The sequence below is a fragment of the Leuresthes tenuis genome, unplaced genomic scaffold (assembly GCF_036924035.1).
Source record: "Leuresthes tenuis unplaced genomic scaffold, fLeuTen1.0.hap1 SCAF_14, whole genome shotgun sequence".
In the NCBI taxonomy this organism is placed as follows: Eukaryota; Metazoa; Chordata; class Actinopteri; order Atheriniformes; family Atherinopsidae; genus Leuresthes; species Leuresthes tenuis.
The window spans coordinates 11,788,853-11,902,430 of NW_027325368.1; the positions used below are offsets into that span (position 1 = coordinate 11,788,853).

Genomic DNA, 113,578 nt, shown 5'->3' on the forward strand with positions numbered 1-113,578 from the left:
GTTTATCAATAATTCTGTTTCCTCTAGTTATGCTACAGCATGTCCCATTGGTTAAGATTATACTCTGAACTTTTCAAGGAAATCAATGTCTATGTAAATTATTATTCTTTAGAAACAGCAGAGATTTCTGCTGTTGCTGCTACCTTTGGGTTATTCAGTTGTAAATGTGCACTTAGCATGATCTTTGCAGGACCAGCTCCTTACAAGAGCAGCAACAGTCTTGAATTTGCTCCATTTGCAGCATTAATGTCGATTGATTCATTTGGATTTTATAAAAGCTCTTGCAACTTCATCCTGGTTCATGCATGTCTAGGATGCTTGTTTTTAGTCCTTTAATAGTTTCTATGATTGAAGGATGGGTCACACAGTCGAGCAAACTTAGTAAGCAAGCTTTTAAAGCTTTTTCTTCTAAGGAGAGTCAAGCTTATGATACATAATTTCACTCTTATATCCTTAAGTTGATTAATTAACCCAAGCTTTTCTGAGAGTTTTTGTTTTGTTGTTAAGAGTCATCATAGTTTAGCCTACATTTTAGTTTTACTTAAACCTAGAACATGTCAAACTGTGTTTTTGTTACAATATGGGAAAGATGGAATCAAACTCATTCTGAGTGTTTGGTGGGAAAGTGGTGCATTGAAAAAATAGAATAAAAGATTAAAGGTTGAGGGGCATGGACAACACAGAAACCCATTGACCTGTGAAACCATTTCTGACAGTTAGCCGCTCATTTTGCTAATTGCTCAAACAAACCTAATTATAGTTTGGTCACAGTGCGTTTTGCCTCCAAATTAAACATTCTTAACAGTTTGTGCTTCCATCATTCTAAAAACTAAAGAAATTAAACAAAACAAATATAGAGAGGGATTTTAGTATTAACCATGTGAAAGCAAAAAGAAACAAACAAAAAAAAAATGACTTGACAGGATTTAGATTCATTACCTCAGTTTTGACAGAGTGATGCATTGTTTACCAAACTACACACACTGAAATCATCACTGGTGAACAGCTTTCTTCAAAGACTTCTATCCAGCAGACATCAGCATTGGCAGGCACATCACAATCATGAGACTACTGCTAGTCTGAGGAAGTTTAGGTCAGTGCACTGATGAGGACAGGCTGGACTGTCAGCTACATCACCACAAACCATCACAAAATAAAGAAAGGCATCCCCTGAATTAGCCTGTTTTCTTATTATTGATCTCAATGTTGACATTTCAAGCAGCTAAATTCTGCATGTGTTTTGTGGAGAAAGGACAGTAGCACATTTGTGTGCCCCACCACACCATTGATCAGCAATTTGGGCATAACTTTTCTTTCTTTGGACCAGCTATGAAGATTTCTTGGTGGATATAAGTTTTTTTGACCGTGTACACAGGACCATCTTCATGTCCATTGTCACACTGAGAATTCTTGTGACTTAAAGACTTACAAACACATGGAAGGGCTTTTATTAGGGTGACGAGTTTCCCTTAATCATTAAGTGTGTCTCCTGGCTCATTACCTGTTTATTACCATTGTAAATACCAATGCTTGTGTTCCAAACCTCTACAAAACTCATACAAAAACATTGCTGAACGGCTTATTCAGGGGTCTTTGATACCATGACACCAGCACAAACATTGCAGACCACATCATGTTTTACGCATCTCTGCGGTAAGATCACCAAGGAGACTTAGTTAACTAACCAAATTACGGTTTTGGCACAGCTCTTTTCCTCACCATGTAGTGTTCATTGAAAAACCTTGCTGTGAAAGTGATCTCCAGATTTATGAAAAAACACAACCCAGCACAAGAACCACATGACAGCTGTGTTTGAATTAAATCAATACCTTAACTGATGCAAGAGCTGCTCTTTACACCTTGCAGACTAAACAAGAGTATCATATAATGGCTTCACACGTGGAAGAAAAACAAAGCCCCATATAGTGACTCTATCTCTAAGGAAGAACATTTGTTTCCTGATAACAGTGCTCTTTATTAGTTCTTTATGGAGTGCTGCTATCCTGCATGTCTTTCTTGGGATAACTCTTATGACACTGGAATGAAAACGAGCTCATGAAAAAATAAAATGTTCAGCGCCAACTGATAAGGAAGGACTTTGTACTGTGAACAAGCTCATCCCTGGCTTTCATTCAGTTTGTATGATACACTAGTTCTATATTCCCCCCACAAGGGCATTTGGTACCGAGTTTGTGTTTGATTACATCAATTGTGAGATAACTGGTTTAATTCTTGTCTCATTCTGTATGTTGAGGATTTTCTTACCTCACCTTGCTTGTTTTGTGTCTTACATCATCTGCTCCTTTCCGGTCTTCCTGATTTGGACCTTCTTCCCTGGTATCTGTACAACTGATCATGACAGTACAATCTGAACATCTTATAGAGCCATCTATTTAATGAAGAGCCGCACAATGCCTAGCTGCTACCTTCTCTTTGTAATATAGACACTGAATTTACCCAGGAGGCTGCTTTCTACCTATGGAGACGTCCTGCCAGCCCAATTGCCAATCGTATTCTCCAGGAGCTAGTCAAACCAGCCTCAACTGCATCCACAGCCACGTGTTTAATATCCATAAGTAGGCATAGTAGGCACAGTAGACATAAGTGCTGTGGGGAAGGAACAGGCTGATATAACTCAGACAGATGTTATGGCAGGATTAGATGACTTATTTTATCAAACTTCCCTGGTTATAAACTAAAGAAACAGACTACAGTTGAAATATTTTTCATAAATGTATGTGTGGCTGTTAGTTAGGCTAACTCAGTTGACACCACTAAAAAGCAAACAAGCTCTGTGTTACTCTGACTGTTGCCCTCACCCCTGCATGTCACCACCAACATTGCCACCACCATAATCACCGCCATCTCCACATTTTGTAGAAGAAGTAGTTATAGCACCAGAAGAAAAGTAGGTGATTTGAAGACATTGTGATGAACCTGCCTCCTGCTCTTTCTTGTTATCTCTTGAATTTTCTGCACCACCAATCATGTTGAAAGTCCCCCTTTCCAGAGCCCACACATCTACCCAACCTAGGACGGTAATCACAAGGTGTCACTGTGAATGGATAGTAGTATTGAATATTTGACATCTCCCAGCAGTTGGACAGCAATCCACCTATCGGTATATTTGTAGAGACAAATTGAAGTTCGCCTGCAGCTTCTGTGTCAAACGTTGCTCTCCTGACATCTCATCTAAACCTTGTTTGATGGCGCATTTGCAACATTGGAATCATTTCAACCTGCCATGGTTTCACAACCAAAAAAAAACGGTTTGGTTTTTAGCTTGTTGTTAGCATAAGCCAACAGATACTGCACTTGAACTAAGGGCTGTTAAGATCCTTTGTCAGACTAAAACCAAAAGACAGGTAGCTTAGATAATACAGTCTTTTCCCTAAGTTTTCTCCACTTGTTCAGGTGATGGGTAGTCTACCATCATGTTTAATTGTCATGTGCTCAATGAGAGAAAGTGGATCTGGCTTTCTGTTTTGGCCTGAAAGCATATTTTTATTGGTTAAACAATTTAATTTTGTTGAGGGAGCAAGTATGTGCAAAATACCCATATAGTTCAAAATTAATCAGAATTCTTTGTATAGTTGTATTTCATAAATTTAATCTGTTGTCACAAAATCCCATGGCAAACCTGGGCTGGATTCATGGCCTTTACTGTGCTGTGGTACACCGCATGGGATCTACTGCTCAACAAGATGATGCATTAGGAACTGCATTAATCATATGAAGTTGTACAGTAGATTATATTCTTATGATATAAGTAGATGTGGCTTAAGCGTGGATGAATAAATGTGAGTTTGGACATTTGTTGTCTGATTTAATCAGTAAGTGGGCTGATGAATAAATATGAAACTGTACATGTATCTGGGTTACATTTGCATCATATATTTAGATTTTCCTTTGCTAAGAGACAACTGTGTTACAGAGATCTTACCACACAACCCTGATAAGATACAGACAGACCTAAACAAAGTTAATTTCTTTTCCAGAAACATGTCATTTTAGTTGGAAAGTGTTTGGAAGATTTGTTTCTTGTGTAAAATAAGTCCAACCTTATCTTCAGTGACTATCTTTGCTCAGGATTACTTCTCCCATCAAAATAAATAAACAGGGTGTCAGTGGGTGAACACATAATTACATAGGAAATGACTCCTCAGTGTACCAGTCAGTTCAGATACGACACTTACATGTTCGGTTACTGACAGAATAGTAGAATCCCTTCTACTATGTGTCTAAAAGACATTTAAAAGTACTCAGCAAATATGAAATTGTCACGGTTCTGTAGTGGAGGCGAGGAAGCCTCATGAGGAGCAATGCAACATTTACAATTATTCATGATGATCGTACAAAATCCTTAAAGAGGCTGCAAAGTGGGCCCAACATGGGTAACTAGGGGTTCAACATGTGGAATGATTTGTGTGGTGAAATTTATTACATTGCAAATGGAAGTGGGGCCTTGTCTGGCCAAAGGGGGATTCTTTATGTAAAATGTAATATGCAGTAAATCTTAGCTGTGGTAGTATTTTATTACAACCTTTTTCATCTCAGTCACACTTGAGTGCTTAAGAAAATAAAACAAAACAAAAAAAACAGGAGTGTGTGCAACTGTCTCAGATGAATCAAGATAAAGATTACATATAACATTTTAACATTTTTGAATGTGGTGAATTTATACAAATGTAAACACGTGTCATCTAGGATAAGATTTATTGGCCAAAAAAAAGGTCTGTTTCGGTGGTATCTACTAAATTTGATACAGCTTGTTTTCTGAATCTCAACATCATCAACACATTGCTGACTCCCAATAGAGACAATCAAATCAAACTGCCGAATTGTTCACTTATATCACCAGAGCAGCAAATCACAATTTGTGACACTGTTAAACATTATCACATTTCAATAAAAATTTCCCAAAATTCCTGTGCAAAGAATGACTTAACACTGTTACCGCAGACAAAGCAGTCACTGAGATTGCAACAGAGACTCCTCAGATACCAGAAATGATTTGCTTCTGCACATCTGTTCACAATGATTTGAGTTAAACATGCTCAGCATTGTCCACTCTATGCACAGGTGAGATATCCCAACTGAATTATTTTATTTACATATTGAGACTCAATGTATGGTTGCCCTCAATTTTGTACTTTTGCTGAAACATCACAGACAGAGTGATCTTACTTTTCATTGTGCACTTTAAGACAGAGGTCAAAGCTTTTTGTCAGTGACAGAACGCTGTTCTTTAACGAAGTGTTACTTACTCTGTATGAGGGTGGTACTTGCCGTCAGGGGAGTGTGACCCTTTTGGCTCTCTGGTGGTGACTCCCTTCTTGCTAAACTTCCTGCTGCTCACAGAAGTTTGTCTAGATAACAAAAGGCAACTTCAGAAATAGCGTTAAAGGTCAGTCATATGTTTCTGCCCAAAGATTTTTCTCTAAAAAAGGTATAGACGACAATGGATTTTAAAAAAAGATGCAACTTGTGGAGCAGAGACGTTTCAGAGATCATTGCTTCTTACTGCTGTGAGACCCAGCTGTGTGATATGACCCTGACCCAGTTGTTTTTGTAATACTTCTGTTATTCGTTCTTAATTTGATGTTTTACATGTTCATATTTCCCAGTGCTGTGTGCTATGATTTACCCATTTGCTGCTGTAGCATTTTGGAATTTTCCTTTGTTGGTGTAAAAAGGTCAGTCTAATCTCATCTTATCTTATCTTAAATGTAGCTATAGCAAATGTGTGTATTCACAACTGTTATCCATAGCTAAAGCATGATAAGGGGAAGGGTTAGGGTTTGAGTTAAGAGGGTCATCAAGTCTAACTTTACTTTATGTGGAGCACATCTTTTCAGTGCAGTGTGTGGATGCACAAGAGAGAAGGAGTGGGTTTGTTTATGGGTGTGTGAGGCCATCTGTTGTCATGCAGAGATAGAAAACAATGAAACTAGTTTAGACTATTCCCTGAGACGACCATTTGGGATCCAGAAAAATTACTATAAAAGTTACTGAAGGACTTACTGTAGGACTGATTACACCACACTTGATAATGGGTAAGCAGTTGTGTGCAACTCTTTAGAGAAATACCGTCTCCATACACATGTACTTTAGAAAAGGATTTCAAGAAAGAGTTGTTGGAAGACCGCAGCTGCAGGCATGTTGAGCAATCATCTGGGTCATGTTCTCAGATATTTCTAATTTCAGCGTCTGAGGTTCAATCTAGAGTCCCACCCAACATAAAAACGTCCATAAATTTTGCTCTCAAGCTGAGAACAAAATATTTCCATCGAAAAATTATAGTTTGATTAAAACAAACAATTAGACTATTAAAAAAGTCCTATGAAAGCTTTCACCACACCTAACTATTCAATATTAGAGGAGGGAGATCAGTGAGAAATCCTGTGGCGTTATTCTTTATGACAAAGGTATGAGAGCAAACCCATTTTCCAAGATTTTATCAAAATTAAAAAAGAGTGCATGTACAGTAAATAAGAGATGGTGAACAGAGCGACGGTGAGAGGTGTACCAAAATACCAAGAAAACAAAAGAAATCTGACAAAACAGCAGTGTTTCTCAGGGATTAAGAATGGTTAAGAATAATTAAACTGTGGTTTTAGGCTCTCTCTGTAGGCTACTCTGCAGTTTAGTAATGCAGACTAACAGCATCCAGGACAAATAAGTGTGTGTATATGTGTGTGCTTTCTAGTCAGTTATTTTTAAATGCAGATTCATTTTAAAAACCAATTAATCTGAACCGTCAGTATATTCTTTTGATTTTAACCCAAACCAGTCTGTCCTGTGGATTAAGGATTGTCTAGGACATCACTGCTGTGTGTTCTATAGGTATGAATTATGTTTTTGAATAAGCAGGATGTAATGGCAGAAGTCATTGAGAGTGATCATCTCAGCTTGTTACTTAGCCTCATGTTTCATTATACATGAATGCTTTGATTACACAAATACGAGCCCCTCTATCATGGTGTAAACAGCCACCCGTCAAAAAAGATAGGGAAACAACAACGAGTGAAAACAAAGAATCAATGAAGAAAGAGTCACACAGGAACAGTGATAGCATCGGTACATTTATAGTATATGAAAAACACAGAAGGAACAGAATTCTTAGAAGAGAGGGGACAAACTACACGTCACTTAGAGACTGGCAGAGGAAGCCACGAACTGTGGAAACATGGGAGCTATACAACACGATCAGAATGCTGACAGGAAGTAATGGAAGACTACACTTAATGCTTGGGGAAATATAAGACAGATCTTTACACTGATGGAGCAGCAAGCCGCTAGTTAGTGTAGTAATTCTGCTTAATTGAATATAATTTGTGTACAATATAATATTTTCTTTAAGTAAACAGGCCTTCTGCGCAAGAAGCTAAATAAAATGAACAGTAAATTGTGTGTCCTCTTGTTGACTGCTAAATATCTAAAAAAAAAACAACAACATGGGTAAATTACATGGGAGCTTGTTGGCTCTCTATGGTTATAAAGTTTTCAAAGAATATTTTTAGTGTTGCATTAAAACTGAAAATAAAGTTGTTGAGATTGTGTTCTTTTGTTTGCTGCTTTTGGGGAAAGACCTCTTTGCAGACTTTAGTCTCTCTCATGTGTTGCCTCATCTTATGACCATTTCACTTTTTTTACCCCAAGTCTTTTTGAAAAATGTTTTTCGTCAATTTTCTCACAATGTATCTTATTGACACAGTTGGGGTTGTAAGGGAAGTTGCTACTAATGGTTGTCAAAGCAGATTTACAGATGTCTTACCATCTTTGCTCTGAGTAGAGAGGGGATGTCACCCCACTGATCAAGGGACAATACAAGGAATTGAAATGCAGATGTGCAAGATCGTCGATTGTTATGCCAGAAAAAGATCATACAATACAACAGAAAGTTCTGTCAGAAGGCGGTTTCACATTGGTTTCTGTTTTCCTTCAAGGGGAAAACAAAAGACAGTATATACAAAATCCACGTAAATAAGGAAGCTGAAAGTGCTACTGGGACTTTTGCGGTCAAAAAAGAAGTATATATTCACCTCTTTTTGTGACATGAGGTATGCATCAATGAAGTTGTTTTGTATTTAATCCAATGTAATGTTTTCAATGCATAAATTGATATTCTCTAAAAAAAATAACATGAGTTGGAAACTTCACTAAGACAAGCACGCTGCACATACAAAATAATACCGTCTTGGAGAAACGATGAGTTGGATAGAGACACTCGGAGATGTCATCCAAGATACAGATTAAACTTAGTAGACTCATTATGTTTGGACAGGGCTGTGGTATCCCCTTTGGAATAACTAATAATAAATTGTGTCATTCACTGTTAAAATATGTCCGAATGTCCATGATCAATGGCAGGAACAATGTTGGGCTGTGTCCAGTGGCGTCTACCAGTTTCTTGGTAATGATCAATGAATCATTATTCTTCGTAAAATTTTCTGGGTGAGGAAGGGAGTCACGTTAGGGATTCAAGTTCCTCTGAGTGGCTTTGTTGTGAGGGAAACTGCCCTTGAGCCATATGAAAAAAAAATGGCTGGGGCATTTGCGATCAAAAGCATCGGACGTGCTCAGACAACTTTAAAAAAAGACCCCACATCCCTGCCAGCTCCTGGCCTGACATAAGAGCAAAAAAGTAATCCTGTAGGGAATGATAAAATATCACAATAACCAAAAAGCATCCAGAGATCAACTGATCTGTCCATTGAAACCAACGTCAGAATCTGTTGGCTTTAAAGATAGTCCAGACTTTCCTCAACCAAGAATTATGGAGTGAAATAAATAAATAAATCAGCTGATGCAGATAAGGCGATATAGTAAAGACAGAAGTGACAGATCAGTCACACCGGTCTCAAACCTGCTACGAACATGAAATAGAAAGTGTTTGGAACCTGGAAACTAACAAGTAAAATAAATTCACAAAAACTGAATAAACAAACACAAATTATTAGACATTATGACCAAGAGGCTGACATAAAGACAATGGATTATATGGGTGGGTGAGGTATTAACTGCAATATCGAGACAGCTCTCTTTCTCAGCTTATACCCTGGGGACAGAGGGCAGGAAACAAGGAAACCAATAAATTATTATTTAACATGTCTCATTGTATTTTTTGATTGCACAACAGCTGACACGTGTAATGGGGTTGCTCTCCAAAGGCCTTTGTCCAGCGGTCATAACATAGGCATATTTTCCAACAGTCGTAGTGCATGAGAGAACCTTAGAGTAGGGTCACAGTGGAAGAGGTAGAAAGTGGTTTGAAACTTGAATGGACATTTGTTGTGATTTCGAAAAAAAAAAAAGAAAAAAAGGAAAAAAATGCATATTCACAATGAACTCCTCAGCCAAAGTTTAATTTACTTTTTCAATATATTGGATGTGGCACCACTTATTCTTGGTTTTGGATGTTTTCACTGTGACTTGAAGGTAAATTTTAAAATATGCTCACCTGTATTTCTAAAAATGTCAGGTTAGTCCATATTACTATGAAGACTATACCTCTGTAAAAGGAATTGTGCTATGTGCAATTTTTTTGTTTGTTTTTCATTGTAATAAGTAATAGAAAACTATTAATTGCATAAAAAATGTTTTCAATTGTGCACTCCTCCCCAAACCAGAGATAGATATTGCAAGCATTTCCTAAATGCCTTTCTGACAGCATTAAATCTTACGCACAAACCATTGTGTGGTCAGCTGTGGAAATTAGTGAGGGCTGATAATCAGTGGGTGGTGGACTGGGAACTCAAACAGGAGTTCATGGGTGTCTACAGGGCAGGTGTTGGCTCCAGAGGTACAGGATCTTCTCACACAGTGTTTCTCCCCAGGGTGCAAAAATGACTCTCCTGTCTCCTATTCTGTAGTAGCAACGGCCTTATCAAGGGAAGGAAACAATCTGGGAGCTGCTTCCCTGCATTGTGTGTTATTGTTTCCCCTAGTGAGAGGGGGCTGCATTAGTCAGCAGAGGAGGATAATGTTTCAGAACTGGCTCAATGCACGTTTGCCTGTGCTTTTGAGGAATTTCAGATATTCAAACTAAGGACAAATCTGAGGTTCCTGGGAGGTCGTAAGTAGCTTATATTATGAATAGAAACCAACAGGGGATAATGCAATTTAAGAACTGCTTAAAAAGTAGCAGCATCATTCTGTTTTTAAAAAGGATCAATAAATGTTTCAGAGGCCATTCTCACACGAATAGTTTGAAATGCCACTTCAAAGAAAGTTGTCACATTTGTGTCCTTCAGCTATAAGCAGCTTTCCCTGCACCTAAAATCTGTTTAACATGTGAGTTGTGTGGCTAGCAAGAGGCCCATCTATTCACTCCTACTGGCAAGGAACAGCGCCAAAAACTCCTCCATGCCTGTATGCCAGATTGGTAGAAAAACAGTGGATGCCTCTCCCATTTCTTAGGCAGATAGCAGTGTTTATTCTATGACACTGCTGCCGCTTATAACACTGCTTATCTCTAAAGATATCCACCATGTATACAGTAGCCATGCTGCTATGCCGCTTTATTTATTTTTAGCAAGCAAGAGTGAGATGGATGACTCAGTGCTCAAACTCTCTTGAAGCGGTGAATATTGCAAAGACTTTGTTGTGCTTTCAAATGGTTGACTGGAGAAAAGTTGTTTTCATATTTCCTGTTCAATGACATCCTGGGCTGCTGTTAAGTTGGCGAAGCCACGCTGACCAATACCTTCCTCTGAGAACTTTACAGTGTATTTGTTATATCAGTCTCAAGCATTTCCATCTAATTGCAAAATGTTTACGTTATACTTTTTTTCACAATGCCAAACATTGAAGTTTTTCACGATTAAAGCTCAGAAATTGGGCCATTGTACCATTTTTCCTTTGTTTATGTGGTAATGTTGCATGGTACTGTGCTGGTCAGCACTGTTGCCTCACAGCAAGAGGGTTCCTGGTTTGAATTTAGTTTTTTAGGTCTTTCTGTGTGGAGTTTGCATGATTTCTCTGAGCATGTGTGGGTTTCTCTCTTGGTACTCCGTAAAGTAAGGTGACCAGATTTCTGAAATGAAAATCGGGGACATTTTCATGGCAGTGGTGAAATATCAAATATCCATCCATCCATCTTCTATACCGTCAATCCGTTAATCGGGTAGCGGGTGGGCTGGAGCCTATCCCAGCATTCATCGGGCGAAAGGCAGGGTACACCCTGGACAGGTCGCCAGTCCATCACAGGGCCACACAGAGACAAACAACCAGAGACAAACAACCATGCACACTCACTCCTAAGGACAATTTAGAGTCACCAATTAACCTAACATGCATGTTTTTGGATGGTGGGAAGAAGCTGGAGAACCCAGAGAGAACCCATGCATACACGGGGAGAACATGCAAACTCCACACAGAAAGGCCCCAGGCGGGGATTGAACCTGGAACCCTCTTGCTGTGAGGCGACGGTGGTGACGGAGGCCACCACACCACCGTGCAGCCATCATCAAATATCATCATTATTAAATAAAAACCAGTGACAAGTACTTTTTCATGGATCTTAACCAGCTTTTATTGCACAAAAGGTGGAAATAAAAGAAAATTCAATTCAGAAAAAACAATCTTTTTTTCATTTAAAAAAAAAAAAAAAAGTACTTTAATGTTACATCACTTCACACAAGCATACACAGACTCACAGCCATGTCTACTGCCAGTTCACACAAGATAAATAAGTTTATACACAACATACCATTTATCGTGGCCACTGGTCTCCTTTTCTTTCCTTTTTGCCGCATCTAGATTGTTGTTGGTGACGCTGCTGCGTCTGTACGTCATATGACGATCTAGCGATGCGTTAAATGGCTACCGTAATAACTAGTGTTACTTTGAGTCTGCGTGCATTTTCACTCATCCGGTGTCAAAATCGGAGACTTCTGGTCACCAAAAGGTAAAGTAACACTGCTAAACTCGGCACAATGCAGAGATCTGGTGGGAAAACCTGCATCGTGACATTCACATGTTACGTTACACTTGCCACCTATCTAAACATTTTTGCAGACCGATCCCTTCAAAATAGCAACAGCACTCCCCTACAATAGCAGCCTCCCCTTGCAGGACAGCAATGGGCCCCATGACATCTGCTTAGGAATGGCTCAAAGAACACGATAAAGAGATTGAGGCGTTCTCTAAACGTACCAAATACCAATCTGATGACATCTGTAGCAAGCAAGGGTAATCCACAAAGACTCCACCCTGCAGCCCACATGGCTAAAAGGATCTAAATGCTAACATCCTGATACCAGATGCTCCAGGATGCCCTCAGACGTTCTTTGTCCAGGCCTTGAATAGTCAAGGACCTACTCAATACTGGGCAGGTGATCACATAGTTATGCCTTATTAACATGATTACGCACTGCAAGTCTATTGAGATTTCATTTTTGAACTTTTGTTTATTTGCTACTGACTGACTGATTTAACCCAGAACAGGAAAGATTGGAAAATGATGAATAATTCACTGTCACTATTTATTTTGATGTTTATATCAAATATTTGGGATTTTTTTTGTTCGAGTTTAATCTCTCGGGGTATGTTTTATCATCTGGAGTGTAAATAGTCCCATTGTGAAGCATTTGGATTTTTATTAATTTTTATTGGTAGGGGTGATGCATTTGCTTTTATGTCCATGAAAGTATAGAACTTCAGCTGTAGCTCAGAAATAAAAGCAGTCGCCCCCCAATCGAAAGATCGGTAGTTTGACTTTGGCTTCCCCAGGCCGAAGCATCCTTGGGCAAGACACTGAACCCTACGTTGCCTGCTGATGAGTTTTCTTTTTTGGACTTTCATCCGTTTCATCCTCCAATTTCACCTCTGCGGAACAAACTCCACTTGCTGACTAAATCTCTCCACGCAGCCTGAAAGTGATTTCCTCATCTTCATCACAGGATTCTGTCTGGGGAGCTTTCAGTGATCCTCTCTTTCTCATTCTGTCTCTCATTCCTCTACTTGCCTATCTTTTGCTATAAAATGAGCAAACTGGGAAATGCATGAAAAAAATATGACTGAACTGTCAATTTGCACATATCTGTGCTTATTGACGGGACTATTAAAATGTCTTCTTTGCACCTTCCTTTTGAATAAAAGTCAGTGAATAACTTTCTACAGCTAAACTGGTGATGTATCATTTCAACTTTTACAAAAGTTACAAACACAATTTTCAAAGTATAAAGGAACGATCAAAGAGTGCTTTTTTCCTGCAAACGTAAGCACATTTCAGAGCGCCAAGCTAACTGCCTTAAAATTGTAACATGGCATTATCATCAAATATGTATTCCATTAGCTACATCCACCCTGTTACAACAGAACCCATCACCCAATTGCCAGATTGAAAAGCTAGCATTTCAGGTTTCTGCACATTAAGATTGATCCGAACATTTCTGTATCAACTGAAAAAAAGAAAAAAAAATTAAAGCTTAAGCTACACTGAACATTTGCTGGTTGTGAAACAAGATATCTTACAACACTATGCATTTGAAGCAAATATTACAATGAGACATGCTTGTTTACAGGTTCCGGCTATTAATGAACTCTTTGTGCAGTGCTTATCAATAACATCAGTCACAAAAATGCTTCTTGGTTACTATGAAAAAGTGTGATTATTGTAGTTAAAGTAATACTGACAGTGTTATCAAACACTATTTACGTAGTTAAACTTATAAGTCCTGTATAATTTGTTCATCCAATATCCTCTGCTGCTTATTTTTACAGTGGTAGGGATGCTAGGGACCTGGAGCTGAGCCTTTAATATGAGAGTACTCCATACCTGACCTCCCTCTGTGTCCTCAGCAGCCTTGGTCCTCTGATATTTTTTCTTATCTTACATTCTGTTTGATGTCCCCGGCCAAGACTAATGGAGAAAACCTTTTGGCAGTCAGTGCAATTTTTTGTTGAAATTCTCCCTCACACATCCATGCCATTGGCAATCATTTTCCCATTCCATTAGCTTCCGTATTTCTGCCATCTCTGCACTTGTAAGTTGCCATTTCTAAAGGTTCAGTGTAACCCTTTTTCAGCTTTCACACAGCAGTAAGCTGTTTGCTATATGTAGTCCAGATTGTGAGGAGTTACAGTTGTAAGAACATTTGTGTCCATGTTTTAGCATGCAGAAAATGTATTGTTGGTTTATGGAAAAATTAATATTATCCTTGCGAAAGAAAGACTGAAACAAAGAAAGAGAGACAGAGTGGAAGAAAGAGAGAAATAAAGAAAGGGAAATCCTTTAGATAATTATCTAAAGGATAGATAATTATAGATGTTACTTTGTGTCTGTTCACTGGCTTAATGAGGTTCAGTGGGTCAAGCTTTCAAGCCATTACTTTGAATGTCACATCATTTAATCCAGGTGAACCCACTCGGATGTAAAGCCTCCCAGGTATTCATATTTCTGTTGTGGGAAATGATACGTGCCGATTTCAAATAGCAAAGTATGAGAAACTGCTATTAGCAGAGGCATGAAACAACCCAACTGCTTGGGCCAACCTTTGCCACTCCTTGATTGAGAGCAGGTCAAAAAATAAATATTACAAAACTCTCTGGTATTTGTTATGGCCAAGTATTTTTTTTTTCTTCATCTTTAAAACCACTACTGGATGCTGGATCCCGTAAACAACTACAATGAAATGGACTGCTACTATTCTTAACAGTTTTTCTCTGAACCCCTGTGGCGAGTACTAAAAACTATTCATGCAGCTTGGGTGTAAGGCCCCTTCATTGAAATGAGATCAAATCTGAAAGCAGAAGGCTGTTTCAAACCTATGCTAATAAGAGAGAACTGCCAAGAGGCTGAATGGCATTGAGGCCCAAACCCAGTGCATAAACATTTGTTTCTGAGCCATAAGAAAAGACATTGCTATGTTTTCAGTCCATTGCACTGCAGCTTCAAGCACAATTATTCTGTGCAGCACAGCAGCATGACTGAAATAGATATCCAAATGACAAATCAATTAGCAATTTGCCATTGTAAGAACTGTATCTCACCTGAGCAGTTACAAATGTTTAGAAATATGTCATAGATCATTGATGAGCCTCATTAAAACATCACAAAGAAGAGGGGGACAAATTCTGAGTCTTGGCATGCTGGCAGGACTTTCTCCATTTAGCCTGTTTACACAGAATAAATTAGACTGCTTTGATTAGCGCAAATCCCAATCCAAGTCCATGTGCCCTCTAAAAAGTTTGGCTCCGTTACTTCCTGTTTCACAAAAGGTCCGAAGATTTAGGGTTTAGCCATGAAAATGTCACTAAATGTTAATAGCAAAAGTCTAAATGCAAATTACACCCACATTTTGTAAATGTGTCCATGCATGTGCAGTGGTGACATAACTTTTATTTCCCATAGAGAATTTTGCACAATAGGTTGAGGTAGCAAAAGAGCAGATGTTGTCTACAAATCATGGCTTATTGGGCACAAGGCCAGCCATTGTGACAGCTTTCTGCCAAGTTCAAAACATGACGTCGAGACTGGACTGGTTGACTTGTTTTCTCCTGGCAGGTCTGATATGCGTGTTGCATCCTGTCTCAGTGGTGCAGTCCATGTGTGTCTATTTGTCAGCTGTATCTGTCATGTATACAATTTTTTTTCCCGTGCCGGAACAACAACACTTTTTTTTAAATTTCCACCTGAAACAAAGAAATATGCTTATTCTTCTCAAGTTGTATCACAAAAATCAAGGGAAAACTTGAAGATTCAAATCCTGAATACAATTAGGTCTCAGAGAAACTCACATTCTTTCAGCCTTGTGGGACTTATTTCATTCTTTTCCGTCCAGGAGACAGATAAAGCATTATCACTCTTCCTTATATAACTCTATTGCACCAGGCCAAGCATAATAGGCCCAAAACAATCCCTTCATATCAGATAATGCTGCCATATTCACCCAGAGGAAATGATCTCTGCCCATGGTGCACCAAATCTGATTATTCTGCATTCCATATCAACATGTTGGAACATTGAGTAACAAGACCAAATCAGTATTTTTTTAAATTTTTTACAAACATATCATGACCAGTCTTGAGTTTGAAAAGAAAAAAAAAACAGATTTAGCAATTGCAGAATACAGCTATCTCAGGCTTCTTGCTTTTTCACAGCATGATCAATGGTCAATGGTTACACCACAAGACAATAACAATATACATAAATGAAGTATAATCATGTAGCTAAAATAAAAAAAATTATAATAAGCATTGTCAAGGATGCATGGCATTGCCTTACCCAAGCACATACATTAGAAAGTCTATCAAAATGCATCAAGTGAATTCATTTAAACATCTGCTCAAGTGAGACCCCTACACCCTGTCTTCAGGCAAATTCAATTTGGCTTCTTGTCTGATACTTTGTGTAAAGTGAAATGGGTGGACAGGAAACATCACTATTGACAGAACACTTGTCTAAATATTAGGATGACACTCTGCTGAACTCAAAATAAGGAAGGTATGGGCCTCATGTTATGTCAAGTCAGTATCCTGCAATTGAAAGGATGGATGGGAAATCTACATTCAGTTCGCAAATTTTATGATTTAAATAACTCAGCAACAGCATATTGGATGATGTCCATTCTTGTAGAACACATTCAATAAGGAAATCAAAATGGGGCTTGTGCACATATCTGAACCTGTTCCCTTGAGAATTCAAAGACAGCTACTTACAGGCAGATCCAAGCTTGGCCCCTTAAGTGCTCAGATAATCTCTAGAAGCATCACATGTTAATATCTACCTTATAAAATGTATACTGCCATTCAGAAGAGCCTTAATAAGCTTCCTAAGATGTCAGGGAGTTCATACAGAGGTCACTTTATCTTTGCTTGTCTCCGGGCATACCTCACATTCACTAGAAGCCCATTAGACCACCAACAAAGTTCACATTTGTGGAATTGTTTGCTTGTGATTGTACAATAAGTTTTATCTCATGAATCCTGATTATTTTTCATTCGTGTATAAGGAAATCAAAAGAGAATGCCCAGTCATCATCCTCTTGTTGTTTTCTGTTTGATAAGCTGGAGTTTTGTGTCAAACATTGCCTGGTGTTTTTAAAAACAAAAGAACAAAGTATGCTCCCGTTCTTTGGCACCTCTGCACATCTGAGGTGAGCACATTTTTTTTTCCTTTTATCACATGGCAGTTAACCTTTCTGCAGTGGTGAAATGAATCATGTCTTTCAAAGCTGAGACAAGAAAAAACTGATCAAACTGAAGCAGCCAACATGATGTGCCAACATCAAGTGCAGATACTTGACCACACCTGAAGTAAATTTCAGCAACAGAAGGAGAAAAGTCACAGTTATCATCCAAAAGAAAAGTATTATGCAAACCTAAACTGAAAGCCTGCACAGTGTTCAGGGTAAGATTCATTGTAGCTCATAAGAGATTTACAATGTTGTTAAATCTCAGTGAGCCTCCTTAATTCCAGACATTGTTAGGTATGGTGTCAAATGTGGCTTGATAGTTCCTGTAGGAGTACAAGTCAAAAGTTAAATTAGTTTCCAGCTCTAAATATCCCTTTTGAAGGTTCAGATTACTCAGATAATGTGGACATATTTTTGCAAAACCTTTCAAAGCTTGGAAAATATTACTTTATTCTCATATCTGATCAATTTTGAATTGCTTAACGTAACATGCTGATTCTAACATGCTTCTCATAGGTTCAGTTGACATAACTCTCTCATAATGAGAGGAGAGTAAGAAAAGCCCAAATTTGTTTGTTTGATTGCAGTTTTTAGGGAGTTGCTCTCTGCTCTATGATCTGTCCTGCCTTTAATCTCTTGTTATAATATTATTTTTTGTTATAGTATAATTTCCTTTTTATACGATTCCCTTTTGGGATAAATAAAGTATTTTTTTCCTCTTCATTTCACCGTTTCTCTCATTTTTGTCCTTTTGATTTAAAAAAAGTTAATGGAGTCATCTGGAGTGATGTGTAAAATACTCATTTGATTTGTTTCTTTTCTTAGCTTGGCGGAAATGTACAGTTCCTTGACCCTCTGAAATGGTGCACTGGGGAATAAGCAGGGGGATTTGTTCCCCCACCAGATGGTGTAGCCATTGGAGTCCATAGAGGCATTCATAACAACAAGGTGGGGTCTAATGTGCCGTGTAAATGGGAGACTGTTGGGATACAATAATGTTGAAGTCACATACTCACACCATGTGACACAGGTCAGATTGACTCCCTTCACCACTGTAATCAACATAATGCCCCAAACAATTTCTCCTGAATAGATCTCATTGTTTACAGCAGTGCAAAAACTCTAAATAGCAGAGTGCTTGAACTTCCTTTGCATTATGCTTTCTGATTGCATCTAATTTCAAAACATGTTCATGGATATTTGCCAACAGGATTTTCTTCAACGTGGACTAGTTACTGTAGTTATTACATGACTCCTCAATTACACGTGATTTATACTGTACGAGATTCGGAGATACTAATATGCAACAACATGTTCCTGCAACACGAGTTTCAAGATCAGCATTTGACCTTCTGGGTCACCTCTCTGAATCTCACCATTGCCCCCTAGTGAACACTGAGTATTATCATTTTAGCTCCATGCAGCAGAAACTGAAACTTTTTCAACATAGTTTGGTTTCAGTGACCAAATTTGCAGCACTTTAGTCAACAGCATATATCGCATACAGACTCCTACATCTTTGTTTTCAGCAAGTTCTATTTTGGGTTTAATTTAGGTTTTTATGGTCCAGTGTGTTGGATACAGTGACCTATTGCACTGAGCCAATACGGTTTGCAAAACGCAACCAAACACCCCAAGACAAACCTTGAACTACTCTCGTATGAGCTGTCTGAGAGAAGTCTGCATCTCCTCATTGGGCCATTGCAGCAAAATGACAGAGGAGCGAGATGAACCTATGGCACTTTCCAATTTAAATTGCTTGTTTTACGGCTATTGAAACAAATTAAAAGCTCACTTTATGAACAATACTACTCTCACATTCTGAGTTCATTCCATTCATGGTGTCTGTAACTACCGCCTTTTTGATCTAGTATGAGCAGCTTATCATGGTAGCTAAAGTCAGCTATTGTTAGTTAATATTAGATAATGTCAGGTAGCTCGAGCATAGCTTTCTCTGATTCACCTCAATGATTTTATCACCTCGATCTACAATCAGAAAAAGAAAGTAGTCTCTTTCAACTCTATGCTTGGAGTATCATAGAAAAAAAACCCCCCAAAAAAAACCAATGTGGTTCTCACCAGTTCTTAACTTAGGTAGATATAACATCAGATGAACAAAAACACATGATACATTATGCCTTGCTTTTATTCACAGAACATAAAAACTAAGCCAGAATGCAGAAGCAGTATTTGAAAAACTAAGTACACCCATACTGCTTCCACTGGAATAAAGAAGATAGGGGTTGGCAATCAAATGCATTTGATTAACCGACCATCTTCTGTAAAAAGCTGAAGTTTTGCTGGTCTGGAGCACTCGGGTATATGTTAACATAATGGTAAGGAGGACAGACATAAGCGGTTATCTTAACGAAGCAACTGTTGCTGCCCACCATCCTGAGAAGAATTATATGGCAATTTCACAAAATATTTTGAGTCCATCAATCTACACTTAGAAAAATTATACACAGGAGGAAAACATTCAAGACAGTTGCAAATCTTCCGTAGCAAGTTCCCTCCAAGGTCAGGCCTTGCAATGTTCAGAGAAGTTGATTTACATGTCTCATGTAGCATGTTAAATGCTAAAGTTTATGACTGTAAAATTAGAAAAAGACTGAGCAACTACTGGTTGTTTGAGAAGAAAGTCTCCACTCTCTAAAAGAACCTGGCAGCACAGCTTGGTTTTGCAAAGTTGCATTTGAACAAATTACAACAGTTCTGGAACAATGTCCTTTGGTCAAATGAACAGAGACGTAGAAAAGTAGAGATTTTTGGCCATTATGCACACCACCACATTTGGTGAAAACTAAACACAGCGTATCAACACAAACCTCACACCAACTGTCAAGAAGGGTGGGAACGAGGTGATGATTCAGGCTTGTTTTGCAGCCACAGGGCCTGTACTGACTCAGTTAGTCATGAACTTTTGTACATGAAAGTATTCCAGAGTCAAATGTGAGGTTATCTGTCCGACAGCTAAAGCTGTGCTGAAACTGGGTCATGAAAGGAGACAATGATCCAAAGCAAACCAGTAAATCTACAACAGAATGGCTAAAAAGATAAAAATTTATGTGCTACAATGGCCCTCTTAAAATCAAGGCCTCAACCCCTTTGAATTATGGTGACAGGACCTTATGAAAGCTGTCCATAAATGAATGCCTGCATACCTCAATAAACTAAAGCAAAGAGGAGTCGGACCAAATCCTTCACAATTGTGTGGGATACTGATTTTATTTTTATTTTATTTAATCATGACTTTTTATTAATGGTATAATTCATTTCCACCAATATGATGCCTGACATTTTATACACTGGAACTATAATGGAATGGACCTCATGATAATGAAAAGCCAGATGCTGTGTCTCAATTTACGTCCTTGCCGTGCTTACACTTGCTGTTTTGAGTTCCTTTCATAGATGGCGTACTTGCCCAAAAAAGCTGAATGTGAAAAGATGAACATTTTTCATTCTTAACCATCTTTGCTAGAAAGCAGACAGGGTGGACCATTAACCAGTTTTCAGTCTGTATGAGGATCAAGCCACGCCTATGCTTTCATGGTAGCCAGCAGTGGTACATTTTTAATCAGACATTGACATTGTATGTCTTATGACCATCGACAGTAGTATAACATGTGCAATCAAAGGTTTGACAAGTTGCAAATAACCAGTATTTGCAAAATGCAGCAGCTAACACAACAAATCCATCAGGATGTTGCAGATTTTATCTCCAGAAAGTGCAGAACTTGCTGTGTATGATTTGAGGCAGCACTATCCCATTTGAATTAATTAAAAATGCACAAGTAAATACAATTAGTGCACACTGTGTGCAACATGTAAGTGCACCAATAGAAGTATCTAAAATAAGCCACCGCGAGGCGGTCTTCATTTAATTCCAGTTTAAATGTTTTATCTGTACATGCAGTCATGTTGCTGTAAATTTTAACATACCCATAATTTAAACCCAAAATCTGTCCTGTGCAGTGTGTCTTAAAGTGGCCCTGATGTTGGCATATTCCTCTAAGATCCCAACGTTTTTGATATGGTTTACTAACATTTTGGTCAACCCTTCCCTTTTACAGACATATTAAGGCATTCACCCCTAAATACATTAGGTCTGGAAAATCCAGCCCAAACAAGATAACTGCTGTTGTTTTCTCATCACACAAATGTGATTTTCATCATAATGGTCTGAACTAATACATCAGATAATACTGACATAAATGTCGATTAGTTGAGTTGCCTCTTCGTCTCATATTATAGTTCTAATATTATTTCAGCAGTGTTGCTTTGTATCCTGTCACTGTGAAATTTATTTGATTCATCATAAGTCTGTCTGCATAGATTCTAAATGACTGGATTTTCATGTTGTTGAAAGTTATGAGACAGAATGCTACATGGAATCTGGTAACAGAGGAATAAATCACTGAAGTGAGATCAGTGATGGAGACAAAATGCATATTTTTGTCGTTAGTGCTATACTTACTAAGAATGTTGTTCAGATAAATGCAGAAGGAGAGCGTCTCACTGGCTATTCACTTCCTACAAACCCTGCCAAACTGTCAGAGAAGACATGCTCCACTGAAGCAGGGGATCTCTTTGTTCACAGTAAATGCATCTACGAGGAGCAAAATCGAATCGATACCTGCTTGAAATGATAGTGTTAAAATGGTGCTATTATCATGCAAGTCATTTTTAGAATAGATTAAGTGTGAAAGTGTAATATTCCAGGTATTTTGAGTGTAACATTTCTTCTTGGTATGATTAACAACACTATATCCTTTCACTAATCATTTTCCTATTCAGTTGTATTTTATTTATCGGGACATTCATATTCAAGATACATCATTTTACGGTCCCTAATGTGTCTAGAAACACTCATTATTGGCCCCTTGATTTTTTTTTTTTAAAACATTCAAATAGAACAACTACTGTGTTTCTAATTCAAACTGGCTCTTTGTCTGGTACAGAGGAATCCTACACAAGCAGATGATGTTAATAATCCAATCAATTTTTACTCACAGATGGGGCTACCACAGCAGGATCATCACACATACTAAACAATTGTGTGCATATGCACACTGAGAGGCAATGTTAAGAGATACAGCGATGCATAATCCATAAGAGGAAACTCTATTGGGAGAATGGGACTGAATCTGACAATGGGATTGCATTTTTGGCTGCTATTGCTTGATCTATGAGTAAAATGAGAGATAAGAGTGTTGTTGTTTTTCCATAGAGACCACTCTCCAGCAGAGGGCAATGATGGATCAATATGTCCTCACAACACTCAAAATGTTGCTCACATCCTTCCGATGTTTTAATAAAGTTCCATGTTTATTAGGTGTAATTAGTGTTGGTGTTTTTACATTACTTCTTGCCTATTTGTCCAATACCATCTTTCCAATACTAAATTGCCTCTTGGCACCTGGAAACATTCATGTATCTCTACTTTTGCCTATATTTCTCCTATTCCTCATCTGTGAGAACCGTCAGCACCTTCAATTAACTGTTTTGTTTGAATTTCTTAAAATGTTACTTCTCTCTTGGAGTTGTACAGAGGTACTCAGGAGCTGAGATTAAAATTCATGAAAATGCAGCATAAAAGGGAATCTTGAAATACACTAAAACCAAATCCGATCAACAAGTCTTTGGGCTTTGGTACAGGATTTACCTCAGGCTTAAATAGGGATATAGACATATGTGCCTTTTACAGTATATACATTCATATTGAAACACTGTTTTTGCTCTCGAGGCAATGGAAATATGAATGTGATGCACAGTGCAGATTGGCTTCATTGTATCCTTATTTCAGTGCCTATATAACTCCATCATTACTGTGCCAGAAGTGAAGCAAAACATTTTAGTGAAAAAGTTTTTGGGGAAAAAAAACACTTGAATATCCAAATAGAAAAGAGAAATAGATTGCCTTGCTCATCCTCAAAATTGCTATCAAAGCCAATTTAGAACTGAAATGGTGGCTCAGGTTGTAATGTTGCAGGTTTTAATGTGGGTAACAACAGTCCATCAATCCTTCCATTTTTTCTCTCTGGTGTCTTCATGTGACACTCTCACACTAACTAAATAAACTAATGCATGCCAAGACAGCAAAATAGGATGGACTATTCAGACCATAAAGAAGAAATATCAAGAGGATGAATATGTTTAAAGATTTTGCATTTTGAAAATAAAGCTTTAATGGTAAGAACAAAGTAAAGGTCCAGTATAAGTGACAGACACATGGAAGAAAAATAGGTGTTTTTTTTATGATTTATTTATATATTTAGCATTATGTATACATATTTAAATATTTGGATATTCTTAGTGTAAGAATACCATTTCTATTTCATTATTGCCGCTTTGTTTTCTACATTTCAATTTAATAAGAAATCACCTAATCATTTTTTAATTATGTCAAACTGGCTCCAATACAAATCCTGATTTCCTGGACTGCGTGAACCATTTTGGCATTAGCTAGTTCAGATTTCTGTTGTTTTGGGATTTAATTTCAATCTTTTCAAATCATCAAGTCAGCATCAGGTCAATTATGAAATTTTGTATGATGTAATGCACTGTCTGGATTACATAATCAGAAATCCCTAACACATATTGTGAAAATAGGGATAATCTGTGTCACATGTTAATCCAACTTCCTCCCTCCGTTAGTCTGCCAGTGCTCCAGGATTTAGCATGACTGTGGCTACAGTTGATTTCTGGTTTATTGCACTGCTACTCAGATTGAAATAATATATGTCTGACTCCATCCTACCACTCCTCAGCTTCGGTCTGTGTGTTATCCGTTTTCACGCTCGTCTGCTTCTTGATGACTGGATAATCTGCAATCCTAGCAATGCTAATCCAGTTTTTGCTATACCTGAAGCATTGTAAAGCCACACAGCCAAACAGAATATTTTCCTCTGCATTTAGCAGATTGCACCAATTAGATACAGACTTCTAAGCACATAAACATATTCACCCTGCATGCGCAGTCAAATGCAAAAGTCACAATTCCTCAGATGCGTAGCAGGGATGTTTCCCACAGAGTAGAAACAAAAACAGCTATTTTCCCAATGCTGCTGCAGGGGATCATTTTTCAATTCTGCTCTTGCTGTGGATGTGATCAAGATGCTAGCATCACAAAATACGGTACCATGTCTCAACAGTAACATCCCATGCTTATCAGCACTAGTGGGCATATGTTAAGTACATCATGTTTTTCTTTGAAAAAAAAAAAAAGTTGTTTAAAGTGGCAGAGTCACAGTTTGTTCATTCTGAATGAGATAATATTATGTATTGCATTGTTATGGGGAAGCTTTGTCCTTTTTGTTCTTGAATCTGGATAACACCATATGACATTCACAGCAGCACAAAGTTAGTTTTAGTATGATTTTAGACTCAGTATTGAGAATTTTAGTAGTTTTTGTCTTCAATCTTTGATATAGTTAATGTTTTCTAACACAAGATGTTTTTTTCTTCTTTTTTTCACTGCAGATCGTTTGTTTAAACCAAATGACAATCTAAAAGGTTTTCAGAGAACAAAACAACAATATTGTCCCTATTATACATGGAATCATACTAAAGGGATCCATGACTAATTTTGATATTGTATCTAATCCTTTATGACTGACTTTGAGCTTTATTTTGAATACATTTACAAGCTCTGAAAAGGTACTTCAGAGGACTGAGTATGCATCCAGTGGTGCTAAAAAGATGCATGAGAACCTTTTTACGTATCACACTTGCATCAGGAAAACAAGTGGCAAGCACTCGTACTGGGAATATTACAGATTTATTAATCACTCAATGTCAGTTTACAGTGTGCAAGGACAGATAGTGTTAAGGTTATGTAAAACCCCATCTGTGGCTGAGATGCCATGTCAGGACCTTGTTTTTGTAGTTTGGCTCATACAGTACTTGAAAAGGGATAAAATATGAATGTATGCATACACAATTGTGTAGTGACAAAAATATATAAAAAAGATGATTTGAATTAATATTACACCCATAAACACCTAACAGTCCACAGAGACTGAAAAAAGAGAGGACGAGTCGTGGACAGCAAATTGCTGAAAAAGCTCACATCTTGTGAAAAAATAAAAATAAAATAAATAAACAATGTGTGACCGGACAAACAACAGATGCATCCAACAGTAAACAATGTTCCTCAACTTTCTGAAATAACAGATTTCACATAGAAAAGAAAAGTAAGTACAAAAAGAGTGATGTAAGGTAGATTTGGGTGGCTTTTGAGTACAAGTACAAAAGAACTGTATAATTTGCAGAGAGTTGGCAAGGGTGAATCTCTGCTGAACTGCTTTGATCCGAAACCTGGATGAACTGGATTTGAAAATAATACTCGTACAAATTGCACAGTATGAATTTTTTTCCTCTTTGTTGTCCGTCTCTTTTTTTTTCATTATTTTAGGTCACTTGCAAACATTTGAAGTTTACAGTCTTATACATAAGAGTCAAACAAATGTACAGGAAAGATAAGTCCTGCTTCTGAAAATGAAAAGATATTGTTCAAATCTTTAAAAAAAAAAAATTAAAAAAAAAAATCATACACTGTAAGTACTTTGCTCACCTAAAATCAATTTTAAATGGCATAGGCCTTACATAATTCTACTTATGTCCTTTTGAGCCATCACAAAGCACACATAAATACGGCCGGTAGTAATAAGCAGCTACAAAAATAATACACACGTGCGCGCACACACACACACAATTCTGCAAAGCAGCTTGCATTCAATACACAACAGATCATCTTTATTTTCTGCACTATTTAACAAAAGATAAATAAAATATTGATTTTACACAGTTCATGCTCTTTCGCAACAACTGTCAGGCTGTCTATAAAGATAAATATACCAACAAGCATCTTTTTTAATATTTCACCTGGTCAACCAGAGTTAAATACATCTTAAAACTATCAGTGTAGCTAACATTTAAAGTGAAAAAAAAAGTGAAAAAAAAAATAGTATTGAAGAAAGCAAAGACAATCATCTCAACAATAAATTTGCCTGAACTGAGCTCAGGTTGATTCAAAGCCTGATGGGATTTGCTGGAGGAATCCCACCATCTCTTTAGATAGCTATCAGATAACTTCACTTTACTGAAACAAGGTTATCATCAAAGAGGCATCTTATGTATCAACAGACATCAGTAACAACATACTGGCTGTCGTTATGCTACCCAGAATTCACTTCTAGGCATCATCACAGTCAATGACAGTTAACATGCTGTTTTCAGCACTGTTGTATACCACCATGTGTAACACTTTTTTTTACAGACATCTATCTAATAAACTCAATAGTCACAGGAAAACTCGGGTAATAAAATAAATCTAACCAGCAGATGCCAAAAAAAGCTTAGAATAATCAAAATATCTTAGAAATAGATAACTTCTTTATGAAACGTAAAGTACATGTATGTTGTGTTCTCAATAAAGGGCAACTGAGTCATGATTGTGTGAAAACTGAAAATGTGAGGCGACCACAATAAAGATATAAATTCCTGAGCCTGCTTACTGACTCACCTTTTGTGTTGTCACTGACAGATACTTGCAGAACTAATCAGCTGAAGTGTGCTGCTCTGTCATAGTCTAGGAGAGGCACTGCTCTGAATCAAGCAAAGCCATATCAATGAGGAGAGATATACAGTAGGTTAATCCAGAATGTAAACTATACTGAGACACTGGAGACGTGTGGTTGAGCTGCAGATTGTGCAACAGCTGCCGAGCAGTCCTATGTAGCAAACAAAGCAACATTACATGACAGCTGAAAGCAAATTAAAATGAGGTTCCAGATCAATGAGTCAGTGCTCACAGGAATTGCAGAATGCAACCCCAAGATGATTGATCAATTGTCAAACTGATGGTTACGTAAATTAGTTCTGTTTATTGCAGAATGAAAACATTCAACATAATTGCACACCTGTGATCTCATTTGCAAAGGGCAACAATGAAATAAACCATAACCAATCTATAATAAAAGATGTACTCTTTCTAATGGCAATATCATTGTAATTGCTTGACTGCAGTCAGGTGTTGGTTCGCAAATCCAGTACTGTCTTCGAGGCTACTGCCAGTTCTAAACACAACACATTTTTATCATAAGCTGAATAGATATGAGGCTGGAAACAGCAGATGTAATTAAACAAGGCTTAAAAAAAACATCTAAATGCAAGAGCAATGCTATAAATGTAGGTTTGCAAAACAGGGGTTTCTCACAAAAAAAAACAAAAAAACAAAAAAAACCAGCACTATAGGTAAATCCAAGGTGGAAGAAAATGATTAGAAAATCAAGACCAGTTAGGCAGCACACAGGAGTCAGCTTTGGTATAAATTAAGAAAAAGAAATACCCTGATGGTTTTACCTGGAAGATGAACTTTTAAATCACAAACATGAATTTTTTGTCTGGTAATAAGGGTTCTCCTCCTTCCTTACACACAGGAACATGAAGGGATGTTGTGTGAAGTGACTGGGAAAATTTTGAAGGACAACTTCCTACTAAACAAAAGATTAAAGAGCTAAACACGAAAATGGTCTTTTGTTCTTCTCTCAACTGGCTTTGTCAAGAGTTAATTCACCAATTGGATCATATCTGGCAAATAATAGATGGTGACAGACTGATAGTTCATTACCTGTCAAGTACTTTCTCACATTGTTTGTGTGTTCACTGGATGGAAACCTGAGTACTTGGATGGGTGAAATCCCTGTTCACCACTGCAAGGGCAATTTGATTTGAGAGAAGACAGGTACGTGCGAGAACTGAACATGTACGACCTATAATGAGGTTTTAAACCAATTTGTTTCCAAACATATTTCTCAGATGAGTTTCCATATGGTTCTCCAAAACAAATAATACGACACATCGAGTTACTGCATGAGGAGCTATCTAAAGGAAAACAGAATAGAACAGATTGTCCCATGCTCTGTTGGTCTGACCCAGCCTCATGAGAAAAATTGTAATCAGTAGGTTTGTCCACATATATAAACATATTAGTGTCATGATCTAAGGCGTCTAATTTGTGACATGGCAACATATGCCCAGGCTGTGGCTGTAGGTGGCAGCATTTCTGTAACATGACTACTCATGAACAGTAAAATGTGTAGGCTGATGTCTAGGCCCTTCCCATTTCATTTGTAACATCTGAACCTACAACAACTCAAAAATGTCGGGCTGCAACTTGTGGTTCTTTCAACTTGGATCTTTCAATTCAACCCAAATCAACTAGTTAGGGTTAGAGGTTAGTGAGCGTGACCTATGAAGTAACATAAATTACTTGTAACTGGGCGAAGTTGGATGGTCTATCTCCACCATCTCACAAATCAGAGTGAGAGACTACTCATCACCAAACCATGTGCTTTTAACACCGATCTTAACCTTTCTCTGATAAGAGCCCTGTAGGAAATAAAGAAATCTCCAGTGCAAGAGTGGTAACAAACAAAGCAATTGCTTGCATTTAAAGTAACGCTAGATATCTTGGCTTTATCTTTAATCTTTGATCCCCCCTACAGCTGTAAAACATAACACCACTGTCATAAAAACAAATCTCCATGTGGGGGCTGCACATGTACAGCCATAAACATGAATCTGTTGTCATGTTGAAGAGGCCACAAGGATGCCACAAAAATGTCAAGCAACCATAAAGCTAAATGGTGCGGTGCAGGGCTGGAAACCTGAAGTTCTGGAGTGTGGTTATTTCAGCTCCCGAGCACTGAAGGGCAATTTTAGACCTGGCAATAAGCATTACAAACATCAGTAGACTCCAAAACGAGCTAGATGCACACAGTTTAAAGATTCACAAACTTCTCTAGTGTTCTTTTAGGTTTGTGCATTGAGATTATTGCCATCATCAACTCCATCCTTCTTGAAAATCAATGGGGAAAAAAAAACAAACAAAAAAACAACAACAGTGGAAAGTGGATGTGATGACCTCTGTACTGACACGTTGAGAACAGACATCAGGACAGAGGAGGCTGAACATAGATGTGCTGTCATATCAAAGCGTGTAGGGAATAGAGAAAGGAAAACTTGACAGTTATACAAAATTTTAACCTTTATTGTAAAACTGCAATGTTTTCTGCCAACAATTTTATGTTTTGTCATGAAATCAGGCTGTTGATTGTAAAATTCAGTTAAAGTTAGGGAAAAAAAATCTTTAGCTGCAACTTTAAAAGAAAAAAAAAAAAAAAACTAAACTCAATTTATAAGTTCTAAACTCAAACTGGAATTTATATTACAATATTTGCTAGATTCCATTTTTCATCAACTGTATCTACTGGAAAAAGGCCTATCACTACAATGGTTTAATGCCTGATATATTTAACCTTAAAGCAGCAGAAAATAACAGTCCATGTGTCATAGGCATGTGAAGAGAAAGCAATACAATGATTGTGTACAGATTCTGTACAGAGAATGATTGTTTTTCCCATCTATGTATCTGGTAATCTCAGCTCTTTTTTGCAGCCATTGTTTTGTGCACAAGTGTTATTGCATGAGTCCCTGCCATGCTTTATGGTGCAAGTACTTCTATATATCCAGGCTTTCCTCCACTCTTTTACATTTAGAATAATTCAGTTTTCAACTGAGACTCCACTGTTCTTAGTCATGGTTTCCTAAGATTCTATATTGCACTTTGATCACATCCCATGATTGGCATTTCAACATGGAAACTAAGAATGTAACGTCAATCAAACCATTAAAGTACCAGTGTAAAGAGGCTATGATCTTGAATAATCACATGTGGATAGATGTCATTTTTAATTACTAAATTGATCATTCATATTTGATGACAGACATAAAATAAAGAGTCTAACATCAGTGTGTATGTATGAAAGTGTTTAGTTTGTAAGCCTAAACACAGTTTAGTTTGTAAGTAGTATGTGTGTTTAATTACTGTTAAAAGTTCATACAAGCTTTTGTTACATCAATTAAACTAAGAGGATTGTGAGTTTAAAATAATCTGTTTTGCGTGTATCATGGATATTTTTCAAAACATGTTCAGTGGATTGTGTAAAAAAAAAAAAAAACACAACATGAAGGCATTAGTTATTCACTCTGTCTTGAGCTGTCAAAGACATCCCATCACATTGATTAGGTTTGTATAGGGATTTTGATTAAAAAAAAGAAAAAAAGAAAAAGGCATGCTTAATCCTACCTTCACTTTAGTTATTTACAAAATGGCTTCTAGAATCTTGTAATCATCTCATTATCACTGTCCCAGTGGTACGCTAATAGATTGAGCTTAAATGACTTTAGCAGTCCCGGTTTTCCATCATTTTCACCACAACCTATAAAATGATTAGATTGTCTTATCAAAGCCTTTTAGCATATTAATTAGAGGTAAAGCTGATGAGGAAGCTAACAGTTTAAAACTTATCCTCTGGGATTTAAATACATATACATACATCTTTGCTTTAGCTAAGATTCCTCTGACAATCACCATAGATTGTATCTCTCTTCTAGGTTTAACACAGTTGTGAAGTTTATTGTAGCAGTGCCATCTGACTGAGTAGGGATGGGAATTGTTAAGAATTTAGCAATTCCGGTTCCAATATCAATATCGCATTTTATCCATTTTCGCCTCTGTCATTTTACTTTTCCCTGCCTCGATGAAAGGGGTAACTACAGGTATGTGGGAGCCTGCCTCATTCTTTCAGTCCTCGTCAACCAAATGTTAATATCAGATGGAAATTATTCATACAGTATGTCACCAACGTTATTACAATCAACAGGACCTGGACGTTTTACATTGCAGGGCTCTCGAGTTTTGAATGCAAGCAAGACAATATCATATTTTTACAATATAAAAACATGTCCTCAGCATTCCTACAAGCAGAAACTATAAAGTATCAGGTTGGCATGCTTTACAGAGATATAAAAGGTCACATATAGCTCCACTTGCTGGCTATAACAAAGAACACCAAAAACAGGGCTAATTAGCATAGGACTACATACCCTTTACCCATGCTTTTTCTTGACCTGCATTTTATCATTCTTCTTAATGTTATATTATTCAGGAATTCCTCTTTTTGACAAATTGAGTGAAGATAACGATTGGGCTGCTGACGACTGTTCTCTTAATCATTCTTCATTTCCAACAACGTTTGGGGGTGTGGGTGGTAGGTGTTTCTTCCTCCAAACTATAATTCTTTCAGCTATTAAAAATTCACCATTGGTCAAGCTCTACTGTGGAGCAAAAAACTCCATCAAGCCATTTGACAATGTGCTATATAACCATGATAATTAGATTTAGAGACAAAATAAAAAATGTCCATAACCACTGGCTGTCACAATGTTTGTGGTTAATGGTATAGAGAGCCCAAATGTGGGAAAAATCAGTGCAGAGGTAACAAATGACCACTAAGGCCTTTAATAAAAGAAACAAAGTGCAGCTGAGCAGGGAAAACAAAAACTAAACTTGGAACACAAAAGACTAAATAAGAAAACCGCAGCAGTGAGAGATTATCACTGATGAAGGTACAGCAAGGACCTGACACTGAGTCACAAAGGAGTATATGTTCAGAGAGAACTAATGAGGAAGTGACTGCAGCTGTGGGTGATTGAGTGGTGACAGGTGTGAAAGTGGAGCTGAGGACCCAACAGTAATGACAAGAAACAAGAATCTAAAGCACAATACATCCATCTAAGCACACAGAACAGAGAGTGAACCAAGGAACCAAAAAAGATGAATAAACCATTGAAAAGAGTAGAAACCTATAGGGAAATCAAAACACAAAAACCCTATACCTCTAGACCCCTTTAATCACCAATGAAATGTACAGCAGCACTATTATGCTGTCCTGGAAAAATTTATTGAGACAACCCAGTCTGATTAGAAGAGACTTCGTCCATCCCTCCTTACGTGGTCACATTTCTAGAAAATAGATTCAGTCCATAACATTTAGTAGTTAGTTTGCCTGAGGCATTTGTGCTCATATATGCAGCCTGCACAAATTTCAGGCATGCAATGTTTGTATAAAAATGCCATCAGTAATAACTCACCTGAATTCCTAACTCATATATATGTATATATATTTATATGAAAAGCCTCTTGAAGTCAGAATGATTTGTTATTAATCATTTCTAGAAAAGAGCAAGGAAAACTCAGGTTTCTTTTCAGCAGTGTAGCCAGGCTGCATTGGGTCATGGCTTTGATGAGTCATATGTTCCTTTAGCTTTCAGTGATCATGACTTCATGAGCTTCTTTATAAATAGAATTGAATCTATTAAGAAAAAAAAAAAAACAACCTTCACACCACCACTGTCACTAGGGTATCCAGTTGTACCATATTCACTATCACATGAGTTTTATAAATTCCCCGTATCAAAACATTTGAGAGATCTTTCTATTTAGAAACTCTGCTGCTTGAGTGATTTCTCCTTGTACTTCTGACACTTTTTAGCATCTGTTAGAATTAGTTACCATGCCAACAGAAGAGCAAGCTGGTGTATGCGGGAATGCAGCATTATGTGTTTCATCTCGACAGGAGCATATATTGGACTCCAACACTTTCAAACTAGACGTGCAGAAAGGGACAGTAATAATAACGGCCAAAGCAAAGGCAAAGAGTATTGCAGTGCTCGTTAACAACAGGTGGTGTAATCTGGACATGTCAGTGTGATGGACAAAACCTGTGGAAGAGGTGGAGCCAGACCATTTTTATAGGGGTGGTCGGGGCTGAGACCATCGCTGTCATTTGGGTCTCACAGAAACTGATGTATATGAAAATTATATATGTAACTAAGAATAGGATCGGTTTCTGAGGTTAAAATTCCCTGTGGGGAATTATTGGAGTTATAATCACTAAGATCAAGAGTACATGATTCAAGGCGGGGATTTGATTAATTACCTCAAGATAAACCGTTGAAAATTATTTTCAAGCACACTTTAATTTGCAGTTATATGATGTGATTTAGATAAAAAAAAAAAACATAAAGCTTTCCAAAAATATTATGTTTCAAATGTATTACAGGAACAGTCATGGTGGCATATTTATGTGACTTTTGACTTTGTTTATAATGTGTGGAAAATGCTGTTGTGATCACCATTTTGAAGTTTCTTAAAATGTAAAATTTGTGGTGTGAAGTGATCTTGAGTGTGCCTCAGGTTCACCCCTCAGGACCTATTTCTTCTTAATTTAATTTAGGGAAAGAATTTGATTGACATGCCTCTTCAAGGCACAAAAACTGATTAGCAAGTCACTTGTGACCTCAGTGCACTAAAATTATAGATCAAGTATATAAGCACGCACGCTTAATTTAATTCCAGAAGGTGTATCTTGCATACAAAATATGGTCTGGAGATTTCAAGGGCAATGCTTGATAACGGATAATGCATTCAAACATAGTTTAAATTGTCCACTGAAATATTTGGAGTCAAACAGGCATACAAATAAAGATGGACAAGGCAGAAAGTCACTGGAGATATATTTTACTGTATAATTAATTTGCAGGATGCAGTTCCCCCTTAATGCATGTGATAAAAGTTATCTCTAGTAAATCAGAGTGGCGTATTTGTAACAGAAAGACAGCAGGGAGTGACTTATGTTGTTTTCAGCAGGATACACGTAAACACTATAGTAATATCCTCCTATCTTCAACAAATAGGCTGCTTGCAAGCTTAATGCCATGACACAGTCTATCAGAGTAAGGCAGCATTGATAAAAACCAACCGGCACACAAAATATTCTTCATTCACCATCAATATCGGGCACTATCCTTTCTGTCGTAAAAGGCAAAACAAAATTTAATAAGGAACACACATAGATTGAAATGGAAGCCTGCTGTTGCACAGCTTGTACACAGTAAGGCTTGATGCCTGAAAATAATTGGATTTTCTGTGTAATTTCTATGTATTTCTATGTGTATATATTTAAGCTTTTACATGGTCTCCAGCAAGCTGATTTTCCCAGTAGGCAGTTTACATGATTGTGTAGATTTAATATTAACCAGCAGGATGTACAGTGGCCAACACTGAACATTACGAGACAACAACAAACAAAGAAAAACATCATGAATGTACATATACATCTATACTTTTTCTTTTATCTTTAAAAAAAATCATTGCAGTACTGTTTTGCTTGTCCCTATAAATTAAACCTCTCCTGCAGTGCCCTCTCCTTCCTGTTTGTTTCCCCTTTTCCCCTGCTGTCACTTCTCTCCTACCAGGAAATCATTGTTAACATAAGTGAGTGATAGAAAGAGACACAAGTGTACTGAACAAGGACAGTGGTTTGCCCACATCTTCCTAAAAGTCCTTGACCATTACCAATGAAGTCTGCAATGCAAACTTAACTCACATAAAAGAGGGCTTACAAACTGCCTTTAAAATAGCAAAAGAGCACAGAATCAATTGAGAAAATTAACATTCTCATTCAATTTTTCACATCAAGACTTTATAAGAAAATTATCTGATCATTACCAGGACTTAAAATACGGTAAATACAGCCTTTGATGAGCAAGAAAACATTATATATTCTTACGTGTTACGTGTTACGTAAAGTGGAATCCGTCATTTAACTGTGGGATATTTCACTCAAGATATTTGCCAATCTTTATAGGAATGGATGACCCCAATGGCAGGCTGTGCAATGAGTTACATCTCAGACTCTACAGGCCTCGGTTATTGTGTTAAATTTAAAAGTTTCTGACAATATAATTATAAAAAGGTTGAACAAGTAAGGCTTGTTTGGAAGAGATGCCAGGAGAAAGCCTTTTCTCTCTAAGAAGAACATGGCAGCACAGCTTAGGTTCGAGAAGCTTCATCTGAACAATCCACATGACTTCTAGGATAAGCTCCTTTTTTTAGTCACAATGCACGTCACCATGTTCGGTGAAAACTAAACACAGACTATATGCAGCACCTTAATTCCAACTGTCAGGCACAAGTAGAGAGGTGAAATTTTGGGCTGGTTTTGCAGACACAGCACCAAGACATCTGGCAGTTATTGAGTTGACCATGAACTAGAGTCATTCTGGAGTCAAATGTGAGGCCATCTGTCTGGCAGCTGTGACTTGACTGACATTCTGTAATGTATGTCAAAATATACTAGCAAATCTAGTGAAATGGCTAAAAAAAAGAAAATAATCAAGGTATTGCAATGGCCTAGTGAAAATCTCGACTTTATCCCCACCATGACATGACCTTAACAGAGCTGTGCATCGCAGAATGATGCAAACCTCAATGAACTGAAACAATGTTGGAAAGATGAGTGGACCAAAATTAAATACAAATATGCAACAGTCTGACAAAATTACAAAGGAAATTATTACCTCAAATTACTGCAAATACAAATATGGTTTTACAAACCATTGAATTCTTGGGTGTCCATAGTTGTCCACTCTGCTTTTGCATTTCTAGCTTTCTGTAAATAAATACCATGATGCCATCTGAAATGTGTTGTTATTCAGGTTTTTCATTCACCTAAGAATTTTTTCTAATTATGTCCTGTTATGAAATGAAAGGGGGTAGAGAAGATGAGAAAAAATTCGGTGTAAAACCTTTTTCACATCTAATTTTTTTAATTTGTTTTTGTAAGTGGTAAAACATTTAAAAAAAAATAGCAATATACTAATTGTTCTGTCACAGAGCAAAAAGCCAACAATAAAATAGAACACCTACATAGATAATTAATGTGCAGCACATTGAATATGTCATATTTTCTCTTCTTTTCAGTCACCTAATGTATTTTTTATAGTGTGATGTGTTTTTAGAACAGATAGGTGGTGTGAAGCCTGTAATTAAGGTCATGTGTGCCATCTTTGATTCCACTGTTAAATGTGGTTTCTCTGTCAGTAATTGCTTTAACACTGACCAATAAATCATGCTCCAGGGAAGTAGTGCAGTTGCAGGTTCCATTAGTCAAGCTATTTGCCATCTGTTGTGTTTAGAAAGCAGGCTGCATCAACGCTTGTCCACTTGGACAATCCTTACTCAGTGATACCCAAAAATGTGATCCTCTCTCATTCTGTAGGCATATCTGGGGGCATTTAACCTCCACCACCCTACATCAGCTGAAAATTTGCCTTTTTGCTCAATTCAAACGGGGATGTCTCTGACCTGTCAAGACTGTAGTTGCATTTTTCATGACACAATACCATGTCATTCTCACGTCAACTATTCCATTTGGCTCGATTCAATTCAGTTAATTTCTTCTTAGCGAGGTTTACTGTGTTATTGTATCTAAGGGTACATCACACGACATGACAGCTCCACGGCTTTTTTTTAATTTGAATCATAATAGTTTCTTTGTGTAACATTTTTTGTTAGTGTCAATTCATTGTGATTTTCTTTCTGCAATGAATCTGTAAATATCTGAAAAGTAATTTCTACTTTTATTGGTTCTCAATGTACATGTTCCTGCACCCCAGATTTAATAATTATTTGTGCATATTACATTTTAAGTTGTTCACCATGGATTTAAAGCTGCATCAATTCAGTATGCTCACAGGGAACATTCGAAATACATTTGTTGTTCTCAGTTGGTTAATCCAGGATTTTAATGGACATATACCGTGCAATAATTTCAACATTTTTTTCTGTCATCTGTCTGTGTATTGAATACATACCCATTCATTATTATCATATGGCCTGCATTATTCAGACATCCAAAGCAAAAAAAACCAACTTATTATTATAAAAACAAAAGGACACTATGTCCACAATATGTAGAAAGCAAACTAAGCACAAGAAAGGACAGGCAAAAATTAGAACTGTATGTTACTTTTGTGCCTGTTTGAATACATGCCTGAATTAATGCTTGAATTGCAGCAGGCCTGCAAGTGACACAATATCTAGATTGATGTCAGCACCTCCGAAGCAACCATTGTAAAGGCTGCATACAAGGGATTAATACTAATTATCAGAGGAGGTGGGTTTGTGAAGCAGCATGTAGGAAAGAGGCTTTGACTAATGAGAGGAGGTGGCAGCGTGGGTCATGAGTTTCATAAATTAGTAAGGGATTTTGAATGAAGCAGATTAACTCAAAGACAAATATTTAACAGTCTGGAGTTTGGCAGCTAAAGGAGCTTGACCTGGTAAAACTCCAATTAACGCTAGTTTTCTTTTTTCTGAACATGGTCTTTCTATGCTTTACAAAAAATATTTTAAAGGAATTTAAACTAGCTGAAGCGAAGCCATATATGGAAATTGGAGATCTTGCTGTTTTTCCCCTCGTCTCAGATCCCTGGAGGGATTTCTCTTTGCACTTTAAGGAAAGCTGTGGAGCTAGATTGAATGACATTAGAAGAATACCTGTCGGGGTGTGAGACTCACAGATTTCTCTTAAGTGTTTTGTGAGCTATCAAACTGCTGCTGGATTTTTCAACTGGTAAAGAGACATTCGAGTTGTGACCCTGTCTAAATGTCTTCTTCAAGCTTAACTCAAAGAGAAGTGACAGACCTCTGTCTTACATCAACCAAGGAGGGAGAGACGTGCAGCAAGACGGACAGTTATACGTATCAGAGTGACATCAGCTGATGTCTGGGGCAAAGACAAAAAAATTTCATGGATGTCAAAGCCAGATTTAGGTGCTGTAAACGAGGGCAGGAAACAATAAGCGAGGCATCATTTAAGCTGTGACCAGGAGCAGCATAGCATATCATATTTGCAGACAGTATGTAGAGGGCAAATTAAAAGAATGACACATTAAACAAAAGTCAAAAATATTCCAGACAACACAACAATGAAAACAAAGACAAATTACAACATTTCGGAAAACATAGTCACTGACCAAATTTCTTTACATTTTCTAAATATGTTTTCACTTTTGTGGTTTTGTGCTCTAAAATGAACCTGTGTTGTTTGATTGAAGCTTTGGACTTTATTAGCATCAATCCATCTATTTTCTACACCCACTTTACCCAACTCAGAGTCTAAGGGGCCTGGAACCTATCCCAGATACCATCTGTAAGAGGCAGGGTATACACTGGACGGGCCACCAGTCCATCACAGGGCAAACACACAGACAGATGAGATAAACAACCATGCACACTCACCCTTACAATCAATTAAGAATCGCCAATTAACGTGACAGGCCTGTTTTTAGACTATGGGGGGAAGAGAGTGTCCAGAGTGAACCGATACTGACACAAGGAGAACATGCAAACTTAACACAAAAAGGCCACAGTAGAGGTTCAGACGAGAAATTGTGTTGCTTTGAGGCGACAGTGCTAACTACCCCACTTATGTAAAGACACAGTAGGCGTTTTCAAAGTGTCTCCCCAAGGGACAGTTTTAAGAGGATGCTCAATGAATGGAGGTGAGCAAATATTATGTTAGTTGCCAAAAGAATAACACAGATGTTTGTGAGGTGGTTGAAGGGCTCACAACATTTTTCTGGGGGTGGATTGAAAGTTTTTTTTTTCCTTTAGTTAAAAAAAAACATAAAATCAACCAATAAATACACGAAGATAGACCTTTTATGCATTAAGTGTACTCTTGATATGTCATTCCACAATATGTAGTTACCTTAGCTCTATTGCTAAGTTTATATTGAATTAAACAACAAACTCTTCGAGGCATTTATGAATTTAGCAAAAAAAAGTGAAAAGATGAAGTGATTGTGGTTTTCAGTTTTTCTGAAGGGATGCTGACTGTCTCTGATTTTAAGAGCCTTGGCATATACTATTTATGTATCTTGTGTGCCCGCAATGGAAGATATGATAAGACTAAACTGACAGCAGAGAGGCAGGGTTTGAGCCGTTTTTCCAAAAAGCATTTTACAGTAATCTCTTTATGACCTGAACATGAACTCAGAATGGGACCTTTAGCACACTGCAAATGGCAGATTAACAGAACTCATTTAGCATGTACAATAATCTCAATGAAAAATGCATGTTAGACTGCACAAATAAAAGAATATTAATCACATTAAAGACTGCATATTCAGGCTTGTAAACATAGAATTTTTAATTAATTTTGTACTATTAAATTGATGGTCAAGCACTTTTTAAACAGCATCATTGCACACTATTTCTGTCACAATCTATCTATTTAGGTTTTTTTTCTGTCTGTTCCCTCCAGCCAGTAATCAGCTCCACTCCGTTCACCTGTGTTCAGTTATCCTCAGCTGCAGTCATTCACTAATCAATCTCTCCACAGTATTTAGTCTCCTGGTTTTTCCTCAGCATTTGTCAGATCCTCACTTGTAGCTTTCCTTGAGTCTAATCAGGCTCAACTTTTCTTTGTGTTGTGTTTTTGTGTTCCCTGGTTGTTTTTTGTAGTTCTGGCCTTGCCTTGCGGCCTTTATGTAGGAATGAATAGTTTTTAAATCATTCCTGCTCTGCGTCTGCACCTGGGTCCTCCTTCCTTGCCTCCACAACAGAACCGTGTAAATTTCATATTTGCTGAGTACATTCAAATGTATTTTAAGCACATACTCCCTTCTACTATTCTGTCAGCAAGCGTATCTGTATCTGAACTGACCAACTGACTGGTACACTGAAGAGTCATTTCCTGTGTAATTATGTGTTCACCCACTGACACCCTGTTTATTTATTTTGATGGGAGAAGTAATCCTGAGCAAAGATAGTCACTGAAGATAAGGTTGGACTTATTTTACACAAGAAAAACAAATCTTCCAAACACTTTACAACTGAAATGACATGTTTCTGGAAAAGAAATTAACTTTGTTTTGGTCTGTCTGTATCTCATCAGCGTTGTGTGGCAAGATCTCTGTAACACAGTTGTCTCTTAGCAAAGGAAAATCTAAATATATGATGCAAATGTAACCCAGATACATGTACAGTTTAATATTTATTCATCAGCCCACTTACTGACTAAATCAGACAACAAATGTCCAAACTTACATTTATTCATCCACGCTTAAGCCACAACTACTTATATCATAAGAATATAATCTACTGTACAACTTCATATGATTAATGCAGTTCGTAATGCATCATCTTGTTGAGCAGTAGATCCCACGTGGTGTACCACAGCACAGTAAAGGCCATGAATCAAGCCCAGGTTTGCCATGGGATTTTGTGACAACAGATTAAATTTATAAAATACAACTATACAAAGAATTCTGATTAATTTTGAACTATATGGGTATTTTGCACTACTTGTTACCCTCAATAAAATGAAATAGTTTAACCAATAAAAATATGCTTTCAGGCCAAAACAGAAAGCCAGATCCACTTTCTCTCATTGAGCACATGACAAGTAAACATGATGGTAGACTACCCATCACCTGAACAAGTGGAGAAAGCTTAGGGAAAAGATTGTATTATCTAAGCTACCTGTCTTTTGGTTTTAGTTTGACAAAGGATCTCAACACCCCTTAATTCAAGTGCCATATCTGTTGGAAGCAGTTGGCTAATGCTAACAAGCTAAAAACAAACCAAACATTTATTCTAAAGAGCTGGAGATCTTCGCCAGAGGTATTAGGAGTATTTGTTGGATTGTATGAAGAGCAAACATCCCAAAGTACATACTCATCCTATTTTGGTTGTGAAACCATGGCAGGTTTCAATGATTCCAATGTTGCAAATGTGCCATAAAACAAGGTTTAGGTGAGAAGTCAGAAGGCATAGAACAATGTTTGACACAGAAGCTGCAGGCAAGCTTCAATTTCCATCCATCCATCTATTTTCTACACTCGCTTAATCCGTCTGTCGGGTCGCGGGGGGCTGGATCCTGTCCCAGCGGTCATCGGGCGAGAGACGGGGTACACCCCGGACAGGTCGCCAGTCCATCACAGGGCCACACAGAGACAAACGAAACAAACATCCATGGAAGCTCACACGCACTCCTAAGGACAATTTTTAGAATCACCAACTAACATAGCATGCATGTTTTTGGGTGGTGGGAGGAAGCCGGAGTATCCGGAGTGAACCCACACATACACAGGGAGAACATGCAAACTCCACACAGAAAGGCCCCAGGTGGGGATCGAACCTGGAACCGAGCTACAATTTGTCTCTACAAATATACCGATGGGTGGATAGCTATAACTGCTGGGAGATGTCAAATATTCAATACTACTATCCATTCACTGTGACACCTTGTAATTACCATCCTAGGTTGGGTAGATGTGTGGGCTCCGGTGTTCCGTCGATTTGCGTTTCCATGTCAGATACTGTTTCCCCTGCGTCTCCTTGCCACTTCATGCTGCACACGTGGCAAAGAGCTATGTTGTTATACATACTGTTATGTTGTAATACAACAGGGGGAACAGTATCTGGATGAAATAGAGCCATCAGCCATCTATCTATCTACACACATATATAAAGGCTATGTATAGAGAGAGATGAATATATATATTGTTTTAGACCACAATCATTTATTAGTATGGTGTAGGGCCTCCTTTTGTGGCCAATACAGTGTCACTTCATCTTGTGAATGACATATACAAGTCCTGCACAGTAATCAGACGGATTTTAAGCCATTCTTCTTGAAGGATAGTGGCCAGGTCACTACGTGATACTGGTGGAGGAAAACGTTTCATGACTCGCTCCTCCAAAACACCCCAAAGTGGCTCAATAATATTTAGATCTGGTGACTGTGCAGGCCAAGGGAGATGTTCAACTTCACTTTCATGTTCATCAAACCAATCTTTCACCAGTCTTGCTGTGTGTATTGGAGCATTGTCATCCTGATACACAGCACTGCCTTCAGGATACAATGTTTGAACCATTGGATACACATAGTACTCCAGAATGGTTCGGTAGTCCTTGGCAGTGACGCCAAGGAAAGTATTGGGCTATGGGAATGCCATGATATGGCAGCCCGAACCATCGCTGATCCACCCCCATGCTCCACTCTGGGCATGCAACAGTCTGGGTGGTACACTTCTTTGGGCCTTCTCCACACCATAACTCTCCCGGATGTGGGGAAAACAGTAAAGATAGACTCATCAGAGAACAATACATGTTTCACATTGTCAACAGCCCAAGATTTGCGCTCCTTGAACCATTGAAACCGACGTTTCAGATGACAACGCAAGTACAAAAAAGTAAGACAACTATGCCGAAAGACGTTGTTTAAGCTTTAACGGTGTCTGTAGTTGTCTTGCGTGCAAGCACTTCTCGCTGGTTACTAGCGCTGAACAAGCAGTGTCTGACAGGGAAACGCGACGGAACAATGGAAAGGGGGCTTTTCAACATGATTACCTCTTGCATCTCTAACTTTAAGGCAATTAACACGGTTCTTAAGATTTTGTCTCAACCCCTTTCTCGTGCTTCTGTCAATCATTCTGAATGATGGATAGGAAAAAACTTGTGCCGAAACATGAAGGTGGTGCAGGAAATTCAAGAGATAAAAAGAAAGAGCTGGAGGTAGGTTAATCACAATGTCTTCAAATCACCTACTTTTCTTTTGGTGCTGTAACTACTTCTTCTACAAAATGTGGAGATGGCGGTGATTATGGTGGTGGCAATGTCGGTGGCGACATGCAGGGGTGAGGGCAACAGTCAGAGTAACACAGAGCAGCCAATTCAGTGCTCTGAGTCAGAGTTTAGCGAGACCAGGGAAACCATCTGGATATTTTGCAGACGTGGCTATGTTACATTAACATAGCATACCTAATTACACATATTTGAGGAAAGTACTCATCCATGACCCAGAGACGCAGGGCTGTTAGGGATGTTTTTTTTAAAAAAACGGTTGACAAAAAAAAGTGTTACAGAGAGAGATGGAGTAGAAATCTTCAGGGATAGAATAAATGGATTGAGGTGTTGTTATAGATATGTGGATGGAGACTATCCATCCACAACCGAATTTTCTCTTTTGTGAATATATATATATTTCATGAGTCATAGCTGTTTGTACTTTTGCATAATTTTCATATAACTTTCAACACCACTGCATACCGTTACATAAGCAGACATATACAGACGATAGTGATGGGTACTAAATTTGGAATATGATAATCTTTTAGCCAGAATTACAAAGATTGCATCATTGAGTAACTAATGGTGCCCACACTTTCTTTCTCAAAGGATTTCTCCAAGCTGCAGCGCTAAAAGCAAAGAGTTTCATCACAATGGTTGAACCAAATGAACAAACAAAAACTGTGATGGGATTAATGTTCACTACCATGTTTGAGTCAAGCCATAGTTACAACCTCTGCTCCAACAGACACACAGGAAACAGCATTAGTGACGTGACATAAAGCTTAACACTTTTTAGAGGTGACAACCACTACATTGCTCACTGCAAATGCAATAATATACTTGTTAGAATTATTTCGGCTGATCAACAAGCTTAAATATGTAGAAAAGTAGTATTTTCAACTGATACCAAAAGTTGATGGAAACGCAGCAATTCACCTTTAATTAAACTAATATGAACTGTTACTGCAAAATGACATGTACTGTCCACTCACGTATGAATGGCAAATTCCACATGCACAACATAGGTGTGTGTCACTGTTAATGGTATGCCTGAATACAGTCACGAGGAACATTAAATTATAAGCAACCTATGTCTGACGGACAAAAGCAGTCAATTTAATGACTGATGAAGCCATTAATGTTACAGTATGTGTCCTGTGACAGAAAAGTGCCATGGACTCAGATTATAGATCAAAATAGTGGGGCCACAGGCTAATGGCAGATTTGCTGCATATAACCATTACAATGTGACGGATTGTTAGTTTGGTGAAGGCCTGAAATAACCTTACTGCAACCACAGGGAGATAGATTGTGGAATTATTCATTTAATGCTCCTTTTTTATGTTACATAACAAAAGCCTTTTATAATTACAGTGAAATGGGCTACATATCCCTGATAATCGGTGGTTCCACAGTGCCAAGTGTTTTTGTAACTTGGATCGGGATGTACTGTATCCAAATATACTCTGACAAAAAAAAAAAAAACACAAGGGAACAAATGTGATTAATCTCACAGGAAAGAGATAAATTGAAGTAAAAAAAAATGTATGGCTTACTTGCAAATAAAGTGACTGTCTATGTGTCATTAACACAAAATGCACCATACTTGAAATTACAGCTTTACTACTACACCGACCAGTAGACTTTCATTTCATCGTCCATATCTTTCTCTATTTCTTGTTTTATTTAATAATGGCCGGGAAATACTTTTTTCAATAGTTCATATTTTTTATTCCAGTGTCCAAGTGGGTGTTCACGCATCTGACGTGTATTTAATCTTGATTCATAGGAAATATTGGGTACATGTTGTGACTCAATATTTAAAGAAAACAACTAAAATATGTCAAAACATTATCTTCCCTCCTAACTGAAAGTGGCCAGATCAAAATACAAAATCAATAAATGAAAATATAGAAAATCACTCGGCTATAATTGCTGCTCACATGTGCAAGCACTGGATGCTAAATTGTTCAATTATAATCAAGCAGGGGGCCAAAGGTCCCCCCCCATGTCTTTCAGACAAATTAACGGTAGCTTTGCACATTGCAGTGTGAGGTAAAGAGACAAGGATAAAAGGCGGACTAAAGGGGTTGTGAAAGTCAACCCCATGCAGTTTTTTTGCCATACAGTAATGTGGCTCTTATTGTAAAATTCATTCGTATAATACCATGGATCGCCATGCGAATAATTGTCAACAACAAACTCAGCCTCAGCTTTAATTGATGTTGCTGCCATATCCTGGATTTAGATTTTGAGGCAAAAAGAGAAAATAATTTCCATACCAGTTATTGTCATTTTGTGGATCACATTAAAGTTGTATTTCTTCTGAATATTTCATTCGTAATGGATGTCAAATTGCGCCACAAAGTTTTTCTAGTCAGAAATCAGCTCATATGTAAAAGGTGATTTGATGACTTTGGCAAAGTGTGGAGACACCTCCTTTCAAATAAAGTCTCAATGTCTTGATGGTAAGACAGTTTATCATTGAGATGGGAAACTGTGGAAATGTGGTTAGCATGGAAGGTGCCACACAGTAGCTTTCATATTCAATTATTGAAATTCTTTCTTTTTCCATACCCACTTCATTCTAAGGGTCATGAGGGACTGGAGCCTATCCCAGCTGGGTTACACCCTGGACAGTTTGCCCGTCCAATGGCCATCACAGGGTCAGAACAGTGACAAACAATTATGACTGCTCATTGTTGCTCTGAGGGTCAATGGAATATGGATGTTTTCCCAGAACTGTGGGAGGAAACTAGAGTTCCAGGAGAGAACCCCAGCACAAACATGGTAGAACAAGCAAAGTCCACACAGAGGGGCTTAATCTGCAATATGAACCACAAAGCACACAAAAGCCACTCAAAAAAAGGAGATGTAGCCGTTGTTAGTCTTTAGCCTTACAGCCTCCTGGGTTGAAGTTATATTTAGGTTGAAATGAGATGCAGACTTTTATTTTTACTTTATTTGTAATGTATATTTAGTTCTTACAGTTGCCTCCTGCTGTGCTCATTCACGCGTTCACTTAGTGAACTAATACACTTAGTTTGCGTAAAGTGCTGTCTTTTTATCCACTTTTGCCTGTTTGATACATGGACTTCAATAGTTTTATGAGAGAGTCAAATAAAGTGCTTATTACTTTACTTTAAGCTCTACTTTAATAACTTATAAATCTTCTTCGCAGACTTAGATAAGACACTCATAGAATAGAAATTATTATTATGTCTTGTGGATGGCATTGTCTAATAAAATGTAGTATAACTGCTTTTTCTTAAACAATCATAGACATAAAGTCTCCACTGATACATAAATTAAGTAGAATAAAGAATCCAAAAATATTCTATTACCCTGGATACCGTTGTATTATCACCTCATTGTATCTCTTATTCTAGATGTCTTCCTCTAGCTTTCAACTGTCATTTGGCATGTTATGTTAGCAGATGTTTTTCATGTTTTTTTTTTTATTGTTATTTTTATGTATGACAAAGCTTAAAAGTGGATTTATGTGTTTGCTTCACATTTGTGTGAGCTATGGCACTTGGTGGCTATGGAACAACAAGAAAAGGAACATGGGTTTGTCTTTAAAACAGCACTTGTTCCCAGACTTAGTGCAGTATCACAAGGGTACATATGTTGTCTGTGAGGTAACACTGACTGCCTAAAAGGCTGAGTTTAAAGCGCAAAAGTCTCTATGTGCAGAAAATACCACAAATGACATAGAATATGTAAAATAATGGATTGCAGTCTTACTTTGCAAGATGCGTGTGTATGTCTATTCTCTGTATCTCATTTGTAGAATATTATGCTTTTTAATTTTTTTTTTTTGGATCCATGCAGTAATAACGATGATAAAACAAAGTTTTAAACCGCAATGGAGACCTTATCACAATCTCACTCATGTGAGCAATGTTTGTGTGTTTTCTGTTTTTTCTTTTTTGATTTCTTTCCCTTTTTTTTTTTTTTTTTTATTGTATCAGTGCTGTTTTGATATGTTCCCGATACCCCCAGAGGGTAAAATAAGTGTTGCCATCTCAATTATAGGGACACGATCCACATGTACATAGTCATCAGATACCCTGCTGGAATAGTAAGCTGGTCACAAGAGGAGATAGTTGCCCACAGTGTCAAGCTATGAACTCTCCACATTGCACAAGATCTGGCACCCTGAGACTCAAGGGAAGTGTTTCTATGTGCATGTGTGTGTGCGTGTAGTGGTGGGCAAGGGGTGTTGATCGTGTAGTGAGTGTCGGAGCCATTATCCAGGCAGAAAAAAAGTGCATCATTCATAAGTACATAAGGAAGATGGCCCACCAGGATAAACTGTAAACTAGGAGAGTACCTCTGGCAGAAAGAGGCAAGAGCAATAGAATGTTTATTTGGCAGACAGAGCAAGCGGCTGCCATGATGAAAAATAAAAAACTGAATAATAAAAATAATCCTTTTTTTTTTTTTTAATTCTCTCAATAGCTAGAAAGGGAGAACCTGAAGGACAGCACATAGGCTCTGGTCATGGCAGAATAAGAACATCTCAGATCCATAGAGGCAGGACCCAGGTGGACCAATAGCTGGGACATTGTATTCTGAAAGACATTGCCAAGTGGCCGGAATAGTGTACAAGAACTTTTGTTGTTCCAATGGGAGATTGTTTGAGGACATCAGAGCTAATTTCCTGTGGGACTTCAGTTTATGGCTGAGGCAGTGCTGGCTAACAAACCAGGCATAGTGGAGATTAAAAAACAAATAAATAACTATAAGGTACAGAGATCACTGAGAAGTAACAAGGGGCTGAAGAAGTAATTATGAGCAAATTTGCAAGGTAAAGTCCAAAATTGTTCCAGCGGTAATGGTAGCAGAAGGGGATGTGATTAAAACATTTAGAGTTGCTCCCGCACAACATATGAGGTCTCTCTGGGTGAGAAAACAAACATAATAAAGATACAAACTAACCCAAGTGTAAGGTGAAAGCTTGATTATGTATCTATATCACTTGTTGTACATTTTTGCTGCTTTTGTCATGAAACTGATACATTTCTTCATTCTTTGGTAAAGGATCTCCTCTTAGCTTCTCCTGTGTCTCAGAGTCTGCATCTGGGTCCTTTCGCCTACCTTCTCCTACTTTGCATGTGATCTGTGATTACACAAGGGGAGGAATTCAGATCTATTTTTATTTGCTGTGTTTCTAGAGATTCTCTCTCTGACATGGGCCTATCTCTGGGGAAAATAAGGTCTGAAGGCAAAATGTTTTTGCTGTGGTACTAGCAAGATGGCAGATGACAAGGGATCACAATTCAAAATTCTGCTTCTCAGAGTCTAGTAGAGCTTTCTCTTCACGGTGCATTTAGAAAAAAAAAAGTGAATAAAAACTTAAGCCATGAGCAGTTTTACTGCCAAAGAAAGAACAAGGTAAGATAATGTCAATGTCTTCCTAAACTCTATTCACTTATTTGTGACCAGAAATCTTTACATCCCTGGATAAAATGTGTAAGAATATATACAAAGTGCAAACTGCTGATATCATGAATCTTAAAAGGTGGAGGGGCTTTATTTAAACAGCACCCCAGATTAAATCTCTGCTCAGATGGGATGTCTGAGCTGATATGTTGCAAATCTAACTTAAAATGAGTCTTGGACAATTATCGTACATTTGGTCTGTTAGGTCTAGTATAGCTACAAAAACAAATCGGTATAAACAGACTTTTTTTGGATTAAGGATTAAAAAGCTTCACCATGAATTCCCTGCAGTCATGTGGCTTTTAGATGAATTAAATTGCAGAATATCCAGGATGGTGGAGACAGGATATTGTACATACAATCTAGGTCATGCTGAGAATGCAAGAGTGATCATTTTAACCTGGTTCTACATGCTTAGTGAAGTTGCAAGCTAATGTTCTGTTAATTGATCACTAAGAAATGAGAAACTGGTTCATAAAAAGTCTAGCGTGAAGAAACTGAGATCAGTGACACTAAGCAAGAATGAGTTTTATACAGCAGAATGCAAATAGCTTACATGAGTGCATCTATTTCATTTCACTCCTGGTACTATGAGATAGTGAGGGAATGTGGCATATTACTCTGATCGGATTTTCTTCTGCTTGTTCAGGCTCTCAAATAACCATCATGGCTTCTATTAAAAATCCTCTTAAGCCTGCCTCAGCCTCCTGGCCTGCATGCTTTCACTTCTGAGTCAAGTGCAAGAGGAAAACTCTTGGATAATGAGATCTGGTCAAAGGTATAAGGGATGTAGGATTGCTTTTCCTGACAGATGACAGCTTGTGTCAAAAGTATCACCTCTATTATCCAAAATACAGATTGCAAAGACCCCAGCCTCTGTCAGTCAGTTTGTTCTTAATTAATGTGATGAAGTAAATTGAGTTGATGACATAGAATATGACTGTTATTGGAGACAGTCTTTGTGACTGTGCATATGATATGGCTAAACATTGCATAATACAATCTCAGGTCATAGAATAGTAAAGTTATAGTAAGCGACTGTGCTAAACAACTGCCTCAGAACTACACTGTGGCTCAATTTTTAGGTAAATGCATAAATCTAATATAAACATCAGACCCACAAGTGAAGTACCGAACATGATGGTGGACTAGGTATATTTACAGATAAAAATAATAAAAAGGGGAGCAAACACTGGGCTTCACCAGGATTCCCCTAACAGATAATCCTTGGTATGGTGTCTCTGTAGTTTCAGTACCTTTGATATTCATAATAAATGAGGTAAATCCTTTCTTTTTCAGTTTTGTTGCTTCGTCCTGATATGGTGGTTTAGAGAAAATATTTGACAAAAATAAACGTATATTAGATTGAAAATGAATGAAATGTGAATACACATAAAACTTGAAAAAAGCAAATGCTTGATTTATATTATGAGTTTTGCCGTGCTGCTGTCTCTTTGAACGTGTTGTCAATTTTTGTTGCTTGGTGTTTCCTTTTTTTCTTCTTGCCACCCAACACAGCTTTTTGTCACCGTTAATGTATTTCAGTTGGATGTCCTTTGTGTCTAACACATCATGTGCGTTTAGCTGAGGGAACGAGACTCATCACTGATAATACAGAAAAGGGATATTTTGATGAAATGAGTTATCACAATGTCTGTTTTAACACAGGTTTTGATGTTTTCCTAGCCTTCACCAATTTGTTTTGAATGCCTTATATATACTGTATAAAACAGTGATGAAACAGCCACTGAAAGCTCAAGGTAAGAGTGACTGAATTTAAAACAGCAATGGTTGGAATTCCAGTCAAACTAAATTTATCGGTGAGATGTCTAGCTATTTGTCCTCCAAATTAAGACTTTTTTTGCCTGTTAAATGTGATGAAATGATAATTTTGATAATATTTAACAAAGTGAGGTGACAGTATGTTTCTCTGCATAGTTAGTTTGGTGTTCAGTAGCACGGAAAATGGCTAAAATAAGAAAAATGCCAAAATCATGTCAGTGGACAAAAAAATCACGTATCTGTATGTTTTGCTGTAAACCTTGGTTATCTCTTTGTGTATAATGGGACTATTTGCAACTGAAATAATCTTTTTCAATGTATTGTACGTTCTAGGTGGCAACTATTCATAATTTACTCCACACTGAACAAACAGAGAAAAAACATATGGGGGAGATCTGAAGCAATTATGTGAATAAATATAATTTTCCTCTGTCTGGCAGGCTGAAGCAGCCATCCATGCTTACAATGTTTAACATTTCATATAGCAGCAATACAGACTTTTTGAAGATGATTCAAAATGTATCTCTGTCTCCAGGGTGACGTTTGGAGAGATACTCCACTTTTAACTCGTGCTGATAAATTGCCAATTTATGTTTTAAAGTGCTTATTTGAAGACCTGGGGACACCCCATATGGCCAAGGTCACATACAGTAATTTCACATCAAATTGCACATTGAAGAGCTCCCTCTATCTCATATAGAGATAGAGATCTATTTTAAGTATTGAATGAGAGTTCTGAGAGGATCATGATCATCCCACTCTTCTGGTTTCATTGACCTAAAAGCACTGTGTGGCAATATTACTTAAACTGAATCTGAAGTGTATGCAATTACTGACTCTTCTGTCATATTGTGTTGTCACTGAGCTCCATGTGCCAAGCAAAACAGACCATCAAAAATATGGTTTCTCAAACTATAGTGCAAACTATTACCCATAAATGCCTAAGAAGTAAAAACACTTTGCACAAGGTTAATTTGAGGTAGCAGGAGTGATATCCCAAAAGGCTATCCTCTTTGTCAAGCAATTCCATGAAAGCACTTAAGGCGTGCCATTGTGGTTTGTAATATTAGGAAGCCTACTGATGGAATAAGCTTCTGGGAAATAAAGTGGCTGTGATCAACATCTCTCTTTTTGTGAGACGATATAGTGCCTGACATGCCAGGTCACAAGAAGCCTCAAAGAGTGACACTTCCCTTGTAATACAGTATCCATAGCCTCTGGGGAAAATTGTTTACTGGGATTCGTACCTTTTAGTTTAATGAAGAAATGCGGTATAATGTCATACTTTCCCCAACAGTGCATCCAACTGGCAGCAAAAAGCAAATATCAGTAAATGGAATAACAGAGGGGCTGATTTCTGTGAAATTAGAAAATGTTGAATAGTACTCTGTGACTAAATCAAAGCTTCATTTAGCTGTCAGCTATGCTTTCAAACTGTGTTTGAATAATTATTCTAATGCACAAAATGAACTTCGCTTTTACCTTTGGGGAAGAGTAGTGAAACTGTTTTTTTTATTCCAGTGTTCCATTATGTTCAGTTCCTCTTTGAGTTTGCAGAAAACATCAACAAAGCAGCAGCATATCTTGCTCATTTAAACCACAAGCTCCATTAAGTCGGCCTTGACATTAAATGACGTCATATGAGCAATTTAGTCAAGGTGTGAGGGAAATTTTTGTGAGCAACTAAACTCGGGTAGTCCTCTCTATAAAAGACTTAAAGTTGGATATATTTCAACCAGAAGCACATACTTACAAGTACAGTTACATGGCAATAATAACATAAAAAGCATATTACATCCGGACAGAGGACGGTAAAAGAAAAGAAATTTAAAAAACTGTGCTCATATGCAGATTTTACAATGTCTCTTAAAAATAGATAGAAAATGTATTCAATGGCTCATTGCCAAATTGGATACTTGGATACGTAGAAGTTGCAAACCCATTTGATACTTGGCTTACATAACTCAGAGGGTCTTAATAGGAAATGATAAGACATATCAGGAAGAAGTGATTTATAACATCAATTCATCCATTTTCTATATCTGCTTTATCCAGTTCAGGTTTGCAGAAGGGCTGGAGCCTATCCTAGCTGCCAGTAAGCAAGAGGCGGGATTAACCCTGAATAGATTGCCTGTCCATTACAGGAACAATACAGAGAGAAACGAGACAAACAACCCTGTGCACTCACGATCACACTTTTGGTTAACAGGGATCGACAGTTAGAGGAAGTCGGAGTACATGGAGAGAATCCATGCATGCAAGAGAAGCACATGCAAACTCCACACAGAAAGAACCCAACTGTGATTTGAACCAGGAACCCTCTTGCTGTGTGTTTTTAGTGCTGATTTATAACACAATTAATGGAATATAATATGTCACAGGTATCTTCTTCTATTTTTTTACAATGATATTTCGATATTCAGTCGTCATGACTTTCCACCCGGAAAGGAAAACGACACAATACTCTGCTGTAATGTGCTGTTAGTTTATACAATGAGTGAATCTGGAAGTCTGTGCCACATCACATCTATTCCCATTTTCACCTGAGCATTTCATCATTCCTTCACCACTGGAGTGTGCACTTTAGGGGCATATTCCTGCATGACTACTGATTTGACTGCTACTGTAAAATGATGATGCTTGGGATCTAACTTGCAAAGAAAATTTCACATTTGTACTTAATGTATCAAATACATATTGTTGATTTAAATTTCTTTTCTTTTTCAGCCTCTGCAGAATTATAATATAAGTTGACCTTAATTTGCCAAATTTTGAGTTTGAATACTTACCCTTCTTCTCTAACCATAGAGCAGGTGGCACACATTTTGCTTTGAGCTCCAGTGCTGCCTGTCCAGTTTTATATACAGTATATGCTTCAGTTAAAGCCATGAGCTTGGAGTGGTCTGGAAAGCCATCTCACTCCACTCTAACCTGTGGAACCAGTTCATGTCATATTCAAAACCATATTTTACTGTGTAATAACATTAATTCTCCAAATGGCTTATAGGGCTGTTACATTTTGAGTACACATACCTCCAATTTAATGTCATCACAGGCTGTGTGCATTACTCTCTGCACATGACAGTTTGACCAATGACTTTTATGACAACATGGATCTGTCCACTGAATTGTTTTGTTTTGGACAGGCAAAGACAACTCTACTGAAACACAGTTCTCCAAATTACCAAAGGAATGCAAATGTTTCTGTCTGTCTTCAGCAGATTCCTTCAAATCCTCCACATGAATGCCCTGTTGCTCCCAGGGCTGCAAAGATATTTGATCCCTAAAGTCAGACCGAGGTCAACCCCAGAACTTCCGCTCAGCTGTCTGTGTCAGGTAAACCGCTTAAGGGAGGTGCCAAGGATGCAAACTTCTCACCTACCTTAACTGGCTCCTCTCAAAGTGGTGGAGGAGCGGGTGTACACTAAGCCTTATGGATCAGAATGTATACCAACCAGTAAATACAGCTTGGCTGAATGACTCCATGGTAGTCTTGTTGCCTTTCACTTGCACCAATATAAGGCAGTAGCAGTTATGTTACTGCTGTTACCACAAAAAAAGTTCCACTTCGTCAATATAACACTGTGATGGCTGAAAACTTGTAAAAACATTTTGAACCGATAGTTTCGCTAATTATTTCCCACAGTGTTCAAAACCATAGGATGCTTTCTTCATTTATACACTATATGCAAACAAAATGCATCTGCTTCAAGTTGTGTGCTGACTCACAGCATGGGACTTGAAAATGTACAACTCATCAAAGTGATGTGACACACAGGCAGCATCAATAGTGCAAAACTGTATATTAATTTGTAATGCAAAGGCAAAATCAGTAGAATCTCATGTGGAGCTTAGCCCACTTTAATGACCTGCTTTTACAAGCCATTTTGAAAAGATATGAGATTTCCATTCACCCTTCACTATGCAAGAGCAGTTTGTTGCTTATGATAACACCTTGAATTCGACAAGACTCCACTTAGAAGTAAGTTTTGCTTTGAAGTGTAGGCAGATATTAGCAAAGATACAGTGACACCAGCTCATTTAAATTAGCATTTTGATTGTAGTACAGTTACTTGCCTCAGTCCCCAGAGAGGTAATTTAAGCTATCTAAACATAACTCTTTCAAAACAATTAAATCAAAGTAAAGAATGTGGTGATTGCTTTATGTACCACTTAGTTCAGACGGAACGGAAAGGTCAAAAGATTTCCACTGTTTTCCACCAATTTAAGATTCAGTTATTCTGTCATTACATAACATAAAAGTTTATCACAAAATGATAGATGTTGCCGCTTTATGGTACTCACTGGAAAACAAAAGTTCCAAATGGATTAATAATTGATGAAATTTGGAAATTAAAACATTTTTCATGCTGGTGTGTAGAATAGGAATTCAGTAGTCTCACAGCATGGAAAAAGAAACTGCTTCAAGTTTGGTGATACAACATTGAATACTTCAGGATCATTCGGCAGACAGACACAGCGTGAACAGAAAGCAGCCGGGATGTGATTTTCTTGAAACATCCACGCAGCTTTGTATAAACACCTCATCTTACTGATGACACTAATGCTCGATAGTTGAATAGTTGAAATAACTGTGGTATACTGTCAGTGTGATATACTGGATGTAATTTGGGGGGATGGACAGAGTATTTGTTAGTGAGCAAATACCCAGCTCATGCAGTATGTTTGGATGCTTTTTTTTCTTCTCAAATCCTCAGTCTCTACTATCTAGACTGTGTACATTTCTGCAAGGTCTTGTACTTTGTGGCAGAGTGACTCACAAGAGTGTGTCGGCAGCAGTGGTATAAACTAGCTGGACTCAACTGCCCCCATCCTCAACCAAATTAACAACAAGTCAAATGAGCAGGGCCTATCACTTATGCCACCTGAGCAGAGCTCAGTATGTGATTGCTGAGCTGAGCTGTCAAATGCCTCTAAGCTTTGATTAACTCACCCTGAGGCCTGCACAACAGGGCATGAGAATATGTATTCGGCAGCTGTCATTTTGCTGAGTGCCGTAAGGAGCTCGTAGCAAAACACTGCAGTCAAGTAAGCCCTCTCAGTCTGACTCATGGGACCATTTTGCTCCTCTGTTCTGTAGGGCGCCATGCTAAGCTCAATCAAATGCCTCGGTTTACTGCATAATATCTCACTGGTATTTGCTTTGGTATGTTTTATGTTATTACTGTGACCTCTTGTTGTTTTTGTCCAATGGGAAAACAAAGACGGTTCCAAGTGATCCATTTGGTTAGCAACCACGTTAAAAGTAAAAAAAAAACAAAACGGAGGTGATTTCTAAGAAAAAAAAACACTTCACACAACAGTGTTTTGCAGTCCACATAATGTGATACATTTAAATTGTTACTCCCCAGCCAGGAGAAAAAAAAGGCTTTTCATGTGTGGCCTACACTGCTATTAGCACATAAAACCTTGAGTCATCCAACACCATAATCTCAGAATCACCAGAAAAATCCCACATAAGATCAACAACCCATTAGAAACGACTACGGAAGCAATCTTTGTGGGATTAGGCTGAACTGTTATTGGGTGTCAGTATACTCAGACTCCCTTATCTATTGCACACATACAAACAGGGTCAGCAAAACTTTTGTGAGATGTTCCTCATCTGAGCTTTATACTAAATTCTCAGAAATACAACCAAAGAGTCCTAAAATCATGACATTTATTGTGAAAAAACATTCTCACATTACGTGGTGAAAATGTTTAATGTGTTGATTGATGTCCATAAACACACAGACTTCACCCTGGAAACACCCTTGGGGTTCGACTTCTGCATGATTTCTGAAGATTTTATGCAATAATTATCTAAATTTTTTAGTTTCGTTAGATTTAGTCTTTGACAACTCTGCCTGAATAGAAAAAGGAGAAATGATAAAATGCAGAATGCATCATACAGTCTGTTGCTGCTCTGCCCAAGCATCTGTATTACAGATGTTCTGAATCAGACCAAGCTCTGTGGTTACCCAGATAAACAGTTCAACTTTTGTTAAAAGCTCAGATATTTTTCATTCACTTCATTTACATGTGCAAAAATTAAGCCCTATTGCTGCCTTTGGACTATAATTTCAACTGGCAGTTGGAGTTTTTTTTAATTTGTTCCAAGCCCTAATGAAGCTGTTTTATCCCTTCACCTAAACAGAGACCAGGTGAAAAGGAAACTTGAGCTAAAAACAAACGAAAAACATCATCTCATATAGACCTGGAACCAAAGTCCACCTTTCTCTAACTTATAGCACTGAGCTTTCTGAGCTTGTTTCTAAATCGCGGTTGCTTATTACACTGCTTGTTCACTTTTCTTCCAGTCGCACGTCACTCTATGGCGTACACCTGTCTTATTTGAGTGAGCGAGAAAAAATTTATAGCTTCTGCCCTAACAGTGTAAGGGGGGGACTCATAGATTGGATTTGACCTCAAACGTGGGAGTTTTAAAACACATTCTGAAGATTGCAGAATGCAACTGTGAAATATGTGCACATCATGCAGATATTTTTCAATATGCCAGCAGTGAGAAACATGAAAAAAACATGCAGCACTCTTCCTGTCTGTGAGGCTTTCATTACGTGCGATGACCAGTCAATGGCCACATATCTTAGTTGAAATTAGCTTATTATAAACTTGGCCAGTTTGCTTTATGCAGCTGACGTACATTTTTTCAGACCAAGATCAAATTAATTTAGTTGGTGTTGCTGTTAACTGTGTTGAAACAAATATAAAGATGTGTTTGCTGTTTAGTCCAAACTCAGCGACTGAAAAGAAGTGATCAAAATATCCCAGCTACAAACTGCAGTAAACATTTAAAGAAATGATGGATCAGATGGCATAGTATCATTGTGATAGGTGAGGTTACCTGCTTTCAGCTCAACAAGTTGCTTCTTTTGCGTTTGTCTGTATAGTCCTGTTGCTTTTTTTTTCCTTCAACACATCCAGCAACTTTGATTTGCAGTTAGCGGTAAAATTATATTTGATCTGTGAAGGTATAAAGACATACAGAACCCCGTATGGACATCATGGCAATTACCATCATTATTATAATGAGTAGCTTATTGGTATTTTGTAGCAGATGGCGATTTTTCTTACTTTCTTTTCTAATTTGCTTATAATTCTCACCATCACAGAAAACAGTAGAGACAAGAGTAGCTTATGTGACAGAATTAATTAACATTTTGGTGTTCTATTATTAGCTGTGCAATTAGGAATGTGTCCAATTTATGGTCGAGTCAACATCTGCTGGACTGATCTATTCTTACATGATGTGAAGTACAGGGCAGCAAAATGAGACAAAGTGCTTCATGCTGCTTAGAGAGAAAGCCTCTTGCTGGTGAAAAGGTCACATGTCTCAGATTTAAAAGGTAAACATTCGTGATATTAGACCCAGTTATGAAATCCATTTCTAGCCTATACACTTTAAATTTGATAGGATTAAACTTTCAGTTTCAAAAGACATTTTAATATTTTGTTTGCTGTATTATGTATAGTTCTATACAAAAATAAGTAAACAAGTTATAATCTTGTCATCTTATCCAAGAAAAAAAGCAGATGAGATTTTAACATTGCATTGATATTGTTTATTTAATTTGTGATTTGTTTCTGTATTTAGGCTGCTTTTATAAGGAAACAATTGAGAATACCCAATCTAGATGAACTGCATTACTCTGTTTGTCATGGAAGCTGGATGAGCAGGAGAATGTGGACCCAAATGCAGGACCGAGGAAGCAAGGACAGGTGAAGAAAAAAGGCTAAGGCTTTAGTGATAACTAAACTAAAGGCGTTGTTAAGGAAGGAATGAATTTTTTTTTTTTTAAAACCCCTACAAGCTAAACTTAAACAGAACAAAGGATGGTCAAATTGACTGATGTACAAAACAAGGAAATGACTGATGGGGCGAGTACAAAACTTACAGAATGATCTGGCACTGAACAAAGGAAAACCTGGAGGATATATTCTGAGGAGTAAATTACAGGTGAGGTGATCAGCAAAAAAATCAGGTGTGACACAGGAAGTAAACACAAAAGGATACACATGGGGGTAAATGGTACGGAATAAAACAGGAAGCAGGGCAATAAAGTGCAACAGTAAACCAAAAACAAAGCACAAAACACTGTTTATGCAGCAGAGTAAGTGTCAGAAAATATCTTTCTCACCTCTTGACAAGCATTTATGTATTCAGTTCACTCACTAATGCACCACTTTCTGCCAAGCTGTGAAGGGCTTCAATTTTCATCTAACACATATTTAATTTGAATACATGGCTAAAATTTGCACAAAAGTGAACGAAATTGTCAGTTGTTAGAAGAGACACTGAACCCCTTTTACAGTTTCCTTCAGAAAATGTTAAGTGTCGGATGTGCAGATCTACATTATCATTCCAATGTGGTTAGTTATTTCAACATTTACAGAGGCACTGTTAAAGGGAAAGCTATTTTTAGAACCGTCAATCCTTCTCAAACTAACATTTACTGAAGCGCAACATCAGACTAAATCTGAAATGACAAAACTACATCCTAACGGTGTGGAGCCATGATTAAGAAAGTCATTTTGTTTGTACTCCAGAATTACTGACAACCATGAATTCAAACTTGCATAAAAATACATGGGTCACCCAAAGCACAATCAACTGAAAAACTGCAGCCACTACAGTACGTTCAAGCCTTTGAAGATGAGTGAATGTCTGTCTTGAGTCAGAAGCACAAGTGGGCAGGAAAAAAATACAATTTCAGTGTCAGACAACAAAAGTTGTTTGGCTGGATTGCTGGCATGAAAATTGTGTCATTTTGATACCAGAAATGCATCCTCTCAAGTCACTTGTTTTTTTCAACTATGGCAACCACTCAACTACACATCAATAAAGACTTACTTTTGCTCCTAAAGTTTTGCGTGTATATATGATACCAAAAGTGAACATTATGACAAATCACTACTGAGTTCCAAACATGTGATTTAAATTTTTACAAGAAGGGTGTAATTGAAGATGTCCAGTGCATTAATTTAGCAGTATAGCTATTGGAAATGTAATTGTTTAGGTGTTGAATTAAAAACCAATGCCAATGCAGTCTGAGTGCAGAAAGTGTAACGGCTATCTTGGTCCACGGCACATGATATTGAAGTTTTAGAAATAATGTCTCAAAAATGATAAACTAAATACACTTTCTGGGCTACATCATCGTGAACACGCTTAAGTTTTGCATAAGGCGAAACTGTCACAGAGGACTGAAAAAACATTACATACCTGCTTTAAACCAAACCATGCAGAGTTTGGCTTAAATAGGATATTAGATATTGATATCATGTTGCCTGAATACTGCCCTGTACTAAGCAACAAGCAATGTAAAACAATCTCTCTCACAAAGCCAAGCCCATAATCGTAACACTATATTTTGGATATGTGGACAAACATAACTATACATCTTCTTTGACTGGACCTTCAAATGCCAATTCAAACTATGAATAGCTTTGTGGAAAACTTTCTTTGCAGTAATTTTGAATGTAGAATGAAATTTTGACTAGGAGTAATGTTGCCTATCCGAAAAGCAATTGCAGACAGGAGGTGTGGTTTTATTAAAAGCTGAAATGGCTTGCCATAACAGCACACACACATCTGAAATACCCCCTTTCAAATAACCGAGAATGATCACACTGTCGCATCATGCATCCAATAACGGCTTTTGAAACTACATTTTTATGTTTTCTAAAGTTTGTACCGATGGCACAGGTGTCAAAGTGAGGGACTGGTGTCATATTAAGAATGTATAAGATGGTAATTGAATTTTTTTTTATAGCTAGATTTGCTTCTAGCGTTATATATATATACATACATATATATATATATATGTATATATATAAACCTTAAAATGTATTCAAATGGATTGTTGAAGATAAGAGTGACAAGTAACAATAACGTTAAATATCTCAGCGTTCATCGACAGGCATCTGTACTTTTTATTTTACAGATCATCTCTGCCACACACTTTGCCTACCTTATAATTTTTCTTTCACTGGGATGGCGAGCGGATCGGTGGCTGTGATTGGCTAACAGGCACGCGCTCCAGCAAGGCGCGCGAGGCTCTCCACTTGCCATCACTGTTCCTCCGACTCACATGCCCATGAACACCACTGGGCTCAGTGCGCGCATCTCCTCTCGAACTTGAAATCATTCTCATATTGCTCAAAAGCGGCAGCTTGCGCCATGGATGCAACTGTTTATGAGATCATATTAGGAGAGCTTGGGGAGTTAAATTGTAGTTTGGTTGAAGCTTTTCATGATACTTTTTTGGAAAACGCTTCATTGTCATTGCTGAGCGCTGATGGTAAGATGGAATTCCTTTATTTTCCTTGTTTAGTGTTTAGAGGTGGTTTTGTTGTCTTGGGAAAGGAATGATGTTCATCTTACTGTTTTATTTGTTTTTGTTTTAATGTTTTGTGTGTGTGTGTGTGTGTGTGTTTTATTACTCCACTCCTTCTCATCCCAAGGTTTATATTGCAATGCCACGACCGATGAGATTGGAACCTGCTGGCCGCGGAGCAGCACCGGCAGGATTGTAGAGAGACCCTGCCCAGCGTACATCAATGGGGTGAAGTACAACACAACGAGTAAGATATTTCCATGTCAAAAGTTCCATGATGTGCATCTGTTTGGAAAATCATGCGCTATTTTGTACTTACCAAATTAAAGTGTCTGGTCAGTTATAAAACTAGTTGCTATCATAATCGCTTGCATATTGATGTGCTGCCTTTGGGAAATGATAAAAACAGGATGTTACGTGCCAACATGGGGAAAAAACTTAATCGAGGACTATAAGTAACAACAAAAAGCAAACTAATCCAGCAGCTTGTTGATCGCCTAGTGGCAGTTTTATATGAATTTTCATTTGTAAAACAACTCTGAAAGGCTTATTGTTGGTCCACTGACCATAAAGTAGCAGCGACTGTGACTCATTACACCTGCTGTCACTTCAACAGCTTCTTGAGAAAGAGCCCAGTCGCTTCTCACACAACGTTAAAATCAGTCAAGGTGATGAGCAGCTTTGGATGTGAGTTAAGTTAATTGCATATGGATGGGTTTTGATAATTGGCTCAAATGAGTGAAAATGCTTGGATAAGATGGAGATTTTAGGGCAGCTTGACAATAAGAGACCTTGTTAGCAGTAGAGTCAAGACTGTCATCCTACACAAAGACATCCCCAGAGGCTGTTTGTGAATACACCTAATAATGAATCATTTTTTTTACCAAGGCAATTGTGACAGCACCCTTCAGTGGCTATGTTAATATTGTCAGGAACAAAGGAGAAGGGATATGACAGGGTTACACAGGAGTCTTACTTTGAATGTCCATGAATGCTTAAGGGTTCACTTTGGTCATTATGTATGTTGTCCCTTAAAGGGTGCATCTGAGTCTCTGTGTTAGTCATTTGTTACAACTCCTTGGACTTGTCTGCGGATTTGATTGCACTTTTTGATTCTCATGTAAAGATAGTGTTTGGGGATTTATTTATTCATTGTGATAAGCCTAAATGTAGTTGAACAATGTATACACATTTAATAAAGAGAGCGGGTTGAAAATCTAAAATAATCATGTAAATTGAATCATTTTAAAATTTTTGTTGTGATGCAACATGTGAAATTATCTCAGTGGAATAAGACAGTGTCACAACATGTGGTGAAATTACCATATTCTGACTGTTGCATTACATTTAGGCAAAAAGGAGGTCAGTAGGGTTGCTGGGTGATGTGCCTTCAAGTTTCTTTAAACAGCTGCTTTTTCCATCTGCTTTCACTCAACTGTTTTGTTGCTGTGTTAAAAATGACAAACTACTTGGTTAAGGTTAGAAAAACTTCATGGTTTGCATTGAAACTGACCACATAATGATATATCACATCAAAATATCCTTTTCGTGGAACACTTAATGCAATTGAAAGTCCTGTTGGATGGCACAAAAAGTACAGATTACGTCTTTATCGGCACAAACACTAAGTTTTCTGCTACATGATTATTTCACATTTTTCAAGGAAACTGGGTGGGGACAGAGATGACATGAATAATTAATGTGTCAGCCCTCTCTGTCAAACTCTGCCATTTGAGAGGAGCAGTGAATCAGTCTGGTTTTTTTTTTTTTAGATTAGTCGTATTAGCGCCTTAGACAGCCATCTTCAAATTATATAGCTCTACTTTTCATTTGTCCTAAAGCCAAAATGTGTCCTCAGTTGTGTTGTGATGTTTGGCTTTTCAAGTAAATCCCTGACATTAATGTCAACTGATGCTTTTTGACATGCAGTTGTAGAATAATAGATATAAGGTCATCGAGATAAACAATTCCTAGTAGTGATTCATCACTCAGGTTCAAGTATAGCTTAGGAGGGGAACATAGTAAGATGACGTGACTACAAGACTAAAATCTTCAATATGGAAAACAAGGTGGAACTAATGACTAAAAATTAGGTGTTTCTGTTAGTTTCATCCAGCTGTCTGCACACAGAAAGAAAAAAATTTGATTGTATTCAGCTCTAAAAATTGTTCTTTGGCTCCTTCATGGACCACTGTAACGTCTAAATGATTGTAGTGAAGATCTTGAAAAAACGACACACAATAAAAGTCCCACTGGATAAAAATCAGCTTCACGCTGTCACCAGTCAAGCGCTATCTCTGTTACACCCAAAGTAACATTCTCGGTGTGTAATCCCAGTAAAGATATTTGCTGTTGATATCAGCAGGAGATGAAATGATGTTTATTTGCTGGTTTGACAAACTGAGCAGTTTAAAACCAGAACTCTATCACCGGCCAACAGCATAGCACAACACTGTCACATTATGTAACTCTTGTATTAATCAGAAAACCAATTAAGTTGTTTACACACTCCAAAAAATAGTAACTCTGTTGTAATGCTCCAAGGAAAAGGAATCAGGGTGTCATAGGCTGTGTTTTTCAAATAACAAAGCTGGTGTCTTTGTGAAAGGGTCCGTTACAGTAATATTAAGGGACAACTTATGGATTTTTATCAACGTTGGCCATATGTTCTCTTGTATATTGGGTGTAAAAAATACAGATAGGAAGGGAAATATTTGCAATTGGATCCATATTGTGTAGTAATAAGCATGACTGCAAACAGCTCAGTGTATGAGAATGGGGCTAACGTCTATGGTAAAGTCAACCTGCTTGTATTTTCACCGGATGGCACCAGAGTGCCTATATTTAGATGTGATGTGCTGACAAGAAGGTCATTCCAGATGGTTTGAGCCACCTACTGTGAAAAATAGTCATTAGTCAGGAAAAAAGACTCTCTTATTTAAAAGCATCATTATTGATTGAAAGATTAAGACATTTTTAGCAGGCTGAGGATCTGATATTGTACCTATATTGATGATTTTGATTTTTGTGAATAACTATTTTTGTCATATTGGTCTTCCAATCCAACAGTTTGTCTGCCAGATGCACTGGAGTATAATCTTGTTGGGGGTGTATGTTCTCTGTGTTTCTCAACAATTGCTCATCTTGAAGTGTGTATTTGTGGAGACTCGTTGAGGGGCACAGCCAAGTTTGATTATTTTTTTTCTTTTCAATGAACACTTTTAATATTTTGGATTAAAGTTCAGTTAGATTTTACTCTGATGGCTGTAATTTAGATAAGCAGCGGGGACGCCCTGCTCTGCTGTGATTGGTTGTTTATTATTATTAATGATTATTTTGCTGTCAGCAGGCCATTCATCATCAGGGAGCGCTGACATCATGCTCAAAAGATTTCAAAGTGATTTCTTTTCAAACAGCGGATAAACAGTTTTGTGTGTTGACCTGTTTGTAGAGAATGAACTCTAACTGTGGGGTCTATCATTAGGTCGAATCCCACAGGAACGCAGCTCTACATCCTCCTCTCCCAATCGTTGGAACTTAAGTCAGTGTTATTCAGTGGAGAAGTATAAGCTCTGTCTCTTGCTGAACTCATGCTACCTTCCTTTATTTGCCACTGTAGCAACAAATCAGTTAAAGATCTTCTATTTTAGTTCTCTAGTGCATTATAACATACATGAAACATATTTTTCAGTTTATTGCTTGGATACAATGACATTCCTGCAGGAAAAAAAAATCTTAATAAAAACAACAGCTCAATAATGAACGATTGAATTGATTACTGCTCCTATTACTCGTCTTTGACCACTCATGTGTCTGTTTTTATGCGTGACAGTAAGGGCAGTGTGGACATCAGTTAAACGCAAATGGCAAACAATATTCATTGAGGCATGAAGAACATGCAGAAAAGTTAACTCCACATCTCTTTCCAGAGACAGAGCCATTGTTTCTCTGGACAATCCATATTTAAAGTTCACAGTGTGACCTGTTTATAAGGGGACCGCTTTCCCATGAATTCGCCTTTATTGCTACTGTCTGCAGTAGTCATGCTGTCTGTGACCCCAACCTCACTGTGCAAGGACTCCCTGTCCTTACAGTACCCACTTGGACCCACTATGGCTGTCCTCTTTTCAGAACAGAAGCATTGTTTGTGTGTGTGTGTGTTAACTCTGCTCTTCAGGTTCACACCAACACACACTTGCGATGGCTTAAACAGGCGCATACTAAATGGGTATTGCACTGCAGGAAATCTCCTGCCGCCTAGTACTGTTTAACTTTTTGAGCAATCGTTTAAAACTTAAGGAATCAAGTTGTGTTGTTGAACATGGAGATGAGGGGTGAAAAGAGCCTTCATGTAGGAGGCACAGTGGAGCTATTGTTGGCACTGTCACCTCACAGCAAGACAGTTCAGGGTGTGAACCTGCTGGTCAGCTATAGTCTTCCTGTGGATATTTCACATGCAGGTTTACTCCACCTCTAACTGAATGTCAGCTTGGGGCAAGAGCCAGTTCTCTGTGACTTCCACAATATAAAGCTACTACAGCTAAAGGCCAATCAGAGAACATCCATGATCAAAATTGCTAATTTATTTTTGCCATGTATTTCGCTGCACTTTAATGTTATTTAGTTTCTTAAGTACAATGAAATATGTATTATAATGCTTAGAGTATTACTCTGTGCAGACAAATTATTAGCTGCTCTACAGATTTTGGTTTTATTGAATATTCAGAGGAGCATAACGAAAATACGTGAGAATTATTAGCTTTCTGGAACATCAGCTCTGTAACAAATGCATTAATATAGTAAGTTTATTGCAATGTAAGTATAGCAGTATAGCAGTAGTAAAAGGTTCTGGCTACTTAAAGCATGACAACTTTTATCAGATCTATAATTGCACAAGTGATACCTAAACTGCAGGGTGCTGCATGTTGCTACAACAAAGTGACATGACTCCATAATCAACAGAGGTTAGAATTAAGATCCAGCACGGTCACAGCAGCACTCATTTGGAGCCACAGATGAAATTAAAGTCAGAATATGGGCCAGACTAAGAATAGAAGCAGTACTAACATCCCATGAGCATGTGCCAATTAACACACTGCTTTAAAACATACAGGCTGCAATGGCAATTAACGTGATGTAAAGCTACGGCTCATAATTTCTTGAAACAAATGAGATGCATCACTTCCTTTGAGCCTGTAAGTTGAGTGAAGAATGGAAGTAACAATGGATTCTCTGATTCACCTCCATATGTCTCAGAGCCAAATATTTCATGCCTCAGGCCTGTGAATAAGAAATGTTTGACCTACTGTTGTATTTCAAGTACAGTCCCCTGTGCTTTGAATTCCCAGCTTAGAGACTTAATTGCGGTGCAGTATCTTGTGTGAAACATTGTAGGTTTTTTTCTGTATTACTTTCAAATGAATGACTGAGTAAGCCTAACATCAGCAAAATGTGGCAGTTTTTCCCCAAAAATGAGAGGTTTCACAAATTTCACATATCTGCTCAGGTAGCTCGCTATAAATTCTTTACTATTTTTCCAAGTTCAAATTAATATTAATGTCAGTGGAGGGTGTATTAAAAGCTTTATGTATTTTTAAACCTTTTTGTGACCCTATTTTTATGGAGTATTTACTCAATTCTCTGGTTTACATGAAATGGGCATCAGTGTTGGGAGAGTTTTTATATGTAGTTTAAATATAGTTTTCCTTTCTGCTTTGTTATGGTCTGTTATGTGCTTTCTGTTAAGCCCCAAGCTGGACAAAGTTCTCAAAGTCATAAATGAATAGTATAGATATCGAAGTGTCAGTTTTGTTAGCAATATCTTTTGGGTCTATGTGTTTTCTTTGTCCCATCAAACCCAGGGTGCAACTATAATTATTCAGTGAATTAAATTTCTTGTTTTGGTAAATAAACCTTATCCCTGTATCGTTTTGTTTGTTGTCTCAGAGGAGATCTCCTGTCTGCATATAACGTACCTTTCTAGTCAACACAACTCAAAGCACTTTTTTACATTAGAGCTTTATTGATTCCGTTATCAGGATTAATAAAGTTCTAGACACGTCAGAGCCACAGGGCATATCAGCCTCCGAGTGCAGTGTCACTTTATCTTTAATCGAAGAAGACTAGTGTGTTCGACTCAGCTTTGCCTTTCAGAGACAAATATGACTCTGAAATAAGCTATGATTAAATAGAGACAAGCGTCATCATTTTACAGGAAGATCTCTTTAGGCAACACGATGTAGAGAATGATACATTTTTAAGATGCCACTTATGTACATGTTTGTGCCTATGCTACATGCACAGTTGCACTTCTAAGGTTTTAAGGATCAGGACATAATTAAAAGTAGTTTGATCCATACAAGTTCTTAAAGTAAGGTAAATAAAAACAAATTAAAAACTAAGCCAAATTGCAGGAGTGTGTAAAACACCAAGCATACCCTTGTATTCAGTAGTTTGTAAAGTCACCTTTAGAACCAATAACTTGGAGTAATTGTTTTCTCTATGACATTATCAGTCTCTCACATCTTTGTGGAGGAATTTTAGCTCACTTTTCATTACAGCCTTGCTTCATCAAGGCTTATGGGTATTTGTTTACGAGTTGCTCTCTGAAGGTCCCACCACAGCATTTCAATCAGGTCCAGGTCTGGACTTTGACTTAGTCATTGCAACACTTTGATTCTTTTCCAGGAACCAGGGTATTTTAAGGGGTTCTTTCCTTGGCTCCCTACTTCTGAGTGCAGGAGGTAGGGGCTAAAAAGTGTTCTGAAGGACTACTTCTTAGACTACCCTGAATTTTTGGGACTGGGCTTTCACAGCTGAAATTTTCTGACTGTAGTAGTTACAGTGTTTTATGCCCATTTTTGGGGGGTTTGATATCTCTTAATATACATGATAGCTCATAAAATCTGTTAACTTTAAGTTCTACCGTGAGAACAATTGTTTGTTAACAAAACTTTCTAAGGGGTCACACATTAATTTTTGAAATTCCAGAATGACGAGCTTAGATTGTTTCGGGATGTTGTTATATCAGAACAAAAAACCATTGATCTCTGCTCATATCCCAGCAGTTATGCTCTACGTAAAAAAAGAAAAATGCCTGTCTCTCTCAGATAAGATTCTGATAGGGAGAAGAACGCAACAAAACAAGAGAGGTAAAATGTTTATCTCTGATATATAAAAGTCATAAAAATAAATGAGTAACATGCACAAATTTGCAGTTAATATAGCAAAAGCCCACTTCCTAGTTTGCTGGCTGCTGCCAGCCGTTGTGACTAAGATGCGATTTAAAGCATTGACTCGTTAGTCTCAGTTTGTTTCACGGTGGTGATGCTTTAGGTAACAAATAAAACCTTCATAACTCTATAAAACAGAGTTTTAGTTAATGGCTGTCTGGAATAATTACCACTTGTGAATTCTCATGAATCTTCTCACTGTAGAAAGACTCCAGGTTGTTTAGTAATGGCCTTATAACCCTTAGCAGATTGATGGGGAGCAACAATTTCTTCTCAAGATCATTGCTGGTAACTTTCATCATTTGTATTGTGCAAAACACAAATGATGGAGACCAACAAACTGCCAAAACCTGTGCTTCCCTATTGATACTCACATTTGCAGAAAATCAGCTGATGATGTCCATTTGATCAAGTTATCTCACATCCTACTGATGCAGTTGGTCACTCATTTATGGCTGCTAAAGTGTGTCCTTTTTTTTTTGTTTTGTTTTCTGAAATTGAGGTGAATTTACCCTCTTGAAACCTTTGATGCACTTCTACACAGTTGGACTGGGTAGGAAGTTAGTCAGTCAGCAAATGCAGGGCAGACAAGTAGCAAACATTTCACTATGCCATTGCACGTCAAGTCCCCTGAGGGGTCCAATCAGCAGCAGCCTTCTCAAGCTGCACTCGCACATTACTGGTGCCACATCCACACATTGCACACTCCAGTGCAAAGCTGGGCAAACATGCACGCATCTAAACAGACGCTGTTGCTGAAAAGGGAACTCTTTTAATTTTCTGTATTGTTTTGTCTTATCTGAATGACAGCAGTTAAGAAAGTCGATTTTCATGATGATTAACATCCATCCATCCATTTTCTATACCGTCAGGGTAGCGGGTGGGCTGGAGCCTACAGGTTGCCAGTCGTCAATTAACAATTAAATTCAATTCAGTTTATTTATATAGCGCCAAATGACAACAAATGTCATCTCAAGGCACTTAAATAATATAGTCCAATTCAAGTTAATTGGAATTCAGTTCATTGTAATCATAATCTAATGAAATCCAATTAATTAATTTCAAAATAATCCAATTCATTCATATAGAGCCAATTCAAAAACAATGTCCTAGCTAAGGAAACCAACAGATTGCACCGAAACTTGTCTTCAGTCCAATCTCCCGTCCTGAGCGTGCCTGAGGCGACTGTGGAAAGGAACGACTCCCTTTTAACAGGAAGAATCCTCTGACAGAACCAGACTCAGGAAGGGTGGCCATCCGCCTCGACCAGCTGGGGTTTGAGAAAACAGAAAAGAGGGGGAAAAAACACCATAATACCATTCAAAGGATATCTGTTGGAACAGGGAAACATAAGTTAAAGTTAATAACCACAATAATGTCACATGTACATAACATCATTTGAAAAATTAAATAGGGGGTAAAAGAGAGCAAAGTGAGGAAAGGTGTGACAGATGAGGTCCCCCAGCAGTCTAAGCCTATAGCAGCTTAACTATGGGATGTTTCAGGATCACCTGAGCCATCCCTAACTATAAGCTTTATCAAAAAGGAAAGTTTTAAGCCTTGTCTTAAAAGTGGAAAGGGTGTCTGTTTCCTGGACTTTTACAGACAGCTTATTCCACAAGAGAGGGGCCTAATAACTGAAGACTCTGCCTCCCATTATACTTTTAGAAACTCTGGGAACAACAAGTAAACCTGCAGTTTGGGAGCGAAGTGCTCTGTTAGGAAAATATCTTACAATGAGATCTTTAAGATAGTCATCCATCATATCTTATGACGTCATCTGAGATATGAAGTAGTCCAATCTTGAAGTAACAAATGCATGGACTAGTTTCTCTGCATCACTCTGAGACAGGATGTTCCTGATTTTAGCAATATTACGAAGGTGAAAGAAGGCAGTCCTAGAAACCAGTTTTATATGTGCGTCAAATGATAAATTCTGGTCATAAATAACCCAAAGGTTCCTCACTGTAGAACTAGAAGCCAAGGAAATACCATCTAGAGTAACTATACAACTAGACAATTTCTCCCTGAAGCGCTCAGGTCCAAAGATAAAGACTTCAGTTTTGTCTGAATTTAGAAGTAGACAGTTCTGAATCATCCAGGTTTTTATGTCTTTAAAAATCAGTTTATCATTGTGGGTTTTTCTTTCTGAAAATATATATAATTGCCCAAATTATTGCATAAATCTTATTTTTTGTGAAGATTTTAAATCGTCTCATCAACTCAATAGGACGATAGCTCGTTTTAGATGTTTTGTTCTGAAGATTTCTCCAAAGGCAGCCGATTACCTGTTTTCTAAAAGCTATTTCAATATCAGTTGAGTGAGTTGAGTGTTCATGTCTTGTAAATGAGTATATTGTGTCTCACGGCCCTGTTCTACTATCAACTCCCCAGTCCATCTCAAATGAGGTTATTACACACATCAAAACTCTACGGGGCATCTTGTGTGTTGAGGCAGCCTTAAAATCTGTTCGCAGCGTAAACTGTTTTCTCACTGCAAAAACTATGGGGCTGATTTAATTTTTTTCCTTTTATCATTCTCACTTTGTCTAGTTTAGAAATGTGCTTTTGTGCTTATATCGAGTTGTGCATTTGTGCCAGAATAACAAGTTACAATTTAGCAAACAGTAGCTCTTTCAAATTCTTGAATGATTTTTGTTTTAATTAGATTTTAATCACAAGCATGTGTCAGATACTCTTATCAATGTCAGAAAACGAACTAAATCCATATCCCCCCTCTGTATCTTCCAAGAAGCAAGCCAGGGTGTCACTCCAAGCGGTGCGATCAACCCTAAAACAGAGGGACACTCCAGAGTCCTACAGCGAAGGCTATTCTTCCACCAGAATATCTACTGTAGTTCTTCTGGGAAATGTCTGGTTGCATGAAAATAAAATAGTTGCGATGAGACCCAGACTCACTTAGCAATTGAAAAACAAAAACTGTAGCCTGCACTTGTACAGAGAATTTTCTAAATCCAGAAGGTTCATAACATAACATCCAGGAGGTTCTTGCTGGGCAAACTTTATTTCTCGCTGAAAGAAAAAAGGACTGCGATATGACGGGGGATGGAGGACTGTGTGCTTATTTCAGTCTTGCTCAGTGCTTAGAAACACTCAAGGAGTATGAACAGTGTACCAGATGGTAAGTTTTAAAGGTTGAGGTACTGGCTATATTGTTTGTTCATGGAATTCAACAGTGTGCTGCTTGCTGCTTTTTGCTGCACGTTCCTCTGGATGCAAATCCAAAAAATCCATCCCAGGAATTATGACATCATCTGCAGTCACATAACAAAACAAGCCTATGATGTTCTTATTGGAGCCAGTGATTTTCATAAAACAAATCCCAGAATTAACTAAACTTAATTAGCATGTTCATATCACTCCCAGAGGAAAAAAATAACCTAGCAGCTATAAAAACAAAAAGAAGAAAGTCCTCCCACGTCATCTTCTTGGACATCTGACCTTATTTCATCACTTATCACCTTCACGTAGCCCTCCAGTCCATCTTTGCTAACCTTGAAAGTAATAATTCTTATATCAGAATGCAATGCTTTTTGTTGATATCAGCCAAATTCAATACTATCTGCACTATGAAGACGTTGTACTGCAGTCTGCACTGGATATTAGATTTCCTCACACACAAACCTCAGCTTGGATTGGCAGTCACACCTCCTCCATTCTAGTGCTCAACACAGATCCCCTCCAGGGTTGTGTGCTCAGCTCCCTCCTATTTACACTGTATATCCCGGACTCAATACATATACATAAAGAGGATTTAGTAACGAGGATGGTCAGGGGTACAAACAACAATAAGATTTCCTATTTGAAGGACAAATTCCAGCTCGATATCAACAAAACACAGCAACAACTAAACCTGTGTCTAGATCTTTGGATCTGAGGTAGAGCAGAGGAATATTAGGGAATGAAGTTTAGGTTTAGCGAATCAAGTTTCACTAAGAACCTTTTCATGGACATCACACTTCTCCCCCGTTATTAAGGCTCCAAAAAAATTATACTTCCAGCCAAGCTATTTTTAACTTCTAAAAATGAGCAATTAGACACATTTTAACCAGAGTCATCACAAACTTGCATGGGATGTTCTATCTACCAAGAATTAGGATACTACTATTAGTACCTAAGGATACTAAAATAGGACCGGACAACATGGACCATATCTCAAAATTTTTAGACCCAATGGTGATCTACAATACAATATATTCTTCTAACGTTCTTCTATTCGTCTTCTAACAAATATTTTGTATTGCCTTGATGATTACTGCATTATATACTATTAGGTATTTTCATTTTCAGTATTATAATGTCACATTCCCTGTCCTAAAAAAAAACGACAAAAATGAAAAAATAAAAACAAAAGAATCTGCATTTGTTCGCTCTGACAAATTCATGAGTATTCCTTAATTTATTTTACAACAATATTTCCTCCAAACATATGGGATCAACATTGTTAGCTGTGAAAATGAGACTGGAAAGCTCCATATTGTCCTAAACTGAGTTTTCTAGTCTCAAGTATTATTACCATAGTACCAATACAAGTTTATTCTTTCATTTTAAGGGTTGGTCAGACTAATAAGTGTTATTTCAGTGACCAGCTATACATTTGGCTTAGATTAAATGCTTATGAAATGTTATGGTAAGCGTTTTAGTTGCAAAGTATAAGATAATGTATTCCCATTATCCAGACACTATCCTCCATGTTTAGCATTTAAGTTTCCCTGAAGGCTAAGACTTAAGACTTAGCACAGATCCGTTTGCTCTTATTCTCTCACCAACTGACTTGATTATAGCTGCAAGGGTTTAGAGTTTGACAGGAAACTGGGAAGCAAATGTCTGCCTTTGCAGTTTTACCTAATATGTCATGAGGGTATGGAGAGGAACAGGAAAGCTCAAGAAACACAGCTGTGAGTAAAAGATTACCCAGTGTCTCTTCCTCAGGCTCTGTTGAGCTGTCCGCTCCAATGGTCATTACTCAGGGCTTCTTAAAAGAGATTTAGTGTTCTCTGCTAAACAAGAGCAGACAGACTGACAACTACCCAATCACCCTTTTACACCAATTCATGGTGTGTTACTTACAAGACATGTGCAGTGAAGTAAGTGGTAATACTTTTATCTGAATCTCTGTTTATTCAACCAAATTATCCAAATTGAGCATTGAATAGCACAGTTGATTAGCTAATCAGCCTAAATTCTAGCACTTGTCTTCATATTGCAGTATCTCATGATCTACCGATTACTTTTGTTTAAAAAAATTCAGCAGCTACTTATTATCGTCCAGTAAATTTGTACACTCATACTAGTCAAAGTGCCTTCTTTGTTCTCTATCATTGCCATGGAATTTGCAGAAAATTTTTTGTAGCCTTCCATGCAAAAATGAAACGGTTAACAATGGGTTTAGTGTTGTATTTACCATGTTCAATATGTAATTTAATCTTAAAACTGATATTTTAATCTTATGATTAGATACAGTACCATAATATACAGTACCATTGAAAAAATTTGAACACTTATCCATTCAATTTGAAAAGGGATCAAATCAGACAGCATTACAGTTCCAGCCAGTGAAGAGGTTGCCCTGTCCAATCAGTCACACTGTGCCTCTAGCTGATGAAGTCTTTTTTTTGGGTACACGTTTGAAATGTTTATCTCTCATAGAAATAACTAATTTTCCTTGGCTTTAACCTGTCTACCTGCAGCCGAACACGTTCAGACGGAAATGATTTCTATGTCACACATGGCAGCTATGTTGCAGCTAGTTTTCAGGAAGTCAAAAGTAAGAGATGAAAGGTACAATTTACCAGCTGCGTCCATTGGTTATGTCTCATTGATCTACCTCACTGTGATAGGCAGGAATGTTCGATCGCCAGCTCAGTATTCAGTTGTTTTTTTTTTTTTAAATGCTTGTGCTCCCTATCTGTCTGGTACACTGTGTGTGTGTGTGTGTGTGTGTATGTATGTATGTATGTATGTATGTATATATATATATATATATATATATATATATATATATATATACACACACACACAGTATATTTGTATGTACATATATATAGTATATATGTTGATGTTTCAGCCATCCAGTGACCTTTAAGTTTCTGTGGTTCCTTTTAAAATAGAAAACACTGTTCAATGTTATTTCAAAAACACTTTTATAAGTCACATCCGATGGAATGGCCAGTCGACCGATATAACTGTTTAGACTGGTGGGCTTGTTGGAATATTTGCTTGTTTCATCAATTATTAAACAAAATTTTTGCACATTTCAACAATAAACAATCTCAAATTTTTAGCTTTTGAATAAAAAGCCTGCAGGATGCATGAGGCCATGCATGACTTTGTCCCCAGCACCTCACATAAACTTGGTGACCTTCCATATATGCACATTCGGTTATGAAGAGAGTTTTTCCTTCTTGTAGGAAAATAAATTAAATGCTGTGCTATACCTTCCTCTGTATGTCCAGTATTTCCAGCTGACTGACTCTTAAACCCAAACAACACCTGTCTCCTACTAAGTTCAGCTGATAACTGCTGCTTTCATTTCACTTTGGATTCCCATCTTCATAATAAACTCCATGTCATACATCTACTGAGCTAATCTGAAAAGAACATATTCATACCAGGTTCATCAATGTTTTACAAGAAGGTCATTTAGATGCACACATGTATTTAATGAAAAAAAATCTATCACTATATAATGCGTTAATTCATTTGTCATAAGTGTGTAAACTGTACTCCTGCTTATTAGTTTGTTCTTGAGATTCATTGAACCATCTAAAGTGTAATAATAATGCCAATCATAGATATCCCCTCCCTTACACCACAGGGCATTAATAAGTCTGCAACCCCTCAGCTGTCTGTTGATATCACAGTCCATAGGGGTTTTGAACAAGCTGTTCTCTGTCTCTGTTTTGCTTAGCATTTCCCGACCACATCAGCAGTCACTCATTGAGCTAGTTTGTCTCATGTCCTCAACACAATACATTAATAGTTGCACTATGACGTATGACAAATCACAGCCATTATTATTACTTGTGCTTTCAGCAGTTTCATGAATCTTTCAAATGCAGATTTGAATATCAGAGGCTACAAAGAGTGCAACTATTTGTAGGATACATTTCAAAATATTTACCAGAAGAATACATCTCATCAGTATCGAGCTGCAATAGAGAGCATACTCTATTGAGACTGAAGATAAAATGCAAGCCACACTTGCATTTTGTGCAAATTGCTATTATCAATATGCCAGTGTGCTCACAAAGACGCGATACTGTGACACACATAACACTGAACATGTTAATTAGTATGCTGTAAAGATAAAACGTAAGGCTTTAATCTGGTACCATGAATAAATGTCTGCATAGATTTCCATAGCATTCACTATTGTGTGCACCAGTCATTTACAGTAACTGTGGTCGATGCTATACGCATATGAGTCTCAGAGGGCCTTTCCTAAAAGACAAATGACAGATGTCGGTGGATAGCAGTTTTCTAGTTTTTTTTAGTTAGTTTCGCTGCCTGTATTTCTAGTAAGTCGTCTGATCCATACAACCCATAGGGGCATCCTGGAACATTGCACCTCTACAGAGAATTGTAGGCATTTTCTCCTTCATCAAATACAACTCATATGAATGTTTCCACGTTTGAGCAAATGTTATTGTCACATGTTTCTTTTGATAAGCAACAAAGTCCTCTTAAGGAATGGTAAAAATCTGTACTTTCAATCATTGGACCCCAGTTCAAACCCAGTATACAAAAACTGTTTATTGAATTTCTGATAACTTTTATGCAATTAAAAAAACATTAAAAATGGACCATTTCAAGTCTGGGAAATAAAACTACTACCAAGTGCTGAAATCAGAAAGTACTTTGTTAGGTTTAGACATAGATCATGGTTCAGAAACATAAACTACATTTTTATTACAACATCAATGTCACTTTAGTAGTCATTATTTTCACTCTTCACATGCCGCTGTTCTCACAACCACTCGAGGCTGTATATTTTTTATTCTTTATAAGTCGTGATTGTCTGCACGAATGAGAAAGACAGTTTCCTTACTTCATAGTAGCTAGGGATCTTTTGAAAATAACATTCCTTAAAGCAGAGTTTTGTTATTCTGTTTCCTTCACCCCAAATCAACTCACTACCTCTAAAATTAAATTCAATAAGACTTTGTGGAGGATCCAAACGACACTGGGTCTGGCAGCATTTGTTATCAAAATGCAAGAAACATTCTTTTAAGCATGGAACATTCTTGTATTACCTATTATATGATAGATAAAGCATTTGAGTTGATCATTTCCGTTTGCTTTGTTTTTTTTTTAAATTCCTCAAATAGGTTTAGAAACAGCAGCCTTAGATTTCACGTTTTGACCTTAAAAGCAGTGTGGCCGATGACTTTTTTTAAAAATTTTTTTTTATTTATTTATTTATTTTTTTTAAATTTTTTGTGACTGTTTCAAAAGCTTAAGAGATTGTGTTTTATAAAACTTTGCAGCGAAAAAAGTTATTTTGTGACATGGTTATAGAATAAAGGCAAAAGATTGATCGAGCTACTGCTGCTTGGATGAGCAACTCTTGCCACCAGAGCCTTGACAACAAGCCTGTGTCTTTTGTTGATACGCTCAGCAGAGGTCAATCATTGCTTGTGTGGTTAGATGGCCTACCCACCAGCTCTGAAACCTGGTGAAGCGTTGCAGCATCATTTCCAACTCCCATTATTGTCAACTGTATGACAAAGAGGCTTATTGTCACTCGGAGAAAACATTGAAGCTGCATTAGGCTTCTCTATTCTAACTTAGGTGTTGTAGGCTTTTGTGAAAATCTGTTTAGTCAAATCCTAAATCCACATTTGTTGCGTTTTTCTAAGATGCAGAACATTTCAAACTATAATAAGCATCTACAGTAAAAGTGGGTGACTAATTTTGTCAGTGGAAATATGTCAGTTACATTTCTGAACAAGCCTGTGTGTGGCACAACTGGGGATGACACAGAAAAAGATGTCTCTTCAGAGTTGCTCCCTCCTTTGGGCTGTTCTCTTTATAGAAGCCATGAGTGAGCATCGATTTCGCAGAGAAGTTTGTACGTCTGTAAGTATGTATTCGTCTTCTGCACTTTTGAACAATAGTATTTACTGTCCAATATTTATTTCATACTCATCCACAACCCATTCTGCAAGACAAATTAACAAGAATATGTATAAATACTCTACCTTGAAATACAGTTATTTTTAAAGACGTTTTTCCATTTTCTTTCTGCGATGGTGACTACTGGTTGACATCATGCGAATTAATGTATCTGATGAGTTTAAATATTTAATGAAGCTTGTGTGACTTGTGATTTAACAAAAATATGGCTGTCACTCCCGTCCAAGAATAAACATCCCAGAGACATTTTTTTTAGGTAATCTAGACACAGTGTGTGTTGATAATGCCAGAGAGCCAGGGATAAGCACTTCTGACGAAAAGTACTGTACAAGAGAATGAATGTGACAAGGACAGAGATGTTTCCTTTTTTGTTAAGTTGTTTAGCTGCCATGTTGTGTTTGATCAAACTTCGGCCACTCAGGGGCTTTGGAGCCGTTACAACTTAATGCAGCCATGTTGACATGTTAGTGATGACAGGTTAGGCTCACTGAAGACTACTGTTGTTGAAAGTGAAGATGTGAAGATAATTTCTCTGATTTTTCATTGAACTGCAAAGTCTGAGTGTCCCCTCTCCTCTATCATAAATGATTTAAGGCACAGCAAGGGTCCATTGTTTTGTGCTTTGGTCCAACATGCCATTGATGTCATTCCTCTTTGAGAGACGAGTGATAGAAAGAAAAGAAAAAAAAGAAACTGTTATTTGCCCTTTAAGAAATGCAGTCATACATGAAGGAAAAAGGGCAGGGTCAATCACTGGCAAACTAACGCGAAAATACAAAAAGAGCAGACAGGGAGATGTTTTGCTGGCTCAAAAATGGAAATTCCCCAACAGTATGAAAAAAACTTGACACAAAACACACAATATTAAGGAACAGCTCCAGAAAATGAAAGTAAAGCACTTTTTGTCACTGTAAAAGTAAGAGATAAAAAAAACCTTCAATTTCTTAAAAATGATCAATTTCAAAACAGTTTGTTCTAACATAATTGAATTGTTTTCACACTGTTTTTATCTTATTGTTGTTTTTTTCTAGCTATTTTTTAACATATTCTTGTGTAGTTGCTTTTCGTTATCACTGCAATCCCATAGTTTAACATTGCTAGCCTTTGTCAGCTTTTAAAAGATAGATTAAAGTGATAAAATCTTTTTATTTCATCCATTCTTTTTCCTTTCAAAACATACACAAAAACCCAAGACTAGTCATTGTGTGGCTTTCCACAATTTAAGACAATATTCTCCATTCCCTTTGCTATTTCAGTGTTAACATTTTCAAGATCCCCTTTACTTAGTGGAGGCAATCAATAGTAAATGATTATTTCTTGCATCGTCTTAGTGGAAGATTTCATGCTTTTAGGATACAGATCATAATCTTGCAATGCTTTTTGTAAATAGGGCAAAGTTTAATAAAATTGCAAATATTGGTGTTAGGCTGCCCAAATAATTTAATATATGTTTATTATGCTGGCTTATCTATAACTTTATGCCCTCACATGCCCTCTTGTGTTTTTAATATAGCAACTTTCCTCTCATCCCTTCTTTCTAAATGAAATGTCAAACTGCAGTGAGCTATGAGATTCCCCCATTTTGTGATAGCCCTATTTTACTCATGAAATTAAATTTCCTATCGCTTGAAGAAAACATAGCAGTGACTGACTCAGGTGTACAGCTTGGATTAAATGTTTCCAACACTCAGTTTTGAGACATTATACCCCTTCAGCTTTGCCATAACTTTAGACTGCTCCACATTTATTCTCCAGTTTTACTGACTGTTCCATAAAACATCAGCAAGTAGAGAGACATGAGTGGCAGTTTTTCTTTTTAGGAGGTTTAACAGTCATGATGCCGTATTTCGTTCTTTTTGTGTTTGATTCCCTCCCGCTGAAAATCAAGCTAGTGGCACAAAATTAATACAGAACATAAGACAAGAAGACATAAGTAAATCACAGATTAATCAAACTCAAGAAAAAAACCTTTACAGACTTATGTAACCTGCAAGTGGAAATGTACTTTATATTCAGTCAGCTGAAAGAAACAGGCCATAGTGGTGCAGGAAGACGGTTTGGCTTGTTTTTCAGATGAGATGATAGATTGCTATGTAATGTTTCAAATGACCTAACTACTACTTAAGTGTGAACTGTAATTCTAAATTCATGTAATCCATCAATCCGGTCCTCAGTTATTCGAAAAGCAAGCTTCAAATCTTCAAATGTTGTACATTCGAGAAAAGCAGGGTAACTGGCAGCAGAGCTTGGAAGTGTAGACTACTTCATTTGAAAATTATACATTTCTAGTTTGTGTTTGATTTCTTTCAGCACCTTCCATTTCAGTTTTGTCCCTCATGCAAACTTGACACAGAATCTGATTTAATTTTAACTAGGTGAATACAGTAAAATGTAACAATAATGTGAAAAGCCTTATCATGCGCAACACACAGATGGTTTATCAGGAATGTGCTTCCCTGCACCCGCGCTTTGAATTAGTCCTGCCTCAGTTGAATAGCTCACAGGGACAAACCTCATAACCTGCTCCCTTTCTACTGTGTGCACCATCACTGCTTGTTTCACAAACACTGTGTGATATATTTAGATAAGGAGTTTGAGAACTCTGTCTTTGTACTGCTGCCAGACCAGTGGAATTAAATTTTTCTCTATTTGCAGGTGTTGGTTTCGTGAACGTATGTGCATTTTGAATGAAATTGACTCCTTGTACTGGTTGAAAACACCAGCTGTCCGATAGGCTTGGTTGTCTCCTCAGATTTTACCTATCCGCAGACTTATGATAGGAGGAATCTTAGCTGTTGATGATTTTAAGCCATGCTGGTATCCTGCTGATGCCATCATGCTGACTTTCAGCTTTCAGCGTATTCCCTAAAACTGCTGCAGAATGTCTTGTGATTTGTATTCAAGTGCAATAACCATCTTATGATATAAAACTAATTTGAACCAGAAGGTGGAACTGTTAACTTATACTGAACTTTCTGTTAGACTGTCAAAAAAGAAATTGGAATTGCATCAGGCTCATTTCATATTCAGTTCCCTGTAAACAAATCAAAATGTGCTATTTGAAATTTTAAATTAAATACTCTTTAAAGATTGCCTCAATCAAATGTGTTTTTGTTACTTTATTGATATGAAAAAGAATTAACCTTTTAAATCTATAGACATGCTTCTTCTTCCTGGCAGTTTTGGATAAGTTCCTGTTCGTGTTCCTGTTGTAGCCTAGCCTTGGCAAACAGTGCAGGGTGGCTTTCCAGCGCTTATAAACATTATATTGTATGAATTGAGTGAGTCTTTTGGGATCTTAGCAGCCATCACAGATTCTCTTACATGGTTTGAAGGGTAGGGTGAGGTGCTGGGTATTCTGGGTTGTGTAAAGTTGAAATAAAACCTGCATACAATGATTTGCAAATTTAATAAACCATCATTTTATTGACAATAGAACACGGAAAACATATCAAATATTGAAAGTGAGACATTTTATTGTTTCATAAAAAAATTTGGCTTATCTTAAATTTTATGGTAACATGTCTAAAACAAGTTGGGAAAGAGGTAACAACAGGGTAGAAAAGTAAGAGGTAAAAAAATCAGCCTGAAGAACACATTGCAACCAATGACATGAATGGTAAGAGATCATGAACATGATTGGGTATTTTAAAAAGAGCACCTTAGAGAGGCAGAGTGTCTCAGGAGTACTGAAGTCAAATGCCTGGTGCACTGATGATATGGGGATGCATTAGTGCATAACTTGCACATCTGGAAAGGTGCTATCAATGCTGAAACATATGCTTTTGTTTTTTTTTATGCTTTTTATATGCTTTGTATAATTCAGGGAAGGCTTTGTATAATTCAGCAAGACAATGCTTAACTAAATTTAAAACATTTGGTCCATCAAGAAACATAAATTATGACAAAGACCACCCAGAAGTTTTGAGCAGCTAAAATCCTCATATCAAACAAGAATTTGAAAGCATACCTTTCCCAAAAGTCCCGCAACTGGTCTCCTCAGACTATTGTTTAAAGAAGAGGGGATGCAGTCTAATTTGAGCTAACATTTTTTCATGAAATTGTCAATTGTCTACATTGCTAAATGTCTGTAGTGTTCTGAGATTAGCAAATCAATGCTCAACATTTTTACTTAAATTTAGCATTTCGTCCCAACATTTGTGCAGTTGGGGTTGTATATATGCACTCTATATGTGTGCAGCTTTGAATTTGTTTTCTCTACTATCACACAGTGAATATGAGGGGCAATTTAAGGTTCAGTGTATTGCCCAAGGATACATAGAGGGGCTGGGGACTGAATCCTCTCTGGTTGGAGGATGACCACGCTACCTGCTAATCCACAGCCTCAGTTTGTTGTTGAAGCTTTTTCTTCTACTCAACTACATTACTATTTCATATATTTGTTTAAAACCTTCCCAGTGCCCAGTATGTGTTAATGCCTTGCTTTTTGCTGAGACTCATCTCCAGATTTGAGCAGACAGGGCCTGTACGGGGCTTTAAGAATAAAGTGTTTCACACAGAATGTGTGAATGTGAAGGGTTCAATTTTCACTCTCTGTGAAAATCAAAGCCTGTAAAACTTCCATTGACCTCCAAAACAACAACATGAACTTGTAAATGAGCAAAAGATTGATTCATTATTCCTTACACCTGTTCTTAATACTTGTAATGCATAATAATTACAACAAAAATAAGGTTGAAAATTTGATTTTGATGTTCTACTGCTCTTTGCCAATGATAAACACATTTTAAACAATTTTCATAGCACATCAATTTTTATAGTACATACAAATGGATCTACAATCTGGGTCATTGTTGCTGTAGTTGTATCCAAAATGTTTCAATAATGTGTAATGGAGTCTGAGTAAGCTAAAATAGATATTGCAGCTTTGGAAATGACCACATTGATGAGTCAAAACCTCTCACAGTTTTATATTTCATGCAATGTTGTCTTAGATATGCAGCAAACCTAAACCCTTACCAGAACTATAGAGTCATGATCACACGCATTAATTTGCCACATACTTCCACTTTTTTCATTTGATTTGTGACTCGATAGCTGCTCCACTCACCGACCATTACTCATGAAAGCCAGTGAGACACTTGATGGTATGCTGCGGGGGCAATCAACCAGAAACTGAGGCTAAATATGTGTCAAATGAGAGTTTAATGAGACATGCCAGTTTTGAATAAGTGACTAAGTTGGTGGCTGAATAAGTGCATAGGAATGTAGTTCCAGGCTACCTTTTGTTGTGACCGAATAAGAGATCCATAACAGTTGCACATTATTCATGCAAAGAATGCATAAAAAATAAGAACAAACCAGAAGGGATGTCAAGTTCTATTATTTAAGTTGTTTTTATCTATATATTTATATATATATATATGTATGTGTGTGATGTGCTTCAGTCATTTACCTGACTTTGATTTACCCTTGTAATCAAGTAGAACGTGCTCGAATGACTGAGGATTAGGATTTTCCTGAAAGAGCAACAAAAAGCACTGTCGATATTCAACATAATATATGATTAGAATTTGTTTTGTTTTTTTTTACTCCTTTTCTCTCTCAATGTTAATCTGAAAGAAAAATTATATTATTCTTCTGCTGCCACTGCTTTAAAAGTTGCTGAGGGCATCACTGAGGTGGATGGTTTTCTCACTTTCTGGAATACTGCTTAGTTTTTAGCAAGAATCTTCGAGTCAGGATGATGACTCAAATAGTACACTCTGTGTGAGATTCATCTGTGTGAGACCATTACCTTCAACACGTATTGAAACTGCTTATCTGCAAGGGAAAGAATATGTTAATATTCAATGACATTGACTTAGTTATTCATTCATCCATTTATGTATTTTGGCGAACATCATACTGAGGCAGGGGCTTCTACAGTCAGATGTAATTGAATTCAATAAGTTTCTGATAGAATAATATGATGAATTATATTATTAGTTGTGCTAATATTAATACACATCGAACGCATTTTTAAAAAAGAGCCTTAGACAGGGGGAGAATTGAAGTTTTTACTCACACACAAAAAAAACTGAAAAAATTGTGTGTAGATTTTGTTCACTGTGGAGTGGTTAGAATATCACTTAAAGAGGCCAGTCCTAATAAAACAGAAGAAAATAACCTGTATGCATTTATTGCTGCTATGTTTCCACTCAATTCTAATGTTTTTTGGTCTTACATAGATAAGGGGGCTCACTGAATGCGCACTGAGGAACTTCAAAACGAAAAATGCAGTTCAAAGTTGATTGTTGAAAGCAGGTTTTTAAAGATATGCAAATAAGTTGACAGTAAGAAGCTTTGCATTTCCTTCCTGTGAATAAAAATTTGTGATGCTGAATTGGTATTCTGCGCAGGAGTCGGACAGATAGCAGAGCTCAAATTTGAACTGAGCTTGAACTAAATTACAAGGATTTTTCTGGTTACCTATATAGCACGAACACCCCATACATTTAAGAGTACTTGCTGAATTAAACAAGTATAATAACACATGAATTTAGTTTGTATATGTTACATTTGTATTGTTTTCTCCTATTTTTTTTTTTTTTGTAGGAAGTGCTTACAGAGAGTGCATGGATAATGGAACGTGGGCGTTGAAAATCAATTACTCCAATTGTGAGCCCATTTTGGAAGAAAAGGTTAGTGTGGTGACATGGGAGCAATCCTGCTCTTCTTCATTCTCATAGCAGCCAAACCATAACTTTCTCATAATTTCTTTCATTAGTTTGATGGTTTACAGGAAAAATGTGCAGTTGTTAATGTGCTTATCCAATAATGAGTGTCCCATTTATTTTATGATGTACAAATACCTCAAACAATTTTTTCCTCATAACAAAGTCCCTAAATGTAGTCTTGTCTGTATTCATTTGAGCAAAGACTGAAAGCAAACTGTAACAGTGGTATACTGTACATAGTGGGCTTTGGCCTGGTTACCTCTAATTATGTCTCCAGATTCTATGTATTTCTGGGTCTTGCTCTATTTTCTTGGATAATTTTAAGCCAAGACATTGAAGTATGTCAATGACATTTGCCTTCTTTTATTTTATTCAAACTTTCAAGCCTAGATAGACAGAAGTAGGCTGTAGGTGCAGCCTAGTCACACATAATCATCTTGTTGTTCATCCATTTCAAATGCTCTAAATAGTGTCACGTTGTTAAAATATTTAATTTTGAGCTTTGATATATATTTATAAAAAGTACATTTTACTCAGCTCATCGGGTGGCCCCGAAATTTGTGCAAGTGGAGTCCAGTGCTGACAAAATTCAATGCTATCCTCTCACATAATGTTACTGATTGGTTGCTCTATCACAAGTTGTCATTATCCTCGTTACACTAGATGCATGAGTCAAAGAAAACCTTAGCCTGAAATTAAACCCATATGCCATTGTCCCTTAATTGTTGTCACAACCGTAGAACATAACTACTTACGATGAACCATTAGTATATAAACCATATATTGGCATAAATATGACAGGAATGGGAACTTCATTTACATGCCATATAGCCAGGAAAAGGTTGTTTCTAAGTATTTTGTGTATTTCTAACAGTTTCTCTTTGCTCTATCATCCAGTTGTGATATATAATAAGTAATTCATGTGTCGTCTTTCTAGAGGAAATACCCTATGCATTATAAGATAGCGCTGATCATCAACTACCTAGGCCACTGTATTTCTGTGGGAGCTCTAGTCGTGGCCTTCATCCTCTTCTTGTGCTTAAGGCAAGTACAGAAATAATCTAAATGGGGCTTGTATGCATGAGACCACACAGAGGATAATCGTAGAAATTCATGTCATATCTTGAGACTACTTATTATTAACTCGTTTATGTCAAATGAACAGATCTGTGCAGCTTAGTTCAGTGGACCACTCTGGCTAAGAGAGTCCTGATGTACACTTCCTATATTTTCTAACACTTCCGTCTTGGAGGCAGCTGTGCTTATTTTTATGTCCTGTTTTAAATAAATATACAGACACCCTCCTACACGGTTCTATGTACTAAATGTTGATTGTTGTGGGCTAATGACAGCAAATGCAATTTTTTGATGTAAAAAAAACAGGTGATGTTCTGTTCTGAGGTTAAATGCCTTTCTGCTTTCTAAAAGCATTTATTGACAACTATATTGTTTGGAAAAAAATACACAAATTGCTCCCAAGACATTATGCTACATATTGCATAAATATAGTCATTAAAATATTATCAGCTCTTGAAAGCATGAGGAAAATGTTTTTTTCCTCTGAGTTGTGAGTCAAATCAAACTATGACTCAGTGTGACCTACATTTTGTGACTAAGTATGACAAATAATTCTCAACATTGCACAGTGCATACTTTTAAAGAATTTATTTGCAAAGGCTCCAGTTTAGATTATGTGCATAGCTTAGGACCTTCTGTCTGCAGGCACTCTAACACCAAAACTGAAGTACCATATATAAGCAAGTGAGCTATTAAACTGTAACACCAATCTAACTGCGTGCATAATGTTCCTATGATTTTTATTCTTAAAAGCATTACAATAACAAATCTCCATCTGGTTTATGGTGCAGGAGCATACGATGTCTTCGGAACATCATCCACTGGAATTTGATCACCACCTTCATACTGAGGAATGTTATGTGGTTTTTGCTTCAACTCATTGACCACAATATCCATGAGAGCAATGAGGTAACAGCACTGATTTATTGTATGCTGCAAACGTACTATGACAGAGACAGAAAAAAAAAATCAAAAGGATTACAACGTTTTACAAATGATCGTAGTTTTAACAAGATACAAACAACCGATGCTGTTAATTATATTTTCAGTTCTTTTGGATACTCAGAGTCTCTTTCTTTTTCAGCCTTGGTGTCGACTAATTACGACAATATACAACTACTTTGTGGTGACAAACTTTTTCTGGATGTTTGTTGAAGGATGCTACCTTCACACAGCCATTGTAATGACATATTCAACTGATAAGCTGAGAAAGTGGGTCTTTCTCTTCATCGGTTGGTGTAAGTATGTTCACACTGCGTTAATAAAGCTTTACTCAGCTCAGGATCTTTGACTTTATAAACAGCAAAGCAAGTTTATTATGCCATATCATATATGTGCTCTTAAGGTATCACAACACACATAATTGAATGCAATTTTAGCAAAGATGAAAAAATACACAGGGTTCAAATTTGAGCCATAGCAACACCTCATATATTAGAGGATGGAGAGATGCCTGGAGATACATCGTATTTCATAACCTATGTGTCCAAATAAGTTATTAGTATATATAATACAACACATGTATTTGTTTCTAAGAGCAAGAACAGCAAATGTTATTGGCAAGTGTTCCTTTGAGTATTTGAAAATAATCTATAAGAGAGTATGAGGGTAGGCAAAGGAGAGTTTATTCCACTGCTTTTGATTAAAATAATCATAATAACAACAATGAAATTATTTTGTTAATATTGATTATTATAGTAATACATTTCCACCCACAGAATATTTTTAATCTAATGTGTCAATGTAAAGTTTTAAAGAAAGTCAACCTCTTAAAATTCAAAAGTAGAGCTCCCCTAATTTTGCTTTCTTCTAAATGTCTGAACCTTGCTAACTGCATACCAGTTTGTGTTTGTGGCAAAAGCTGCATTAATTTGTGTTTCACACAGTTTGGAAACTGTTTGAGATCAATCAAGTGAGACTGTGACAATCTAACAGCAGCTGAGACTGTGTAATGCATGAAGTGAAAAGAACAACACAGCACTTTCGGCTTATAAGTGGAGGCTTGTACAGTCAATATCACTGCCAAGATCACGGGGAAATCAGTCTCAACTCTAAATGTGTGATGGCAATATTGATCTACGTCATAAAATGCATCACTTTTACAACGAAGGCTCTAAAATGTTGCAATGCCATTGTATATTGTGACTATGTCACTGAAAGTCAAAATATTAAATAGTTGATATTCCAGGATGCTTTTTTCTATCTGTGTATGGAGATGATGCACTGCAGAAAAAAGGAAAAAAAAAAAGATTTTTCTCTGCATCCAGGTCATAATGATAATTCACTAATTCAAGGAAAAAACAGAGTTACTATTCCCACTAACAGCTGCAGTTTATCCATCCAGACAAGTAAAGAAATTCAACAAAAGGTTGTATGAGCTCAAGTATGTATTTATGTTTTTCGGCCAAATAAGCTTATTCTGATAGAAATTAAAGTGACAATAGACATTTCTTCTAATACATTTAAAGTTGGAAAAAAACAAGCAAAAAAAAAATGACAAAAGATCACTGAAGGTCACAGCCACCACATTTTTAAGGTGAACACCCAAGATTAGTCCCACTCGTATAGTATCTGCCTAAATGAAAAACATGACCACAATTGTCCATCTGCTTATGAATTATAGCTTTTGATAATCTGTTTTTGCATAATACGATCATGATACCGCAAAGCTGATTTATGACCTTTTTGATACTAAATGTAATCACTTCATTATTTAATACTTTTGAACAGTTGTATGAAGTTTTGTTAAGGTGTAAGAATTCACCAAAACCCAAGTCCAATTAAACGTTTTTGCCATTTTTGAAGAAATTCTCACGAGTCACTTCTGAAATAATGTACTCACCAGAATGGGTCAGACGGACAGATGGACAGTCCAGGAACATTTTGCCTCTGGCAGCAGCTGTTGTTGTTGCTGTTGCACAGAGACATACTAAGTAGATATTGGCAGTGCAGATGACATGAAATTGTTGATGACAGATGGATGACATATTTAGGGAGCTCACGGCTTTAAAATAGAAATTACCAAAGGCTTGTATCACAAAATCAGATTTTAAACCTCTAATGCAATTTAGATATAAGTCTTGTAGCCAGTAGCTACCGCTCCATATATTTGTATACACTATATTGCCAAAAATATTCGCTCATCTGCCTTAACGCACATATGAATTTAAGTTATATCCCATTTTTAATCCATAGGGTTTAAGATGACGTCGGGCCACCCTTTACAGCTATAACAGCTTTTACAGAGTAAGCTTTCCACAAGGTTTAGGAGTGTGTATATTGGAATTTTTGCCTAGGTGCTTGAATTTATACACCTGTATACGCACAGAACATACATGACTTACCAATAAAATTGCCAAAAAAAACCACTAAAATGGAATGGAAATGATACGCAAAGATTCATATTCAAATATATTTTCTATTCAACTGTTGTCTCAACATTTAACTGAAAGAAATTAAGCCGTCACTCATAAACTGTAATTTTTTCAGATAAGGACAAATATTTGTCTTTTTGAAGGGTTTACTTTGTAGTATGAACTTCTAGATTTGTTATGAGAAAAGGTATGTCTGGTGAAGTTACAAAGGACAGATACATTATTGAGATATTAAAGTCATGTCTTTCTTTTAGCTCAGGGATGTCCACATCTGGTCCTTGAGGGCCGCTGGCCTGCAGGTTTTACGTTTCCCTGCTTCAGCACACCTGATTCAGATCAATGCCCTCAAGGACTGACTTTGGACATCCCTGTTTTAGCTATTTTTTACTTTTTTCAAACACATTTGTGTGAGCATCCAGCGGTATTTACCTATTCTGTCTCACCCACATGAATCTATCTTTCATTCAGGTATTCCGTGTCCTATAATTGTGGCTTGGGCCATCGGAAAGCTGTATTATGAAAATGAACAGTGAGTATTTAAATTTAGGGTAATTTTTTTCTTGAGTGTTTGCCTCACTTCATTGTCACTTTCTTTCTTTTTTTCTGTCAACAGATGTTGGTTTGGTAAAGAGCCTGGGAAATATGTGGACTATATTTACCAAGGACCAGTTATTCTTGTGCTGTTGGTGAGCAACAACAAAGACAGCTCCGGCACTTTTATTTTTCTCTTAGCCTGTACCACGCATGTATCACCAGCATAAGAGTCATCACTTATACTTACTTGTTGGCTTAAACTGATTTAGAAAAAAAACCCGCCAAACTTACTGTTATACCAAAAGTCTAACGTTGTTATACTAGCCTTTTTGGCATTTAAAACACGAGTCTCCTGAAAATAGCAAATTGTATTTATAGAAATGTATCAGCCCTAATGGTTTTGTAAAAGCTCTCACAAACATGTAGTACACTGACCACTTCTGATGTGCGTGTCCTTTCATACTTGCTTTGAGTTTTCTTTGACTTGAGTTGTCCTCTTCTGCTCCTGGGTCAGCACTTGCTGAGCTGTCTGTTCACACCAGATAATTATTTTCTGTGTTCTTCAAACTAAGTCATTACCACAAGGTTAAACTGATTGCTGTTTGTCTTCTTTTTCCAGATCAACTTTGTTTTCCTCTTCAACATAGTAAGAATTCTTATGACCAAGCTAAGAGCCTCAACCACATCTGAAACAATACAATACAGGTAAGGTAGTTTTGTGTTTACTTGTGTTGAATGTCATGCTTTTTCCTTATATTTGTTTCTCTCAAAGAGAACATGGAGTGTGTTTTAGTGCCATGAATAATAGATTGAGCTGTAAGGGGAAATGTACAAACAGTGTCAGATCTAATTTCATACAATTCATTGAGCTTATATTTGTTTGAGCTTATACACAACTAACTGTGTAAAGATATTTTGAAATAAAGGGATTTAATGTTAATGACATATCAGTAACAATTCAGATTTTGCTGTCACTTCCAGGCCAAGTAGTTCAGTTATTACATGGATTTTAAAATAATAAATCATATAAATTAAACCAGTGTCTATGATGTCTTACGAGAATGCCAATGCAATGGGCAAGTAAACAGTAGTCTTAGTTAAAAAAAAAGGGACTGTAAACAATACTCATGACATCACTTACAATGCTTTGCTTGCTTTGTTAATTTTTTAATTTTTTTGTTTTGCAATATGTGTAGTATTTCTCTCATCATATTCTAAATATATAGGTTAAGGTTTATGGTAATTTCCAAGATAGTCTAAGTTAAAATGTAAGTGAGGGCCCAGAAGCCTATCTGTATTGCCACTAATAGTAGAGTTTTTACCACTTCTACTTGAATTTCCCTCTTTCTCCGTTAATTTCGTGCTCTTGGAGTCTATGGCCTCGAGAGCCATGATTATGTTTTGAAATTTGGGATACTGACTGGAGATATTAGTCTGATACATTTCATCACTTTTATGAATGCACCTCGATCATTCTAACTTAAACATTTTGAGTTTAAGTTAGATCAGTGTTCATTCACAAAACTCTTGGCCCATGTGCCTGATTTTTACAAATGAGACTCATGGAAATAACACTTTCTTGTCAGTTTTCGTCTCAAAATTTTTTCATGCCCCCTCCCCCTTTTTATTCTTCTCTCCAGTATCCAAAAGTGTTCATTCATCACAGCCAAAGTTGGTTCATGAACTCCAGATGCATCCCAAAAAGGACTTATAATAGTAATAATAGAGAAGATGTTTACGACGTTTGTCACAAACCACACAATTTGTTCAGCCTGTACTAAAATTGGCACAGATAAGTCACCACAAGATTCACAACAACAAACTAACATAGCACAAATGTATGGCGTACTTCTATCTGGTCAATCAAAACCAATGGCAAAGCAACCTAATAAGCGTAAGCATATTTTAGTCATAATATCTTAGAGACATGCTTTTAGCCTGATCAGATGAACTTGTCATGATGACTGTTCCCAGTTGGCTTTTTGGCCACTCTCTTTGCAACTTTCCTGTGGAGAAGTTTTGGATTAGATAGATCTGTCATACCCAAGTCTTGTATCTGAGTGAAATCAAGACAGAGTGGTTTTTGCAAGAGACTGTTTTATTCAGACTCTGCATTAACTGTTGGAAAGAAGTGAAAAAAAAACAAAAAAAACCCTCATGTGTCTCTTTGTGTGTCAAGGCTTGGTGAGTGAGCAATAGCAGTGATTTTATGTGAGCTTGAGAACTGTCTCCAGAATGTATGTTTTGCATTTGTGGCATTGACTTTTCAACACCTGCTGTCTGTTTGTTAAGTGTTTAGGTTTTTTTTTTCCTAACCTGATCAGGTTATTTAAAGAATACACAGAGCATCACAGCTCAGATTTAGTCATTTAGGCTTTTGAAGTAGGTTTAGCTTGATGTTAGCCGTGGTTCCTTCAAAATCCATGAATTCATGAATATAAGAATTGTTTTCTATCAATAATTGATTACTGCCCTATCACAGCACACATTCAAAGTTCCAATATTATTGTAAATGGTTTTATTTTCATTAGTGCTTATATTATTGCCTTTGCAGTCACTTTCTTGCCAGCTCAACAGAAAGCATTTTCCAGTTAAAGAATTAACCATTTATCTTGTGCAGGAGAACTGCCTAACTTTAAGCTAAAATCAGATCAATTTAATAATATTTACATGTGCACATGACATAACTGAAGCTTTATTGATAAAATATTTACTGACAAAGCATCCAACTGTAACTGTATACTTGTTGATGACTTTCAACTAGTTCATGAGGAATTAGCACTAATCAAAACTAATTACAAATCTGGAGTCCCCTTAATAGAAAGTGGTCCCTTCATGCAAACCAGACATCGTCTGACATAAGGCAGTAAAGCATTATGACAATGCAGACGTTTTTTTGTTTTTTTTTCTTTTTAACACAGTCTGTCACTGACACAGAAGAAGCCATTTCCAGCATCAGCTTGGATGACATTCAAGTTTCTATTTTTGTAATTGTAGAAATGAGGTTGCTGATGTTCTTTCCCAATCTTCACAGAAAAGCCGTGAAAGCCACACTAGTCTTGCTACCTTTGCTGGGCATCACCTACATGCTGTTCTTTGTAAATCCAGGGGAGGATGACATCTCACAAATTGTTTTCATATATTTCAACTCCTTTTTACAGTCTTTTCAGGTAAGAAACAGATTAATAATGCAGTGCAGTGGTGGCCGACAATTAGAAACCCACACACAATGTGCAAAATTAGCATGTGAATAAATCTAGGTGTTGTATTGTGGAGTTGAATCATGCCTTTAAGCAGGTTTTGAGCCTTCCCGTGGGAGTATAATTTGAGATAGCACCCTGGCTTTGCTTACACTCGTTGTGTCCCTTCTGCCTTATGTTCAGTGCTCTCAGCTGTCAAGATTAACAGGGTCATGTGGGCATGATTTTTGCTCTGTGGCTTTTTTTTTTCTTTTTTGTATCTTCCCATCCTCTCCACTTAAATGTAAGATTGAGTGGGAGGACAAAAGGGGAATTTAAACCGAAGAAACTAAGAGTTGTGTTTGCCATGACAAAATTTGCTGCTGAAATACAATGCTTAATTTCTCTTTTCTTATTCTTAATGACTGTGCCATCTGAATTATGTGTAATTAAATCAGTATTACATGACACAGCCCTATATTCTGCATCTGAAAGTAATGTGTTTTATTCCGCAGGGATTCTTTGTGTCAGTGTTTTACTGTTTTCTCAATGGAGAGGTGAGTCACTGAAGTTTGGAATTTTTTAAAAAATTTTATTTGTAAATACAGCTATTTCACTTGTTTGATTGTCTTTTTATAAATGTAACTCTTAATTACAATTTTTCTAAATTCTATCAGACTGCATCAACTTTAACTAACATGAATGCATGAAGATTTTTTTTGTTCAGTCATTGAAATTGTGGCACAATGGTGTCTAAATATGATAGAAAACCTTCCCTAACTGCTGTCATTTTCCTCATGATTAAAACAAAAGCTAATTACGAGAATGCCAGCAGCTGTTTGATAGTCATTAAAGCTAAGATAAGGATTACATATTTTAGGCTAATTGTTAAAAATAATGGACCCTCTTGCTGCTCTCCATCTTGTGGATGGAGTTTCTGATTTAAATGCAGAATAACTTGAAAATCACTTCTTACACAAATTGCAATCAAAGACTGCTTCATGGCAAGGGATTTTGGTTGAGCATGATTTTTCACCACCACCATTCTTTGCTTTTCTTTCTTGTTTAAGAATAATTTAATGACTATGTTTTTGTTTATGCATTTAGCTGACACTTTAATACAAAGCAACTTAACAAATAAGGATATAACATTACAGCTAACATCAAAGCTAACAATAAACTACATAGAAGGAAACCACTGGTCAGACTCTGTCAGAGGTGACAGGGGTGACAGTGTAGAGATACAGTGCTGGCATAGAGGGAAGTCCAGAAAGATAAAGTGCAGGAGAGGGGAGAGAGGGAAGTACAAGGTAAGTGCTAGTATAGGAGATGCTCTCTGAAGAGCTGGGTGAGGTAATGTGATCTTTAAAGGTTAGTTGGTCATCAATCATGGCACCCAAGTTTATAGCTACCTTTGATGGAGCAAGAGATAGGGATTCAGTTTGGACACATATGCTGTGGTGTATGGTTGGTTTGACTGGGAAGACAAGCAGTTCAGTTTTTGAGAGGTTAAGTTGGAGGACATGGGTTTTCATCCATGGCGATATGTCAGAGAAACAGTCTGAGATTCGCGCGGAGACCGTGTGGTCGTCAGGTGGGAATGACAGATAGAGCTGGGTATCATCAGCATAACATTGGTATGAGAAGCCATGTGATCAGATGATCTGACCCAGTGAGGTGGTGTATATGGCAAAGAGAAGAGGTCCCAGTACTGAACATGCCAGTGGTGGACTTCATTACAGTTACTGAATCTGCCACAAGGAACAACAAAATTTCACAGTTTGGCTCAGTGGTTAGAGTGGGTTGTCCAATAACCGAATGGTTAGCGGTGGTATCCGTGATAATAAATCTGATGTTAATCTTAATGATAGATTCAAAATGGATCAATCCTATTTTTGAATAGTCCACAGTTTATTTATATATTCATCTTTTAATCTATTTCTTTCTTGATGATGATCTAGTCTTAATCAAATAAGTGTAATAATCTTCATACACTGTAGAATTGTTTTATTTTTTATTTTTGGCACATCCAGTTTGGTAGCAAATATGCCAAACAGATGCTAATGTAGTATCTCAGCAAATGTTGACTATATGAACACTATATGTTTTATGGAAGTTGTAACCCTTTTTTTCACCCCTCAGAGCTATCCTTTTAACATTATTGGGTCATGTGACATGCTCTCTGCCTTTAACAGCTGTTAAATGACTCAAATCTGTTTGCTAAATCCATGAAAAAACCAAATAGCTGCAAACATTTATTACTCAGAATCAAATGTCATTCAAATGTCCTTGTTAGAGCTCCATATTGGATCTCATATTTAGTTAGAGTAAGCCTTCTCAAAATGTCGTACAATTCCATCAATGAACAAAATTTTGAAAAACGTTTATTTTTTGCTACTCTGCTAGTATTCATTATACATTCCTACTTGTGTGCATAATTTCAGGTTCGTTCTGCCGTCAGGAAACGTTGGCATCGGTGGCAGGACAACCATGCTCTTCGAGTGCGAGTGGCTCGAGCCATGTCCATCCCCACATCTCCCACCAGGATTAGCTTTCACAGTATCAAACAGACCACTGCTGTGTGAGCTGGGAAACAAACACATTATCACCAATGAAATGCTCTTAGACCCAAATGGACAGGCTTCATCTTCTTTTCCATGCCAGACAATGAGAGGATTACAAAACAAACTGATTCCTCATTCCTTGCATCAAAAGTGTGCCTGTGTGTTCAGGACATTTCTCATGTCTGGCTACATTTCAACTGAACAAAATAAATTTATCTTAGGTTATTCATTTTGTAAAAATGCATGATACATGAGGTATGAGTTTCTCTGAAGATTTGAGTAATTAGAAACAGAAACATGGCATTGTAATCACACCAAAACAAGTCTTACTGTGTTCTTATCGCTGTCATCTTGCTGCTTAGTGCTTATTAATGAAACTCTTTAATCCCACAGGATTAGCAGCTCACACTGCTTTATTGTTACTTTGAAGGAAGGCAACCACTAATACTTGAAATTTGATTGACCATGATGTATTCATGTGTCTACTACAGTCATCATTAATTTCATTCCTCAAGTTGTTATTATTTTTTTATTTTGTTTTCATGTACAACAAACAGGCTTTTGGGAGGAATGAGATTAACCTGAATAAAAAAAATTCAAGCTGAATTAAAAGGCCTTTGCTCTTGTCATAAAATCGGGTATAGCAATTTCTGAGTATTTATCAAACCATATGAAATACATGAAATGTTCTGGTCAATCGGACCTATCGTTATTTAATACCAAACAGTCATATTAAACAGCTTTCGTGATGCGTGTATTTTCTGTAACTCTTTGATTCATTTATTTATTTATTTTTATTCGACATGGATCATTTTTGGTCTTCTACCGTTTTAAACATTTGTTTGAAAATGTATTCACAAGGTTTAACTTCCCCTCTCCTCCGGCTATTTGTTCCCACCACTATTTTTAACCCTGTCTTTGTGAGAACAAAAAGACAAGAGGGTGTCAGGAGAAAAAACAATTTAGTACTGGACGTGTTTGAACTCCCTTAGGCCACTGGATGAGAAGTCCCATGCTAAAAGTCTTTTCTGAACAAGTAAATATAAGATTATATATATTGTTTTATGAAGTGAAAGTGATTCTTGTTCATTTATGTAATCTATGCATACACTAGCCTACATTAAGTGCTGAGTGTGGATTTAGCATGCATGCACAATGAAAGCAGATTAAATTGGGTTGGCTTTGTGAAATCCTTGTGACTTTCTCATAATCAGTGTCACTGCTAAGCTTCTGTCTCTAAAGAAAAGAAGCTTGATCGAGAGAACCAGCCGTTCCCCTAAAGACTTGCTGTGGTCAGTTCATCATACTGTCTGTATGTAATGCCAGCTCTTACGTCTCCCCAAGGCTTATCACACAACAGCAATTGGAAACAGCCATGTGTCTGCTTTTGCAACCTAAAAACAATGTTCATTTTTGCTGATAAAGGAGAGACGGAAAGTATTTTTATTTAAAAGTATAATTATTCTGACATGTATTACAAACATCTATTAACCTGAATTTTGTTGCAAGTTTAAGATTTTTATAATGCTGATGTTCCTTACTGTCGAACCACAATAATTACATATTCTTTGTCATGTAAGATGGTATGATTCAGAATGTCATGAAAAAGTCTTTGCGAAATATGCTCAGAATGTTTTGGGTTTCTGTGTAGATTTAAGAAAACAAAATCTATGTTACTACTGTGGCTTTAGAGCACGATTAGCTGTTTTCACTGCCACCGTATTAATTTGTTGCAGTGTATGTGCTAAATAAACATATTTCCCAAATTATCAAACACATTTTAAAATGTAAAATGTTGGTTTAGTTTTTTTATTTATTTTTGCATTTGCAAAAAATTAAAAGGAAAAAACAAAAAATATTTTTAAAAGACCATGTGTTTAAGGGTATTGTATAGAATGTGGAATATTTAAACACTTCTTTATGTAAAATATGCTTTTCATATTTGTATTTTGTAAACTTTTGTTACATTTAAACGGACATTTGATGTCAGAGTTCTGCTTGGCTGGACCGATGTTAGCTGGTGTATGAGTAATTTGATGTAAATATTTTACCTGCATCGCTGCAACATCCAAACGTGTGCAGCTGCAACATCGCACAACCTTTCATGACCTCATTATGTTCAACAAACTTAAAAGGACTATATAAATTTATAGCTGTGAAATACGTTTGTACAGAAATATAAGAAATATTTATTTCAAACTCACCAAAGAGACAACCCATGTTTACCAACATACAAAGTTTTTATTGTCTGCATATTTTTTATCGCCACTGAACTTTGGCAACCAAATCTTTTGACCTTATTTCGTACATCAGTTATTGTATATGAAGTGTATTCAACGCAGTTTGATGTAAGACCTGCTGATTTTAAGAAATTTACTTTTTGTTGAACCACCCATGTTGCCTTACAAACTAAAATAAATACATTTTTTTGTGAGAAGGAAGCTATTGTCTCTATAAATTATGTGTCATTGATATACTCTTGTACCTGTACATGTGAAAGGCCATTAATTTAAATTAAAATGATACTTTTGATTTTTTTTTGTGTGCGGCTCTTTGTTTTAAGGGATGACATTGGAGGGATTTGTTAACAAAAGTAATTGATTTATCTTTTGATAGTATATGTCCATTCAGTAATGCTGAGCTGTCTGTGACATTTGCCACAGTTTTCACAAATATTTGTCTAACTGGCTCATATGCTATTAATGTTCTCTTCATTTGTTTACAGTATGACATAAATTCAGTTTTGCATGCGTTCATTCAAGCACACACTCTTATGATGGAGTCCAGCTTTACTGCCACTATGGAATATGATTTCCTGACTTGTAAGCATAGTAAATAAATATATATATAAAGTTAAATGATAGTAAATTAGTCATGGAAGGGAGAATGCCCTGAGAGGGTGCCTGCTAGATGTAGTTTCATGGAATTCAGGCTGGACTGGAGTGAAATGGAGCAGAAACAACAGCCTTTGCCCAGAACCCTCAGGACTGCATGACTTACACATCCTCAAACATAGAGCCATGGTGAAGCCTAATAAAAGCTTGCTGTGTCAACTAATGCTTTTGATTGTTGTCAGTAGTATTGAAAGGGCACCTTTATTGTGAACTATTTGTCAATAATTCCCTTGTGTCTATAACTAAAAGCATTTACCAGTTATTAACTCAGCTAAAAATTTGATAGGAACTCTAAAGTTACTCCTGAGCCTAAAATACTGTTTTATATATGATCTAGCTAGAATAGGAACCTGTAATGTATTATTACTAATATCAACGAATAACTTTTTAACTAAGTATTTTAACCTGGAATGGACTTCAGTGTTGCAGTCCAATTCAAGCCACTTAGAGTCCAATTTACAAGGTTGTAGGGCTTTAAAAAAAGATTCCACTGCTGCTGTTGTGGGAAATGCAAGGTCTATATTTAGAACTTGACTCATACAAGAAAATATAAGGATATCTTTTGAATAAGCCACCTCATGGAGTTCTTCTATTTGACATAAGATGCTGAGATTCACTTTTTTTACCCCCCGAGCACTCTATGGGATTCTTGTAGGTTTTAGGTTTGATTGACTTCAGAATCTAAGTGAGCACTGGGTCCATTTAACAGCTGCTCTCAGCTGTCAGTATTAATCTAAGGATGTATGCCTTTGTAATCCCTTTAACGCTACTGAAGTTCAATACAAAATCATCAGAGCTCACCTAATCAATTTCCAGTGGTGCGGCATGTCTGTTTCCTCTGTTTTTCTGTTTTGAAAATAGCATTATAACATTAGCAATAATTACGTTGTATACTTTTCAGTTTATGTGTAACATTTTCTTTCACATGTAGGAGGTGGCGAGGAAGGAGGACCCAGGTGCAGACGCAGCTTGAGAGCCAGGAGATAAAATGCAAAGAAAACTATTTATTTTAAACAAAAGTTATGGCAAAGCCGGATTACCATTTACGAAAAGAACACTAAAAAATGCCAAAGCACAGATCATAACGTTTTCCAGCTGAAAACTATGCAAAACTCTCAAAATCTTCAAAATTTTACTCTCTGATGGGAGACATTATAGTCATAAAGTCATTATGCTTTTAAAATAAGGATATAATTTTGTTTTTATTGCTTTTGTCTGTAACACTAAAGCTAACTGTCAAATGAAGCCAAAGGGTAAAATACCAATATACTATCCTCAGTCACTGACCAATTAATATGAATTGTGAATGCAGAGTATATTCAGCCAGTTAATTTAATTATTAATAATCTAAATCAAGGACATTTTATATCAGCATCTTTGTCTTTAAAAATGACCCTTTTAGATAGCCAAGAACTGCTGTGCTCAGGAGCCACCATGAGGACACAGTTCTATCATGCAACTAACAGGTGAATCAGTCCAGCTGTGCGTTTGCATTAATGAGTTGCAACGCTCCTAAGCAGGTGTTGCCTTGGGGGTCTGATGGAAAATTGGCTGTGTACTTAATTGCTAAATACTTGTAGCACTAATAGGGGAGATGAATGGAAAAGGAAAGTGTTTGTGTGGTGACATAAATGTCAGTAAACCAAAGAAGGGGACTTGTGAAAACACAAAAAAATACTGTATAACCTTCTATTTACGGTGTATTTTCCCAATGATAGTTGTGCAACTCCTCTGCAGAGTAAATTCATTGTGAGAAATATTTCCCAGTTGATGCTAAACAAGAGAGGAATTTTAGAGGAAAGGACTAATAGCTCATGCTGTGAGTAATTTGTCAGTATTTGACTGGAGATACATGTAAGGTCACTTCACTTTAGTGTTACCAGATGTTCTCAATAAAGTTTTGTAAATATCAGGATCATTAAGAAAATAGAATAGAATAGTTTCTGCAGATAAGTTATAACTTGCCAATCTAAACACATGTTGAGCAGCCACATAGTTCAAATCTGTTCCCAAAGATGCAAAATAAGCATTACTTGGTGAATAACTCTTTGGGGTTGATACAACTATAGATACAATTAAGTAACTGATATAATGTTCAATGTAATATCAAGATTTGTTCACAATGGTCTTCTGAATATAAACAGTACACTGGGTTTTGAGAAGAACTACTTTGGAAAATTAGTGTGGAAAATACTCAGATCATTTATTGAGCTGGGGGTATATCCAAGATGCCTCACCCTCAGCCCCTGTTGACAGTTACCAGAGTTTGAGTTCCTTCTCTTTCAGAGATAATGATGTTTCACTCACCTTAAGGTAAGAGTATTGTCTGAAACCACTCTCTGGAACATACCTCTGCCTGGCATAGATATGCTACAACATGTGAATCCACTTTATTGAGAAAGCAGTCAGTAAACTACAGTAATGTATGTAAGACTACATTGCAAAACAAAAAAAAATCAAACAAACAAATAAACAAAGCAAAGAATGGGATAAAACAGTTTTACCACTGTTGATTAGGCTAATAATGAGCCATCACTGGATTGGTCATGTGTGGATTCATAAGTGAATTTAACACTACCACTGACTGGTTTAAAATGAACTTTTAAATGTATGGACTACAGCACCTTAATGTTATAGGTTTGGCATTTTGCTCATATATGTATGAAGAAAATAAGGTTGAAGCTTTTAATGTGCACTTAAGGAGTCAAAGACCACAAGCACAGCTGTCAGGATTTTCCATTCATTCTGCTAAAGAATGGCATGTTGCTTTCATAGGAGCTTACAGAATCGCTATATTTAGAACATGGGAGAAACTGTTAAGCAATAGCTCTCTCTGTTGACTAAAGAGAGGAAGTACTACTAGTCTTTTAAGGCCCTTTGAGTTATAATAATAGCTTGCTATATGAAATTTTTTTTTCTCTGATTTTCAGGTAAACTATATTCTTACTTGTAACTGCATATTTTTTCTTATCATAAACCTGTTAAAATGTTTATCCTTGCACTGGACTTTGGTGTTTTTCTTTACAGTTGAGTGTCACAGATCAAATGAAAAAAAGGACAATATTATTTCTTCAGACTTTCTTTGTACATCTTTAAGATAGGTCATATTTTTGGCAAACATTTGCTACTTTTGCAACAGTGATGTAGTTTGTGTTTTTTCAAATGCATTTATTGCATTGATGTTTTCAGGGAAAGCTGAAAAGCTTTTCACTGTTGAATGACTTCTTTGTTCTCTCTCCTTTTATTAGAACTCTCTTTGCCATTTTTTCAAATAAAGCTAGCTGTGCTTCATGAGGGGAGTACACAATAAACAGCTACGGGTCATTGCTTAAAAAAATGGGACACCATTAAAATGAATGCATTTATTTACCGTGGTCTATAAAATGCATATCGGTGCACAGCATCAGCATTTGGAGTCTTAGAAAAAACAAGGTGACATATTAATGAGTTAGATCAATCCATGACTCATGAAAATGAAAAATATACAAGATGGGAGTTACAGAAATATAAAGTTCTTCTCCGATCAAGAATTCACAATCTTGGTTTTACAGTGCAGGAGAGACAAACTCATTACTCACTTTTATTGATTTCAACATGATGTAGCACCAAAATGACAATGAGGCTGAAATGGACATGTACCCATTTTATGTTGCCATGATATGCTTTACAAAAGCTTCATAGTTTATGCACCCATTAGCATCCTCCTGGTTTTGCATCAACTGTTCCACCTCATCCTCTTTCATCTTCTCACCTGAAACCAAGAGAACAGTCAGCTCTGTAAGCATTGTTATGACTCCAGCTTCAGAAAATCACCTTGGATTAAGACTTCTCAACTCACCCAGTGTTGCCAGAACGTGTCGGAGCTCAGCGCCCATGACTGTACCATTCCCTTCCTTGTCAAACACCCTCAGACCCTCTACAAAGTCTTCAAACGTTCCACGGTCCTTGGGCTTGCAAATATGTTGGAGAATGGGTAGGAACTGGTCAAAGTCAAGCATCTTGGTCTGCATATCTGTGGAAAGCAATGACATTGATGATTTGAGAGCCAAAAAAGGAAAATAAAATAATAGCTGGATAGGTTTGCAGTTATGTTAAACACCCGTTAAAACTGTCTGCGTGTCTTTGAATCGCATCCAACACAGACCATTAACACCAATCTGACGCACGTAGAGCTGAATAGCCCAGCTGGCCAAATAACTAACCTTCAGCTTTAGGCTTTCCAAGGACATATGTGATTTCTGCATTAGTAGGATTCTGACCCAAAGCCCTAATTAGGTCACCACATTGGGCATAAGTGATTTTCATCTCGCTGGTAGGTGTTCGGTCAAACAGCTGGAAGGCATCTTTGAAGTCTGTGAACATGAAGAATGGAGATTATTCCTTCTGATTTCTTCTCATTTCTTGTCATCTGAAACTATGTGCAGGATCTTTGTGGAATTAATCTAAAGATGCTGCATGCGTAGCATGTGTATGTATAATGGCATGCTTCAGATAAATTTTTTCCTGGCATGAAAAAGTCAAACCCCTACTCTACACTGACTGACATACACTTCAAACCTTTTTAAAGGGATTGACTTGGATGGATATGATTATTTTAAAATAAAACCATATGTCTGATCTAGTGTATCACCAGCTGTTGCTCAACGTTTCTCACACTCTGATGGAGTGCATGATCACATAAACCATTTATTCCCTCTATAAATAACTAACAGTCCATGCAGCCCAAATGACAAATATAACAGCCATCTAAGCCTCACCCTCAAGTTGATCCGGGGTGAATTCCAGCTGAGGAAAAACAAAGCAAACAAAGCGATTAGAGTCTGCTGATCACTCGGGTCAGCAGAGAAAAGGAAATTGAGAAAGAAAGAAAGAAAGAAAGAAAGAATGAAAGAATGAAAGAATGAAAGAAAGAAAGAAAGAAAGAAAGAAAGAAAGATTGAGTTACGGGCATCATGGGATTCTGACTGTAGCGCATTGCTTATCACTGACCTTGGATCTAACACCCCCTTCGTACGGGATGTGCACTGTTCACTATTGTCAGCTTCATTTAAGCTTATTTTTAGATATGATTCTGTGTGTGGCAAAGAGCCTTTGGTAGAGTAAGCTCCACGAGGATGTAACAATTTATGGGCAAATATTGCAACTGAATGTATAAATTTTGCACAATCTAATAAAATAATTCAAATATACTATAATATGTCACGTGACTAAACTCCCTAAAATCCTGCTGTCTCCCAAATTCTTTCAGAATTTCAATTTTCTTTGAGTGAGTAGATTTACATCAACAATGCAAATTATTACATGTGAGTATAGAGGCATAAACTTGTAGGGAGCAGGTTCCTGCAATAAAGTAGTCCAAGTATTTGAAAAAATTGTATCTTAGAGTATTAGAAGAGAACAACCTGAACGGCAAAACAGCTGTAAAACTCATCTGCTTTATGTTTCAGTAATAGGTTATTCTACAGTAAGTCTAAGAATAAAGCCTCATTTCAAACACCCACAATATTTTTCAACTTTTTGTACTTTATGTATGTTTTGGACTTCGGTCGGATCATGCCCTAAGTTTCTGTCTAAAATCTGGATATATGTACAACCCAGACTCTCAACACAGCTTTGTGAAAACATTATCAAAACGTATCTAAGCATGTTTAAAGCTGGATGGAGATGACTATAATTATCTATGTTTTTCTTCCTCCTGGTTTTTCCACCCCATTTTACCCTCCGAAGAATGGTGCGGGTGGTCTGCTATTCACAGACATAATGAAAATCATATTTTGTGGGTTCAACCACTCTTCATTGTAACATGGTGGCTTGCTCAACCAGGAAAACATTCATCCACTGAGAAGGGGCCAAGTCAGCAGAAGACAAACATTCCATGATGTCTGATACACCAATTAGTTTGCTTCTAGGCCTCACCCTAACACAGGCTTACAGCTTCTCTGACTGTAAAGCACATCTTGTTAAGTGTGTTTGCCTTTTGACAAATATTCTGTAAAACTGTGAAGTGAAAGGACTACGGATAAACCCGACCCTTTTAATGAGCTGTATAGTAGAGCTGGGCTTGCACTGTCAAGTTTAGGTCACATGGGGTCTCTGATGTACTGCAAACATGAACTGATAACGCTGAACAGTTTCCCTGAAATCACCAAAACAATTCAATCTAACTAATCTAACTGTAGGTTTAATTTCAAGAATTGTTCAATTAAAAATGAATGAAGTAATGTAAAACATACATATACGTATATCTATTGATTTACTTTATCTCTACATCGGTGAATATGTAGGTTGATGATTTACCGTCACTGATGTTGGGTCAAACTCCGGAGTCTTGGGACGCTCTGGCTCTGGAGGTTTGGGAGCTGGCGCAGCTGCTTTTGGCTCTTCTTTCTTCTTAGGGGCCATTGCAAGGGGCACTCAGAACTGACACAGTAGAGCGATCTTGGACACTGCGGGCAGAGATGGGCAATTAGAGCCCCTTTATCCACTCCACAGGTGTCACCTCCACCCCCCTTTTCATGTCCAACCATGCTGCCAACAACAGTGAGAGGACTATAAAAGGATATGCCTTTGTGCTTCTATTTAAGACAAAGGTTGTTGTTGTGTGTGACTGTGAGTGTATGTGTGTACAATATGGGAATATAGATGATGGAAAACTACAATAGCTCAAATCCCAGGTCTAAAACCCTCTATTAAACAGGCTATTTTAATCAACACAAGTGAGACCTCCTGTAAACTCCCCAATCTTCGACCATTGACCTTGTTCTGTGAAGTGTGGCATTTATTAGTGAGGAGGGGATGAAGAAAATGATGATTGCTGAACAAGAGAGGAAGGTTCCACTCTTGTGCCCCAATGCTGTGTGATGAGCAGCAATTATCCTTGATTATTATTAAAACTTACAACCAGTGAGAGATATTTTTTCTCATCACGTATCAGGCAAAATCTTTATGATGAGGACAATTTATCTCGTCTGGTCTGAGGGATTTGCAGGGCTCAGACTCAAATCCATTTCATTATAGGAGTCAGATAATGAGGTTTCTCTCTGATCTCAGCCTTTTGAATTTGGTGACATGTGAACAAGCCTCTCTAAAAGTTGCGTGTCAAAAACATATGAGCCTGAAAAGAACCACTTTGAGCTTACATTAACACTTCAATGGTGACTTAGTGGCTGAGGTTTTTGTCGTTCACATTGGAATGAAATAAAGATCACACGAGTGGGAATAACTCAAGCAAACATTCAATTAAATTGCAAATTAATCTGAGTGTAGAAGTCTCTAAGGGTCATGCTTGGCAGCATGATAGCTCTGTCAATTTTCAGACTCAACAAATTCAGATTAAGATGGTTATTCACAGGAGCCTCAACATTTAATACAACGAATCCTTACTGTCACACGTGGATCCAGCTATAAGATGGCATAATGTAAAATGATATTGTTCTGTCCCACATGCCGTGGTATCACAGAGCTTTCATTGTCTATATTAATACAGCCTGGATTGCTTGTCATGTAGAATTTATGTCCATCTACATTTTGTATTCCTAATGATTTTTCTGTTTTGGTCAGATCCAAAGTGACCTTGTTGCTTAGCTTTATGAGTGGTTTGCTCTTGCATAGAGCAAATACAGGTGTGTTAAAGATGTTGCCCTGTTGTTGATGATGAGATACTTTGATTCACAATGGGAGAGTTCATTCATGACAGCAGATAAGTCCAAAGTCCTGCAAGATAATTCTAATTATATAATTATATATTTTTGTTATTCAAAGGATTATGCTGTTGAGCAAATAACCTGCAGTCTATCAGACTAAAACTATAGCCTTGTCTTTAAAAGGCTCCCTGTTTATTTTCTTGTTTATTCATTTATTTATCTGTTTATTGAACTCCAATTTAATACTAGTACTAGTACTGGGGCTGCAGTATGTTTGTCTGATTGTATGAAGTGACACATGGAGGTTGACTGGCCATTCATCCATTAATATACAAGGCTGAAAGCTTTAAAAAATCCTCCTGCAACAAAAAAACAAAACAAAAAAAAGATATCAGTTATGCCCAGCACATGTTAGTCCTTTTTTACATGTTACGACAATGCGCTTTATATCCATGTTCTACAGATTGATCACTATTACCTTATTAAATACCACTGTTTTTGTCCTGAACGATGTTATACAACTCCTACCCTGGTTTTCTCTCTAAATGATGGGCTCCCACGAAGTGCATGTGACAAAAGGCAAACCATTTAAATCATGAGTGACAAATGTTGAGTTTAGCAAAAATGTTGTCACGAAATACATCCAAAGCCTGCCCATCCTCTTTGTTGGGCTGACAATGCTGCTACACATGTTCTGTTGCATTGTCCAACTTTCCATTCATGTTCTAAAATTTTTATTCTGATTAGGGGGGAACTTTAAATCAAGTTTAAGATATTTTTATCAACCAATGGACTAAAATGCAATTCTCAAACTAATAAGAGGATTATATTTTGGATTAACTTTGCTGAGTATGATGTCAGATACAATATGGATCATTGTGGTGGCCCATACTACTGTTATAAGATGTGTCAGTAAAAAAGACTCTCCTTGGACATTTTTTTGTGATGATCACATACTCTTTGCACATACATTTTCTGATGATAATCAGGCCTGCTCTGCCTCTCTTGGTCCCACTTCCCGCAGCCTGTTGTAGCTTTTAATAGATGGGGCATAAAGTCTAATAATATTCCCAACTTTAGTGCATGATGAAGAAAAAATAACTCATGGCTGCAGTTTGTTCCTCATTATTCAGAAACAACACATGACAAAAGCTGTTAGTGTCTGCTTTGAGATAACACACGTACAGACACAGACGGAAACTGTGTATGTCAATCTGAGTATAAATGGATCCAACCCTGCATAGGTCACTGCCTGCCCCCTCCTTCAGATCTTGCCAGGTGATTGTCATTGACAGGCTGCAGCAACAATCTGCGATATGACCAACCGTATACAGTCAAGATTTTAAAACATTCAAGACCTGTGCAGTTTGCTATTTTGGAGTTGCTCTGTTGTCTGACTGGTATGTGCTTGGAAAGGCTCCAGTCTGTGCACAAAGCCAATTGTTACTTGAACACATCAGATGACCTTCAGTGCAGCTGTAACCTTTGCTGTATTGTGCCTGGATAAAAGGAAGGCTCTCATGTAGTCACCCCAAAAAAAAATAGTGAGACAGATATGCCCATGAAAATACAATAATTAAAGCTAAGATCTGTCTAACACTGTTTGATTCTGAGGTAATATGTCTTAACCTGAAATTTGTGCAGTATGTGATAGTGTGAAATCCAGTTACAAAACAAGAGTTTTCAGTCAGGTTTTGACAAATCTCAGTGTTCAGTATGAACATTGATTTTAAACTCTAGATAAATCATTATTCATGTCACACATGGATAAGGATTTTGTTGTTTTCTGAGCAATTCTTCCAGTTAAGGGTAGGTTCTTCTTTTTTTTTGCTTTGATTTGAAATTGTGTTTGATGAATTAGATCCTTATGATTATGAAAGTGTAAATATCCTACAATCTGTCATGAATTTTTATCACTTATCTAGGATTGTTTAAAGAAGAAATAATTAAGTTTGGAGTGAATAAAGGAGCTTTTAGATGAAATCTACTGACCAACTAACAGTAGCAAGTTCTCAACTTGGGGAAATTTTGCATTTCAAAGTCTTCAAAGTGAAGGTTCTAAAGCATAAAGTGATAACATAAACAACACTGACAGACAGAGACTCCTCTGCTAAATGACTTTCTCTTACATCTCTGTGAAACTGGGGAGACACTGCTGCCCAGCAATCATTTATGAGCACTCAGGATATAGGGTGTTCATGCCAATGGTAATACTAATAAAGTGGTTAATACACCAGCTGGATTCCTGGAAGATCGAAGAAGTGATCATGCCAGTCTGAACAAGCTTTACTCCAACATAGACTGTGTTTCAATGTCTTTTGTCAGAGATTCCCTTTAAAGAAAGACAATATAAACACAAATTTAAGGGATTCACAGCAGGATTTTCTCCAAAATATATTCACATTCCTGTTATTACACATATTTGTGACATTTTGTTTTTTCCAGTTAGCAGCACACAGTTAACAAAATCTTAGTATAACAATTCTCAGGTTCACAATAATTCATTTCATTCCTCTTAACATCAAGGAATATCATGTGTTCACATACCAAACGTTCCTGCATCAAAGTTAACACTCTGAGAAGTAATGAGAAAGAGGTATTAAAAATTTAGGCTCAGTATGTTAGTCTGAAAGTCTTTGTTATAGGTTGTCAGCATCGATGCTGTCAAACACCAGCAGCCATGGCAGAAACTAAACCACACTGCCCTCCTATGGTCACAGAGTAGCTGGCCCGAGGAACGGCTGTTTTCTCTTTTGAGCCCTGTAGGTTTTTAATTAATGACTTAGACAAACGATGGGTAATTTAAACACTTTGATGCAGAGCTGAATCTCTAACTTTTCCTTAAATAAAGTACCCTTACATTAGTTCGATGTCACCTCAAAATCTCCTATCTCTTTGTCCTCTGTGTAATGATCTGCCTGTGTCCTCTCTGTCCACCTACATCTCTGTTACTGCCATAAGTCAATGGGGAGAAAGAAAAGATTTATTCTACAGATTGATTCTCTCTGGGATATTCTTTTTGCTCAGCAGAACAGCGGGTGGCCACCCTCCAGTGAACAGAATAACCTTGCTGTGAGGTGACTGTGGCAACACACCGACACTCTGTGACAAGCTCTCATTAAGTTCCAATTGCATTCTCAGATTTGATCTCTGCACATTGCAGAGACGACATTTAGGTAACAAGCAGTCATCTTGTCTCAGTTGTTTTTCATTTCACTTCAGTCCCTGCGTTACTATTGATCAGTTAAATGTTTCACTCTGCTCTGTCCCCTGTCATATCTGTCATCAGCCAAATCTTTATTCAGAGCAGTGGAGCAAAGATGAACTGTGAAGAGATCAAACATTTTAAAGTCTGCCATGTTTGTAAACCACTCAGATCTTCCCTTTTAGTGCTAAAAATTGCACATTTGAATCTGGAGGGGATAAGTTAAAGTTGAATCTATCAATCTATCCATCTCTCTATCTGTCTTGGGGCCTTAAATAACAGTTTTGGTAAAGAGATGCAATACTGCATACCTTAGCTCTAAATGTACACTTCACCAGGTGGCCTTTAAAACAAGTGACAATAATTAGAAAATTAATTCATTCATTTGTGTACACCCCAAAGCTGTTGATAATGTTCAGCCAAAACCATTGTCGAGCCCAACTTCCATCTAGGCTTCTCCGAATCTTTGACATCCTTAAATTTCAAGTAAATGATTCACAGAAAAATTCAAATGTCGTCAGAAATAAAATAAATGTAAGCTGTTTTGTATAATCACAATATTTAAATAATCATTGAAATCCTGCAGTGATATTTGGTTTCACAAACTCTTGGCAGTGACAGTCCGCCTGGAAAATTCTTGTTACTGTATGCTGGAAATAACTTCCTTTGAGGGGCTTCATCTGTGTCACTCTTCCATTGTTATTTGCTTAGGTTTTCAGGAGTCCCTTTTAAGAATGGCAGATTTCCCTCCAAAGGTTTTCAGAGGGATGTAAGTCAGGGCTCATTGCTGGCCAGTTTAAGAGTTTATCTTTTTATTTTCAACCATTATTTTGGGCTGGTGGATGTTTTTTTTATGTCAGTGTACTGCTGAAAAGACCTCAAATCTCATTCTGGCAATGAATTCTCACACTCAGTGACTTTAGTATCAATGGCAGCACAGAGTGACAGAACATCCACTATGTTTTATTGTATATATAGTGTTATTTGTCTTACAGGCTTCATTACCGTACTTACAAATTAAGTGATGCCCTGCTGTCACCACTACTCCAGATTGCTCCAAGTCAGCCTGAATTTCTTTAGAGTTTTTTTTTGTCATAGAAGGGTCCCAGTTGTTTTTTAAATCCTAGTTTCAAATAGTTGAAACTGTAATTTCAACATCCTTGCTGAATGTAAAGCATCCTTTGGAATTTGTATTATCTCTTTTATCAGCTCTTAAATGCCTTTCTTGTCTTCAGTATCAGGACATTGAAATAGCTTCCTGACATTTTTCTTTTTATAAACTTTGCTAATTTAGTTGAAATTATTCTGAATTATGTAATTCCAATTTGAGTCTCCCAGTGAGTGTGACAAAGTGCTTGTAAGCCATGTCCAGGGTGTCAAAGATGAGGAATCTGGCCAGATTTGTTCTTTTACTATATCTGGGGTATACCTTTGGGAGACCTGAGAGGATGAGCAGTAAAGACAACAAGAGTTTTTTCACAAAAGATGAGCTGACCCCAATCCAACTGAAAATAGCTCCCGTAGAGGGGTTTCATGACTTGTTCTGAGACAAAGGAAGGGTATCAACTGTGTTTTACATGATGGTCTCCGACTTCAAATCATGGCAAACAGTAAATGGAAGTGATGAAAAATTAAGCAGCAAGTCATTTTAAATCTAGTCGTGAGCACTCTTGGTGATGCAAAGGGAGTTTTCCTATGTAAACATGCTAAGGTACTTATTGCGGTTGGAAAGTATATGGAATAGATATCATTAAAAGTAAATATAGAAATCACCATGTGTGCATACATACCAAATGAAACCGAAAGAACAGTAAAAAAGAATTACACAAACTGGAATTACAATGTACATTCACAGCATGTGTAAAAATAGGGGTATTAAGCTACATTGGAAGTCATCTCAAATTAACATGAGTGATGGTAAGATGAACAAGAGGAAAAATTAATTTCCTGAGTGTAAAATCTGCTGTCTTTGACATGAACCTGTGTCCAATTTCCTGGATGATTGCCAATTTTTCACCTCTAGGGAAGCAGTTCCACACACACTGACATCTGACTCCTATTATTCAACAAATAAAAATGCAAGAAAAAAGAAGCATCTGTGTGGGATTCAGGTTATAATGGCAGCTTGTCGGACTCTTTCTAAGTAAATTACAGTTAGCTCATATATTTACCTGCCACAAATGACCAATGCCACTTAGGAAATAATCACCTTTTGACCTCTAAATATGGTTCAAACTTATCTCTTGTTAACAAACTCTCATGTGCTTTGTTGTCTGTAATAGGTGACAGTTGCCAAGTAGCGGGGGATAAATAGACGATATATTATGATAGATGGTTGCGTATAGAATATAAGATAGATGGAGAGACAGAGACAGTGCTGTCACCGCAGAGCATGGTTTCTCACTTGCAGAACATCATTGGTGGTGGACATTAATCATGCCAGATAGATGTCAAGGATCAGAAGCGCTGTGTCTCTGTGATAAATATGATGGTTCAGGCAGAAGTGGCATGGAAATACAGTAATTGGCTTAAAGGCACATTTAACCTTTCAAAGAGAACCTTTCAAAAGAAATGCTTTTTTTAGTACACAAATGGATAGAAAAGGACAGACCCTGACATGCAGATTGGATATTAAGTAGAGATGTCATGAACACAGTCTCTACAGTTAATCACCTGCAGCTTACAGTATTTTGAGTCTCCTACTGTGATGCTATGGGTGTCATCTTCTGCATGACAAATGAGTGGCTTTGTCTTTTTATCATTTGTTTACGACAGCTCTGACATTACTCACTATTTCATATCCCCAAAATAGCATATTCATGATGGGCATGAACCCTGGCCTGAAAAGGACACGCTCAAGGTACTATCATGCCCTTGGAAAAATGAATAGATAGATAGAGTTTAAAAAAAAGAACATGAAAAAAATGAAAAGCATCGCAAACATTCATACGAAGATATGTTTCTTTTCTTTTTGGTGCTTGAATTGGTGCTGGGCAAATACTCCATAGCAATCCATAACACATAGCACATATTGATCAGGAGATACCAGGTCATACCAGCGATGTCCAAAAATAACTTTATAAATCTTTTATCTCTGATTTACTTATCAAGAGCTGGAGATCAAATGAAGGTTAGAAAAAAATAGGCTGAATGGCTTTATTGTAGCTTATTTTGTTTTGGTTTTCTTTTACCTTTATTAAGTGACAGAAGTGACAGTTTGTCACAACTCAACTCACATCCAAGGACCCTTCGTGAACTACAACCAGAGCTTTCCACCATATGTCATGTGCCTCCCCAGCAGATGAAGTCATTTGATTTGAACACAAGCTACAAAATATATTGTTTCTCTAGGAACATTTGAAAGCTCACATGGAGTAATTAGTAGGAGGCGCTGAAACGTTTTTGGACAGTGGTCAAAATCCATTTAAATGAGAAAAACCCACAGCTATGGTGATTAGTGGTTGCATAATCTCCTCAGTTTCACAACTTCTTCTCTTCAAGGCTGTCCTTTTAGCTCCTGCTGCCCGCACTGTCACTTGAGCCACTTTTAAAGAACATTTATCTATAACTAGTTCTAATAATACTAGTTACTCAATTGTATCATATGCTGACAATAGTTTGAATGGAGGTTGTCAACATTGCAAAGATTTCTTGAATTTGTTTTTGTTCTTCCAGTCAATTGGAACTTTTTCTTACCTATTAAGTGCTGTTGGGATTGTGTAGATGCAATGCATTCTCCTTAAATTACCAAGGGACAGATCCCCTGGTGTTGTTAGGTTTCTGCTTTGGGGACTGTAATGTCTTCCCAGAGTATTTGTTGTAGATTGTTCAGAGGATAAAATTCTTTAAGCAATTAATGATAGGTCATACGATTTAAATGATATTGCATCTGTTGTGTACTGTACATCTGAATATTTGTGGTATTTACTCTCTGAATATATTGAATTTATCACAGAGTTGTTAAAAACTACATCAAATGAATTGATAAAGAAAAAATAAAAAAAGAGATTTGTTTGAAAGAACATATAATGCTTTGGGGTTGTGTCCCCCTACCTTCAGTGTCAAACATTATCTTTTTGTTGATTTTAACATTTATGCCCATTGTCAATGGCAATGGAAGTTACTCTCTACCACAGAAGACTGGGCTGGGGCTGCCTGAAACTCCACATTTGTAGTCCTATCATTTCTCCCCTCATCTGTTAACATAATCATGAAAACACATTTGTATAAAGCTTGCCCAGCAGTGTGCCCCAAGCGATGAATGAGCAGTAGCCATACGCTGCAGTGTTTCTGAAAAAATTGGTTAGCCAGGCAGAGCAGGCTAGGCATTTTAGGTTGGAGCGTCTTAAAGTGACAGGTTGTAAAACAACCCATTTCAAAGAAATGATGACCAGCGATGTAACATCGGTGTTCGGTATGGTAGCAAATACTTGTAATTCATTAAAACTTTAGAGTGGGTAAACTTATTCTGGTATACCCTAATGATAAACTCAGCAACTTGCAAATGACCATAATATGGCTCCTGATTACCCTGACAGACTTTGAAAAGTCTACTAAGGAAGACTGCGAGTACCAGTGCAAAGTTAACAAAAGAAATGGGCCTTGAATAAAAAACATATTTGTAAAAATATGGTTCCAATTGTCAAGAAAGAGATTTAAGGCTCAAACTGTTGTTGTGACAGCCTGTATTGTCACTATTAATCATTCTGTTCTGCAAAGATATTGGACTGTTATTGTGTTACACTTTAACTCTTTATGATGATTCATATTGATAATAGCAAACTGAGTGGATTTGGTATTGTGATTGTAATAAAAATTCTGTTTATCAGTATTTACTAAAACTGCACTCTGATTTTAGGTATGTAAGATCCACATCTCAATGCTCCAACTCAAGCGCACATCTTATGACTGCTGCAAGTTAATTTTTCAAAAGATCCATGTCAGGAGATGACGTTCTCAAGAACATAAGGTGTCACTTTAGCATAAGTGACTTCCGGTGGAGATGCCTTTGTTTACAACCTAGGTCCTACCTATGAGTGCCAATAGCATATGGCAGTCGGTGACTTTAATACTGACATGCTATTCTCTCTGATGGTTAATGCATATGTTATTTCACCTCATAAACGCAGTACATCCAGCAGTGTTACTACATACACCAATGCTAGTTTCAGCGTGTCTTTGTTTTCCGCTTGATATAAACTGAATTCTAAACAGTATAGAACAAATGAATAAATCACAGCTGCTCTGCTATTGTAGTTATGGACATATTTTGTTTAATGGTTGGAATATTTCAGTCATATTCCCATAGTTAAATAATTGTTCAATGCTGAGTTCAGGCTTCATACAACTGCATTATGCTCTCAGCTGTTAGAGTACAATAGGGATGGGAATGAGCATATCTGATTATGTGTAGTTTCGGCTTCAGTACATACACTTTTTGGATTTCTTCACACTTCAGAGGAAATACTGCCTGCTGACCCAAGGGCAGAAGTTAGTAAAAGCTTAAGAGAAAGAAAGGACTCATTTTGAATGGGAGCATCAGCCCTTGCTGTTTAGGTGAACCATTACACTGGAGACAGGCAGTCAGTTTAAACGTTTAGTTTGGGAACATGGAAACCTCGGGCACATTCATATGAAAAAGCCTGTATTATGTGACTACACTGAGAGTGTTCATTCATGAAATCACTGTATGGCAAATCATCTGTAATTCCTAAGCAAACTTTAAAAAGTCGGAGAAAATTGTATCCCTCTGATGCCATAACACAAATGAAAGTTAGGCAACACATGGTGCCTCAGATAACCCATCTCCTGCATTATGTCTCGGTAATCCAATCTAACTGGTTGCAACTTTTGAGAGACTGCAGGGGGAAAAAGTGGTTTGGCAAAGGCCCTGCGATCTGTTGAATGTGGAGTTTGTTTGAGGGGTGAGAAAATATGTCATTTAGGAGTCGTGGTTTATTCCAACG

The 113,578-nt window shown here is 37.2% G+C and overlaps 2 protein-coding genes across 2 annotated transcripts; one reads left to right on the forward strand and one right to left on the reverse strand.

Moving 5' to 3' along the window:
* The first annotated feature begins 59,847 nt into the window (after positions 1 to 59,847).
* LOC140268674 (corticotropin-releasing factor receptor 2) lies at positions 59,848 to 94,579 on the forward strand. Its single transcript, XM_072363627.1, has 12 exons — positions 59,848 to 60,035; positions 60,199 to 60,318; positions 83,021 to 83,106; positions 84,080 to 84,186; positions 85,011 to 85,128; positions 85,304 to 85,457; positions 88,062 to 88,122; positions 88,207 to 88,279; positions 88,747 to 88,832; positions 91,162 to 91,297; positions 91,822 to 91,863; positions 93,751 to 94,579. The coding sequence occupies exons 1-12, from the start codon at positions 59,915 to 59,917 to the stop codon at positions 93,889 to 93,891; spliced, it is 1,245 nt and encodes a 414-aa protein (XP_072219728.1). The 5' UTR covers positions 59,848 to 59,914; the 3' UTR covers positions 93,892 to 94,579.
* Positions 94,580 to 100,113: 5,534 nt separating this feature from the next.
* myl13 (myosin, light chain 13) lies at positions 100,114 to 103,231 on the reverse strand. Its single transcript, XM_072364147.1, has 5 exons — positions 103,062 to 103,231; positions 101,522 to 101,549; positions 100,967 to 101,116; positions 100,603 to 100,776; positions 100,114 to 100,515 (listed from the first exon to the last, which is right to left on the reverse strand). The coding sequence occupies exons 1-5, from the start codon at positions 103,164 to 103,166 to the stop codon at positions 100,409 to 100,411; spliced, it is 564 nt and encodes a 187-aa protein (XP_072220248.1). The 5' UTR covers positions 103,167 to 103,231; the 3' UTR covers positions 100,114 to 100,408.
* Positions 103,232 to 113,578: the final 10,347 nt, after the last annotated feature.

Excerpts from the sequence above, each read along its gene's own strand:
- myl13 (XM_072364147.1), bottom strand. The coding sequence starts at position 103,166 with ATGGCCCCTAAGAAGAAAGAAGAGCCAAAAGCAGCTGCGCCAGCTCCC. Across the intron at positions 101,550-103,061 it reads TTGACCCAACATCAGTGACG|CTGGAATTCACCCCGGATCA; the intron begins GTAAATCATCAA and ends GTTTTTCCTCAG. Across the intron at positions 101,117-101,521 it reads CACCCCGGATCAACTTGAGG|ACTTCAAAGATGCCTTCCAG; the intron begins GTGAGGCTTAGA and ends TCATGTTCACAG.
- LOC140268674 (XM_072363627.1), top strand. The coding sequence starts at position 59,915 with ATGGATGCAACTGTTTATGAGATCATATTAGGAGAGCTTGGGGAGTTA. Across the intron at positions 91,298-91,821 it reads CCTTTTTACAGTCTTTTCAG|GGATTCTTTGTGTCAGTGTT; the intron begins GTAAGAAACAGA and ends TTTATTCCGCAG. Across the intron at positions 91,864-93,750 it reads ACTGTTTTCTCAATGGAGAG|GTTCGTTCTGCCGTCAGGAA; the intron begins GTGAGTCACTGA and ends GCATAATTTCAG.